This window comes from Neofelis nebulosa, chromosome 17, assembly GCF_028018385.1.
Source record: "Neofelis nebulosa isolate mNeoNeb1 chromosome 17, mNeoNeb1.pri, whole genome shotgun sequence".
NCBI lineage: Eukaryota > Metazoa > Chordata > Mammalia > Carnivora > Felidae > Neofelis > Neofelis nebulosa.
The window spans coordinates 7544615-7681163 of NC_080798.1; the positions used below are offsets into that span (position 1 = coordinate 7544615).

The following is a 136549-nucleotide window of genomic DNA, read 5'->3' on the forward strand; positions in this document are numbered from 1 at the left end:
AACCGTATCAGACCCAAATCAGACCCAGGAATTCAATGAGGGCCGTTAGCCAGACTACAGGTCTCCTTCCAGGTCAGCTCTTCAGGTCCCTCTATTTGCCGGTGTGCACATGTGCAAATATCTGTTTCTATGTAATGTTACCTCCTGTGTAGGTCCAGGTCACCACAAGGGTCCCCAGCCCTCCTGTGCCCCCAGGGTGGGATGGGGGTCTTTCCTTGGTTTGCCAAGGCCCTGGCCGCCTAAAGCAGGGAGCTCCTTAGAGCCAGTTCACAGGCAACCGAAGTGCACACAGGGAGCCGGGTGTGTGGGTTCAGACACACTGAGTCCCCAGGTGCAGACCAGACTAAGCAGCAGCCCAGGCAAAGAGGAAGGAAAGTGGTTTGGGAGCCAACCCCGGGGAGCGGGGGGAGAGGGAAGGGAGGGTTCTTGAGAGAGGGAGAGTGCACAGGCTGCCTCCTGAGTCACCGTGCCCTGCTCAGGCCCAGGGACAAATTGCAGTCATTAGGGAATTTAAGAGGCTGGGGAGGTGCTGTACTGAGGGCAGCATGCCCTACCCCAGGTTAGGAGGGGTCCCTTGGACCCAGAGCACCTCCTTGGGCTGTCTGGAGCCCTCCCCCACCTCACCGTTGTCTCCCTCCCTCTCTCTAGGTCACCATCTCTCACTCTGTCCCCGCCCCTCTGCCGAGTTGGGAGACACCGGTTCTCCACTCCTCCTTCTCCTCCCCACTGGGGTCCCTGTTCCCCAGACTTTCAGGACTGTGAGAACCACAAAGCCAGAAAGCCTAGGGGACAAGACAGTCCCAGGTGTCTCCTGCCCTTCCCCGCTCCACCCCCTGCCTCCCTCTTCCAGGCTGCTGTCACCTCCCATCTCTGCCTCCCTGTCTCCTCTGAGTGCGTCCCCACCACGTGCTGTGCCCTAGCTCCCTTGGTCACCCCCTCACCTGCCTGGTCCTGCATCGTCCTCCCCCTCCTCCAGCATTTCATCCTCCGGTCCTCCTGCTATTATTTTGTGTGTTTGGGGTGGGGGAGGGGTGGTGATCCTGCCTTCCTTCTCTCTCTTCACTCGGTTCTCTTTGTGTCTCTGTTCTGCCTTCAGTGTCTTCCTTGTCTTCCCTGTCTTCCTTGTCTTCCCTGTTTTTCTGTTTATTTCTTAGCTTTCCCACATTCCCTTCTCCATGAATCACTGTCTCTGTGCTGTGCCTGCCCCACTGTCTCCCCCCCCACCCCCACCTCCTCTGTCCCTTTGTCCACATTCATCTTCCTTCTCCTTCCCCATCTTTCCTTAGTCTCTCTCCCTCTGACACTTGTCTCTCGGGTCTGTGTTTCTCTGACTCTTTCTCTGGTTCTCCACCTTCTTATGTTACTTCTCTTACATTTCCCAGTCTTCTCTGTGTCTCTTTACCCCCAACCCTTACCAGCACCTTCCCCTGAGCCACCCACTCTGTCCACCCTGCCCTGGGGTCCCCCTCCCTCCCTGGGTTCCTCCCAGATTAAACACCTTCCCTGGGCGGGTTCTCATTAATGTGGTGGCTGCCTCTCTGACCAGAGAAGGGAGGGAGGAGATGGGACCAGGGAGTCTTGGAGTCCTGGAATGGGAAATGGGCAATAAAAAAAATGTCAGGAGAAGGGCGGGGGTGGGGGAGGCAGGGCCTGTTGCCCCGGCCAGGGATAAAAGGGCTCCACAGAGTGACAAGGAATCAAGGCACCACCCCCCTTCCTGCACACACAGAGACGCATCCACGTCTTGAAGGGTCTTGGTCTCTGTGTAAGGCCTTCACTGTCTCTGTCCCTCATCTCTGGGTCTCTTGCAGCCTCCTTCTCTCTCACTTTCTCTTTGCATTTGCCAGAACCTGACCTCCAGACCCCAGAATGCTCCTCCTGCTGACAGCACTCCAGATCATGGCTCTAGGTAAGACAGCAGTGAGATCCGGAGTATGGCAGTCCCCTAGGCATGCTGAGAAGAGATGGAAAGTGTTCCCTGGGACCCTGGGGTGCTCATGGATGACCTGATGAAAAGACAGGAGGGTGGTTTGGGGGTCATGACTGAGGGGCATGCAGAAGGGGCCTGAATTCTGAGTTGTGGAGATATCAGGATGCAGGAGTCGAAGGAGATGGGGAGGAATAAATGAGAAATTGTGGAGAAGTATCCAGTGCTGTCTAGGTTTTATTTAAAAAGGAGGGCTGCAAAACTAATGGAAAGATGGCGTGTTGGTGGTGGTGATTGTGGGCGTGATGGTAGGTGGTGTGGGTGTGTAGTGAGACAGTGGATCCTGGGGGTCCACACGAGTGTGAAGATTGGATAAAGGGCAGGGAGCTCCTTGAATGTGTTGGAGAAGAATTAATGGGAGGAATGGTGGTATCCTGTGAAAAGTGGTGGTAGAAAGTATTCATGGGAGAGTAGAGTCAAGGGTAGTAGATATGTCAGAGCCCTGGATGAGGCAGCCATGGGATCAAGTAATATACTATGGAGGTGACGGTGGGGGAGGGGTGGGTGTCAGAAAACTCCCTGATTGTGTTGGGGCAATAATGGAGGCAACATTGGGCATATCTCAGACTGGGTGGGACAAATAGAGGCAGGTGGTTTAGGGGTTAGGAAAAGAAAAGGGATTTGTGGGTCCCAGATGTCCTAGAGAGTTGGGGATGGAAAGCATTTGTTCATCTGCTTTCCCCACCACACCCCACCTCTGCCTGTTCCTAGCCATGGCACAGAGCCAAGAGGATAAGGACAAGATACTTGGTGGTTATACATGCATCCAGAACTCCCAGCCATGGCAGGCGGCCTTACTGGCAGGTCCCTTTCGTAGTTTCCTCTGTGGAGGGGTCCTGCTGTCAGGCCAATGGGTCATCACCGCTGCTCACTGTGCCCGCCCGTGAGTAACCCCCTCCCCTATTCCTGTGCAGGGTGAATTCTAGAGTCTAGAGTCCCAGAGCTCAGCTAAGAACCTAGAGCATTGTGTTGAACCTAATGTAGTAGCTGGATCCTGGTTTGGGGTCTAGATAAGAGCCTAGAATTACCAACACAGCTCAGAATATAGAATCCAACCATAAATCTTGAACTCGGCTTAGATTCTGAAAGCAGATTGACAGTTTAGAACCCATATGCCAGCTTAGAGTCCCACACAAAAATTAGAAGCTAACTTATCTGGAGATCCATCTAGAGGCCAAACTCTACATAGAGACCAAGATTAGGAGCCCATTCCAGATTGGTGGTTCAATTGAGGGCACAATCTACATTCAGAAACTCAGGACCCCTCTCAGAACACTGCCTAGAATCCAAAGCTTAGTCTAGAACCTGCAGTCCAGCCATAGATCCTGGACTCTGATTACAGCTAGAACATACAGCTCCGGGCTCTGGGCTGCGAGCACAGAGCCTCCGGGCTCTGGGCTCAGAGTGTAGGATAGACAGAACCAGAGCCCATTCTAGGTACAATATTTAATTCAGAGTCTAGTCTATAGCTCCTTTTTGAAAGGCCTAGAACCCAAACCTCAGCCCAGTGTCTAAATCCCAGAATGCAGACCATAATCTGAAGTCTCATAAAGAACTCAGAAGTCTAGACCAAACCCTAGAACCTAGATCCCTGACAAAAGCTCACCCAGTACCTATAAACACTAAGATATAATTCCATAAATTGAAGTTCATGTCAAACCTAAAGCCCAGAACTCAGCCCAGTGTCTAGAATGCAAAGTCCAGAGTGCAAGACAGCATCCAGAAACTTGGATCCAAGCAATAACCTGGAGCTCCATCTTGAACCCAGAGCTCAACCTGAGGTCAAGGCTCAGACCAGAGTCTAGAAGCAAGAGCCCAGACCATAACTGTAGTTCAATCTAAAACAGAGCCCACCCAAGAATCAAAAACTCAGACTGATGTTTAGGAAAGACAGAGCTCAAACCATCGTCTAAAACCCAGGCCATAAACCAGAGTTTAAGCAAGAACCCAGAACTCAACCTAGGAACTGAAGCTCATATCCATGTCCAGAATCCATAGTTCAGATCACAGTCCATTGCTCAATATAGAATTGAGCCTACCCTACAACTAAAAGCTCAAATAAACATCTAGAACCAAGACTCATACCACAATGCAGAGCTCAGAATAGAATCTGCAGTCTACCCTAACACCAAAAGCTCATACCCATATCTAAAACGCATGCCATGATCCAGACTCCATCTAGAGAACCCAAATTCTAGCTTCAACTCAAAAGTTCAAAATGTCTAGAACCCAGAAGCCAGGCTGGCACCAGGATGGAGCCTCTCAGGAGCCTCCTCCAGGATATCAATTCTGATTTAGAGCCTAGAGCCATAGCCCAGAGTCTCAGTTGGAACTCAGAGCCTAGAACCCAGCACTGAGCCAAGAACCCCCAATCATTACCTTACACCCAAGCCAGAAACCACAACGCAGCTCAAGACAGAAAGGGGTGGATGGTGGGATTGACCCAAGGGAGAGCCCAAGCTATGAGAAAGGGCACAGGAGTCCAGCTGATGTTCCAAAGTTGGTTAGACTTGTGGGAAATTCATCAGCAGGGAAGGGAAAGGGGCCAGAGGATGGGGAGTGGTCCCCAGGTCAGATCCTGAGCAGTGCTGCTTTTGGGGGTCATGGGCCAGGATCCTTCATGTAGCCCTGGGCAAGCACAACCTGAAGAATTGGGAGGCTACCCAGCAGGTGCTGCGTGTGGTTCGCCAGGTGCGACACCCCCAGTACAACTCCCGGACCCACAACAACGACCTGATGCTGCTGCGGCTGGAGCGGCCTGTTCGGCTGGGGAGGGCGGTGAAGCCCATTGCCGTGGCCAGTACCTGCATGAGCCCAGGGACCCCCTGTCTCGTGTCTGGCTGGGGCACCACATCTAGCCCCGTTGGTAAGTACTTCTATATCCTGGAAGTGAGGGGCTGGGGGACTGGACTTCTGGGTCTGAGGGAGGAGGAGGTAAACCCGACTCGTAACCCTTCAGTGTACCCCCAGCCAGGTACCCCAACTCCCTGCAATGCGTGAACATCAACATCTTCTCGGATCAAGAGTGTCAGGGGGCTTATCCCGGAGCCATCACTGCCGGCATGGTCTGTGCAGGTGTTCCCCAAGGAGGGAAGGACTCTTGTCAGGTGAGGTGCAGAAAGGAGAGCTGGAAGAAGGGGATTGTTTGGGGCTGGCACTTGGGTACCAAAGGATCTCAGGAGCATGAAAATCAGAGGAGGTATCCCCAGAAACTGAGAGAGATTGTAATAGTCCAGCTGCATCCTAGCTGTATACCCTTGGGTAACAGGCCTAATCCCTCTGTCAGACAGGGGTAGCTCCTCTTAGAGCACACGATGGAATCAGATGGTAGTTCATGGAAAGAGTTCAGGGTGGTGCCTGCACTTAGCTCTGATCACTGCTCTCATTGCTGTTATTATATTTGGTCACCTGCAAATCTGTGCTCAGCACCTCTAGAGACCTTAGTCCATCCCTGAGAGGTGACTCCAGAGACAGGGAGATGTAAAGAGGCACACACAGTTTTCTAGAGCAGCACAGTGAGCCCCAAGGGGAAGAGACAGAAGGAAGCGTGAAAAGGGAAGGCAGTGATATCTCCAGAGCCCTGTCCAGGGGTCTCAGCCCACCTCTTCCCCATCTCTGCCTCTTGAGTCCTCCACACCCACGGCTCTGGCCACCTGTCGTCCATGGGTGTCTCCATCTCGGCCTCTCCCCTTCAGGGCGACTCAGGGGGACCCCTGGTGTGCAAAGGACAGCTCCAGGGCCTCGTTTCCTGGGGGATGGAGCGTTGTGCCCTGCCCGGCTACCCTGGGGTCTACACCAACCTGTGCAAGTACCAGACCTGGATCCAGAAAACCATACGGAGAAGATGGTTGTTGGTATGACTTAACATCAGCTGCCCAGCTGTCTCCCCAGACCCTGCTCTCTCCACTCAAGACCCAGGAGTCCCAGCCCCCAGCCCCCCAGCCCTCCTCCTCCCTCAGACCCAGGAGTCTGGGCCCCCACCTTCTTGATGGGGACTCTTATTCACAACACCATTATTCAAGACCCTTCGGTACAGGGACAAGAGCATGAAAACACAAAACTGGCATCATACCCCAAAGAAGACCGTTTTCAAAGCTTAGTGTCTCTAAAAACTAGATAAATAATAATAAAAATGGAATAATCCTAAAGTCCATTCACCTGTTCATTTAATGCATCTGACAGATATGTACACACAAGTGGCTGAATGGGGTCCGTGTTGTTCCCTTGGAGTCACCCTCCATTCCCTACATCTGGTGTGGTAGAGGGAAATGCCCAGCCTCGCGGCATGACCCTGAACAAGACCGTCCCTCCCGAGGCTGGGTCCTGTGAGCAGGGACTGCTGAGGTCCAGGGCAGGGAGGGCAGAGACCCACCTTGTTTCTTGGAAAACCCTATGCAAATAAAAAGGTCCTCTTTCTCCTAATCAGATCTCAGGTGAGGAGAGTTGAGTTAATCACCTGCTGGAGTTCAAGTCCTGGCAGAGCTCTGCTCTCATTTTATTTCTTTATTTCTATCTGTCATCCCTGGCTCCAGTCCCCTCCCTCCCCACAGGCACCAACACAAATGGCCTTGAACACCATGAGTCCTTGCAAAACATGCCTGTCACAATGTGTTGCTTCTCATTTACATGAAGCCATTGTGTTATGGATCTCATTCTCTTTCTCACTTTCATTCATCAGACTATTTCTTGGAGGGGCGCCTGGGTGGCTCAGTCGGTTAAGCTCCTGACTTCGGCTCAGGTCATGATCTCACGGTTCATGAGTTTAAGCCCCATGTCAGGCTCTGTGCTATCAGCCTGGAGTCTGCTTCAGATCCTCTGTCTGCCCCTCCCCCACTCTTTCTCGCTCAAAAATAAATAAACGTTAAAAAAATTAAAAAAATAGAAGACTATGTATTGCCTACAACAGTGCACCAGGCATTGTTCTAGGTGCTGGAAGTTGAGCTGTGAACAAGCCAGATAAATCTAAATGCCTCCCCCAACAGAGCAGACACTCTGGCAGAAGGTGATAGACAAGAAACGACCAACATAATTTAAAAGTACAGTGGAGAGGCACTGGGCTTACTCAGTCGGTGAAGCATATGACTCTTGATCTTGGGGTTGTGGGTTTGAGCCCCACCTTAGGTGTAGAGATTAGTTAAACATAAAATCTTCGGGGCGCCTGGGTGGCGCAGTCGGCTAAGCGTCCGACTTCAGCCAGGTCACGATCTCGCGGTCCGTGAGTTCGAGCCCCGCGTCAGGCTCTGGGCTGATGGCTCGGAGCCTGGAGCCTGTTTCCGATTCTGTGTCTCCCTCTTTCTCTGCCCCTCCCCCGTTCATGCTCTGTCTCTCTCTGTCCCAAAAATAAATTAAAAAAAAAAAAAATCTTCAAGGGCTCCCTGGGTGACCAGTTGGTTAAGCTTTGGTTCAGGTCATGATCTCACAATTCATGAGTTCAAGCCCCACATCGGGCTCTGTGCTGACAGCTCAGAGCCTGGAGCCTGTTTCAGATTCTGTGTCTCCCTCTCTCTCTGCCCCCCTCCTGCTCACGCTCTGTCTCTCTCTCAAAAATAAACATTAAAAAATTTTTTTTTGAAAAATAAAATAATAAAAGTAAAGCAGAAAGCCCCTAAGAGTGAAAGGTCAGTAAACTTGAGCCAGGAGACCAGCCCAGTGTGTACCAGAGCCAGCTCAAACCAACTCATAAAAGCCAACTGGCCAGTTTTTAGGAATTTTGAGAGCCAGTTGGTAAACACAACCATTATTAAAAATTAAATTACATTGGGGTGCCTGGATGGCTCAGTCGGTTAAGCATCTGACTCTTTTTTTTTTTTTTAATGTTTATTTTTGAGAGAGAGAGCACAAGCAGGGGAGGACAAAGAGAGAGGGAGACACAGAATCTGAAGCAGGCTCCAGGCTCTGAACTGTCAGCACAGAGCTTGACTCAGGGCTCAAACTCATGAACTGCAAGCTTATGACCTGAGCCAAGGTGGGATGCTCAACCGACTGAGCCACCCAGGTACCCCAAGCATCCAACTCTTGATTTCAGCTCAGGTCATAATCTCACAGTCTGTGAGTTCGGAGCCCCGCGTCGGGGTCTGCACTGGCAGCTCATATCCTGCTTGGGATTCTTCCTCTCTCTCTCTGCCCCTCCCCTGCTTGCACTCTCTCTGTCTCTCAAAATAAATAAAAACTTTAAAAATATTAAATTACATAAACTTACAATTGAACGATGAATATTCAAAACAAGTTCAATTAATACTCAACATTCATCAATTCCTCATTATTTTCATGAGTATTTATATACTTTGAAGTTATATTTGTCTTATTGCCTTACATCTGTCACTGTGAGCTCTGCACATCTCTTTCTCACTCTGTGTCCTGTGAAATTGTCCTGGGAGGTTGATATCAGCCCAAGCAGGAATACTTGTGCCACAGAAATTGGCAAAAGCGGGGCACCTGGCTGGCTTAGTCACTTGAGTGTCCGACTCTTGATTTCAGCTCAGGTCATGGTCCCAGGGCTGTGGGATTGAGCCCCACATCAGGCTCACTGCTGGGCATGGATCTTGCTTTGATTCTCTCTCTCTCCACCCCCCCCCTTTTCTGTCTCTTAAAATTAAATAAATAAATAAACAAACAAACACATAAACAAACAAATTAAAAGAAATTGGCGAAAGCTTTTTTTTCTTGGAGAGCTTAAATCCTTACCCTGGAGAATTAACCCTTGGGAAATCCTTGGAGAGTTAAATCCTTACCAGTGCAGTGTGGGACATGTGAATGTCCCTAGGAATGACCTGATGATCCCAGCCTCTGTCTCCTCGTAGTTCTGCACTGGGACACTGCAGAGCTCAGAGTGGAAGGCAATGTGGCCTTACCAGTGTTCACGTGCTCTGCTGTGAGGGACAACATAGGATCTGACAGTTCTCAGGTGCTGGGTCTGGGAACCGCATGACTACAGAAATTCCAAAGATTGTTGGGACATGGAGGCTGCACCTTGTGTCCAGGTGACACAGACACACTTTGGCTCACATATGCAACAGCCATACAAGCTCTGTGGAGCAAAGGGGACAAGAGCAGCTGTGTACTAAGGTACCTTCAGGCCCCTGGTGAGATGATGATACAGCCATGCTGTAATTCTTGGCCTGTATCCTTCTATAACGCTAAATAAAAGTTGGGGTTTTTTAAATTTTTTTAAATGTTTATTTATTTTTGACAGAGAGAGAGACAGAGCATGAGCAGGGGAGGGGCAGAGAGAGAGAGAGAGAGAGACACAGAATCTGAAGCAGGCTCCGGGCTCTGAGCTGTCAGCACAGAGTCCGACGCGGGGCTCGAACTCACAGACTGCGAGATCATGACCTGAGCCAAAGTCGGACACGCAACTGACTGAGCCACCCAGGCACCCCAAAATAAAAGTAGTTTAGATCAAAGATTACTTTAATCTGATTTCCAAACTTATACTCCCTGCTGTGATGGTTCAGTACTGCATTTTATTGTTTCGCAGGTGCACATTCCTTCACATGTTTAACAATTCTGAAGTGGGAATCATCTTACAACCAGTAGTGTCTTAGCATTGTATCATGATTTAATCGACATCGTCTTTCTCTATTTCAGAGGTATGCAAAGTAATAGTGCAAATACAATCATCAACATCTTAAATTGGATGAAGTAGGGTACACGGAAGGTGGGTGTAGGTGAGGAGTCAGGTTGAGGTACTTTTTTTTAAGTAGGTTCTATGTCCAACATGGGGCTTGATCTCAAGACCCTGAGATCAAGGGTCACATGCTTTACCGACTGAGCCAACCAAGTGCCCCAGGGTTGAGGCATTAAATAGGTGATCTTATTCCACCAAACACTGTGTTAATCATCTGTTCGTGTTGCTGTTTGTTCATCTAGTTTATTGCCTCTAACTGCCACAGAGTCTTCTCCACCTGTGCAGTCCAGTATGGCAGCCATTAGCCACATGTGGTCATTTAATTTTTAAATTAAAATGAGCTAAATTCAATACACGTTAAGATTCCACTCATTAGCTGCTCTTGCCACATTTCTGGTGCTCAGTAACCTGGTGGCTAATGGCTGCCATAATTGGGCAGCTCAGATAAATAGAATATTTCCATCATCACAAGAAGGTCTATTGGAGAGCACCACTTGCTTCTCAAAGTGCGGTCCAGGAAACAGCAGCATCAGAATTACCTGGAGCTTTTGTGATGTCAGAGTCTTGGGCCCCAGTCCAGACCAAATGAACCAGAATCTGCATTTTAACAGGATCCCCAGGGACAGAATGCATCTGAAAGCTTGAGAAGCACCATGGCATGCACACAACATGTTTAAAATTTTTTTTAATATTTATTTATTTTTAAGAGACAGAGACGGAGTGCTAGTGGGGAAGGGGCAGAGAGAGAGATTGAGAGAGAGAGAGAGAGACAGACAGAGAGAGAGAGAGAGAGAGAGAGATACAGAATCCAAAGCAAGCTCCAGGCTCTGAGCTGTCAGCAGAGTCTGACCTGGGATTTGAACCCACCAGCCGTGAAATCATGACCTGAGCCTGAGCCAAAGTCGGACACTTAACTGACTGAGCCACTCAGGAGCCCCAAAAGGCCTACTCTTAATCAATGTCACCAGGTACTAGCAGGTTTTTGTCCAGATAGAAGGATCCTTATCTCCCTACACCCTCAGCAGTGCCTGCATTTCGTTCGTTAGTCCAGCAAAGATTCATTGAATTTTATTATACCCCAGGTACTGTTTTAAAACAAAACAGATAAACACCTCTGCCCCCAGGGAACTCACTTCTAAAAGAGAGGCAGACAGGAAATAAATAAATGAATAAGTAAATACATAAAGCATTACAGATGGGAGTGAGTGCCTTGGATAAAAGTAAAGCAGAATAAGGGGATAGAAAATGTCAGAGGAGGGTTACGATTTTCAGGAGGTGTTACACAACGAAGGGTTAACTCAACAGGCCTGAGTTGTCCACAACCTGCACAGAAAGAAAGGCTTGCAAGCCTCTTGGTGGCTCAGTCGGTTAAGTATCTCACACTTGATTTCGGCTCAGGTCACGATCTCTCGGTTTGTGGGTTCAAGCCCTGCATGGGGCTCTGCACTGACAGTGCAGAGCCTGCTTGGGATTCTGTCTCCCTCTCTCTCTGTCCCTCCCCTGCTCTCTGTCTCTCAAAAATAAATAAACCAAAAACAAATTTTTTTAATTTACAAAAAAAAGAAAGTTTTGCCTTAGTGTGTTATTTTGCCTGGTAACGGTGTCTTTGTTTACCTGGGGGCCTTGGTTGTGCCAGATAGTCTATCCTAATAAAAATGACAAGGTAGAGGGTATCTCAGTGGTTCAGTCGATTAAGCATCTGACTCTTGATTTCAGCTCAGGTCATGATCTCACGGCTTCGTGGGTTAGAGCCCAAGGCTTCGTGGGCTCTTCGCTGACAGCATGGAGCCTGCTTGGGATTCCCTCTCTTCTTCTCTCTGCCCCTCCCCCACCTGTGCTGTCTGTCTCTCTCAAAATAAATAAATAAACTTTAAAAAAAAAAACTAAAAAAAAAAAAAACCCGACATGGTAGAGGCCTTGGGGCAGTTTGACCTCTGCAGGGGCTGGAGACTAAGGTCAGCTATGCAAGCAGAAGGCCATGTGCCCATGTGACTGACCCCAAATAAAAGCCCTGGACACAAGGGGCGCCTGGGTGGCTCGGTCGGTGAAGCGTCCGACTTCGGTTCGGGTCATGATCTCACGGTCCATGAGTTCGGGCCCCCCATCGGGCTCTGTGCTGACAGCTCGGAGCCTGGAGCCTGTATCGGATTCTGTGTCTCCCTCTCTCTCTGCCCCTCCCCTGTTCATGCTCTGTCTCTCTCTGTCTCAAAAATAAATAAACGTTAAAAAAAAAAAAAAAAAAAGCCCTGGATACCAAAGCTTAGGGGAGCTTCTGTGGTTAACAGTACTCTGTATGTGCTGTCACACATTGCTGCTGGGAGAAACAGGCAGTGTCTGCACAGCTCCACTGAGAGAAGATGTCCAGAAGCTTGTGCCTGGGCCTCTCCTGGACTCCCTTGTGCACCATTTCCCCCTGCTTATTTTATGCTACACTTTTACTTGTAATAAACTGAAACCACAGTATAGCAGCTTCCTTGGGTTCTGTGAGTCCTTCTAGTCATTCGTTGAAACTGTCCTGGGAATTCCCAACTATGGTGGTCAGGAAAGTCTTCAAAGAGAGAATGAAAAGAATCGATGAGACCAGACATCTGGCTTGGAAAAGTCCTCCTGTTGGGGGAACAGCAGGTTCTGAGCGTGAGCCTGGCATCAGAAGGGTGGGAAAGAGGGGAGGGTCAATGATGTCAGAGGACCACTGGGGCCAGATGGTGTAGAGGCTTGTCAGCCACCATAAGGACATGGGACATTCACTCTGAGTGAGCTGGGGGCATTGCAGGGTTTTGAGAAGAGGAGTGATCTGTTCCGACTTACGTTTTCTTAAAAGGTCACTCTGGCTGCCACATCAAAAACAGAGTGAAGGTGGACAGTCCAGAAACAGGGAGACCAGGTAGAAAATTTGCAATAACCCCGGGTGAGAGATGATGGCAGCTGGGAGGTGCCAGGTGGCAATGGTGGAAGGTGTTGAGAAACGGTCAGATCGGGGATCTATTTCGAAGGCAGAGCCGACAAGGTTTGGTAATAAAATGGACATGGGATGTGGGAGCAGGAATCCAAAAGAGAGATGAAGGTTTTTTCACTGCTGAGGACTGGAAGGAAGGAGAGACCACCAGTGGAGAAGATCAAGACTCTGCGAGAGGAGCCTGTTTGGACCTGGAGAGCTGCTGAGAGCCCGGGGTTTGGTTTTGGACATGCAGATGTGGGGCAGGCAGTTGGATGTCAAGTTGAGAGTTCAGGAGAAACATCTGGCTGGAGACGTAAATTTGGGAGTCGTCAGCAGGTAGATGGCACGTAAAGCCACGAGGCCAGATGAGATCACCGAGGGAGTGAGTGTAGACTGAGGAGAGGACAGAACCAAGTGCCCAGCCCTGAGGTGCTCCGCCATGTAGAGACGGGCCAGGAGAAACCAGCACCAGACACGGATGAGGAGCAGCCAGTGAACAATGAGGAAGACCAGGAGAGTATAGTGTCCCAGAAGCCAAGGAAAAAACAAAATCTCTGAAGGAACAGTGATCCGCTTGTTAAACGCTGCTGATAGCTCAAGTAAGATGGGTTCAGCAACACTGAAGTTTTTGGTGCCATGGAGCGGGCTTGAGAGAGACTAGGAGGACAGGAGTTGCAGACAGTGAGTGTAGCCAACTTTTTAGGAGAAACTGCAGTCAAGGGGAGAAAAAAAAAATGGGCCAAAAAAAAAAAAATTGGGGCCAGAATGCTCAAGGAGAGCATGAAGGTTTGAGAGGTTTGGTTTTTGTTCCAATTCTTTTAATGGAACATGGGAGCAACTGTATGTAATATGTTTGTATGTTCATGGAGAAGGAAAAAAATTGATGCAGGCAAGGGAGCAGAGAAATGCTGGCTGCACAATGTTCCCAGGGAGGTGAGAAGGGACGGGAGGTGAGAAGGGACTTGTGCCTCCACCCCAGGCACAAGTGGAGGGGTCCGTCTTAGCGGGAGGTGCAGGCTGTTCACCTACAGAAATAGGAGAGGAGGCAGAGGATGTGGGCGCAGACACAGGTAGGTGGCAGGAGTGACCTTTTTAGTTTTTGCTATTCTGATGGGTGAAAAGTGGTTTGCTGTTGCTGCACGGCAAAGATGATGACTGGGACCGACATCCTTAACAACACGTACCCAGATACAGAGAATAATTTGTGCGTCTCGACATTTTTTTTTAAAGTTTATTGATCTATTGAGAAAGAGAGAGTGTGTGAGCGAGCGTGCACAAGCACGGTGGCCGGGGAGGGCAGAGATAAAGGGAAGAGAGAGAATCCCAAGCAGGCTCTGCATTATCAGCGCAAAGCCCAATGTGGGGCTCGAACTCATGAACCACGAGATCATGACCTGAGTTGAGATTAAGGGTCAGACGCTGAACCCACTGAGCCACCCAGGTGCCCCTCCATCTCGATGCCTTTGTTTCTCTCTCTGTCTCTGCATTTCCTCTGTTCTCTCCTACCCACCCTGTCTTTCTATCTCTGTGTATTTATCCCTTTGTATCTTTCTCTGTCTCCCCCTCCCTTCATGTTTGCATTGGGGCCTCTCCTCTGAGCCTGGGTGTGGGGCCAACTTTCTCATCCCAGCCAGCCAGCACTTCCAACCAGAACTTCCAGTCCTTGCTTGACAAAGAACCCCATTTTGAAGCCAAGCTAGGGTGGGGCTTCTGGAAACCTCAGGCTACCTCCATTTCCAGCTTTACTTAATTAACAAGCACATTTGTGTCCCTTGGTCTCTGTCGGGCTCTCATCTAAGCAACCTTCAAATATTAACTCATTTAACCCTCCTCTATGAGGTATGTGCTGTTGATAGCACCATTTTGCAAATGGGGACAATGAGTGGCCATGTCGCTTGGCCACTTGGACTCACATCATTTGTGTCTCAACTCTGAACCACTAAGGCCACTGTCTCTTTTTCTAGTCCTTTCTCCAGCCCTGCCCTCTGACAGGGAAAAGACCCTGATTTATGAGACAGTACAGCTGGATTTGGTCTAGTTCTGGGACTTTCAGCAGCTCACTGCCCTCCATGGGCTCCAGTTGCCTTATTGATCATGTGAGGGGATGGAATGCACCCAACTCTTGGTGGGTCTATGACTTCACTTCAACATGAGTCAGCAACCTAAGTCCTGGCCAATCATAAACCCTAATATCAGCATTGACCTGGTACTCACCCCTAAGCAAATACCAAAGCCAGCCACCCCTACTCCAGGACCGAGCCCTTCCCAAGTGAGAAAGCCTTTTCTGGAAGTGTGGACCCAGGCCACAAGAGGGCATAGGTACCCGGACTTCCCACACAAGAGTGTCAGTCACCTCACTTAACCTGCATCCTCCTTCCTCCCGCATCCTCCCTCCACCCAACCTGAACCCAACACTACTCCAAAAGAGTGAACTCAGGACCCACTCTGGGTCCAGCCTTGTGAGGTAAGGGAATTTCAAGGTGGGGAAAGACAATACTTTTTCTGTCACCTTGAGAGAAGCTCACAGCTATGAGCCGGTCCATTCCCATCAAAACCCTACTAAGGGGAGCTTGGGTGGCTCAGTCGGGTAAGCATCCGACTTCGGCTCAGGTCATGATCCCATGGTTCGTGAGTTCGAGCTCTGCGTCGGGCTCTGTGCTGACAGCTCAGAGCCTGGAGCCTGCTTCAGATTCTGTGTCTCCCCCTCTTTGCACCCCTCCCCCACTCATGCTCTGTCTCTCCTGTCTCAAAAATAAATAAACATTAAAAAACAAAAAACCCTTCTGCAACACAGACACCTAACCTCACATCTAGTTTTTGTTATCACCGTCAACCCACAACACCTGCTCAGCTATATTTCAAAACCTCCCATCCAAATCCTCAATCATGGCTCCATCAACATTCTTATCCCCAGAACCCTCCCATTGAGAACTCAGTCCTATCCTCAAAACCAACTAGAACCCCATCCTCACCCTGTGTCTATTCTCCCCCCAGACTCACTTGCATTCCCAGTGCTGTCATCAGACCCATCCTAAACCTGTCCATGAACTTTTGTTCTCAGTGCAAGGAAAAAATGTGAAAGACTTTGAGATGAACCCAACAGATGTCTCTGATGGAAAACTAAGTAGGTTATTTGATTTTACGCGGTCTCTGCCTCTGTTATTGTCTTTCAGCTACTTTACGACTCTGTAAATTATAGACAGCTGATAGAGTTGCAAATCATTCTTGTCTATAACCATAACCATACAAATGAATTTTGTCAGGTGAAGTACAATTAATTTCCCTCCCCACCCATGTAGAATAAACCAGTTCTCCATCTATTTATAAATCTATTTCAGTATTCCTTATTGCCTCTACCTGTGTGGGTCTTTGTAACATCTTACTAACTCCATCATTTATTAATGGATCAAAATAAAATCTTTGATGTATGCTTATCTAACCAGGAGAGTCCTGGTTAGATCCCTTAAAAAAAAAACAAAACTTATCTTTTGTCACTAGATTTGATCCCTATATCCGAACTTAAACCTCTCCAACATGGACTACACTATTTTGAGGTGAACCTTCACTCTGGCATCTTAATCCCTTATCCTCATTTTGACACCACTGTTCTCTCTCCCAACTTCATCTGATCCCCATCCCTGGCTTTCTTCCAAATTCTGACCCAACCTCTGCCCTCCTTAATCCTTAATCCTGCCCCCTCCACCCCCTAGGATTAATTCATGGCCCCACCCAGTCACAGTTCCAAGAGACACCTACTCATTCCCAAAACACCACCTCTTCCTCCTTCCTCTTCCCCATCTTCCTGGCCCCCAGAGCTTTCCAATTCCTGCTTCTCCCTCTCCACCTACATCCCATGGACTCCCTCACCCCAACTGTCCCTGCTCCTTAAAGGCCATTTACCCAAACAAAATATTGCTCTTCCGGGCCCCATCCAAGTCCAGTACAGCTGACTTTCTAAGCCACCTATCTGAAGATTCCCTTCTGGTGCCTGATGGTTTTAGGGGTGGGGATGGGGGTGGGGGTGGGGGAAGGCCAATGGTGGAATTTAGGCATCTCCGTGTGCTGGTGCTGGAGATGAAGTTGGGAACTGGAATTTGGATGTGTTGGGTTTGAGGTCCGGATAAACTTGAGATAAGGCTGTTGATGGGGTTGTGTTTGGGGGATAGGCTGACTGTATGGGGTATGGTTAAAATTAGGGAGATAGGAATAGGGTGGAAAATGGCCATTTGGAAGCTGATGGATGTAAAGATGTGCACAGGGGTTGGAGAGATTAGAAAGTGGGATGGAAAATGGATTGGTGTTAGGGAGGGCCATTGGAATTTAGGGTGGGTTTGAGGAAGGAAATAGCTTTCCCCTTCCCTCTAAGTGAGTCCTGCTGCCTCCCAAGTTCACAGTGGGTTCAAATGGGGCCTGGGTGGGGCCAGATCTGGGTCCCAGCTTGTCCTGGAGCTCCGCCCCAAGCGGAAGGGCCAAACCCAGACTGGGGGGTGCCAGGCAGCAGCCTACTGAGCCTTTGGGGGTGGAGAGGGGGAGGCCAGCAACAGGGAAATGCTGAGGGCGCTGGGGGAGGGAATTCAGGGGTTAAAAAGCCATGGGTCCAGGCTGAAGTTGGAAGCAGCTGGCGGCGAAGTTCTGCACCCGGGCCTCTCACAGAGGTAGGGTCCGCCTGGGGCAGGGGCGGGAGCATCAGAGGGGAGGAGTGGGGAGAGGAGGGAGATGTGAGCTGGGAAAGGAAAAGAGGGAGAACAGCTGAGTCAGGGAGATGGGGCAGGAAGCCAGGGGTTCAGTTATAGAGGTACAGATCTGCAGAGCAGGGGAGGGTGAAGCACGCTGAAAGATAAGCTGCTTGAGACCAGGTGCCCGGGACGACCCTGAGAGGGGAGCAAGGGGTCAGAGAGCGGCGGGAGCGGGTACTGAGGCCCCCATCTCGCTGGAGGGCACGGATGCACGCTGTGCACGCCCCCCTGCCCCTCTGGCCTCCTTACTGGGCTCCCCACCGAGGATGGAATTTGGGACGGGGGTGCAGATTCCAGGCCCAAGGCTCTTAATGAAGGAGAGATTTTAGACTGGAAAGTGCAGGCGCACAGGTGGGGAGGAGGGGCGGCCAGAGACGGGGGTTCGAGCCAGCCCTTAACACCTCCCCCACAACTTCTCAGGCCCCGCCCGCCCTGCTCCCCACCCCGGAGCCGCCATGTGGCCCCTGGCCGCTGTGATCGCCTTCCTGACGGTGGCCTTGTCAGGCGGTAAGAATGCGCGGGGGTGGAGGCGGGGTGGCCACCGGAACAATGGTAGGAGGGGTCAGGGCAGGAGGAGGGGGCGTGGGAGCCCTGAGCCCCGCCCACCGCCCACTCGAGGCCGGGTCCCGCAGGGACAGCCCTGAGAGCTTCCTGCTTGTCCCTGCGTGACCTGGTTTCTGGGCCGGGGCTAGCCCACTCTCCCCACCGACCCCAGACCCCTCCCTGGGGCGTCCCCGCTCTGGTGAGCCCGCTCCTATTTATAAGTTTTCTGGATGTTCCTCACCAGCTGCTTCTCTGATTGCCCTACTCTGCAGTGGAAAGCTCACCCCCACCTGCAGCCCCTGCCCCCGCAGCAGCCTCCTCCCCTCTCAAGCAGGGCAATCGTGAGAGTTGGGTTCAGATCCTGACGCTGCCGCTTTGAGCAAGTAATTGAGCTTCTTTGTGTTTTTTAATCTGTAAAATGAGAACATCTAAGTCCCTCCTAGGAAAGGTTGTTGTGAATGTTAGAATGAGCTAATGCGTGGCACATGGAAGGGGCTGAAAAGTTAGTCGTCATTACTTTATTAGTATTCACTCTTCATTATCAGGTTCTTCCAGAGCCTTCTAGTTTGTTCTTCCTTTAATTCTTGGGGTGACCCCCAAACCTGATTCTACCCTGAGTCGGTCCCCAGAGATTCCTCATGTTTAAGGCAAATTTGCAGGCAGATTCTCAGGCATCATCACCTGTCCACCCATCCGTCCTTCCGTCCATCCATTCATCCATAGCCATTCATCTAACCAACAAGCTGTTGAGCACTAGGCACTGTTCTGGGTGCTGTGCAAGCAGACACGGTTCAGGCTATTAGCATCCAGAGCCTAGCGGGGAAGGATGCAGGCATTATTCAAACAATTACTCAAATAATTAGTTAATAACTAGTTAGGACTGTGACAGGAGGTGATGGCTTCAAGGGGCCAAGCCAGGAGCCTTGAGATGGAATGGCAGCTCCTGGCTTGGAAGGCCACCCAAAGGTCTGGACCCCTGAGCCGAGACCTGAGGAGGGAGGAGTCCTCAGGCACCTGGCACCACCCTTGGCCTGAAGGTGGGGTGGTTTCTCTCCTTTGCTGCCACTCCCAGGACTCGTGCCCTTGTCCTAAGCCCCTCCTGGGTACCACGCCCTGGGCTAGGAGCTCCACATGCATCATCTTATGGAGCCCTCAGCAGCCTTATGAGGTAGGAACACTATAATTAATCCAGTTTCACAGCTAAAACCCTGGGACTCTGAGACAGCAGGTCCTGCCCCAAAGACACCTGTGGCGCCTGAGTCAGGATCCTGATGCACATTGGATCATGCCCTGTCCCCAGCATCCTGGACTTGAGGTTCTGGCAAACCATATTCATTATTTTAGATCTAATGGTCTGCTTAGAGTCAACTCTTTTTTTTTTTTTTAACTTTTTTAAACTTTTTTTTAACTTATATCATTGTCCTAAATGGAAAAGAGCACCCTTTGCTATAAATAAAAGGTAAGAGGAAAACATAAATCCTGCACAATGTAACAACAAAAACAATGTGTTTATTGGATTGGACCATCTGACATTGCCGGTAGTGGGCCTTTTTTGACCTTTCCCCAAACAACAATGGCAGATAAATTTTAGGTTGCCAGCTAAAGGCTTCTGTTTCTTCCAGGTTTTAAAAAGTGAGCTCAGGCGCCTGGGTGGCGCAGTCGGTTAAGCGTCCGACTTCAGCCAGGTCACGATCTCGCACTCCGTGAGTTCGAGCCCCGCGTCAGGCTCTGGGCTGATGGCTCGGAGCCTGGAGCCTGTTTCCGATTCTGTGTCTCCCTCTCTCTCTGCCCTTCCCCCGTTCATGCTCTGTCTCTCTCTGTCCCAAAAATAAATAAAAAACGTTGAAAAAAAAAATTTTTTTTAAAAAATAAAAAAAAAATAAAAAGTGAGCTCAGCGAGGATTAGAGAGGTATTAAAAGCATATCAGTCCCAACACGGAGCTCCATTTCTGCTTGGCAAAATGAGGACTGGAAGAGAACTGGACAGTGACTCAGTTTCTGAGGCTGCCATTTGATGTCATTTATACCTCATCTCTGTACCACCTAAATGACCTGTGTCCACCAAGACTCCTGTCCCCAATTTTGAGAACCACTGAGCTAATCCCGTGGCTTATGTAGGTGGGGAAGCTGGCCCAGGGAGGAGAAGAGCCTACTGGCCACAGAGCTGGGGACCTGCTAATAATTTTTTTTAATGTTTTTTTTTTTTTTTTTTTGAGAGAGAGAGAGAACATGAGCTGGGGAGGGGCCGTGAGAGAGAGAGAAAGCGAGAAGGAGACACAGAGTATGAGGCAAACTCCAGGCTCTGAGCTCTCACTCAGTACAGAGGCCGACACAGGGCTGGAACTCACGAACCGCAAGATCATGACCTGAGCTGAAGTCGGACGCTTAACTGACTGAGCCATCCAGGCCCCCCGCTAATAATTTTTTTAATGTTTATTTTTGAGAGAGAGACAGCATGAGCTGGAGAGGGCAGAGAGAGAGACACAGAAACTGAAGCAGGCTCCAGGCTCTGAGCTGTCCACCCAGAGCCCAATGCAGGGCTCACACTCATTAACCATGAGATCATGATCTGAGCCGAAATCAAGAGTTGGATGCTTAGCTGACTGAGCCACCCAGACACCCCTATAGCTAATAATTAATAACAGTCCCCACTTACTGAGCACTTGCTCTATGCCAGGTGCCATGCCCCATGAGAAAGCTAAGCCTGGCAACTGGTAGGGCATCACCCAGCCAGAAAGTGGCACATTTAGGATTGGACTTTCCCATTGTTGATTGCTATGTCTCCAATGCTGGGCATAGTGCCTAGCACACAACACTTATTGAGTGAACACCTACTATGTGCCAGACACTGTGCTTGGTCCTGGGGATATAGCTCTGAATAAAGCAGTTAAGGTGCCTGTTATCAATGGACCTTATAGTCAAATTGCAGAGATTAAAAAAAAAAAAACACATAAATGTAAACAGAGAGAGAAATGAATAGTGATCATGGCTCTGATGGGAATCAACTGGGTGAATGTAATAGGGTGTGACTGGGGGGCTAGGAGGGGCAATATTAGACCAGGTGGCCGGGAATCTGGGATGGCCTCCGAGGAGGTAATGTTTGAACTGAACTGAGCTCTCAGAGTCAAGAAGGACAAAGACATGTAGCCTGTAGATTCTGAGTGCCATCAAATAGAATATTTCATATATGTGATGTCCTATATATGCCCTGTCCACTATAGTAGACACTGGCCATGTGGGGCTCTTGAGCATTTCAAATGTAACAGGTGTGGTTGAAGAACTGAATGTATTTCATTTTAATGAATCTAAATGTAAATATCCACACGTGGCTAGCAGCTACCATATTGAACAGCACAGGTCTATAGAAAGAACTGTCCAGAATGAAGCAGCAGCAGCAAGTTCAGAGGGTATTGTGTGTCTGGAGAATGGGTCCACAAGTCTGGAACAGAGTGTGTGAAGAGGAAAGATGGGAGATGGGGCCAAAGAGGCTGGTAAGAGTCAGATGATACAGAGTCCTGCAAACTTTGAATTTGAAAGTGGTTAGGCTATGGGTTTTATTTAATTTTTTTTTTTCAACATTTTTAATTTATTTTTGGGACAGAGAGAGACAGAGCATGAACGGGGGAGGGGCAGAGAGAGAGGGAGACACAGAATCGGAAACAGGCTCCAGGCTCCGAGCCATCGGCCCAGAGCCTGACGCGGGGCTCGAACTCACGGACCGCGAGATCGTGACCTGGCTGAAGTCGGACGCTTAACCGACTGCGCCACCCAGGCGCCCCTATGGGTTTTATTTAAAGTCATAGAGGCACCTGGTAAATACGTGTTGAAAGGATGGATGGATGGATGGGTGGATGGGTACATACTTACTGCCTAGGTAGATCTATAGGTCAGTCTCCATGGTGGGATGGGAAGACGCAGGTGGGGAGAAAGTCAGGCTTGTTCCATGGACTCTGTGAGCCCCCAGTGGAGTTAGCACTTATACAGAAAAGGACATCATCACCTCTTTGCCCTGACTCCTCTCCACTACATGGAAGCTGGCAACTCCCAGAGGCCAACAAATGAATCATCAATTCCTGGTCACCCAGAGCAAAATTCTGACCCTCTCCCCAAGCCCAAGGCCTCCTTCTCCCCCTGAGCCCCAATTCCCTAACATTTTCTCTTCTTCACCAGGTATCTCTCAGGAGTATCCCAAGATTCTCAACGGCACTAATGGGACCAGCGGGTTTCTCCCGGGGGGCTACACCTGCCGTCCCCACTCTCAGCCCTGGCAGGCAGCCCTACTGGTGCAAAAGCGGCTGCTCTGTGGGGGAGTCCTTGTTGACCCCAAATGGGTCCTCACTGCAGCACACTGTCTGAAGGAGTATGTGGGGTCAGGGGCGCATGAGGGTAGGGATGAGAACAGGACTGGGGTGGTGAGGGGGTGGGTAGATCTGGATTGAGGATGAAGTCAGAGTTAGGGTTGGGGTTTGGGATTGGAAATGAAGTCCAGAAAGAGGATTTGAATGGGACTGGAGTTGAGGATGTGGAAGGAGATGTTTGGAGAGGAGGAAGGTGGTGGAGATGGGCTTAACCTCTCTAATCACCCCCTTCCTGCACCCACAGAGGGTACAGAGTTTACCTGGGCAAGCATGCCCTGGGGCGTGTGGAGGCCGGAGAGCAGGTGAGGGAGGTAGTCCGCTCTATCCCCCACCCTCAATACCAGATCAGCCCCACCCACCTGAAGCATGACCACGACATCATGCTTCTGGAGCTGCATTCACCGGTCCAGCTCACGAACCACATCCGTGTTGTGCCCCTCTCCCAAGACTGCCTCCCTGCTGGCACCTGCTGTCGGGTGTCTGGCTGGGGCACCACCACCAGCCCCCAGGGTATGCACCCTCAACAGGTGGCCTGAGGTGTCAGTGGCTGGGTAAACCGGGCAGAAAAGGGAGGGAAGGTTGGAGGAGGATTCCTTTATATATATAAAACAATACATGTATAGTAATATGATATATAATATATGTTATATATCCTTTATATGAATACATATACATTTATAAATAAGGTAACATGTTATATATATCTCCTTTATACAAATGTCCATTTATAAATATAAAGTTATATGTTACATATGTCATAGATTATATAGTTATATATCCTTATATAAATATATATACATTTATAAATATGTATAAAGTTATGTTACATATCCTTTATATAAATATACATGAAGTTATATATTTTATAGAATGTTACAGATCAGATATATAAACTTCTATATCCTTTATATAAATATATAAATTAGTAAAAACATAGATATTGTAATATGTGTTATATATTACATGTATGATATATTTATATAAATACAACACATTACACGTTTGTATCCAAATATGAAAATTATCATGTAGGTTGATTTTTTTTTTTAGATCATAAGTTCTATATTATGTATTTATTTAAATACATTTACATATAAACTATGTATTAGACAAATTATACCTAAATATATTTAAATAAATTGTCACTTAATGCATTTGATATATTGGCAGGTATGTACTTGTTAAATGTAAGGACGTGTAGGTGTATCCTTTGTGTTTAAGTTACATGTGCATGAATATAAAACTGATCTTCATAGCATCAAGGGCCCTTTGCATCTCCTTAGCAGTGCCCTGGCTTCTTCCCTGTCTCCTTTCCCTCTTTCTCCCCCATCTGCCATCTGTCTCCACACGGCTTTCCGTCCCCTTGTTTCCTCACCCCCAATCTTCTGTCTCTCACCACATGTCACTATCCCTCTTCTCCTCTCCCTTTTATGTCTCTTCCCACTTTCCTGCATTCTCGAATCTTCCCCTCTTGTTGGCCTCCACCTCCCCTGCCCCATTTCTCTCCACACCTGTCTCCTCCATCCCTTACCCCAGATACATATCCCATCTGTTCCCCATCTTCCTCTTTGCATCCATTTTCTACCGACTCTCCTGTTTAACTCCCACCCTGTAGCCTGGCTGAGACAGACATCCTTAGACCTTCCTCTCTCTCCTTCCCAGTGAGTTACCCCCCAACCTTACAATGTGCCAACATCCAGCTTCGCTCAGATGAGGAGTGTCATCAGGTCTACCCGGGGAAGATCACACCCAACATGCTGTGTGCTGGCACAGAAGAGGGTGGCAAGGACTCCTGTGAGGTGAGAACGGCATGGGGCAAGGGGGCGGGGAGGTTGCCATGGGCCAAGATGGGAAGCCAGAATGAAGGCAGGGACAGCTTCGGGGGGGAGAGCTTCATTTTAGCCTTGGGGGAACCAGTGTTTTAAGAGGACATGTCCCCTAGCATAGAGGGTCGAGATAAAAAGAGAAGTACCCGTGACTGGAGACTATAATTCATCTTAAGCCTTGGCTTTGACTGGCATTGGCTGCCCAGATCCCTGTGTTGAGATGCATAAAGGTTGGTGTTGTTTCAGTTGTGAGAGAAACCCAACTCAAACCAGCTTAAAAGCAAGACACACTGGCTTTTGTAACCGCAAAGTCCAGGGGTGTCTTGCTTCAGGCACGGATGGATCCAGGTGCACAAATAATGTGTTTAAAATGCTGTCTCTCTTCATTTCAGCTCTTCTCTCTTCTGTTTTTGTCTTCATCCTCAGTTAAGCTATTCCCAGCAGCTTTGGGCTCACATCTCACCCTCCTAAGCAACTCGATCAGAAAAAGTTTTCCAAGTGTTTACCTAAACATCCTTTTTTAAAATGTTTATCTATTTTTGAGAGAGAAACAGAGCATGAGTGGGGGAGGGTCAGAGAGAGAGGGAGACACAGAATCTGAGGCGGGCTCCAGGCTCCAAGCTGCCAGCACAGAGCCCGACGTGGGGCTCGAACCCACAAACCATGAGATCATGATCTGAGCCGAAGTCAGATGTTTAACTGACTGAGCCACCCCAGCGCCCCTGTTTACATAAACATCTTGAGCATGATTCTCACTAGGCTGACTTAAGTCATGTGTCCTGAGCCTTCACTCTGACCAGAGCTGTGGGATTCTCTGATGGACCGAGTCTGTTACATGACTGAGTGTGTGGGCCAGGGAGGGGCTGTTCCCCAAAAGAGAAAATCAGGGGGCAGTTATCAAAATGGGAGGAAATGGGTGCTACCTGGGCAAAAACCTCCACTAAGCACAAAAAAGCAAAACTTATATCCGGTAGAGGAGGCTTCTGAGATTGAGTTTTGGTTTAGTCGGAAAGATGGCGTGTGCCTTGATTGATCAATGAGGAGTGTCTTGGGTCCAGTAGGGAGAAGTGAGAGTACACGCTCTACATAACCATACCCAGATGTGGGTGAGTTTGCCCAATAGTGAGATGGCACGAAGGAGCCATAAATCCATAGCAGGGCTGGGGGCAGCACAGTGTGGGGGGGTGGGCACAAGGTGGGGTTGGTAGCAGAGAACCAAGGGTGGGTTTTGAGGTAAGGTGTAACCACTCTAACAAGACTGAAGAGCAGAGAAAAATGTGGAGAGAGAAGTCTCTCTCTTGTTCTTGGTCTCAGGGTCCATCTAGCTCCACCTTTCTCTTTGTGTCTTTTTTGCTGTCACTCTCCTCTCTGGTTGTCTTCTCGTCTTCCTGTTTTTCTCTAGCCCTGTCTGTGTCCTGTCTCTCGTTATCTCTGCTCTGCGTGTGTGTCCATCTTTCACTCTCTCCCATATGTCCCCACCTGTGCCTTTGTTTGCCTCCACCAAGGACCCCCCTTCTCTCTCTTCCCCCACTCAGGGCGACTCCGGGGGCCCCCTGATCTGTAATGGAACACTCCATGGCATCATCTCCTGGGGAGACTTCCCATGTGGGCAGCCCAACCGGCCTGGTGTCTATACTCGAGTCTCTCAATATGTTGTGTGGATCCGAGAAACGATTCAAAAACACAGGACCCAAGAGTGGAAACGGACGAAGGGGAAGGGCCCACAGTAAAAGCTGAGTTGGCTCACCTGCCTTCTTCCTCCCTCCCTCCCTCCCTCCCTCCCTCCCTCTGCACCCTCCTCACTCCATTGGCCCAGCCCTTCTCTGCCCCTCCCAAAGTTCCACTTGAACCAGTGATCCGTATTCTCAGAACCTCTGATCCCGGCCAACATTTCGTGTTTCAGAAGCATTCAGTCACTTCCGATATCATGGTCTCCCACATACTGCATCCTGAAATACCTCAGTACCCTCAATATCTCAACCCAATGTTCCAGGACTCCCACTGTTTCAACAGAATCCCAGATAGCCATCTGAATGTTCTGTCTGTGGAATACCCTTAAATACATTCATTGACTCATCTCAACAATACTCTATGTCCCATGAATGGAACTTCCTTGACATCGTGCCAAACCCCTTCATGTATTTCCTGACTACCAACATTCTAGACACTTCTGTGTTTGGTGCCCAAGAAGGTTCTAGACTCCTGTGACATTTCATCTTGAAAATATTCTCTTGGGGCACCTGGGTGACTCAGTCAGTTAAGTGCCCCACTTTGGCTCAGGTCATGATCTCACGGTCCGTGGGTTCGAGCCCCGCATGGGGCTCTGTGCTGACAGCCTGGAGCCTGGAAGCTGCTTCGGATTCTGTGTCTCCCTCTCTCTGCCCTTCCCCTGCTTGCGCGCTGTCTCTCTCTCTCCCTCAAAAATAAACATTTTTAAAAAAATTTTTAAAAAGAAAATATTCTCTTGGACTCAGAATCTTCTGCCCCAACAATTTTCTAGGCACACCTGAATGATTAATCATAGCACGGCTAATATTGCATCCTTATAATGGTTCATTCTCACATAGTTTTGGGTCTCCCAAATGTCCCATCCCTACCTACATCCCATATTTTGCCAGTATCCCCTGTCTCTGAATCCCCTTGCTTGCTAAAGATCAACAGCACACTAGACTAGAGTTTTGGGGTTCAGGGGCCTGAGGGGCTTCCACACCTGGACCGTGTTGTCTGTCGGGTATTGTTCTTTTATCTCCCCCACAAGCACCTTCATCCTCGGTGACCCCAATATGCAGTGGTTGCATGCCCAAGTCACTGAGTCCCTGATGTGAGCAAGTCTTAAAACTCACCGCCTCTCTGTTTTTTTGTCTGTATATGGGGCTTCTCATCTTTCCTCCTAGCATTGTTATTATAAATTTCAAGCACTTCCACTATGATTCTTTGCATGGTTCCCTATCAAATATCACCTTAGGGTGTCAACAACCCCCAAATTTGCAGGGTCCAAAAATTGTCACATTTGGGGCTCCTGGCTGGCTCCAGTTAGCAGAGCATGTGGCTCTTAATCTCAGGGTCCTGCGTTCAAGCCCCACATTGGGTGCAGAGCTTACTTAGAACAACAACAGCAACGACAGAAAAGTGTTGCATTCAGGTACTTTTTTCAGCATTTATCCAGTGCTGACCATGTGCAGGCATTCTCTTGGGTGTTGGTAAATACAGCTTTATTTATTTAACAAATACTGGTACTTCTCAGAAGCCAGGCACTGTTGCAGACATAGCTGATAAAGCAGTGAATTGGGTAAAACTTCTGCCCTGTAGAGTTTGCATTCTTTGCAGAGAGACTAAATAAATAAGGAGACAGACGGACAAGTGGCAATGTAAACCATGGCAAAAATGAAGCAGAGATGAAGGATAGGGAATGTTGGCGTTGGGAGAGTGAGTGGAGTTGCTATTTTATTATTTTTTAATGTAAGCTCTGTGCCCAACATGGGGCTTGAACTTCCAACCCTGAGATCAAGAGTTACAGGCTCTGCTGACTGAACCAGCCAGGCACCCCAGAGTTGCTATTTTAAATCGTCTGGGGGCACCTGCGTGGCTGGTTAAGAATCTGACTCTTGATCCCGGCTCAGCTTATGGTCTCGTGCTTTGTGAGTTTGAGCCCCATGTAGGGCTCTTCCCTGGCAGTGTAGAGCCTGCTTGGGATTCTCTCTCCCCTCTCATTCTCCGCCTTCCCCGCATGCACACAGACCCTCTCCCGCTCTCAACTTTAAAAAACTAAGATGGTCTGGGGAATGATGGTGACATTAAAAAAAAAAAAAAAAAGCAAACAGGGGCGCCTGGGTGGCTCAGTCGGTTGAGTGTTCAACTTCGGCTCAGGTCACGATCTCATGGTTTGTGGGTTCGAGCCCTGTAGCAGGCTCTGCGATGACAGCTTGGAGTCTGGAGCCTGCTTGGGATTCTGTGTATGTGTGTGTGTCTCTCTCTCTGCCCCTCCCCCACTTGTGACTTCTCTCTCTCCCTGTCTCTCTCTCTCTCAGAAATAAATAAAAACGTTTAAAAAAAGCTATGTGATAATAAATGCAATAGCAGAAGGCACACATTAATAAAGGTAGCAAAGGATACACAACAAAAGATAGTAGCAGTAGATACACAACAAATAAAAACAGTAGCAAAGGATATACTGTAACAAAGATAATAGCAGATACACAAGGGTAAGGACAAGAGCAGAAGGGGAGGGAGACAGGGAATAAGCCAGTAAGGAAAACAAAAGAGGGACTTGTACAGATCACTCACAGCATTGTGCCACCAACAGATTCAAGTCTCCCCACCTGAGGCTTTAGAACTATCTAAATACATTAATGGCTTTTTTGAATGTTCATTTATTTATTTTTGAGAGAGAAAGAAAGAGGGAGAATACCAACCAGGCTCTGCACTGTCAGCCCAGAGCCCGATGCGGGGGCTCGAACCCATGAAATGTGAGATCATGACCTGAGCCAAAACCAAGATCTGGACGCTTAACTGACTGAGCTACCCAGGCGTCCCTATTAATACATTAAAAAAAAAAAAAAAAAAAAAAAAAAGCACTTCACAGGGCTCTTGGGAGGATTAATTGCATTAATACATGAAGAGCCCTCAGAACACCTGGCACTAAGCGAGTGTTTACTAAGTGGTGCCCTCATTAGTATTATCCTTCCTCTCATTGACAAAATTGTTATGACAATTTGTCTCCAAGGCCCCAGAGCCAAAGCAGCCTGCCTTGGGTGACAGGTGGGGATTTGGGAGAACGGGAGGTGGCCGCCCAAATCCTTCCTGTGGAACAGAAAATAATGACATACCTGAGCTGGAGATTCTGACTGCCAGCAATACCTTAATTCAGTTGGCCAGCCAGGTGGCCAGGTTTCTCAGGCATCCCTCCGCCCTCCTTCCCTCTCCAGGGATTTTGTGGCCACGCCCTCCTCTTCCTATTTTTGCTCAGGGGAATTGTAATAACAATGGGATCCTGTGCTGGAGGGATTTGGAAAGCTGGGGCTTGTGAGGGAGGGGCGTGGAAAAGACTGGAGAAGAAACCGACAGTCTTCTGAAGGGAGGGATGTCTATGCTTCCTACGCATCCCCCGCCCCCACACTGGCCTGGGGCACATCAAGACTACTGGCCTGGGGCACATCAAGACTTCTTTTTCTCCTCCCGAGGTCCCAGGAAGGGAGATGTCAGCTCCTAAACTAGACCTAGGCTAAGAATTTCCCTAGTCTGAAGCGTCCTGGCCAAGCTTAGCCACTGCCCCTACTAGGAGGCCTTTAATAAGGGATTAGGTTGGGCTTCCCTGCCTAATAGGGCTATTAGTCTCCACACCCAATCCCAACGTGTGGGGGTGGGGTTCCCCAACACCACCAGGCAATTCTCCCACACCAATTCAACCTAATTTTTGATTTTTTAATGTTTTTATTTTTGAGAGACAGAGTATGAGCAGGGGAGGTGCAGAGAAAGAGAGGAGACACAATCTAAAGCAAGCTCCAGGCTCTGAGCTGCACAGAGCCCCACACGGGGCTCGAACCCACCAACCATGAGATCATGACCTGAGCCGAAGTCGGACGCTTAACGGACTGAGCCACCCAGGAGCCGCACAATTCGATGTAATTACACTAACTACACTATCTACCTGGAGGTTAAGGACTCAGTCCTACAAGACCCGCCCCCCTCCCCCACTACCGACCTTTCAGACGCCAGTTGAAAGTCCAAGTTGTTACCTGTGCTTCTGGCCAAGCTGCTATATAGATTGAAGGTTTCCACGACCTCCTCCTGGAGTTTGATCAATTTGCTAGAGTGGCTCACAGAACTCAGAAAAGCACTTTACTTACTTGACTACTGGTTTACTGTGGAAGGATAAAACTCAGGAACAGCCGGATGGAAGAAATACGTAGGACAAGATACGTGGGAAGGTCTGTGGAGCTTCCTTGCCCTCTCTGGGTGCTTCATTGTCTCCACACGGCTTCACCAATCTGAAAACCGTCCCAGCCCCATCTTTTTGGGTGTTTATGGAGGCTTCACTGCATAGGCCTGATTGGTTAACTCAATGTCCATTGGTGATTGATCCTACCTCCAGCCCCTTTCCCCTCCCATTTATTGGCAGCTTCCAAAAGTCACCCATTCACATGACAAAAGACATCGTCATCGCTTTCCTTACTTAGGAATTACAGGAGTTTTAGGAACCCTGTGCCAGAAGGAGACTAAGACCCAAAATATATTTCTTATCACCAATCACAGTATCAATGGAGGCAAAGGGCATATAAGCCCAAGCTTCCATTCTAAGGGGTCAATGTCAATGATAAGGCAAGAGAAGCAGACAGGCTGCGGGAGGGTGGAAAGGACGGGAGACCCAGGTCAGGATTTTTGGAAGAGAGATAATGGAAGGATAAGGTAGCCCCCCCCACCCCCCACAGAAACGGGATGGACTCCCCCATCTGAAAGTTGGTCCGCATGTCAAGACTGACGATGTCACACACGCATCAAAAGAGTCCAGCCTGCCTCCATGGGGTGACCACAACTGGTGCTGTGAACAGGAGTCTAGATGACCACCCCCACAGAGTCTTTCTCCTCCTGCTGTGCTGTCCTGTGCCTGCTGGTGAGTGTGCATTTTGAGCTGTGCTGCTTGGGATTTGCACCTGTTGTAGACTTAACCAACCCAAGTCAGGAGTTTCCATAGTTGGCATTCAGGAACAGAGGCGTGGGATGGGGGGCTTCTTTCAAGTGGCCCTGGGCTGGCACATCTGCACCCCGACCTGTCTGTGTGCTTCGCCCCAGCCAGGGCAGTGGGGGAGGGGTGCCTGAAAGTTCCAACCCAAGTTGTTGGTTCCCCTGGTAACCAGGCTGCATTTTCCTCCAACAGTCACCTAAGTAGCATAAATTCTGGTAGGGTTAAAAGTGTTTTGGGGCGCCTGGGTGGCTCAGTCGGTTGAGCGTCCGACTTCAGCTCAGGTCACAATCTCGCGATCTCGCGGTCCGCGAGTTCGAGCCCCGCGTCGGGCTCTGGGCTGATGGCTCAGAGCCTGGAGCCTGCTTCCGATTCTGTGTCTCCCTCTCTCTCTGCTCCTCCCCCATTCATGCTCTGTCTCTCTCTCTATCTCAAAAATAAATAAACGTTAAAAAAAAATTTTTTTTAAAGTGTCTTATTATGGGAGCGCCTGGGTGGCTCAGTTTGGCTCAGGTCATGATCTCACAGTTGGTGAGTTCCAGCCCCACATGGGGCTCTGTGCTGACAGCTCAGAGCCCCGAGCCCGCTTCAGATTCTGTGTCTCCCTCTCTCTCTCTGCTCCTCCCCCATTCACCCTCTGTCTCTCTCTCAAAAATAAATAAACATAAAGAAAAAAAATGCTGAGTGTCTTATTAGGAATAACACTCCTATGATACTCCTTACCTCTAACCACTCAGGAAATTCCAGAGATTTTAAAGCTCTGTGCCAGGAATCGGAAAGAAAACCAAATATAATCCAGGGAGGTGTGGGAGGGGTGTGGCAGAAGAGAAGGAACAGGCTGGATGTAGAAAGACCCTTAAGGGGCTGTCCACGGACTAGGGGTGGGGGTGGGGGGTAAGGGAGGGAGCCCAGAAGGAGGGAATCCAGGTAGGAGGCTAGGGTGAGGGTCCAGGGAGGGGGGTTTGAGGCCTGAGCTGAGGCTGGAGAGAGTGGGACAATGGAGGGCCAGGGCTAAGGAGGGGGAAAAAGGAGGAGAGTATGTGAATTCAGCCTAGCGAATTGGCGTGTGGTGTTCCCCCCACCCTTGGAAAACCAGGGGGAAGATGCTGAGCTCACGAGAGGCATGTGATGTGGGCCCAGGGGCATGCGAGATGCCAATAGCTGCAGAGGGCCAGACTTTCAGAGGCAGATGTCAGAACCAGGGAGCTGGGAGGAAGTTACCTGTGGAGGCAGTACTGGGATGGGATGTCTCAGAAGAAGGACGGGTCTTAGGAAGAATCAGTGTCTCAAGGGTCCAGACCAGAGGACTAGTTGGGAGGGGGAGGGGGGAAGCCACCACAAGGCCAAGGGAGTAGCGTCTGAAAATAGGTTGGTGAGACAGTGGGGGACCTGGGTTTGGGTCATCCAGGAGGCTGTCGGATGCACAGGCTTGAAGCCAGGGAGAGACTAAAGAGCCATCCTGCCCCAGGTGACAGGTGAAACTGTCCAGCGTATGTCGTCAGTGCAGAGGACAAGGCTCAGGACTGGCCCTGGGAACACCCTTATTTGTAAAGACACCAGGAGAGGAAAAAAGGCCTATTCATGTCCGAGAGACAGAAGGTAGAAGGAAACCAGAAATGCATGAAGGAGGGAGCAGCAGACCATGTGGAAGGCTGCCTGAAGGCGAGTAAGGTGAGGACCAGGAGACCAAGATTGCTCAATGTGGAAGGACTCTGGAGACCCAAAGACCACCGCGGCCGTCCAGGGCAGGCAGTGAGTAGATCTCTGTGGATAAGTTTTGCCAGGAGTGATGGAAGAGAACAGAGCAGGCAAAGGAGGGGTGGGGGCTGCTGGTGCTGATGAAACTCTGTGCTCCCAGGATCACCCAGCAGAGGGTCAGGCTCACAGGGCATCTCAAAATGTTTGTTGAGTGAATGCATGCCTGCAGGCATGAATGAATGAACGAGTGAACGGGGCAGAGAGATAGAAGGAGAGAGAGAGGTGTACAGACAGAGACAAAAGACAAAGCACCAAGTTGTAGCTGATAGTGCTTCACAGCTGAGAAAAAAAGGTTCTGTCATCTAAGTCAGCTTTGAAAATTCCTTCTTCAGAAAGAAATGAACCGGGAAAGCCAATTACGATGGTGTCTCAACTCAACGTAGCTGATATCCTCACCCATTTTCGTTGCCTTGTTTGATGATCCCAACAAGAAATGGTATGGGGCCCTTGGGTGGTTCAGTTGGTTAAACGTCTGACTCTTGATGTCGGTTCAGATCATGATCTCAAGGTTCATGAGTTCAAGCCCTGAGTCAGGCTCTCTGCTGTCAGCGTAGAGCCCACTTCCGATCCTCCAGATCCCAGTCTCTCTCTGCCCCTCCCCATCTTGTGGGTGCAAATGTGGTCTCTCTCTCCAAAAAATAGACATTATAAAAAGGGGGAGCAGTATGTAGACAGGTAGCTTCCTCCTAGCCCCATTTTTCAGATGAACAAACTGAGGTCAAACCAAAGCCTGATGATGATCCCCAGGGAGTCATGGCATGAGCTGAGCTTTCAGCCGTGTGTATGATTCCAAAAGCTATCCTTCTTCTTTGAAGCCTGTAGGACCATTCATACGTTCCTCTGTTCACACCTGTACTCGTTCAGTTAGCCATTCATTTGTTCATTCATATGTTTGGATAGGGGCTCTGGAGCCAGCTGGCTGGGTTCAAACTCTGGTTCTGGTACTTGCCAACCATGTGGCCGTGGGCAAGTGACATTATCTAGTCCCGCCTCTGTTTCCACGTCTACGACGGTCTCCATGCTGTGGGCCCTCTCCCCAGGTGTCAGGGTGGCCGCGTTCTCTCTAGGGAATAGCCTTCATATTGAGTTTACCACGGTGCCCAGGAGGAAAACGTGGAGCTTGGGACTTGAGAGCACTGTGGGCTCTCTGGAGGAGGTGGCAAAGGGGCTCCGAGCTTTCCCTGAGTGCGAGAGGTGTGAGTGTGAAGCTGCAAGCCAGCCTGTGCCCTCTTTGAGCCTCCAGCTGCAAAAGAAGGGATTGGCTTTTTCCAGAAGCCGCAAGTCTGCAAGTCTGTGTCAAAAGAGAACCACCGAGAAGCCACTCCCCACTCCGTGCAGCTCCAGGACCATTAATCTGCTTCGTGTCTCTACGGGTGAGCCTGTTCTGGATGTTCGTATACATAGTGTCATATAATACGTGGCCTTTGTGATGGACGTCTTTCAGCTAGTGTAGTGTTTTCTTTTTTCTTTCTTTTTAAAGGTTTATTTATTTTTGAGAGAGAGAGAGAGAGAGAGACTCAGCATGAGCAGGAGAGGGGCAGAGAGAGAGGGAGACACAGAATCGGAAGCAGGCTCCAGGCTCTGAGCTGTCAACCCAGAGCCCGACGCAGGGCTTGAACTCACGAGCGATGAGATCATGACCTGAGCCAAAGTCGGCCACTTAACGGATTGAGCCAACCAGGTGCCCCAAGCATAGTGTTTTTAATGTTCATCCACGTTGTAGCCAGTGGTAGTGTATCTCTCCGTTTTATGACTGAATAATACTCCAGAGTATGGATAGACCACATTTTATTAATCCATTCATCATGTGATGGACATCAGCCTAATGGAGATAGAGTCTCTTCTGGGGCTGATGAAAATGTCCTGGAATTAAATTGTGGTGATTGTTACACAGTGTTTTGAGTGTGGTGGACCTCACTGAAGTGTGGACTTTAAAATGGTTCAGGCACTGGATTTTATGTTATGTGAGCTTTATTTAAAAAAAAAAAAATCAAGGCAGGGTGCGCCTGGGTCGCTCAGTCAGTTGAGTGTCCAACTTTAGCTCAGGTCATGATTTCATGGTTCATGAGCTCTCTGCTGTCAGCCAGGAGCCTGCTTGGGATCCTCTGTCCCCCTCTCTCTCTGCCTTCCCCTGCTGGCACTCTCTGTTTCAAAAATAAGTAAACATTTTAAAAAAATAAATTAAAAAATAAAGGCAGAAAGAGAAAAGAAGACACAGAGAGTGGGATTTAGACGCTTTGTTTTCTTGTCAATATTTGAAAATCAGAAAACGTCCCACCATAAATCTGGATTTCCAGCTTCTCTTGAAAAGCCATGGAACTCGACCTTGCTCGTACGTGTTCTGGAGGGCAGCCCCTGACTGGAGCTAAGGGTGAATTTTATTCCATGTAAATTGCACCTCAATAAACCCAACCCTCCAGAAATCCAGAAATAGAGAGGGATTCAGTTAGGTGATTTGTCTCAAAACAAATCAAAAGCTGAAGATTTGTGGGGCGCCTGGCTGCCTCAGTCGGTGGAGCATGTGACTCTTGATTTCGGCTCAGGTCATGATCTCGAGGTTCATGGGTTCAAGCCCCACAATGGGGCTGACAGTGCAGAGCCTGCTTGGGATTCTCTCCCTTCCTCTCTCTGTTCCTCCACTGTTCATGCTCTCTCTCTCTCTCTCTCTCTCTCTCAAACTAAATAAAATTTAAAAATTTTTTAATAAACTTAAAAAAAAAAGAAAGTAAAAGCTGAAGATTTGTGATTATGAAATCAGAGAAGGAAAGAGATCCAAGACCGGACAGAAGGTGATGGACTGAAAGGCAGGAGTAAGGGGGGAGGGTCTTCTGTTTCCTCACACTCCCTCTGCCTCTGACCACCTTCCCTCTCAACTTCCTCCCCTCTGAGTGTCTGTCTCTCTCTCTCTCTCTCCCTTCCTCCCTCACAGGTGAAGCAAAAACTCAGATGAACCAGCACAGACTGTCCTGTCCCTGGCTCTCTCTCGGTCCCCTGTTTTCCCTTTCTTTCCCAGTGGAAGCCCTCACGCAAGAGAAAAAAAAAAATAACTTTCATGTAATTAGATAAATCGGCCACATGCAGATAGGAAAAGTGGGCTTCACAGGGAAGAGGGTCGACCGTGCATTTAAAAAATTCAGTTAGAATCAGACTCTGCAGAACCCAGCTTGGAAACCTCTTCAGTCTCTGATCATCTATTTCGAAATCCCTTCCTTCTCTTCTCAGTCTGGGCTCTCTCAGCTCTGGCTTTCCCAGCCTCTCCCTTCCACTCTCCAGTGCTCTTAAACACTCACCCTCCTGCCTCTTCCCTGCACACCGCAGGAGGGGGGGAGGGCCCCACCCTCCCTGAGACTTCCTCACTAGGAATGAGGATTAGAACCCAATTCCCAGGTCACCTTCAGTCATGGGTCTGGGCACTGGCTCGGAGAGAAGGGGAAAAGGAGTGGGGCCGGGTCTTTCCCCCTAGAGCCATTCTGGGCCCAGCCCCCCTTTCCCCATTTAGTTGTAAAGCTCAATTAGGTGCCATTAGCTGAGAAGATTTTCTGCGGGATTAGAGAGGGCGCCCCACCCCAAGTCTTCCTGGTCCCCTTCCCTCAACCCGGAAATTGCATGGGCTGGAACAAAGAGAGTTAAAAGTTGTGTCAGCTGCCTGTCTGGGGCAGACAGACAGAAGGAGGGGGACAGGTGGGGCAGCATGACAGGTGGCTGAGAAGCCAGGTGGACAGTGGGAGAGTTGACTGGCGGGGTGGCCAGTGGATGACAGGACAGGAAGGTGGTGGACAGACAGATAGCAGAGGCAGACAGGCTGGAACTGTGACAGCTACATGGAGGCCCCAGCAAGCAGCGGGACAAGGTGAGGAGGGGGCAGGGGGTCACCAATGAGGTGACCTCCCCTCCCCACCCGAGATGGGCAGAGTGGGGGATGGGCAGGCATCCTGTCCTCCTGGAGCTGCTGGCAGGCAGGCAGGGTGGGCAAAGAGAGGGGCAGGTTGACAGGGAAAGGGCCATCTCTGAGATTCCCCAACATTTCCCAGGACCTGGAAGTGGCTCACCCTGGGCTCCAGCATCCTGTTGCTCCTGTGTGTTTCTGGTGAGTTCCCCAGTGGGGCGGGAAGCCCTTCCTCCCTGACAAGGGGCCCTCTGATCTCCCCCTCCAGGTCTGATCCCCAGTCTGGCACTGAGGAGGGGAGGGGACTGCCTCTATGTCTCCACTCACCTCCAGCTCTTGGGGGCCCTGCCACCTTTGTCTTTTGATCTATACCTTCTTTGTGTCTTCCTGTTACTATGTCTCTGTCTTTTCTATCTCTGTGCTTGTCTGTCTCTGTCTCACTCCTATTTTTTTTTAAAGATTGATTGATTTAGAGACAGAGACAGTACAAGTGGGAGAGGGGCAGAGAGAGAGGGGGACAGAGAATCCCAAGCTGGCTCTGTGCACAGAGCCTGATGCAGGGCTCCAGCTCACGAAACTGTGAGATCATGACCTGAGATTCTGAAAACCAAGAGTCGGATGCTTCAGCGACTGAGCCACCCAGGCGCCCCTGTCTCCCTCCTATCTTTAGGCATCTCTCTGTCTTTTTCTCTTTCTCTTCCTCTCTGTGTCTCTGGGCATCGCTGGGTCTTTTTGTATTTGTCCCTGGGTCTGTGTCTCCCTGTCCCTGACTCTCTCTCAGGGTCTCTCTCTTACGTGTCTGTGTCTTCATCTCTGCATGTCTCTTCCTGTCTCTGAGCCCCAATCTCTAGATCTTTGACCCCATCTCTTTGGCCCACACCCCTGTCCTCAGGGCTCAGCCAACCGGCCACGGAGAAGATTATTAAAGGCAAGGAGTGTGCCCGTCACTCACAGCCTTGGCAAGTAGGGCTGTTTGAGGGTACCAGTCTGCGTTGTGGGGGGGTCCTCACTGGCCGCAGATGGGTCCTCACAGCTGCTCACTGCAGTGGCAGGTAAGCCCCTGTCTGGGTGTGGTCTCTTCCAGGGGTGGGCAGAGGAAAGGTGATGGGGAGGAGAACCCTGAGGGTAGGAGATGGGGGTGCCAAGGAGTAAGGAAATGGTCTTGCAACAAAAGGTTCTGAGGTTAGACAAAGAGTAGGACTTCTGCAACAATGGGTCTGGGGTGGGGCTGGGTGGGGCGGGTAGTGTGGGTGGCATGAGGGGTCCTGGAACCTGCTCGTCTACCCGCTCCCATTTCCTCGTGTTCCCCTTCTTTCCCACATGACATCTGTCACCACCCCAGCTATTCCCTGACCCAGTCTGGGCATCTTCTCTGGGTCTCAGCAGTCCCATCTGTGAAATGAGGAGATTGCACTTTCTAGGTCTGAAGCTCTGAGGTTTTTTCAAAAGGGAACTTTCAAACACGAAGAGGCAGATTGATTAGGGACAGAACAGAGAGAGTCCACTCATTACTCATGCGTTCCTTCAGCTGACAGTGCTAACAGCCCAGGCAGCCTCTAGGTGGTGGGAACAGAGCAGCAAGCATGAAGGATGGATGTGCTTGCCCTGGCTAAGAGACTCAGAAAGGGACAGAGATGCAGGGACTCGGGGAGGAGAAGTAGGCAAATGCAGGCAATGGAAAGATAGTGATAGAGACGAGAGACAGAGAGACAGAACAAGCGTGTGAGGGAGGGAGGACTGACACTGAGGTGCAAAGCAGCAGAGAAAGGCTGGAGGGTCTGGGAGCCAGGGGTCCACTGCCCCCCCGGCTGAGCCACCTTGACCCCCTCCCCCCCAGCAGGTACTGGGTGCGCCTGGGGGAGCACAGTCTTAGCCGTCTGGACTGGACGGAGCAGATCCGACGCAGCGGCTTCTCCGTGACCCACCCCGGCTACCAGAGAGCCGGGCACAGCCATGACAATGACCTCCGGCTCCTGCGACTGGGCACACCCGTCCGCTTGACCCGCAGCGTCCAGCTCCTGCCCCTGCCCACCACCTGTGCAGCGGCTGGCACCAAGTGCCACATCTCAGGCTGGGGCATCACCAATCAGCCAGGGAGTAAGGGAGCCTCAGGGTCAGGGCTCAGAACGGGCAAAGTCTGGGGTGGAGGACGAGAGATCAGGAGTAATCCCAACAGAAGGATGGATCAAGGGTCAAACATGGGGATTGTGGTTTGGGGTCAGAGATCATGGTGGACCAGGGGTCTTGGGAGTCAAAGTGGTTAACGGGTTGGGTATGGAGTCAGAAGCCATAGGTCAGGGATGTGATTAGAGGCCAGAGTGATGGCAGGGATCATCAGACTGGAGCAAAAGGCACAGGTAAATAGGACCTTGGGTCATGGGTCCGAGACTCTGTTGTTAGAAGTCATTGTAGAGTTGAGGACATGGGATCCAGATGTTGCACAAGCTGGCCACAATCTGAGGCTAGAAACTGAGATTCAATCAGGGATTGCTGGTCTGGGATTGAAAGCCCTAGAGGTTAGGGGTCATGGAGTCTGGGGTCAAATAAACTAGGATCAGAAGTCACTTTGGAGTTTGGAACAGTGGTTTAGAGCTGAGTTTGGACGTTTAAGAGAAGACAAGAAATGTGGGGTCTGGAGACAGAGAGGGAACATGAGGTCAAGCTGGGATCTAAGTATAATAAGATTGAAGGTCAAAGGGCACTGCATGGGGAATTTAAGGAGAAAAGTCCGGATTCACTGTTTCTGGGGTTGGAGGGACAAAAGGTGTCTTGAGTTATGGCACTCAGAGTCATAGGTTAAAGGAGAGGGGGACTTGTGTCAATGAACTGGGGCAAGGGTCACTATGAAATGAAGTCATAAATCTGAAATCTAGAAGTTTGAGGATTGTTGTGGAGAGTCGCAGGAAGAGGGCAGAGTATAGACTTATATTTGGCTTCCTTTGGTGGAAGGATGTGGCCCCCAAATGGGAAGCTTTGGGGAACAATGCAGCTTCTATCTTCCACCCCCAGAACCATTCCCGGACCTGCTCCAATGCCTCAATGTCTCCATCGTTTCCAGTGCTGCCTGCCAGGCTCTGTTCCCCGGGAAAATCACGGACAACATGGTGTGTGCCAGCGGCGCTGATGGGGCGGATGCCTGCCAGGTGAGTGAATGCAGGCTATGCACGGTCACCCCGGGACAGGAAGTAGGAGACAGAGCAGGGAGATGGGGGAGAGAGGCGTGGTCAGAAAGAAGGGGAGGCCGCAGGATACAGCAGCAAGAGCTAGGTGATGGAGGATAGAGGAAGGGAGGGAACAGAGAAGGAGACATGGGAAGAGCATAGGAGAGGGACAGGAAGAGACAAAGAAAGGTGGGGAAGGCCAAGAGCTGGCAGGGATTTAGAACTCAGGAGTGTAACTGGTTGTCTCTCCCCATACCAACCTCCAGTTGGTGCTGGCCCAGGTCAGAGAGTGAGAGAATCTAGGATGGAGGTGGGAAAGGAGCCTGGTGGACTCTCCTGCCCTCCAATTCCACTACCTTGCCCTCTTGGGTCCTTCAGGTTGGAGGATGCCACCCTCTGCTGGCTAGGGCTCCCTAGCCTTTGTCCCTGAGAGAACTTTTATAGCTCCCGCCTTCCTTTGCTGGGATTGGTCACTGGTGGTTGAGCTCTTTCCCTCATTGGTCAGGGCCCGTGCCAGTTGTCCTCTATAGAACGCTTATGGTTTCCACCTCCTTCACTGGGATTGGTCACTGAATATACTCTCTTCACTCATTGGCCAGAGCTCTAACCATTCCCCTTGAGAGATACCCCCCCATCACCACCACCTGTTATGGAGTCCTGCCTTCCCTGGGATTGGCCCCTTAGGAACAGGGTACTCTTCCCTATTGGTCAGTCATTGCTCTTGATCTCAGGAAAGGAGTAACGCTCTTCTCTCTGATAACCAAGCGCGGACCCACTGTCTTCAAGGCCTGGGAATGGACTTGGGAGTCGGGAAAAAGAAAATGGGAACAGGATTTCTTCCTTATTTATTCAGTGCTCCTTCTCCTTCTGTATTCCAGGGTGACTCTGGAGGACCCCTGGTGTGTGGAGGAGTCCTTCAAGGTCTGGTGTCCTGGGGAACTGTGGAGCCTTGTGGGCAAAAAGGCATCCCAGGAGTCTACACCAACATTTGCAAATATGTGGACTGGATCCGGATGGTCATGAGGAACAACTAGCCTGCTCCCTCCACCTCCACCCCTCAGGTTGGGTGCTACACTGAGTGAGCCTCAGAGCACCAACACCGCCCCCCGTTATCACTCTGGCTCCCATCCTTCTTGCTCTGTGGATTTTCTTCCCAGAACTCCAACTCCAGCCAGCCCTTTTAAGACCCATGGTTGGGGGAGAAAGGAATGAGTGACTACCTGGAATAAATATAACTGGAGGAAGAGATGTGTCTGTCTGTTTGATGCCCCCATGCTGGTTGACACAGGAAGGAGGTTCATCAAGTCCTCTACCCACAACTGTGGGAATAGAGACCACAGAGGGTGAGGGTTTTCCCTTAGGAGCCACACAGGAATGGAGTAGCAAAGTTTACTTATAACAATAAAAATAAAGGCCTTTTTTTTTTTTTCCTCCACCCAGCACTTTAGGAACAGTGCCCATGAAGGACCTGAAGGGGGAAAAATTATTGGCCCAAAAATGCCAAATGAAAATCACAAAATCAAAATTCATGACCATTTAATTAAATGTCTATAAAACTTAACATTCTTCCATGTAGCGGATTCCAAGTTGGCTTTGCTGGAGCTGTTGAGCACATGTTATATTTAATTTAAAAAATTTTTTTTAATCTTTATTTTTGAGATGAGAGTGTGAGCAGGGGAGGAGCTGAGGGGAGGGAGACACAGAATCAGAAGCAGGCTCCAGGTCCTGAGCTGTCAGCACAGAGCTCAACGTGGGGTTCGAACTCACGAACCGCGAGATCAGGACCTGAACCGAAGTCGGACACTTAACCGACTGAGCCACCCAGGTGCCCCAAGCACACGTTACATTTAATGTGGGATGTGGGTTCGTTTTACTATGTCTGTGATGATGGAAGGTGGGGTGTGGCCTTGGAAAGCAAGAGGACCCAGACTAGGTCTTAAAATAGTCCTGCCCACCCCTTGGGTTCTGTCTTCACCACCGTCCAGGAGGTAAAAAGAGAGCTTCTGCCCAGTGAATGGAAAGGGAATTTGGGGGTAGGAGAGTGCGGGGTGATGGTGACAGCATAGGAATACTTGCTGAGTGCCTGCTGTGCTCGGCTGTCCCGGAGTCCTCATCCCGATCACCCCAAGGCAGGGCTGTCCCCCCATCTCCTAGATGAAGAAACTGAGCCTCACCGGGGTGGAGTCCCTTGGCTCACGTCACTGTGGTAGGAAGAGGCAGAGCCGGGGTTTGAGGCCAGGCCTGGCTGCCTTCAGAACCCATACCCGGTCGTCTTGCCCCACTTCTGGTTAGGGGAGAGAGGAGAGAGGAGGCAGGACGGAAGCAGGAGATCTAACTGATAAGGAGCCAGCCGGGAGATAGAGGGATCGGCAGACAGGATATTGAGGTGGCTCCGAGTCGGAAGTCATTGGACCTAAGTCACACAGCGAGTAAGTGTCACAGCTGGATTTGGAGGGGGGGGCGGGGAACAGGGTGCTGGGGGGGTAGGGGCGGAGGCAGGAGAGGGGAGCGGAGGGGAGGGTGGGTGGCAGAAACAAAGCCCCAGAGGAATGCTAGGGGCTGAGGCCTTGCAGAGGGCTGACTCCCTTTCCTGGGCCTCGACTCCCACAGGCCCCAACCTGCCTCCCCCACCCTCCCGGCCTGCCCCTTCGGCTGGCAGTGGCCCCACCTCTGTGACACCCCAGTTTCCCCTCTCCTTGGAATGGAGAAAGGAGGGCCCTGAGGAGGCCAGAGGCCCATCTGGGCTTGGGCTGTGGGGAGGGAGGAGAAGGGACAGGAGAGAGAGAGGGACTGGGAAACCGAGGTGGAGGGGGGAGAGAGAGAAGGAGGTATAGGGAGGCAGAGACGGAGAGACATAAAGAACGATAAAGAGTTAAAAAAGTCATGCAGGGAGAGACTGAGAGAGAGACAGAGACAGAAAGACAAAGAGACAGAAAGGCACAAGCCCAGAGAGGCAAAGAGAAAAATGACAGAGAATTACAGAGAGGCAGGAAACGGCAGAGACAAAGAGGGACAGATTCAGCCTGACGAAGAAGGATGCAGACAAGTCGGAGAAACAGAGAAAAGCAGAGAGAAGAGGGGCTTGGAGAGGTGACAGAGGCAGGCACGCACGTGCGCGCGCGCGCACACACACACACACACACACACACACACACGCACCACCCCCAGGGCAACAAGGCAGGGCTTAGGAGGCCTAGTCATCCGGGCCACCCCGCGTCTGCCACTTGCCTGGTGCCTGATGCTCTGACCCAACCTGCCTCTGATCCAAACCGCCACAGCTGCCTACACCACCACTACCACCACCGGCCACCCAGAGCCCCAGCCCCAGAGCCTGTGAGTCGGGGAGGGAAGGGCACAACCGCCCCCCCATGCAGCGTGCCTGGCCTCCTCTACCTCCGCACCCTTTCTCCCTCTGCTCTGCCCTTCTAGGCTTGGGTGGGTGCTCTCTGCCTCTCTCTGTGTCTCTGATCCCTACTTTGATAGCTGAGTCCAGCCTCCACCCCTCCCCCTGCTGGCCAGGGCAGCTGAGGGCACTGGCCTCTCCCCTGACCAGCCCAGCCCAGCTCTATCTGCCTGTCCTTCAAAGGGGCAGGCATTCAGAAAGACAAGGCTAAAACACGGTCCCAGGCTGAGCTCCCTGCTATACGGGCCCATATCCCCCTGCGGTGGATGCTAAATGATGCTGGTTCCTTTTATTCACCTGTCCCAAGCTGCTGGGGCCTGGCCAGGTCTCAGGTGTGCAAGAAGGAAAACATTCACCCCAAAGCATCTCACAGGTACCATGGCTGACTTAAAACGGAGCCGGCCAATCGCTTGCCCCAGAGTCAAAGCCCCTCCCAGCAATTGCCATATTCTCTTTGGCTGCCAGAAGCTTTAAGCTGATATCAGTCCCCTCTAAGGCCACTTTTGATACCAAAGATTTATTTTTTTTAAGTTTATTTATTATTTATTTTGAGAGAGCGGGGCGGGGTGAGGGAGAAGGGGCAGAGAGAGAGAGAGTATCCCAAGCAGGCTCTGCACTGACAGAGCCTGTCAGTGGGACTCAAACTCATGAACCATGAGATCATGACCTGAGCCAAAGTCAGAGGCTTAACCCACTGAGCCACCCATGCACCCCTCAAAGATTTATTTTAAAGGTTTGGAGGCTGGGATGCTGTGAGAACTTGGGGGTTCCTCAAACCCCGTTGCTTCTCCCTGGGGGGAGCCAGAGCAGGGAAGGGGAGGAGGAGACAACATGAACCAATCCCGCCCTAGTCTCCCCATAAAGTGATTTGGCCCCTTGTCCCTTCTTGTTCCCAGAAGAACCTGGGGCCTGCCCTTCCCCTCTCCAGGCCATGATGATTCTGCGATTAATCATTCTTGCTCTGGTAACAGGTATGTGGGAAATGGGGGAGGGCAGGGGCCTCCTTCTCAAATCTTTAAGATCTCTCAGCCCTCTATGTCTGGATATTGACGGGCTGATACTCAAAATACAGAACAATCCGTAGAAGATCTAAATGGGTATATGAGCCATAATGAGGTCCCAAATGCCCCTTGCCAGGCCAGACATAATCCCTTTAGATGCCAAAATGGGGAGAGGTCAAGGAGGGTCCCAGGGGAAGGGCCAGGGTAGCTGGGGAGACACTCAAAGAGCCCAGAACAGTAGCTACTGACCAATCAGTATGGAAGCAGTTCAATCATTTAATATCTGGCCCATCCAGACAGTGCCTCTCAGCAGGACACAGGGCTGGGGCCCACACCGCCCACCCCCTCTCTGTTCTCTCCACCCCCACTTCTGCCTGAGCCCCTCTTTTGCCCTCACTCCCCTCCAGGGCATGTAGGGGGAGAGACCAGGATCATCAAGGGGTATGAGTGCTCTCCTCATTCCCAGCCCTGGCAGGTGGCTCTGTTCCAGAAGACACGGCTGCTCTGTGGGGCAACACTCATCGCTCCCAAATGGCTCCTGACAGCAGCTCACTGCCGCAAGCCGTGGGTGCGGGGGCTGGGGCGGGCCGGCAGGGGGCTGGAGATGGAGAGATGGTTGGAGAGGGGCTTGGGGATGGGGAGAATGGGCATGGGGTCGGAGACGGGCACGGGTGGGGTGGCATGAGCATTGAAGATGGACACAGAGCTGAGACAGGACGGAAGGATGGGAGGTGTTGGGAAGGGGGGTGGGGGCCGAGTGGGGTTATGGTTTCGAAGGAGGCTTCGGGGGGAAATGGGGATGACGTTGCAAGTGGAGCTTTGTTGCTTTCTTCTCTCAGTTGCACTCAACCCTTCCCCTTCCCCTCTGTGTCCCCTCACCTCCTGTCTCCTGCCTCTCTTCCTGACCTTCCACCTCTGACACCATCTCTCCCACCTCAGCCGATACTTAGTTCACCTGGGGGAGCACAACCTCCAGCGGCGGGATGGCTGTGAGCAGACCCGAACGGCCACCGAGTCCTTCCCCCACCCAGACTTCAACAACAGCCTCCCCAACAAAGACCACCGCAATGACATCATGCTGGTGAAGATGACGACAGCGGCCTTCATCACCCGGGCCGTGCGACCACTCACGCTGTCGTCACGCTGTGTCACTGCTGGCACCCGCTGCCTCATTTCTGGCTGGGGCACGACGTCCAGCCCCCAGTGTAGGGGCTCCAGAGGGCGACACAGAAGGGGGCGTGTGGGAGGACAGAGGGACAGGGGGAACCAGAGGAACCTGCAGAGGGGAGAGTCATAGAGTACGAGAGTGCAAGAGGGGCGTTCCTGGGGGTGTCAGTGGTGGGATAAGGAAGGGTTGGGGAGGAGGGAGACAAAAGTCGGGGCCTTGGAGTCAGACAGACATGATGGTGCACATTGCCAGATCCACAACCTGCTAGTTGTGGGGCCTCAGGCAAGTGGCTTCACCTCGCTGAACCTTGGTTTTCTTCTCTATACAATGAGGATAATTACACCCACCTACCAGGGCTGGATCAGAGATCGTGTATTTGGAACAACTGGCATCATAAATTTACTCAGTAGTGTTACCAGTGCAGAGAGATGAGCTGGCTGCCAGCAAGGACAGGACCTGGGTGTGGGGTGGGGGCAGAGCAAGGTCCTTGGGTCCAGAGCAGGCTCTGTAGCATGGGGAAGGGGACTGGGGGCTCTCATTGTCCACACCCCTTCATGCCGTTTCCACAGTGCACCTGCCCCATACCTTGCGATGTGCCAACATCACCATCATTAAGCACGAAGAGTGTGAGAACGCCTATCCCGGCAATATCACAGACACCATGGTGTGTGCCAGTGTTCGGGAAGAGGGCAAAGACTCCTGCCAGGTCAGGGGGCAGGGCCTGGGTCTCCAGCCACATCCCTGTGTCCATCTCCCACCTCATCTGCCTCTTCAACTACATCCCAATCTCATCCCCAACCCTAACCCAGTCTCCCCTCCCTGCAACCCTCAATCTCTCTCCACCCCTAGTTCCTATTTCTAACCCCTGTGTGGATCCCCAGCTCTGTCCCCATTCCCACCCCCAACTCCAGCCCCAACCACCCCCCAACCCATTTCCAACCCTCACCCATTCTTATTGCTATCCATATCTCCAACCGCATCCCCAATTCTCTTGCCAACCCCATCCTAAACCTCCACCCCAATCCCAACACCATCCCTAACATCATGCCCAATCCTGTCCCTCCCCTATGGCCACCCTCCCCCTCTTTGTGACTGGTTTCTCTCTCTCCATACCCAGGGTGACTCTGGGGGCCCTCTGGTCTGTGACGGGTCTCTTCAAGGCATTATCTCCTGGGGCCAGGATCCATGTGCTGTCACCAGAAAGCCTGGTGTCTATACCAAGGTCTGCAAATATGTAGACTGGATCCAGAAGACTATGGAGGATAATTAGCCAGGACCAACTTATCACAGCCCAACATTCCTGATCCCTATTTGGTGATGTGGCTCATTCTGTTAATAGTCAAGCCCAAGAGAAGACATCTTTATATATTTTCTTTTCAGCCACCTTAACTATGAGACATGCTGTGGTTTAATAATCAACTTGGGGTTTGGAATTAGTGAGGCCTGGGTTCCGATCCTGCCTGGTACTAACTTGTGATTCTGGGAGAGAGAAGTGTTGTTTGGTTCACTGTTGTATCCCTAGCCCCAAAGGCACTCACCAAGGTTTCAATAAATACTTACTGAGTGAATGAATCTTTGGAGTGCTTACTATATGCCACACCTGGTCCAAGGGCTTTTCAACATATCAACTAACTTAATCTTCACAAAGATTAAGTGCTATTATTGAACCCATTTTGCAGATGCGGAAACTGGGGGAACAGAGAAACAAGTCGCTTGCTCATATAGTCACACAGCCAGTAAGGGGAAGAGCAAGGAATCTAAAGCAAGGTGGTTTCTTTCTCCTTTCCTTTCCTTTCCTTTCCTTTCCTTTCCTTTCCTTTCCTTTCCTTTCCTTTCCTTTCCTTTCTTTCCTTTTTTCTTTTTCTTCTCTTCTTTTTTCTTTTCTTTTCTCATCTCTTTTCTTTTTCCTTTTCTTTTTTAAAGCAAACTGATTTCTTAACTACAGAGTGAAACTCGATTAAGGCTCAATTTTCTTATCTGTAAAACCATGAACGTAAAAGTATAACAACACACGAGGCTAAGTCAGCCTGCACATAATTAGGACCTAAGAAAAAGAGCTATCATTGTTTTTTTTTTTTTTTTTTCCCAACCTCCATGCTAGGTAGTTCCACCAGACCTGTGCTGGCCAATACGATAGCCACTAACCATATGGGGCTATTTATTTATTTACTTAAGTGTATTTATTTATTTTGAGAGACGGAGCATGTGCATAAGCTGGGGAGGGACAGAGAGAAAGAGAGGGAGAGAGAATTCCAAATAGGCTCCATGCTGATCATGACCTGAGCTGAAATCAAGTCAGATGCTTAACCGACACTCACCACATATCAAATGCTTTCTAGCCACATCTGGCTGTTGTACTGAATATCGCACATAGGGCATTTCCACCGTCGTAGGAAGTTCCATTGGACAGCCTGGAGCTGGACAACCTCTAGAGTTAACTCAATTCCTACTGGAGAAGATGCCACATAAATGGTCCAGAACTCAGAATCTTTTTTGACGTCTTGCTCACCTTGCAGGAGAGGTCGTGGGCATGAGATATAAGAGCCTAGAGCTGGAACGGGGGCCTCCTGGTTGTTAGGTGGATTTGCTGTGTGACCTCCTGTGAATCACTGCCTTCTCTGGGCCTCCCATTTCTCATCTGAAAGGAAAGGATGGAGCAGCTGGCCCAGGTGATACTGACATTCTTCTGTGGCCTTGGCCTTCTGTGATTCATGCGCCTATGTGTCACCTGAAGACACGCAGGTGGCAGGATGTGACGTGACCACACCTGGGTGTGATGTGCAGTGTACCCCCCCCCCCAACATGAGGAAGGGACGCTACTCACTGGGCCACCTGCTGAGCCCCCTGTTCTGGCTGTGAGGATGAACTCAGCACGGAGCATCATCGCTCAGGCTCTGAGCTCTGGCTCATTCCCCCTCTGCCCCCTTTCTGTCTCTTTGTGTCTCAGTCTGTGTGGCTCCTACCCTTTCCTTCCATCTATCTTATCTCTCTGCCTCCCTCTCTCCTGGCCAGCATTCTGGCTTCTCTCTGTTATGCTAGGTATGCATTTCCCTGTTTATTTTCCTCTCCCTCACAATCACCTCTCTCCAACGCTCTCCCCAAGACCCTTAAGCTCCCTGGGATCCTCTCTCCCCAGCTGAGAAGACTTCTTGGAACAGGAGACCTGGAGAATCCCCATGGAATCCAGCTCCAAAAAGGGTGTTTGGGGCCCTGGAAAGAGCCTGTATTCCCTGGGCCCCTCCCAGAGCAGGAATCTGGGGCCCAGGTTGGGTGCCAGCCCCACCCACGGTATAATTAGGGAGAGGGAAAGGGAGGGAGTGAACCCCTGGGGGGAGGGTGGGGAAATTTCCGGGCTCTTCGGGGTTAAAAGGGAAGGCCAGGCCAGGGGTCCCTGGGCAGAGGATTCGGTGGCCCACTCGGCGGCAGGGCAGAGACACTTCTGAGTCTCCTCCCTCCTCCTCACCAGCCCTCCTCCCTACCAGCGACTCCCAGGTGAGGTGGGATGCCCTACCCTGGTAGGGGCGGGTTGTGAGAGCATGGGTGGGGACCTTCGGGTCGCGGGCACGAGCCCTGTTTGAGCCTCAGTTTCCCTATCAATCGGGCGCGCCTCTGAGCCTCGGATCCCCGCGCCACCTGTGAAGGAGGGCGAAACCCAAATGCTGTTTGGCCGGCAGTCCGGGGAAGCCGGGGTCCTGAGATGGCTCCCCCTTCGGGCACAGGGAGGTCTGGAGGACGCCACGGGGGGCGTCATTAGGGTAATGGTGCCCATCCCTGGTATTCTGGCCCGAGTCGCCCGTCCCCCTGTCCCTGAAGTCGTCGGCCGCAGGTTAAGCGGGACTTCGCGGGCTGGGTTGGCCCAGGACGGGCGGACGGGCGCCGTGGGGTGCAAGTCTCTGACGGGGCATCCGTTTTAATCCGCCCTCGCCCCCTAGCCTCGGTCCCGGCCATGAGATCTCCGCACCTCCACCCCTCCACCGCCTCTGGCCCCCGAGCTCGGGCAATGCTGCTGCTGCCGCTGCTCGTGACGCAACTCTGGGGTGAGGCGGGGGACAGGGCTTGGCGGGAGGTGCCAGGGACCAGGGGAGATGGCAGAGTGTGCTCTCATCACCAACCCCCGCGCAACTCTGCTCCTCCGGGGACCCCAGGCCCCACCTGCTGATCCAGTGCTGGCCCCCCCTAAGTCAGCCGGGCCCCCCTCCGAGCTCCGCTCTGGGGGATTGCGCCCCCTGCACTGAGCCTGGATCCCTACTCCTCCCTTCTCCTCTCGGCTTCCTTCCCGGACCCTGACTAACCCCGTGCCCTCTTTCAGTCCCTCTCGGTCCCCGCTCCTTCTAACTCCGCCCAATTATCTCCCAAGTCTTGCCTCACGGCTTTTGGCCCTCGGCCCTCTCACCGTTCTGCGGCGCTATTCCGGCCCGCCCTCCTCTATCCCCGCCCCCTGGTGGCCGGGTCGGGTTCTGTTCCTCCTCTGCTTCGAGCGCTGCATTCTGTCCCCGTCCCTCCAGACCCTCCCTGTTGGCTCTCCCCAACTCCACTCCGCTCTGTCCCCCCCTCCTTCTCCTTTCCCGCGGTCCTTCTCCGCCACTTCCATTCGGTTCCTGCAAGACCCCCAATTTCCAATCCTCTCCCCCAGCTTCCCTGGTTCTGGCCGCGGGCCCCACAGGCCCAGCTGTGGCCCCAAGCCCAGCTCCTGCCCTGTCTCCACCCCTTTTCTTTCTCCAGCCGCGGAGGCGGTGCTGCTCCCCAGAAACGACACCGACTTAGACCTTGTGGCCTCCGGCGCCCCGTGCGCACGCGGTTCGCAGCCCTGGCAGGTCTCCCTCTTCGATGGCCTCAAGTTCCACTGCGCGGGCGTCCTGGTGGACAAGAGTTGGGTGCTCACAGCCGCGCACTGCGGGAACAAGTAGGGGGAGCTCCTCAGGGCAGCCACGGAGGGGCGGTGGAGGCAGGCCCCGGGGAGGCGGCGGGAAGAGCTGGGGCACTTGAGGGTATGGACCTCTCCCAGCTCCTTGCGGGAGTCAGTTCTGGAGGGCTTCCTGCAGGAGGTGAGGCAGGGTTGGGCTGTGGCCCCTAGGGGGCGCTGTAGATCCTTCTCAGGGCTTTCGGGCTCGTCCGTTGCCCTTTGTCTAGTAGATACTCCTTGGGCTCCCCTGAAGGGTGGATAGTTGTATGCAACAGACCCAAGTCAGGGTCCGGTGTGGTTAGGACTTTAGAACTAAAGACATTGTTCACCTCACGAGTCCCCATTGAGGAAGGACAGGAGTGGTAGGCTTACCCAGGTAGACCCCCAGTCCTCAATTCCTGCAGAACTCAGATCCCCAGCTCCCTTCTCCCCCACCTCCTCCTCCCTCAGACCCAGGAGTCCCAGCCCCCAGTTTCTCTCCCTCAGACCCAGGAGTCTGGGCTCCCACCATGGGGCCAGTCCCCTCCTTCCCACCGACTCAGAGTCTTGTCCCCGTCCCTACAAAGGCTTTAGCTTCACATGGCTTTTCCCTCCCCAGGCCTCTGTGGGCTCGCGTGGGGGACGACCACCTGCTGCTTATCCAGGGCGAGCAGCTACGCAGGACCACCCGCCCCATCGTCCACCCCAAGTACCAGCATGGCTTGGGCCCCATTCTGCCGCGGCGGACAGACGAACATGACCTCATGCTGCTGAAGCTGGTCAGGCCGGCCGTGCTGGGGCCTCGCGTCCAGACCCTGCGCCTGCCCTACCGCTGTGCCCAGCCGGGAGACCAGTGCCAGGTGGCTGGCTGGGGCACCACGGCCACCCGAAGAGGCAAGAGCTGGGCACCCTGAAGCCTGTATCTTGGGGAAGAGGAACTGAGGGCCAGGACTCCTGGGTCTGAGGGGGGAGGGGGTGGGGGGGGTGGGACCCTGGGTCTGGGTAAGGAGGGGCTGGAGGCCTGGGGTCTGGGATGGGAACCGTCTGGGTATCTGGACTCCTGAGTCCTGGAGGACTGGACGTCTGGCCACAGTATCACCTCCTATTTTCTCCTGTCAGTGAAGTACAACAAGGGCCTGAGTTGCTCCAGGGTCACTGTCCTGAGCGCTAAAGAATGCGAGGTCTTCTACCCTGGTGTGGTCACCAACAACATGATGTGTGCAGGACTGGACCAGGGTCAGGACCCCTGCCAGGTAGGAACTGGCCAGGGAGGGTCTCACTCATGGGAGCTAGGATAGGGTTAAGGGAAATTGGAACGCCCCATCCTTGTCCCCAACCCTATACCCCGTGTCCAGCATGAGCCCATCCCTACCCCAGCCTCCATCCCCACCCCACGTTGGACTCTACCTCCTTGGGTCCATCTGCTGGCGCCCGGCCCTACTGACTTCTGACCCCGTCCTCAACAGCATTGCCATCCACAAGCCTAGACCCCCACCCCATCCCTCTCTGTCGGCCCATGTCTACCTCCCCCCACCTCATCACAAGCTACAGCCCCAGCTCTACCCCATCTCCACTCTCGTTCCCCACCCCCCACCCCCGTCCAATGTCCACAACCCCTAGTCTGGCCCCATCCCAACCCCAGCTCATACTTAACCCACCTCATCTTTTTTTTAAAAATGTTTTATTTATTTTTGAGAGAGAGCATGGGGGAGGGGCGGGGGGGGCGGGACAGAGGTTCCAAAGTGGGCTCTGCACTGACAGTGCGGACCCCGATGCAGGGCTCGAACTCATGAACCGTGAGATCGCGACCTGAGCCAAAGTCAGGCAGTCAACCAACTGAGCCACCCAGGTGCCCCACCAACCTGTCTTTATCCAAACACAACTCCGACCCTACCCAACCCCCAGATCCCCAAGTGGCAGCCTTTGAATTGGTGCATTTATTTGATCTCTCCTTCCCCCACCCCCAGAGTGACTCTGGTGGCCCTCTGGTCTGTGACGAGACCCTGCAGGGCATCCTTTCATGGGGCATTTACCCCTGCGGCTCTGCTCAGCATCCAGCTGTCTACACTCAAATCTGCAAGTACACCTCCTGGATAGAGAAAACCCTGCGCTCCAACTGACCCCCAGGCCCGGAGCCTCTATCAGCTGCCTCTTCTCCCTTCCTGGGCAGTTGCGGGGGCTGGGCTCCTCCCCTGCCCCACTCGAACCTCCGCTGCCCATCCACACCTGCTGATGTCTCTCCTCCTCCCTTAACCACCCCACCCCACCCCCCCGCCCACTGCTGCTCTCTGCCCCTTTGGAGCCAAACTGCCAAAAGCAATGGCAAAGTTTTAATTTAAGAGAAACAAGGAAGCTGGTGGTCACCCCATCTCTGAGAGGAGTTGTCACTCACCAAACCAGGCTTCCTCTACCACTCCCTGCTGTGTGACCTCAGGCAAACTAAGCACCCTCTCTGGGCCTCTATTTCCTCACCTGGAAAATGAGGACAATGAAGTGCCTACCTCATATTCCCACTGTGAGGAGACTATGATATAACATGAGTGTGTAGGTTGCTATGGTAATTATCAGTAAAGCATTAACACAGTGGGTGGTGAGCCCTGACTAAATGTTACCTGTTGTCATGACCTGCCAACAGGTCCTGGTGAGAACATATGTCGGTCTGTGTCCTGGGGAGAAGAGCACAGGAGTAGCCCCCAATCCAAAGCTCCCCCTCACCATCCCCAGCCCTCAGGGTTGATGTGAGAATCACATTCCCCACCCTCCTCTCAAGTTCCACGAAGCACCCCTTAACCACTTCCTCCCTCCCTCCCACTGTTTGCCACACCTGGGTCCGCCTGACACCAGTCCCTCCTGTGCCAGCAGGAGCTGGGCCACCTCTGAGTCATCTGGTACCTTCTCTGCCTTCCTGGGGCCACGGGAACCCAAGGGACCTTACCCTGGACCCATCTCAGCCTCTAAGACCAGAGGAACTCTCCCCACCTCAGTTGCTAAGTTGACATAAAGAAGCCCTCTGAGATTTAGGGGAAAGTTCTTGGTTAGATCCGTCTCCATTCCCTCACCAACCACAAGCTCCAGTCCCAGCTCCACTCTGTATCTCCGTTCTCACCCTCCGATCCAACACCCACAGCCCCCAGTCTGCCTCCATGCCCAACCCACTCCAAATGGGCTTTGAAATTTCACCCTGAAACTTTGGAAGGAGAAGAGTTCTTTTCCTCTCCCTGAAAGTATCTCCATGTAAATATTTCTCTGCTGGAGGGTATTACACACAGAATCCAGGCAGAGGTGTCTCCACTTAGCCTGGACTCTGGAGATATTAATTACATCAGCTGAACATCTGCACAGCAGAACTTTCCCAGCCAGGTTGTTCTTGTTTGCCCTTTCAAACACCATTTTATTGAGCACCTATTATGTGGCAGGCCTGATGCTGGGCACTGGGAACATAGTGGCGACGCCAACCACACAGTCCTTGCGCTCACAGAGCCCACAGAAGCCTGGCCCACAGTTTCCAGCCCTGAGTCTCTCCAGCTTCCTTCCTCCACCCCCATTAGCACACCCAGGAAACGCCAATCAGGCATATCAGCGGAGTTTGTCGTGCAGGAATCAGAAGCAAAGTAGGTGGGAACTTGAAAACTTGATTCACTGAAAAAAATTTTCTTAATGTCTATTTATTTTTGAGAGACGGAGAGACAGACAGAGTGTGAGCGGGGGAGGGGCAGAGAGAGGGGGAGACACAGAATCCGAAGCAGGCTCCGGGCTCCGAGCTGTCAGCACAGAGCCCGACACGGGGCCTGAACTCAAGATCTGTGAGATCACGACCTGAGCTGAAGTCGGACACCCAACCGACTGAGGCTCCCAGGGGCTCCTCGATTCATTTTTAAAGGCAAATCACCCATTCCTGTAATCATCACAGTACAAGTGTTTATTGAGCTGTGTCCTACTCCAGGTCCTGGAGATGAATCAGCCTGAGCTCTCCCTCAAGGAGCTGCTAGTCAGGTCAGGGAGACAGGCAAGACTTCCATTCTTGTCATTCAGGTTTCTGCTTACTCAGGTTTCTACTCAAAGGTCACCTCTTCAAAGAAGACTTCCAGGATTGCCCTGGCTGTAGGGGTCTCCTGCCCTTACCGGGACAACAATCCATTGCTCGGTTTATTTATTTATTTATTTATTTATTTATTTATTTATTTTTGCAACACTGGTTAGAGCTGAAACGACCTCATTTATTTGTTTATTGCTTAATGATCTGTCTGTCCCCTGTCTCCCTCAACTCAGTCCTTGAAAGCAGGGACTCGGATTTATTCGCTGTGATTTTCTTAAGCACCCAGCACAGTGCCTGGCACACAAAAACCACTCCATACATTGTTGAATGAATGACAAAAACTGACCAGCGCTGCAACAGAAGGAGGCACAGGGTGCCCTAAGGAGGGGCCAAGGACTCTTTCCGAGGAGACAGGGAGGTCTTCTCAGATCAGGGGACATTTGCATGGGGTTTAAAAGGATAAGTAGGAATGTACCAGGTAGAGAAGGAAATGCATTTCTGTCACTTTGTGACCTTGAGAAAATTGCTTGAATGCTCTCTCTGCTTCAATTTTCCCCACTGTGGAATAGAGATAGGATAGACTCCTATGAGAGTTAAATGAGATAATATACACGAAATGCTTACCTGCCAGGACAGTCAATGAAGGGAGCTGTCAAGATGTTATCAATAGCAGTTAGAATGGCACCTAGCACAGAGTGGCTATTCAGTCTCTGGTCTCAAAGATGGACCTCCCTTTCTGGAGACAGAGTAAGACACCCAACAACCACGAGTGACATGTATTGTAATGGGGGCAGCATGCATGGCAGGAGATGGATAAACATGTTATATTTGTTGAATGCTTACCGTGTGCCCAGCACTGTTGTAAGACTTCAGATGGGTTAATTTGCTCAGTCACCCCGCCACCTGAATTGTTATTACTTCTTTTTTTTTTTTTTTTTTTTTATTTTTTTTATTTTTGGGACAGAGAGAGACAGAGCATGAACGGGGGAGGGGCAGAGAGAGAGGGAGACACAGAATCGGAAACAGGCTCCAGGCTCCGAGCCATCGGCCCAGAGCCTGACGCGGGGCTCGAACCCACGGACCGCGAGATCGTGACCTGGCTGAAGTCGGACGCTTAACCGACTGCGCCACCCAGGCGCCCCATGTTATTACTTCTTAATAGATGGGCCAGCTGAAAGAGGTCCAGTGACTTGCCCAAGGTCACATACCTAATAATGGCCAGCATTGAGATTTGGACCCTGGTGGTCCACTTCCAGAGTCCATGCTCTAAAAAAAATTTTTTTTAATGTTTACTTATTTTTGAGAGAAAGAGAGAGAGAGACATATATAGTGTGAGTGGGGGAGGGGCAGAGAGAGGGAGACAGAATCCGAAGCAGGCTCCAGGCTCTGTGCTGTCAGCACAAAGCCTGATGTGGGGCTCGAACCTTTGAACCATGAGATCATGACCTGAGCTCAAGTCAGATGTCTAACCAACTGAGCCACCCAGGCACCCCTGAGTCCATGCTTTAAAGCATTGTATCAAGTACACATTCAAGAGGAGCCCAGCCCCAGAGTGATAATCAGGCTTACAGCAACAGAAAGTGGAGGAGTCTGTGAGTGCCCAGGGGAGGAAAAGATGTACTCTTCCTTGAGAAATCACAGAAGACTTCCTGGAGGAGGGGGCATTTAGGCTGAGTCTTGAAGGATGAGTAGGAGTTTACCAGGAAAAGAATATAGAGAAAGACATTCACTCATTTAATTAACATCTCCTGAGGCCTCCCAAGAAGAGCGCAGCCCTGGAAGGGTGATGCTGGGGACACACAGATGAGTCACATCTGGGCTTGGCCCTGCAGGGGCTGTCCACCTGATGAGGAGGAGGGATGGGGATCGAGGCAGGTAGGATGGGCGGATGGGAAGGGCAATGGAGGAGAAGAGATAAAAAAAAAAAAACAAAAACGGGCAATGTTCTCAGGACTTGGCCAAGATCTGGTGGTATTAAGAGAAAAGGAAAGCACTTAAGTTCCAGGTATGTTGGGCATGTGGGTCCTTGGTGGGTAGCGATATGAAGCGGATGGGGTAGTTTATGACAAGAGTGGGTTAATCCAGTTGGGACCATATTTCCTCAACCTTCTAGGAGAGAGCTTTGTTCTTGCGGGAAGGGGCCTGGATGCTCAGGGTAGGGCATGCACATGTGCGTGGCTCCTTGTGGTCTCTGCTTTGCTCAGTCTGTGTGTATCTTCCTTTCTCTCCTTCTCTCACCCCTGATCCTTCTATCTCTGTCCTTCTCTCTAATTCTTTCTCTCTCTTTCCCTGCCTTGCCCCATCCTGCCTGCCTCCTTCCTATCAAGTCTCTGTTCTTTCTCCCAGCCTCAGCTTGCTTTCCGGAAGGGCGTCCTCCTGCCCAGGACACTGGTCACAGCTCACCACAAGCTTCATTCAAGATAAATTTGCTTCCACCTCAGGACCCAGCCTTAGGAATCATCTTCCTATCCCTCTTCCTCCTCCAGATCACAGGATATCCTGTATCCAGGTCCCACATCCCCAGATCATGGGAATGAGGGCTCCCCTCTCTGGAGATCCCAGGGCCCCTCCCTCATTCCACCAAGCCCTGTGGGGGGGGGGGTCTCCCGCATCACCTCCATTCCCAAGGCCCCCAGTCAAGGCTCCAGGGCTTCCCCCTCCTCCTGGGACATTTCTCAACCCAGATTAATCACAGGGGCGGCCCCAGAGAGGAGGAAGGAGATGGCATGGCTTACCTTAAAGAAGCACCCAGCGCCCCAACGCATGCTCAAGACCCAGGCACCCCGAGGTCATGAGGCTGGGACTCGTCTGTGTTCTGCTTTCTCTCCTGACAGGTGAGGCTCCTGCTGTCCATCCTGCTGCCTGTGCCCACAGCCCCCTGAGAGACCCCTCAACCCCTCCCCCGCTCTCCACCCCACCCCCCCCCACCCCCCCCCACCCCCCACCCCCGCTTGCTCTTCCCCTTCCTGCTAGGTATCTCCCAGGTCTCCCCCAGCCCTCCCACCGTGATTGTCATTTACCCCTCTGCCTCCACCCCACCCCAGGGCACGGCGGGGCAGATACCCGAGCAATCGGGGCTGAGGAATGCCGCCCCAACTCGCAGCCCTGGCAGGCCGGGCTCTTCTTCCTCACCCGCCTCTTCTGTGGGGCTTCCCTCATCAGTGACCGCTGGCTGCTCACAGCTGCCCACTGCCGCAAGCGGTGAGTGACCAGGGCACCACTATGTGTCGACGGTGGGGGGGGGGGGGGGTAGGGGAAGGGGGGAGAGGATAAGGAGAGGGTGGGGGTGGGGGTGGGGTCAAGGGGCCTTCGGAGGGAGGGAGGGAGCTGTGGACAGGAAGGATTTCGCCTTCATTTCTTTTCCCAAAAGCTCAACTGTTAGAATTGACTCTCCAAATTCTAGAGTCCCAAGTAATCTAATTATTGGAGTCTAAAATTTGAAACTCTTAGAAGCCTAGACTCTGACCCAGAAAAATCCAGAGTCTTGAGCTCCTGAAATCTCAGATCCATGAAATTCAGTGAATTGTAGAATCAGAGATTCAGAGAGTGGTAGAAACTTAGGAGTCCGGCTCTACCCCCAGAGGATATAATCACTCCAGCCACACTGGTAAGTTTACATTTTCTAGTACATGTATTACAAGAGTGAAAAAGAAATGATTAACATTAATGTTAATAATAGATTTGCTTTGACACACTCAAAATATTATTTCAATTTGCAATCCACTTTTAAATGTTTATGAATGACTGTTTAGTCTTTTTTTTTTTAATACTACGCCTTTGAAGTCAGATGTACGTTTTACACATACAGCACCTCTCAGTTCAGATGAGCCACATTTCAAGTGCTCAATAGTTGTATAGGATAGCACAACTCTAGAATCTTAGATTCAGTTTCTAGGTAGGTTCATTGAATATAGAAGCTCATGGTCCTAGAATATTGTATTCAGAGTATACTAGAATACTAAGACTTGCAGAATCCTAGAATCTTGCATCAATAGAATTCTAGAACCTTCTATTCATGAATGTCTAGAATCTGGTGAATTAAACATCCCAGAATGCTATCATTCCAGATTCTTAAAATCCCCCAGGTTTTAATTAAGAGAATTCTAGAGTCTCAAACTATTTGAACCCTAGCTTCCTGAATTTCGAAAACCATTGATTTATAGAATTCTAGAGTGATGAAATTCATCTTATAGTCCCAGGATACTAGAATTCTAGGCTCTTTCAGTTCCTGATTTCACTCAGGTAATTTAACACCCCCCCCAGACTTTTTGATCCAGAGAAATCTAGAATGTTAGAACATTGAATTCATAACATTCTAGAACATAGAATTCTAGAATTGTGAATTCCTAACATGTTAGAATCTTAGAATTCTAGAATTTAGATTCTGGGCATTCTAATGCCCAGAGTATGAGAATCTAAATGATGCAGTAATCTTTTCTATATTATCTCTGGAAAGGAGTCATTCACCTTGTTCCAATATTCTTCCCTCCAGGAATGAAGCACATGGGGTTGGTATAGAATGTTGTGTGGGAATTTCCCATCACTCATTGCTCCACGATAGGGTCTCTTTCAGCTCAGGTCTGTGCTTCAGGCTAGGAGAACAATGCTCAGATTTCAGCCCCAAAGACCAAGGAGAGAAGCAGAGATATGGAGGTAGAAAAGATTTAGGCATCGGGACGAGTTGGGGGGGATTGATTTCCCAGATATGGAACCAAGGCAACGAGGTGACAGAGAGTCAAAGATAGAAATAACACCTCATACTCCTTAAATCCTGAATTCTCAATCAGAAGCCTGGTCCCTAAGGTCAGAGGTCAGAGGCTGAGGAATGGACACGTATACTCCCAGATAGTCCCCAGCTGTCCTGGGACGTGGACTGGGCTTGCAGTGAGAGAGCTTGAGGGTAGACCTCAGGAAGACACACATTGAGGGTAAGGGATACGGCTACAGGAAAACCCTGAGTTCACGGATGACCCCTAACTTGGGGATTTTCCATTTCCCATCCCCCTCCATGAGTACACACACACACACACACCAACACACACACAGAGCCACTCCCCGCAAAAGCCACCAGACCTGTGGGGGCAGGAGGTGGGGCTGTTGTTGTATGGTAGGTGGAGCCTCCATGTGCCTACACACTTCCAGGGGACCCAGGTCACCTTTAAGGCTCCAGGTGGGGCAGGAAGGAAGGCGACTCACTTGGTACGGGACTTGGGAGGGGTGTGAGTTTTGGGGGGAGAGCTACAAAGGTAGAGGCAGATGAAAGGATGGAGGGAGGAGCTGGGGCCCAGAGAGGGTGTATACCTTGCTTAAAATCACACAGCACTCTGGGTTGTACAGAGATGATGGGGGCCCAGGGACAGTGTGGGGCTTGTGGAGCATCCAAGCTTGCTGGACACCCAGCTTGACCTCTGAGGCCTGTCCCAACAGGTATCTGTGGGTCCGCCTTGGGGAGCACCACCTCTGGAGATGGGAGGGTCCAGAGCAACTGTTCCGGGTCACGGACTTCTTCCCCCACCCTGGGTTCAACAAGGACCTCAGAGCCCATGACCATAATGATGACATCATGCTGATCCGTCTGCCCAGGAAGGCACATCTGGGCCCTGCTGTGCAGCCCCTCAACCTCAGCCAGACCTGCGTCTCCCCAGGCACCCAGTGCCTCATCTCAGGCTGGGGAGCCGTGTCCAGTCCTAAGGGTACAGTGTTGCTCACAACTCAATCCCTTGTGTCTCATGCTGACGGTCTGAATCCCCTCTGTTTCTCTGTCTCTGCCTTTTCATCTGATAGATAGGGAAAAATTTTAAGACGCTATAAATTGAAGGTGCATCATTACTTTACAACCACTAAGAACAGGGGGGATAAAAGGTCCCATTAATCCTTGTATGACACCATTTGCTGGAAGACCCTTCCTGGATGTTGGAGATGTTTAAATGTGAAAATACATGCATCTTGGAATGGAAATGAGGTGTACAGAGTGACTCTCTCAGAGTCACCGATCAGCAACCCATTAGCCGTATTTAGCTTCCTCACAACAGTTTTCAGAGTGCCTCGAAAAAACAGTCTGAATTTGTTGCTGCCAACAACTAAAGCCTGGGAGATTTTACACAAAAGCCAAATTTCTGCGTTTGCTGGAAAAATTCAAAGAACTGGCAACGTTGGAGCCACATTCCCCAAATAGCGGCCATTGGGCAGAATCGGTGGAGGCTGCCCGCTTTGGGTTCTCTGGTTCACTATAGTGCCCCCCAGTGGCTGCTGTGGCTGCACAGTCCCCTCCACCTACTTCTATTTGCTTGTCAAGCCCAACAATGCCATCAATACCCCTCCACCCACTTCTATTTGCCTGTCAATATCCATATACACGGGTATATGTGTATCTATATGTGTATTTATATTATACATGCTGTGTCTCCCTGTCTGTATCTAATATCTTTTAAGTCGTTATCTCTGTCTCTGCCAATGACCATAAATATCTCCTCCCTTTATCTCACTGTCCTTGGCATTTCTGGGCCTCTTTCCCTCTCTTTCTTCATTGCTTCCTGAGAATCTCTTTCCCCTTAAGAGGTCTATCTCCTGGTATGGTCTCTGTTTTTCTCTGTGTATCATGTATCTCTTCTTGGTTCTTGACTCTCTGACTCTGTTTCTCTGGCTCTCTCCCTCTCCTCAAACATCTGTTTCTCTTTCACGCTATGATTTCTTTTTGTCACTGTGTCTTGTTTCTATCTTTGAGAGTCTTATGCTGTGGTTCTATGGGTCTTGCTTAGGGAAGGGTCTGGATGGAGGGGCTTCTGAGTGTGATGGGCACAACTGCTGATCCTCTATGGGTTGACCTCTTTTGCCAACAGTGCAGTACCCACTCGCGCTACAGTGTGCTAACATCAGCATCCTGGAGCACAAACTCTGCCATCGGGCATATCCGGGCCACATCTCTGACAGTATGCTCTGTGCTGGCCTTTGGGAAGGGGGCCGGGGTTCCTGCCAGGTGAGTCCCACTCTGGGGAGGCGGGGAATGGGTATCTTGCCAGATTCCTGGGCCCTAGGGAATTAGGCAGTTGGGCCCCAGACTTCCTGGGTGAAAGCAAGTGGGGATCTGGGACACTTGGGTCCTGAGAGAAGATGGGGCCAAGACCAAGATTCCTGGATTTAAAGGGGACTGTGGGTCCAGACTCCAGGATCTAAAGAAAGAGGAGACTAGTCTTAAAGAACAGACTTTAAGTCCTGAGGGAAGAGGGGACTAGGATCCCAGAAGGCTGGGTGCAGGGTTGAGGTGAGGGGTATGAGCTTTTACTCCTGGGTCTGAGGGAGGAGGGACTGGCCGCCTGGACGCCAAGGTGTCAGGAGAGGAGGGCTTCCTGGGAGAAAGGTAATATCATGAATATACCCGCTTAACAGTTTCATTGCTCTTCTGCCGCGCACAGGGTGACTCTGGAGGCCCTTTGGTTTGCGAAGGGACCCTGGCAGGTGTGGTGTCTGGGGGTGCCGAGCCCTGCTCCAGACCCCGTCGCCCCGCCGTGTACACCAGCGTATGCCACTACGTGGACTGGATCCGAAAGACCATGGAGGACAACTGAGCTCTCGCGCCTCAGGACCAAGAGAGAAGGGTGGGCGCAGGGGAGCCGGGAATTGCCGGACTCTGGCCTCGGCAGCGCGGAGACGCACTTTGCATATTCAGGTTCCGCTCCCTGTTGGCCGACAGCGTCGAAAAGGACAGGGAGACACCTCCGCCCTGTAGCCCCGCCTTCTATGATGTCACCGAGAGCTGGCACCGCCCCCATGGAACAGCTTCGCCTAGGGCTCCGCTCGGGGAGCTCCTCCACCAGATAGCTCCTCCCCTCGGAGCTTTGCCCAATGAGACTTCCCCCTCTGGACCCCACCCCTTGTAACCCCGCCTCCTCCGTGAGAGATTCCACCCCCGTGACGTCAGGGGCGCGGCAGCTTCCCCCACTAGGGACTGAGGCGCTGTCGGGCTCCGCCCCTCATGGCCCCGCCCCTGGGCGTTTGAATCCTGGCGGGGTCCCAGCCTGAGAACCAATGGAAGATTTTACAATAAACGCGCGTAGCCGCGCCTTCCGTCTGCCTGCTCCGTGGGATGAAGGAAGGGCAACGGGTGGGCGGCGGTGGGCAGACAGGGAACGGCCACTGTACAACAATTCCCCCTAAGCCCCTAGCAGGTCCTGCCTAAAGTCTGTCTCCATCAGCCCTATTGCAGCAAGGCCGCTGGGTTCTGCTCGGGCTGGTCCCGTCTCCCCCAGGGGAAGGGGAAACCAGGTCACGGTGCCTCCCAAACCTGCCTTCCCACATCCCGGATCTCTCAGGGGGCAGGGGGCGGGGCCCGATCCGCCCTCAGAAGTCGAGACCAAGAGGACTCACCTTCCTTCCATTCCGAGGTAGTGACAGCAGCCCCCTGCTCCCACAAGAACCCAGGCTCCAAGTCACTCCTTCTAAAAAGACTGAAGAATTCAGCCCCCAACCCCCTGCTCCCTCAGACCAAAAATTCACGCCTATATTATTCCCCCTCCCCTCTCAGACCCAAAAGTTTGGGTCCCCAGCTCCCCCCAACCGTCAGACCCAGGAGTCCAGAACGCCAGTCCCTCCTCCCTCAGACCCAGAGTCCAGAATCCCAGCCCCCACTTCCAGACCCAGAGTTCGGGCCTCAAGACCCCTCCTTCCTCAGACCCAGGAGTTCAGACGCCCAGCCCCTACCTCCCCTGAACCCAGAGTCCAGGTCCCCCGCCCCACCCCCCCATCCTCGGAGCCAGTAGTCCGCGTCCCCAGCCCTTTCTGATTCAGACCCAGGAGTCAAGCACTGAGGTCCTTCTTTCCCAAGCCCGAGGAGTTCCAGATCCCAGCTCCTCCTCCTTCAAGATTTCTCTTTCAGCCCCTCAGTTCCTACTCACTCAAACACAGAGTTCCAGTTCCCTGGTGCTCTGCAGGCTCCAGAGGGGGAGGAGGCGGAGCAGGAGGCGGGGATTCCCAGTTAAAAGCCTCCAGAATCTAGTACCAGGCAGACGGAGCTGAAGTACCAGGGCCTCTTCCTCTGGGTCTGAATCAGTCGGTGACCCCGCCCCTTGGATTCTGTAAGGTGAGAGGCCAAAGTACTCAGACACAGGCATCAGGCCGGAGCCCCTCCTCCCCCAGGACTACCCCTTCCTCCTTCAAGAGTTAGGAATCTGGCCCCTGGCCCCCTTCTCCACCACCCCCCCCCCCAAGACTTAGGAATCTCAACTCCCAGTTTCCTCTTCCTTCAGATCCTGGAGTCCAGGACCCTAATTCTTCCATTCCTTGGAATGTAGGAATCCAGCCCCCACCTCCCCTCCTCAGATTCAGAAATCTGGGGTCTGCCCCCTTCTTCCTCAACCTAAGAAATCTGGATCCCCAGCCCTTTCCTCCTGCAGGACCCACAAAAACGGCTTCGGATGCGCTGCTCCCTTATTTCAAGATCCTCCTAGGATTTAGCTCTGCCCCCTCCTCAGGTCTCAGCCCTGACTTCTCGCTCTCCCAGACCCCACCATGGGACATCCCCCAGCCGCTGCAGTCTGGATCTGGACGTTTTTGCTATTGGTGTTGGAAGCCTGGACAGGTGAGGGGGGCCTGGCGGGAACCTCGGGAATGCCACGGTGGGTGCTTGTGATGGCATGGGGGTGGGGGGTGGGAAACACACGATCACGTGTGGGAGCTTCTTCAGGCTTTCCCGAGGGCGGATGGGGGCACACACACATGGCAGCAGGCAGGAGTGCGTCAGGTCTTGCTGCCTATTACATGAGCACAGCAAGCCTGCAGGGCTGCCTGCTGAGGGGCGCAGATACGCACGGGAGTATACAGGCGTGTGGATGCATGTGGAAGCACGCTTGGGTGTGTGACTTCGTGTGACTCATGGGCTTCAATGAGTGTACGGGTGCATCTGTGTGGCAAGCCAGGGACCTCGCGTGTGAGGGTGTGTAGACATGTGAGGTAGCAGGCAGAAGACTTGCTGTGTGTCTGTTTGAACCCATAGTGGCTTTCCTGGCCCCCCCACTGCCGCAGGGGGTGGTGATCCAACCTTCTCCCTCCTGCTGCAGGACACTTGAGGGCACAGGAGTCCAAGGTGCTGGGTGGCCAGGAGTGTGAGGCCCATTCACAGCCTTGGCAGACAGCCTTGTTCCAGGGTGTCCGGCTGCTATGCGGGGGCGTCCTCATCGATGACAACTGGGTCCTCACAGCAGCCCACTGTAAAAAACAGTGAGTTTTTGCCTGGGGCAGAGGTGGGCTGGGGCCTGAGGGGAGGGGCAAAGAAGAGAGCTGGAGACTGAGCTTCTGAAAGAGGAGAGCTGAGGGAGGAGGGGGCCAGGGGCTCATACTCCTGCCTGGGTCCCAAACTACTCTCCACCATTACAGGAAGTACACGGTACGCCTGGGGGAACACAGCCTGAAGAAAAAGGACAGTTCAGAGCAAGAAATGGCTGTGGCTCAGTCCATCCCACACCCCTGCTACAACAGCAGCAGCGAGGACCACAGCCATGATCTCATGCTCATCCGACTACGTGGTCAGGCATCCCTGGGGCCCCAAGTGAAGCCCATCAACCTGGCGGATCACTGCCCTCAAGTTGGCCAGAAGTGCACCATCTCGGGCTGGGGCACCGTCACCAGCCCCCGAGGTAGTAGGAGGCAGAGGAGAAGCTGGCTGGCCCACTGGACCCCAAGCCATTGGCAAAGCTCTGGCTTCAGAAGGAGATAGAGAAGGGACAGTGATTGTGAGTTTGAGGCTCACAGGTGGCCCATGTTGGAAACCCCAAAGATCAGAATATTAACAGAAGTGGTGGGAGAAAGAAAGCAAAATAGCAGACTGTTAGAGCAGGTTCCCAAAAAATGAATGGATGCATGAGTGGATGAAAGAATGTATGCCTCTTTTATGGTAGAGAGTGCCATGTTATGAGAACTTTCATAGCACAGCGTCTTATATAATCTTCTTAACAGGCTTGGGGTAGATGGGCTCCTCAGTGGCCCAAGAAAACAGGCTCCTACAATCTTCTCCCTCCTGAACCCACGATTCCTGGCACCAGAAACTCTTTTTCTTTACACCCAGGAGTCCAGGCCCTTCCTCCCCCAAGACGCATAGTCTAGTTTCCAGCTCATTCCTCACTCTGGACCCAAAAAGTCTGGACCTCCATTGAAGCCCTCCCTTTGGGACTTCAGAGTCCAGGCAGCTCCTCACCCTACGTCACAGTGAAAGAATTGAGGCTCAGCTCAGAGAGGCGTATGATTCACCAAGAAGCAGCAAAGCCAGGACTCAGGTCCCTGCCTGTCTGGCTCTTACTTCTAAGGAGACAAGGGACACTGTGGAAACCCACTGGCTCATGAATCAGTCAGGTCAGTTCACACCATGCTCTGCCCTTTTTTCTGGGCAAGTCCCTTTCCATCTCTCGGCCTCACTTTCCTCATCTGCAAAATAGGGATAATTGACCAATAGATTTTTTTGAAGTTTATTTATTTTATTTTTGAGAAAGAGAGAGAGAGAGAGGGAGGGAGGGAGGGAGGGAGGGAGGGAGGGAGAGGGAGGGAGAGGGAAAGAGAATGAGTAGGGGAGGGGCAGAGAGAGAAAATATCCCAAGCACACTCAGCACTGTCAGCAGAGCCTGATGCGGGGCTCAAACCCATGAAACATTAGATCATAACCTGAGCAGAAACCAGGAGCTGGACACTTAACTGACTGATGCACCCAGGTGCCCCTGACCAATAGATTTTTAAGCTCCATAAGGGTTCAGGTTAAAGCTCTTTTCTTCATGGTGCATTCCTAGTGCTCAGGATGGTTCTTGGTATACAGTAGGTACTCAATAAATATTTGTTGAATGAATGCATGGATGACTCAATTATGGATGAATGAATGTATCCCTCTTTTAAAAAGCGATTGTGAGTTCAGATGTCTTACAATCAATGAGATTGTGAGTATACAGCTTCTGGAGAATGGAGGTGCCAGATAGAAGTTTTTTCCCTTCAAGTCTATTGCTCAAAGGTTAATAAGAAAGATTAATTCCATTTTCTTTCTTTTTTAAATTGAAGTATAATTGGCACACAATATTCTATTATTTATTTTTAATTTTTTTAAATTTTATTTTAGAAAGAGAGAGTGCAAGCTAGGAAGAGGGGTGGGGGTGGGGAGAGAGAGAGAGAGAGAGAGAGAGAGAGAGAGAGAGAGAGTCTCAAGCAGGCTCCATGCTCAGTGAGGAGCCTCGTTCAGGGCTCAATCCCATGACCCTGGGATCATGACCTGAGCTGAAATCAAGAGTTGGACACTCAACTGACTGAGCCACCCAGGTGCCCTGCAATATTCTATTAGTTTTGTGTGTAAATATAATGACTGGACATTTGTATACACTGAAAACTGATCACCATAATAAGTCTAGGTACTGTCTGTCACCATACAAAGTTGTAACAATATTATTGACCATATTCCCTGTGGTGTACATTACATGGTTAATTCCACTTTTAGTCATTAATTCAATTTGTTTGTAAGCATCTGGTAGTCCCAGCTGCTGTATTGTGTGAAGTCCCTATCCTATGGATTTGCATGCTAGGTGGGGGAAATAGACAATAAACAAAAATACACATAAAATGAATTATTAGGTAGAGTTAAGTGATATAATGAAGTATCATGGAGAGTTAAGAGGATAGGGAGAGATAGAGGGGGGTGTCTTCATTAGAATGGTCAGGGAAGCCTTCTAATATGAAGTGACTTTTGGGAGAAGTAGGATTTAGCTGAATTGGGGTGGTCTGGGGATGGGAAGATTGGAGAGACAGGGTCATAGGTGTCACAAGGGGGCACCTCCATGCCTTTCAGTCACCTGATCCTTAATTTGCGAATGACTTTGGGATGGGGCACCTGGGTGACTCAGTTGGTTATAAGCATCCAAGTCTGAGTCTCAGCTCAGGTCTTGATCTCAGGGTTGTGAGTTCAAGCCCCACATTGGGCTCCACACTGGGTGGTGAAGCCTAGAAAGTACGAAAGAAAGCAAAAAAGCAAGAGGGAAGGAAGGAAGGAAGGAAGGAAGGAGGGAAGGAGGGAGGAAGGGAGGGAGGGAGAGAGGGAGGGAGGGAAGGAAGAAGGAAGAAAGGGAGGGAGGGAAGGAAGAAAGAAAATGACAGGACTCTGGGCAAGAAACAGAAGGTAAGGTCCAACAGCCTTTCTCTAGATGTTGGAAAGGAAACTGCAGGGGCCATAGCTTTGTTTAATGTGGCGAGACGTGATGTGCCCTGCAAAAGGTGTCAGAAAACCCTCCTGTGCAGCCATGCATGTACAGAAGGGAGGTTAGATTCACCTAGGGACTGAAGGAAATGGTTACTCTCTCTGGGAACTTACAACCTCTGCCCCCTCAGAGAATTTTCCTGACACCCTCAACTGCGCAGAAGTAGAAATCTTTCCCCTGAAGAAGTGTAAAGATGTCTACCCTGGGGAAGTCACAGATGGTATGATTTGTGCAGGAGACAGCAACGGGGCCGACTCATGCCAGGTGAGTGACTTCTGAAACCCCCTTCTTCCCTTGGCCTTCAATGCCCATGGAGGCTTGGGGCTTGGCATCAGGGGAAACTCAAAGAATTAGCACCCAGAGAGGTTATACTCCATCTCTAGAGTGGGAAGCAGGTTCAGAGAAGGCCACACTCTCCCTGCAGGTCACACTGCACAGGGATCAGGAACGCTAAATTGTTGCTATCATTTTCTTGGGAACTCTTGTCTTCAGGATAGGGTGCAGACAGAGGAAGGGATAAAGGGAGCAAGAGATGTCCATGAGGGAAAGAGTCTGAAGCTAGAGGGTGAGCAAGCTCCCTGCTCCCTTCCGCAGGAATTTGTGAGGACTCTATCACTGACCAGCTAGCCAGCCACCTTTCTTTGGGACCTGATTGGGTTTCCTAGCACGGTGGCCTTCTCCTATGATTTGTTCCTTGGGAAGCAATACTCTCTTGCCAACTGGCCAGAGAATGGTGCCACTGACTTTAATCCTCCCTCAATGAGCTCCCCATCCCCAAGATAACAAATCTTGGGATTTGCCATAGATGTAACAGTCGTTCTTATTTGGCTGCAGTTTCAGTCTTCAGGGCTCCCCCAGCTTTGTCTCCCTCATGGAAGTCCCACCCCCTTTGCTAATGATTGGTCCCTGAAGACAATGCTTCCATGCTTTCTTTCCTATTGGCCAGGAATGAAATCATTTCCATCAGTGTCCTCCCAGGAAATCTAATCTCTCAGGATGGTTCCAGTTCCATAGAGACAAAGATCTCTTCCCAAAAGACCCCACCATTGCCCCTTGCAAGTGTGTGTGTGTGTGTGTGTGTGTGTGTGTGTGACCACAAGAACTCTGCTCCTTCCCTCTCTTTGGTAACCGGATTCAAAGATCTGTTCGCCACTGGCAGGAACCAAGACATCAGCTCAGTCCCCTCCATGTAATCCTCACTGTTTTCTTTCTGACTTGGACGTTTGAGACATCATTCTCTTCCCTCCTTGGTCAGGATGTCCCCCGTTGCCCTTGCACACCCAGTGTGTGTCCCAGTACATGAAGCCCCACCTTTCTCTGTCACCATTGGTCCCAGGATACAATGCTCTTATCCCTATTGGTTAGAGGAACCAATCAGCTACAGAACTAGTACTAAATGTGGGATGCAGCGGGGGATCTTAGGTGAAAGTATTCTCTTACTCTCCCCTTCCAGGGAGATTCCGGGGGCCCGCTGGTGTGTGATGGTGTTCTCCAAGGCATCACATCCTGGGGATCAGACCCCTGTGGGCGGCCCGAGAGACCTGGTATCTACACCAACATTTGCCGCTACTTGGACTGGATCAAGAAGACCATAGGCAGCAGGGGTTGATGCTAGGACAAGCTCTGGACCCACTTCAATAAACTCACAACTCAGCCTTGCTCCTTGCCTGTCTGTGCTTCCTCCTTGCTGGGAGGGATGGAAAGACGGGGGTCTGCGCCTTGCTGGGACACTTGATGGGTGGTCTACAGAGATCAGGACCACCCCCACCCCATGGCCACTCTGGTTACCACCATTGCCTGGAGTGACCCCCTTTATTTCTGGAAGGGCTTGGAGGAATGGGAGGTTAAATTCAGGGGAGATGACACACAAGGATTTCCAAATATCCGATGGGTTGGCCTGCAAAAGACAGATTTGAAAGAATTTCTTTTTTAAAATTAATTAATTTATTTTGAGAGAGAGAGCTTGTAAAAGTGGAGGAGGGGCAGAGAGAGAGAGAGAATCCCAAGCAGGCTCCACCTTGTCAGTGACGTGGGGCTCGAACTCACAAACCATGAGATCGTGGCATGAACCGAAATCAAGAATTGGATGCTTAACTGACTGAGCATCCCTAGAAGAATTTCTGTTTAGTTGTTGCAAGCAGCTAAAGTGTTTCTAAGTTTTGCAGGGAGAGTTCCCCTTCCACATTTTAAAAATTATAAGAGGGGTGCCTGGGTGGCTCAGTCAGTTAAGTTTCCAGCTTTCACTCAGGTCATGATCTCACGGTTTGTTGAATTCAAGCCCCACAGCGGGCTCTGTGCTGACAGCTCAAGCCTGGAGCCTGCTTGAGATTCTGTGTCTCTCTCTCTGCCCGTCCCCTGCTCGCACTTTCTCCCTCTCTCAAAAACAAACATTTAAAAAATTAAAAAAAAATTATAAGATATGTAAAGTGCAGGAAATACACGAATATACACCTATGGAACTACCACCCAGGTGAAGAAATAGAACACGGACAGCCCCCAGAAGTCTGGGAGACAGATTATTTTTCCCCCTTAGGAGAAACAGAAATCTTTCTCACAGCTTAGAGCTTTTCTGCTGTGGTATGAGGAAATGAGTCACTTCATTGAAGGTGCCCAAACTGAAGTATGGAGGAAAAGAGATTTGGAGGGAGTTTTCATTAAAGCAGAGGCTAAGTGTAAGTCGTCTTGAGAAAGATGTGTGTGGAGTGGGTAGTTATTGTAAGGATATAAATAAATTGCAACGGGGGGGGCGGGGGGGGGACTAGCTGCACTCTATCTCATCTCCATGTATGTTTCATTCCTTTCTTGCTACCAACCTCTAACTCATTTATTTGACTCTCTGACGCCTTTCTCTACATGCTTCTGCATTTTCATGGTGCTGGCTCCCTGGTGCGCTTATCCAGTCTCTCTCCTTACTTCATAACCGCTGAACTTCACCTATACCTGCCACCAACTGCTTTGCTTCCCGGGGATTTCCCACATTATATACCAATACGAGAGGATCCCATTGGTCCAGGTCAATTTTTCTCCTTCAGCCACATGATAGGTTATTGAATGGCCAATGGTTTGACTGCATTCTGGTCAGGTGACCAGTCCCATCCAATCAGTGGCTATGTGGAATCAGGGGCTACTAGTAGTCTGGGACGTGGGCTGTGGGTGGAGCAATTCTCCGCAAGGGGTGTGGGTGTGCTGGATGTCTTGCATGACACACATCAACCTCTGTCCTCCGTGAAAGTCCCCGAATACCAGAAATCCTGAGGAAGTCTTTCATGCCTGATAGTAAACTCCTGGAGTTGGGGATGCATTTCTGGAGGTGAGACTCAAGGGTCATCTCGGCCTAAAGAATTGTTTTAGAATTTTTATTATGAATAATTTCAAGCATATATAAAATGGTGTAGAAATCCTTGTACACCAACTGAATCAAAACCAGTTCTTTCACCTCTACTACACACTTCTCTAATGTGGGAATATTTTGAAACAAACATTGGCTATCATTTTGTTCTCAAATATGTTCATTTGTATTTTTAAAACAGTATGGCAAGCTACAGTTCATGGGCCGAATCTCAAGAGGTATAAATAGCTTTTACTACTTGATTTGATGCCAGGGAGCATTAATTTTGAACCCTAATTAGGCAAGATGTTATCCCTCCAAAAGAATGCCATTTTGCTGATTAATAGACCTGTATGACAAAAATTGGTAACAAATGATTATTTTGAATTTCATCAGTTAAAAATGTTGGCGGGGGGGCCTGGGTGGCTCAGTTGGTTAAGCGTCTGACTCTTAATCTCAGCTCAGGTCTTAATCTCAGGGTCATGAGTTCAAGTCCCTCATTGGGTTCCACCGTGCAGCCTAGTTAAAAATTTAAAAATGCATGGAAATTTATTTTCTTTCTTGTTATGTGGATACCTACATAATATCCTCAATTTTGCCTTATGGTCTAGAAAGCCTAAAATATACACTATTTGGTCCTTTATTGGAAAAGTTTGCCAACCCCAGCTCTAAAATATAGACTCTTTTAAAACATAAAAACCTTATGTTATCACCGCTTACAGAGTTAGTAATAATTCCTTAATATCATCCAATACCCAGGTGATACTTAAATGTCCCCAATGGAATATAAACCAGAGAATACTTGAAGATTGATTTATAGTATTAAGTAGGGGCATGACTGAGGTCAGTGAGGGGAAGAGACTTGTCCAAGGTCAACCAAAATTCAGGAATCTGGGAGGGGTCAACCAAAATTCAGGGGTCTGGGAGGAAATCAGAGCACTAGGCATGGACAAAAGCTGGAAGGAGGCACTTAGTCTGGGAGCTTTTGGATAGCAACGTCAGAGTCCAAAATGAGTTCAAAATGGCTTATGTACAAGAAGAGATTGATTGATTTAGGTGGCTAAGAAGGCTGTGCAGATGGTCCATGATGTCAGAGGATGTGACATGGGTACCAGAGTCTCAAGTACTTGAAATAGTGACTTAAGCCAATTAGCTCTCTCTCACACACTCACACACTCTCTCTCTTTGACACTTTCTCTCTGACACTCTGCCTACTTCTCTCTGCTTCTGTTTTTTATTTTTGTTTTGTTTTGTTTTGTTTTGTTTTGTTTAATGTGTAAGCTGTTTTTCAACTCTGCTTGTCTCTTTCCTTCTCCTTTGGGTCTCATTCTAGCCCCTGTAGACAGACTTTTTCAGAGGAAGGGAACCTAGCAGCTACTGACACACCCAATTAAGCAAACACAGTAGAAACAAAGATCTCCATTCTCCTGGCATCTTGATATTACTCCCAGGGTAGAACTCTGATTGACTGAAGAACTCAGCTTGAACTGAGCCCACCCCCTTTGGATCAATCATTGTTGCCAGGGAGGAAACAATGCTTTTCTTGGCTTGGCCTGGGTCATGTATCAATCACAGTGGTTGGGTGGGCAGATGGTAAGGTTTGGAGAACTATGATTGAAACTTTCACCAGAACTATCTGAAATAAAAGAGCAGCTTCCCAAAAGAAGTGGGGAGCTGTTCTTGAAAGAAGAGGGAAGAGAATCCAGGAAGTCAGAAACAATAGGCCTTCGGAACCCAAGAGGCTGAGTCAGGAGGTTCCAGGGTCACAGTGTCCAGGATCCCTCAGGGCAAGGCACAGCTGGCAGGATAACCAGATGCCTGTTCTCAGGCACGATCATGAGCTGGAGGATGAGTCATCAGGCAAAGGTTCAGGACACAGGTTTGAGGGCAAGGGAGATATGAGGCTGGGTATCTTTGTGGGACTTGAAAGCAGGTGCTGGTGCTAAACCCACAGGGCACAGGAGGGCTGGGACTTGGAGGTCTCACCAGCGTGGGGTTATGCATCCTTAATAGGCTCATCGGGTCCTGAGTCCATTTGGAGCCAAATAAAACTTCCAGGGTGTGTGACAGTATCCCAGGAAAATTTTCTTCTCAGAGTGTGGGTTTGTACAATCATAATGCTATGGGCAATCCTCAGCATTTGAATTCTGCTTCTTCTGACTCCTTAGCTATATGACTTTGCTCAAGTGGTTGAACCTCTTTTAAACCTCCATTTTATCATCTGTAATATGGGGAAGACAGTCCTAACTTGGACCCATGTGAGAAATAAAAATGAGTTCTGAGAAGTGCCGGGCACATCACACTGCAGGTACACAAGAAATGAAAGCTGCTTCATTCTGGATTGATGGGGTAAGGAAGCTAATATTAACTCAGCATATGCTGTGTGTATGTCCATTTTCTTTTAATAATTTCACTTAATCCTCCTGTTTGCCTTGAGAAGTAAATTTTTCTCTCCCCCACTTTATTTATTTTTTTTAATGTTTATTTATTTTTGAGACAGAGAGAGATAGAGCATGAACGGGGGAGGGTCAGAGAGAGAGGAAGACACAGAATCCGAAGCAGGCTCCAGGCTCTGAGCTGTCAGCACAGAGCCCAACGCGGGGCTCGAACTCACAGACCTCGAGATCGTGACCTGAGCCGAAGTCGGACGCTTAACCGACTGAGCCACCCAGGCGCCCTCTTCCCCACTTTAAAGAAAGGCAAAGTGAAGCTCAGAAAAAATGAAGTCTCTTACCTGAAATCACAGGACTGGCAATTAGGATTCACACCTGGGTTGGTCTGACTTGTGAGGCCAAGTTCTTTCTCTCACACCACATGGCTGAATGGCTCAGGGGTTAAGGAAAGACAGTCTACAGTTGGCAAATCTGTGGATGACAGTGGTTTGCAAACTAGTATACCAGTATTTATTTAAGTACCTCCTATGTTCCCTGGTGTGGGCTGGGTATGAACATCAGGTTTGTTCCTTCTGCTCATGTTTAGGTGTTTAGCAACAACATCAGATTAAATAATTAAACACAGAAAGACAGACATTCAGAGCACAACAGAGGAGAAGTTCAGGGGATGTATGAATGAATAACAGGTTTCCAGAGGAATGGGGCTGCTTTCTTCTTTCTGACAGAATGCTGATGAGGCAGGGAGCTGAAGAGAGAATCCAGGGATAAATATTTAGGCACTAGATGACAAATTGGAAGTCTTACTAAAATTTCCCTCCTTAAGAAGCCAGAGAGAAAGATAGATTACTGACTCACAGGGCTATGAGGTTAAGTGGCCTGGGGTCTACTCCTTCTTGATTTGGGAGCCCAAGTCAGGAAGGCTGACATCCCTCAAGGCCAGGGTCCTCCTGTGGAATTGGTGACATCAGGAGTCTGAGTTCTGGGGTCTCATTTTGGATTTGATGAGAGTAAGTGTCGTAGAAAGTTTGGGGACTTAGCTTGAATTTAGTCAGTATAGGATCAATATTAGTATGGTGTTAGTTGGTAGACTTTATTTTAGAACTTGTATGAAACAAAGAGTCAAGGTGGTGTGTGGAATTGGGAAAATGAAGGCGGGGGTGGGGAAAGGAGTTGGGCATGGAAATTAATATGGAATTTCGAATAGAAATTGGGTTGAAGAGGAGAATAGGGCTGGAAGTGGAGCCAGAGTGTTAAGATTAGTGTGATTTGGGGGTGAGTTCATGGAGAATATGTCAGTGTGGGCCTTCTGGAATATTACAGGGATGGGCACTATAGTTGTGCATGGGTCAGGCTTGGGACTGAGGCTATGGTGACATTCAGTTTTGGTCAAGGTTGAGTTTGGTTTATGGTTAGGGATTCAGGGTTTGGGTCAAGGTTTATGGTTGATTGAGGTGTAAGCCATAGCTCAAGCTAACATTTGGAGTCAGGGACTTGGTCAAGTAAGTTAGAATTGGACAAGGATATGGGGCGCCTGGGTGGCGCAGTCGGTTAAGCGTCCGACTTCAGCCAGGTCACGATCTCGCGGTCCGTGAGTTCAAGCCCCGCGTCAGGCTCTGGGCTGATGGCTCGGAGCCTGGAGCCTGTTTCCAATTCTGTGTCTTCCTCTCTCTCTGCCCCTCCCCCGTTCATGCTCTGTCTCTCTCTGTCCCAAAAATAAATTTAAAAACATTGAAAAAAAAAATTAAAAAAAAAAAAAGAATTGGACAAGGATAAAGCAGAATTGAGGGTTAGGTTTGGGTATGAACTGAGGTTTCAGGTTAAGACTCGGGTTTGTGTCAAGATTGGTGTTGCAAGGGGTGCCTGGGTGGCTCAGTCGGTTGAGTGTCTGACTTCGGCTCAGGTCATGATCTCGGTTCGTGGGTTCAAGCCCCGCATCAGGCCTGTGCTGGCAGCTCAGAGCCTGGAGCCTGCTTTGAATTCTGTGTCTCCTTCTCTCTCTGCCCCTAACCCACTCACATTCTGTCTCTGTCTCTCTCAAAAATAAATAAACATTAAAAAAAATTTTAAAAAATCGGTGTTGTGAACTGTGTCAGTAAGAATTGTGCTTGAAGCCAGTGACTGAGGTCTTTCTCACCTTCTCATGAGCACTTGATCATATCTGATCAGGCCTTCTCAATGGCACCATCATCCATCGAGCAGGAGACTTGAAGTCTTAACAACTGTCTCTCACACCACAACATCCATTTAATCCATGCCTAACGCCTATTGATTTTCTTCTCTGAGCACATATTGAATCTATTCTCTTATTTCCATCTTCACCTCCTAAATGGCCTTATCCAAGTCACCATCATCTCTCATCTGGATTATAGCAATAGTCTCCTTATGTGTCTACATCCCCTTAAAATCCATCCTCCATATAGCAGGTAGAGTGACATTTTGCAAACACAAATCTTGTTATGTCACTCTGTGACTGAAGTCCAAGTGGTTCGCCATTGTCTACAGAATAAAGTCAAACTCACCATGACATACAATGTTCTTTACCATCTGGTTCCAGCCAACTCCCTGTCTCTGAGTTCCATCCATGACTCCTTTCCATCTCAGAGCTTTTGCACATACAGTTTCATCTAAATGATATACTCTCCAATCCCTTCCCATTTTATTCTAGTTAAAATTTACCGTTCTTTCAACTCTTAGCTCATTGCCACTTCCTGGGTCAAGGTCTCCAGGAAGTGCTTTCCTTCAGAGCACACATTGGACTTGTAATTTTACATTTGTTTATGAATTATGCATCTTTATTTTACACTAGACTTCCAGCTCCTTGAGAGAAGGAACTCTGTCCAGGTTTGTGCACCATAGTATCCTCAGCATCTAGCCCAGCCTGTGTATATAGATGGTGCTCAATACGTATGAAGGATTGGATCTGAAAGGCAATGTGGAAGGAGGGCTGGAAAGAGAACTAGGATTGGAGGCAGGACTGGGTTTGTTGATTACTGTGGCTTCAAGATACAGATTCAAGTTACAATTGGGTTTGGATTCATGGTTTGGGATCAGATTTGAATTTAACGTCGAGGTTTTATTAAGGAAGATTTTGGCTGTAGGAACCAAAAACTCCAAATCAGATAGGAAACCTGAAGAAGTCACAAGATGAAGAAGCACCATAGTTGGTTAATTCACTAGCTTAGAGACCTCATCAAAGACCCCATTTATCCCCATCTCTCTCTTTGGCCATCTTCACTGTTTTGGCTTGGTCTGCCAGATGTTTCTCTCCGTGGTTCCAGCAGAACTGCCACAGTTCCATAACTTACATCCAAAAGGGACATCATCTGGCAGAAGAAAAGAGAACTCTTCAGGTGTCACTTTTGAAAATAAGACAGTCTTTCCTAGAAGTGCCCCAATGATCTTTTCATTATTGGCCAGGACGGCCTTTCATGTCCGTGTCTAAACCAGTCACTGGCAAGCAAAGTATGGGTTTCATGTTTGGTGCTTTACTGCACTAAAGTGTAAGGATGAAAGATTATCCAATCAAAATTGGGGTGCTCATAGAAAGGCAGAAGGAGTGAATGCTTGGGTAGGCAACAATAATGCCTATTATGGGACAAAGGTAGAATAGAGTTGGGGTTGGCATTCAGATAAGATTTGGGCTGATAGCTGAGGAACCAGTTACATTTTGGAGGTCTGCTTTGGAAGTTGGGGCAATTCCACTTTTAGGAATTTGCCTTCAAGTAATAATCAAATAATGGTTCCCATTTCATTTAAAGTAAAAGCCTAAGTTCTACATTGGTCTTCAAGACTCTATGTCCTTTGAGTCCTGTTATGTCTCTGATCTCATGGTCTGACCTTGTCTCCCTTGGTCATTCAGCTCCAGTCAAAATGTCTTCCCCGTTAGAATATTCTAGTCTCACACCTGCATGTTTGCTCTGCCTGGAACTCACTACCCAGAAGTCGCTACGTGGATCCATTCACCATCTCCTTCAGGATTTTGCCAGGATGTCACCTTCACATGGGAGTCTTTCTAATCATTGTTCCCAACTATATAACCTTAGGGATTTCGAGAGTGGAGAGAACCAAGAACTCCCTATCCCTCTTCCTGTTTTTATTTTTCTCCGTAGCACTTACCACCTCCTAACAAACAATATATTTTATGTACTTATTTTTGTATTCATGGTCTCCACCTGCTAGGAGAGCCTCTGTGAAGGAATTTTTGTCTGCTTTGTTGACTGCCGTGTCCCCAGGAGCAAAACAGTGTCTGGCAGAGTAGATATCCAAAGGATACTTGAATAAACACAAGGAACAAAGATGAATGTACAAAGAAGTTAGTTCATCCCAGCATTATTATAACTAAAACTATCCAAATATACTCCAGTTTGAAACACATTACATAAATCATGGTACAATCATAGAATGGAATACTATCTGTGGAAGGAAGGAAGAGGAAATTATCTAAATAAACTACCAGGAAAAATTGTTCAAGGCATTTTACAGAGGAAAAAAAAGTTATATTATGGAATGCCTAGTACAGGGTTGTTTTTTTTTTGTTGTTGTTGTTATAAATACATAGTATGATAGAAATCTATGTATACGATGATAACAGTGAGCATTTAGTAGGGTGGGATTAGGGAAAACACTCTATTTTTAATTCATATCCCTATATCAGGGCTGGGAGTGGGTTCAGGCTCAAAGACACCACTAGGATCCAGACTGGACAGGTTCCCACAAGCTGGTCAGAATTAGGGCACTGGGGGTAGGTAGCCCCTGAGGGGGAACAAGGACAAGAAAATGGCCCCAGATGAGGCCAATCACAGAGCTCAGCCCTCCTTTGACTCCAGCCCCCGTGGCCCCGCAGAGCTAGCACCTGGTCTCTCCAGCGGCAGGCCACGAGAGACGTCAGACGTCAGACGTCGGACCAGAAGGGGCGGGGGCGAACTGGCGGGGGTGACCTGGCTGGGTACCGCCCGACCCAGGCCTCCAGAGGGAGGGTGGAGAAAGAATTGAGTGCGGCCAATTGCTTTAGCCGCCTCAGGGCTTCGAGATAACTGCGAACACAGGAAAGGGGGTGTCTCAGAGCCGGCTCCACCTGCACCCCAGGGCGCTGGGGGCGGGCGTGGGGGTGGAGGTGGTATAAGAGGGCCGCCCTGCACAGGGCTGGACACGCTTGGCTCCTGAGTCTGGAGCCGAGATCACATCAGACCCTCCAGAGGTGAGAATCGTTTGGGGTGCGGGATGAGGCTGGCTGGGCAGCTGGCTCCTGCTCCTAAGGGGAGGAGGAGCCTGGAGTCCCGGTTCTGAGGGATGAGGGGCTGGAAGTCTGCCATTTGGCGTCTGTCAGGGAAAAAGGAACTGAGGACCTAGACTTGTAGATGGGGAGGGATGGGAACCCAGATTCCTGGGTCCCAAGGAGAAGGGAGGTCTGGAGGCCTGGCCTCCTGGGTCTGAGGGAGGAAGGGCTGGGGCCGAGACCCCTGCGTCTGCTGGGGGAGAGTTGGGGGCTTGGACTACTGCTTCTTGAACTCTTTGTCCTCCCCAGTCCCAGCAGAAGAGGCCCTTCCTCTGCCTGGCAGCCCCCGGCGAGGCTCAGAGAGGCCACCATGGCAGGATCCCTTCTCTTGCCCCTGCAGATCCTACTGTGGTCTCTAGCCCTGAGATCTGCTGCACAAGAAGGTGAGTGCTGAACTGGGAGGCCTGGCTTCACCCCTGGAGTCTCCCTCCATGCCCACTGACCCTTCCCAGGGCCCTCTCTATCCAAGGACTCCTTGAGTCAGGACCCTCCCCCTGCAGCGGCTTCTGCCCAAGGAAAACAAGACTCTTCTGCCTCCTGCCCTCTTTTTTCCTGCTTCCTTCTGACTCCTGGGGTCTCTGTGCCCTCCAGGCCATCTCCTGCACTCAGTGTTGCTCCCATAAGCTTCAGTGGTTGCCTCCAGACAAGATGCTTCTCCTGGGTTTCTGAGCAGACTCCCTCGGTCTCTCTCCACCGCCATGTCCTGTGTTCTCTGCACTGTTCTCCATTTCCACCTCTGCATTCTCCTGTCTCTCTGTCTCTTTCCATCTTTCTCTCCAAAACCATCAGCTGCCTCTTCAGCCCCCTTGATGCTCGCTACCCACGTTTCCCTCCATGTCTCTATCCAGCCCAGGGTGACAAGAGTGGGGAGAAGATTATTGATGGAGTCCCATGTACAAGAGGCTCCCAACCCTGGCAGGTGGCCCTGCTCCGGGGCAATCAGCTTCACTGTGGAGGTGTGTTGCTCAGTGAGCAGTGGGTGCTCACCGCTGCCCACTGCAAGATGAGGTATGTGGCAAGGACTGTGGAACCCACTCTCTGGGTCTCTGTCCCCCTTTCTCAGGGTCTCGGTCCCCCTCCTTCTGGGTCTCTCTCCTCCTCTCTTGGGGTCTCTGTCTGCTTCCCTTGAGGTCCCTGTCCCTTCTCCCAATGACAGAGTTTCTCTCTGAATGCCACTGTCTCGTCCCAGTGAGTACCAGGTGCACATGGGCAGTGATCAGCTGGGTGATAAGAGAGCCCAGAAGATCCGGGCCACACAGTCATTCCGCCACCCTGGCTACTCCACTCAGACCCATGTTAATGACCTCATGCTTGTGAAGCTGGATCACCAAGCCAGGCTGTCGTCGAGTGTGAGGAAAGTCAAGCTGTCCTCCCACTGTGAACCCCCTGGGACCACATGCACCGTTTCTGGCTGGGGCACCACCACCAGCCCGGATGGTAAGGCTGTCTCAGGGACCCAAGAGCCCTGGCTCCTGACTCCTCCTCACTCGGACCCCAGAGACAAGGAGTCAGGCCCATTTCATGACTTGAGGGTTGAGCCTCTAGCCCCATCTTCCTTCAGGGTCCAAGCACTCTGGGGGCCCCAGGTCCAGGCCTCTGACTGACCACCCCCTCTCTCCACCAGTGACCTTTCCATCGACGCTAATGTGCACAGATGTCAGACTCATCTCCTCCCAGGACTGCAAGAAGGTTTACAAGGACCTGCTGGGAAAGTCCATGCTGTGTGCTGGCATCCCCAACTCCAAGACCAATGCCTGCAATGTGAGACTCCACCTGTCCCCATCCCTGGCTCCCCTGTCGTCCCCACAATACAGAATCTGTGCACCTGACCCTGGTGCCGAACCTTCCCTTGTACCCCATCCCACCCGAGGGCCAGTTTTCCTAGCTCTCTCTATCCTGTTCTCTGCTGGGGCAGTAGTGGGAGCCCAGGAGGCTGGCATGACCCTGGGGATGGGGCAGAATGGCAGTGGGAAAGACGATGTTGAGACAGGCAAGTGAGGCACTGGCTTCAAGCCCAAACTTCAAGTGGATGCCAAAATAAATCATATTCTACTAATGCAATATTCTACAAAATTAGAATCCATGCAGGGGCACCTGGGTGGCTCAGTCGATTGAGCGTCCAACTTCGGCTCAAGTCATGATCTTGCAGTTCGTGAGTTCGAGCCCCACGTCAGGCTCTGTGCTGACAGCTCAGAGCCTGGAGTCTGCTTCGGATTCTGTGTCTCCCTCTCTCTGCCCCTCCTCCACTCATGCGCGCGCTCTCTCTCTCTCTGTCTCAAAAATAAATAAACATTAAAAAATTAAAAAATAAATAAAATCCGTACAAAAAGTCCATGATGAGCAAAATATCAGAATTTTCAGTAAAGAGCAATCAGTCCTACTGAATCATTCATTTGCCTCGGTCTCCAGTAATGATGCAGCATAGCACTGTACTGACCTTGTCTTTATCTAAAGTTGGGATACTGTGCTCAGCATGGACTTTTTCATGCCAAATTTGACTTTTTTTTAAGTATTGCATTACAATACTATTTAGTGCAATTATTGAGATTTTGTGCCCAGTGCTAATGTCTCCTCCACCTTATCCCGGTCCTACTTTTTAAGAAAGGAACTATCTCCCCTTCCTCTTTGTTCCCCCTTCTTCATCTTTTTATTTTTAATATTTATTTTATTTATTTTGAGGGAGAGAGAGAGAGAGAAAGCAGGGAAGGAGGAGAGAGAGAGGGAGAGAATCCCAAGCAGGCTTTGAGCCTGTGCCGACAGGCACAGGACATGGGGCCTGATCTCAGGAACCATGAGATCATAACCTGCGTCGAAATCAAGAGTTGGATGCTTAACTGACTGAGCCACCCAGGAACCCTGTTCATCATCTTTATAACCTCCTCTCTGTCTCTAAATGTCATCGCCTTCCATCTTCCTCTCTCTCTCTCTCTCCTTCTCTCTCTCTCTCTGTCTCTCTCTCTCTTTTGTCTGCCGCTGTCACTCTTTTTATTTACCTGTCTCTACCTGTGTTCATCTCTGCTCCACCCCCTACGTTTCTTCCTCTCTGTCCCCCTCTTCCTTCTGCCTTCTTTCCACCCTTCTTTCTGTACCCCCACTCTCTTTGCCCACGTCGGTACAGTCAGTTTTCAGGGGAAGTGGGGTGGTGAGTGTTAGAGATGGGGGGGGGGCGGTGATGAGAAAAGGATGTATGTCCTCGAGAGTGGCGGGGGGTGGGGCTTTTTCCCTAGTGAGGGCCGGCTTCATGAATATGCAAGTTGTGCAGTGGCACAGGGCTTCACTCCACACTCGGGAGAGTCCCGCACATGGTTTAACGTACTTCTGTTGCTGTCTTGAATCTCTTAATAATTTTTGAACAAGTGGGCCGCATATTCATTTTGCACTGCGGTCTGTGAATTATGTCATTGGCCCTGCCCCTGTTCCCCTTTCATGCTCAAGGGGCATGGATCCATTCTCTGGAGACGATGCTCCTTCTCCCTCTGGCTTGGCGAAGAGTCCTTAATGAGAGGAAAGTAAGTGGGACTCTAACCTCTGGAAGCTCCCTCACCTCCCAGTGATTGGTCCCTTTGGCTGGGGCACCAGTCGATGTCTTCAGATAGCCGTTCGGTTCTCTCCAGGACAGCACTAATTTGTGCTCTCCCACTGGTCCCCGGAGACCATGGCCAGAGTGGAAGTTCATGGTCTGGCAGGACAGAGGCGTGATAACTACACACTGTGGACATGTCTGTGGTGGTTGCTCTGAAACCAAAGCTAATCTGCTCTTTCTTCTCCAGGGTGACTCAGGGGGACCACTGATGTGCAAAGGTACCCTGCAAGGCCTGGTGTCCTGGGGAACTTTCCCTTGTGGCCAACCCAATGACCCAGGTGTCTATACCCAAGTCTGCAAGTACTTCAAGTGGATAAATGAGACCATGAGAAGGCATGGCTAATCTCTGCATACCTCCCATCTCTTCATCTATACTCCTGGAACAAGAAATTTACAGAAATAAGGACGTGATGAACTGTGGTCATTATTTGACCTTACCTTTCCTCAAAGACATATTACAACCTCAACAATATGCCATGTCTGTAAACCAATCAAATTAACAAAGGCCTAACACACAAAAACCTCAGTATTGGTAAAGACCAGCACTCTTAACCAGCGGAACTGTAAATCATGCAATTTTTATGGAAGGCAGTTTGGCAAGGTGAATTGAGACCCTTAGTTACCACCGTTGACCCTGTGATTCTGGTTTAGAAAGATATTACTGAAAAAATAAACTAAAAATCCAACTGCAGAGCAAGGTTTGAATTCATCACAACAGTATCCTAGCAAAACAGTGGAAACACTGAGCATGTCCCAAATCAGTGGATTGTTTAGATCAATAATAGGCCCGTTTGGGACAAGGATGTTAGGAAGCTGTTAAGGATAATAACTTTGCAGCATTGCTAGTGTTATTCAAGAATGTTTGTGTTGTATGATGGAACATGAAAAAAGAGATACAAATACGTGTATGTGACTCTAGCCATGTGAAATGAAATAGTCACAGAATAAGATCTGAAAAGACATGTACTAACCTGCATTCAGTGGTAGTTACAGGGTACCTCCTTCCTTCCATTTATTTTCTGTGGGTGTGCACTTTTGCAACATGCAAACAAAGGTGGAAAAGCTCTGAAGATCTAAGGCTGGGGGAGAGGGACGCTTAAGAGAGGGAGACACATCTGATTTTGAGCCTTCGCCCTGCTCCCTGCCTAGTGACCTGTTTCTGTCCATTTCCCAAATTTTAGTTTTCCTCATCTGTAAAATGGGGGAGACAGAGAGATAGAGAGCAAGAAAAGGTCAAGAGGGAAGAAGGAAGGGCAGAGGAAAAAGAGAATAAGCCTACCTCATTGGGGTGGAAAGGACGTGAAAGTGTTCCTGAGTATTTCACAGGTGGCGAACCAGGAAAGAAGGAAGTTTTCGGGAAGGATAGGGCTGGCGGGGGGATGGGACACCTGAGTCCCCCAAGAGCCCACCCAAAGTGAGCAGCCAGCATCCCAGGTGCCAGAGGAAGATGGGGGAGGGAATTTGGGTTGGTGAGGTCCTATTCTCAAAGAAGGCAGGGGAGGGACCTCTGGAAGAGAGGAGGGAGGAGTCCCCTGTGACTCAGAACTGGCCATGCCCCTGGCTTCATGCCATCCAAGGCTCTCTGGGCAATCACACCTCAGACGCTGCTGACAGAGGGATCTTCTCCAGCCCAAGGCTCACCCTCCTGCCTCCTTGCCAGTTTCTCCCCCAGAATTCTGAGCCACTGTCCTCCAGATCCTTCCTTTCCCTATCTCATCTCCTTGGCAAGTCTCTCCTAGCCTCCAACTCCTCTACTCCTCCCCATATTGCAGAAATCACAGGAGTCCAGACCCCTCCTCAGACCTAAGCATCCCTGCCTCCAGCACCTCTCCCCTCAGACCCAGGTGTCCCCTGGCCCCTCCTGCCTCTGTATCAGTGTCAAGTTTAAGTAAGGAATGTCAAGGGTTTCCAGCCACCATCCTCCATGAAGATCTATCAACTTCTCCTCTCCCAGGCAAGTCGCCCCAAATCAATATTCGATCTAAAGTTTAAAAAGTAATGAAACCTCGAAGTTGCACTAAATCAGCCTGGAGACACCTGGCCCTCCCTTTTGGCAGCTCCCATATACAAGTGTGGGGGTGGGTTCGTTTGCAATGACTTGAGATAGTGCTCTTGTTGGATTGTTTAAAAAATTACTTCCTTTCTTTTTGGACAGACAGCTCAACATAGTAGACAAAGGCACTGACTCCAGAACCAGGCTTCTTGGATTCCAGCCCCTACAAGCTATTTGCACATGACTTCCCCATTCCTCTTCCTTCATTCTTGAAGTGAGAGAAATAACACCTATTTCCCAGGTCTGTTGTGAAGATTAAATAAACTTAATATTCAGAAAGTGCTAGAACAGTGCCTAACACGGAATAAGCCGTCAGTTGAAGCCGTGTTGGCTCTTATTGTCTGTAATTTCTGGCACTTTTTTCCTTGCTTACATTCTCAAAGTTTTCTTGTAACACGTTTTCTTTACTGAAGACTTTTGCAGAGCACGTCAATTTGGAGAAAAACATCCTGTACATAAGCATGCGTGGCACACAAAGAGGGCAGAATCCTAAAGGTCACTGGCAGATGCCTGCAGTTGGGAACCTCATTATCTCTCTTCTAGAGGCTCTTAGAGGTGGAGCTCCACACCGCCTATCACCTCCCTCCTTTCCCACGAGGCTCTCTCAACAACTCCCCCTAGCCCTCCCATCCCTTATTCCGGTAAGGTACACCCGGTGGGAGCACCAAAAGGTGGATCATGTCTACCGCCATGTTGGAAATTGAGTTCCAATCCAAAAGGCCTGACCATTTCCTGGGTGTTGGATGTTGAGTAATTAACTTCCTTCTCTGAGCCTCAGTTTCTTCTTTGTAAAATGGGAGTGGGTGTAATGAAGTCGTTTAATCATTTGGTCAACATTTTCTAAGGCTTCCTCTGGGCCAGGTCCTATGAGGGCACTTGTTGACTTGAAGTCACAGGGGTGACTTAGCCTCAGTGCCTGCCCTCAAGGAGCTCATGATCCAGTGGGGGAGGGGGGTGATGTGGATCCAGATGCTTACGGTCCAAGGTGACCTGGGGGAGGCACCTGCTGTGGGAACCTAGGTGAGAGAGTGACTAACCCAAGTGCAGGGAGTGGAAGTTGGAAGGTGTTCAGGGAAGGCTTCCTGAAGGAGGTGATATCTAAGCAAAGACTTGAAAGACAAGTTGTGGCCAGGGGAAGGTGAGAAGAGCATTTGGAGGGGAGAATAGCATGGGTGAGGGCCCCGAGGTGAGAGAGCAATCTTCATGGCTGGAGCACGAGACCCATGGGCAGAGCCGGGCTGTGCAATGTGGTGGTTTCTCACCACGGTGGCTCCTGACTTGTGAAATGTGGCAAGTTCTAAATGAGATGTGCTGTAAGGGAAAGACACATCAGATTCCAAACACCGTGCAAAAACACATCAGATTCCAAACACCGCGCAAAAAATAAGAAGGCAAACTATCTTTAAACATGTTCTTATTTTGATTTCACATGGCAATATTGGATGTATTGGGTTAAATGAAATATTAAAATGAACTTGTTTCTTTTTACTATTTATTTTAAATTTTTTTTAATTTTTAATTTTCTAAAAATTTTTAATATTTATTTATTTTTGAGAGAGAGAGAGAGAGAGAGAGAGACAGAGCCCAAACAGGAGAGGAGCAGAGTGAAAGGAGACACAGAATCTGAAGCAGGCTCCAGGCTCCAAGCTGTCAGCACAGAGCTTGACGTGGGGCTTGAAATTACGAACCACATGATCATGACCTGAGCCGAAGCCGGACGCTTCATTGAGCCACCCATGTGCCCGTAATTAATTTTTTTTTTTTTATTTTAGAGAGAGAAAGCAAGCAGGAGAGAGGGACAGAAGGAGAGGGAAAGAGAGAGAGAGAGAACCTTAGGCAGACTCTATGCTCATCACGGAACCCAATGCAGGGCTCGATCCCACGACTCTGGGATCATGACCTGAGCCAAAATCAAGAGTTGGATGTTCAACCGGCTGAGCCACACCTAGATGTCCCTCTTTTTACTATTTAAAAAAAAAGAAGTGTGTTATTAGAAAATTTAAAAGTGCACGTATACTTGGCATTATATTTCTATTGACCAGTGCTGCCCTGGATGCTGAAGGGTCTCCCAACACCTGGCTGAGGGGCTGGGACTTTGTCCCAGAGATGATGGGGCAGCCAGAGTAGGGCTATGAGCAGGAGAGGGGCAGGGTCAGCTCTGGGTGCAGGAAGACCCCTCTGGGGTCAAGGGAAGGATACAGAGAAGGGGGAAGAGCCCAGGGTGGTGCTCCAGGTGGGCGACAAGCAGGTCTGAGCTGGGATCAGGGACATGGGGATAGAGAGGAGGGGGCCAACAGAGAGAGAAGGTGCTGGGCCGGGCTGTGAGAGATCCAGCCGGTTGTCAGGGAGGATGGTGGGTTCTGAGAAGATGCTGAGTTCAGTGGGAACGTGGGTGTGAGGGGCCTGGAGGAGGTTGGGAGCATGGGAGCAGTCTGAGAGCACTTTGAATGCCAAATGTTGACTTTCATCCCCCAGTGCCAGGCCCAAGCTGGTGCCGAGGTGGACATTACTGATACCAGTTGTCCTCATGTCCAGTGATCGGCCCACAAGTCCCTATTTTCCTTCTCATGCTCTGTGCTCATCACATCCATTTTTATTTCCCTCCCCGAAGCCACACTCCTGCTCGTCAGCCCACATCCACCACAAGCCAGGCCTCTATGCCCTGCTTCTCCTGACCCCAGGCCCGACTTTCAAGGTCCAGCTTCAAAGGCACCTCCTCAAATCCCCCTGGATCCCTCCATAACACCCAAAGCCCCCATTTTGCACTCCCACATCCCTCTCGCATTTTCTTGCATCCTTGCTTATTTCCCAGCCTCTCCCTACATGTTGAATCTCATCATAAACCCTCCCGTCTCCCTAAACTAACCCACATCTGGGCAAGGGCACAGGCTTCTCATGGAAATGCAGGGGAAGCCAGGGGAGGATAAGCAGACAGAGATGTGGAGAGTGTCAACAGAGACTCAGAGAACAGGGAGAGAGACAGACAGAGATCCAGAGAAAAAGATGGGGAAAGAGGCGGAAGAAACACAGGAAAACAGAAAGACAGAAACAGAAAGAGAAAGAGAGAGACGGATGTGGAGACACCCTCACCGTGGCCAGAGGGGACAGAGGTGGACAGTGAGACCTCAGAGGTGGGCAGACTTAAAGCAGGGGGACCAGGAGGGTCAGAGGTCCTCATATCCGGGCAGAGGTGGGTGGACAATCAAAGGACAGCAACAGGACTGTCAGACAGGGACAAAGGGAAGCTATTGACACAGCCGCCCGCCTGCCCGGAAGAGAGGTTGAGAAACGGAGCTTCTGGGAGCATGGCACTGGGTGTTGGGGGCGGACAAAGCCCGATTGTTCGAGGCCCCTTTCCCCACAGCGCCAGGGCCTGCGCCCCAGCCCAGGGCAGAGGCGGATGCCAGCTTGGTGACACATGCTTTCTCACTGGCTTGCTGATTACGGTGGGGACACGGAGGTCGTCAGCACCCACAGAGGGACTTACGGGCAGGTGCGTGAATCACCCCAACCCCACTGACCCACACGGCCTGGTTTTCAGCACCTGAGGGCAGCAGGCCCAGAGGTGGTGGGATCCCTGCAGGCTGGGGGGCACTGTTTGCTCCCCTGGGCATTGGTATTTGGGTCCTCAGACATCTTCTTGCTTAAGGACCTAGAAGTCTAGGGACTGAGGAGGACAAGTTTCCATCTTTTCTCCTTTAGGTTCAAGAGTGTGCATGCCTAGGCCCTTCTCCTGAAGGTCTAGAATTCTAGGGCCCCCTCCCCTCCTCCCTCAGAACCTAGAGTCTGACCCCCAGCCTCTCCTCCTTCAGACCCAGGAGTCCAGACCCCCAGCCCCTCCTCCCTCAGACCCAGAAGTCCAGGCCACCAGTGCACTCAGGGGCTGGTGTTCCCTTCCATGGAAGCCCAGTCAGGGGTCATCAGGAGCAGAGCCATGGGGCTGTGGGGATGGAAGGAATGTGTGTGGGAGGTCTGGGTGAGGAGGAAAGGGTGGGGCGGCCTCCTGCCTCAGGGACCTGGGGAGACAGGGGTTAAAAGGAAGCACCAGGAGTGTCTGGGGACAGGAACAGCCTCTTCCAGGGAGGCCAGGAAGCCCGGGTGTCTGTCTGGCCTGGGCCCCACAGCCCATACATCCTCTGCTGTCTGTCTCACTGGCTCTGGCTCCTAGGCACCCTCTCTGCTTTCAGTGTCCCATCTCTCCCCATAACACCCTGCATTTCTGACTCTCTCTGCCTCTTTGTCTATCTGCCTGCGCACGTGCTGTCCCTGCCCCAACCCAAGAACCCCTCGGCCAGGAGTCCTCTGGACCCCCAGGTAGCCGGCCCCCAGCAGGTAAGATCACACTGCACCCCAGAACCTCCAGGTGTGGGGTGAGTGACAGGGTAAGCACAGAGCCAAGGTGCAGAAGAAAAACCCCATGGGGAGGGAAGAAGTTCAGAGCCCCTCCTGGGCCATGCCCTTCTGTGGGCAGGCAGCCACACTGGAGCCCAGAGGAGTAAGAGACTAAACGAGAATCACACTGTGAGCCGCTGACCGCCCCAGCGGTTCCGGCTTCTCGCTCAGCCCGCCCTCGTGGGACCCCAGGATGGAAGTCATGGTTAGACTGACAAGAAATCAGGAGGCTAGGTGAAGGACAGATGTCAAGGGCCAGAAGAACATGCAGGCTGGAGTGGAGGGGGGCTGGCGGAAGATGGGAGGAAGGGCCTGGGGCGGGGGTTCGTCTGAGGCAGAGACTGAGGAGCATTTGGCTTCCTTTCTCAGGAATGGGCACGAAGACGCTGGTGGTATTGATCCTGATGGCCGCAGGTGGGAAGAAAGGGGACAGGATGGGGCAGTTTGGGGTGCAGTGGGGGCTGCTGATGGGAAGGAGTTTGAGGATGGGGATGGGCTTTGCACAGATATGGAGGTGGGGTGGGCTTGGAGTGAGGAGGAAGTCGGGAGCTAGGTTAAGGATGGGGGGGGGGGCGCAGACAGGAAGGGGAGTGGGAGGTGGTCTGAAAGATGGGGAAGAGTTTGAGGGTGGGGGTGGGAAGGAGATGACCTGGGGTTCACCCTGGGGGATTCACCCGGTGTCTCCAGGCTTCCTCCCTGACTCAGACCCTTCCTCTCTCAGCCTGGGCAGAGGAGCAGAATAAGGTGCTGCATGGCGGACCGTGTGAGCAGACGTCTCACCCCTACCAAGCTGCCCTCTACACATCAGACCACTTGCTCTGCGGAGGGGTTCTCATTCACCCGCTGTGGGTCCTCACCGCTGCCCACTGCAAAAAGCCGTGAGTCTCCCCACTGGGAGTGAGGAGTAGTTGCAGTGAGGCCTCGATGGGTGTGTGTGTGTGGGGGGGGAGGGGTCTTGCAGATTTCAGGCACAAAGTAACACACACATCCCCCTGCCCCAGCACAAGACCACCAGGTAACCAGGTTCATCTGGCCAGTATTTAACTGAGCAATAACTATCTGTCAGGCACTGTCTGGGGCCCTGGGGATACAGCAGTGAAAAAGACAAGCAAAATTGCTGCCTTTATGAACAACAGACCTTCTAATTGGTGAATCAGATCGTGCGGGGTCCTGTAGGTAGCAATGGCTCATTGGATTTCATTCTTAGTGCAGTGAGAAGCCACCGGAGAGTTTCATTCAGGGAAGCAGCACGATCTGATTCACATTTTTAAAAAAATGTATTTATTTTTGGGAGAATGCAAGCAAGGGAGGGGCAGAGAGGGGGGCAGAGGATCCAAAGCAGGCTCCCTGCTGACAGGCTGACCACAGTGAGCTCGATGTGGGGCTCAAACTCATGAGCCATGAGATCATGACCTGAGCTGAAGTCGGATGTTCAACCGACTGAGCCATCCAGGTGCCCCTGATTCACATTTCTTTAGAGCACCCTGGCTACCATATTGAAAGTGGGCTGGGCAAGGAGAAATGAAGGGATGCATGTAGATTAACCTAAGGATGATGGCTTGGACCAGCGTGGTGGCAGTGGGGACGGAGGATAGGTGGAAAGTTTGGGAGGTATTTTGAGACTCAGCCAGCAGGACTTGGTGATGTAGAATGGAAGAAGCAGGGCTGACCTCCAGGTATTTGACTCAAACAAGTGGGTGTTTTGTGGTGTCTCTCTGAGTCAGGGGAGAGGGAAAGAGAGCCAGGTTGGATATGGGCAGAGGAATGTCAGACATTTTGCTTTAGCCGTGGTGATTCTGGGATACCAGGGAGATGTCCAAGAAGCATGAAGGTAAGCCACTGGTGCTCCGGTGAGAGGTCAGAGCTGGAAGTAAACATGAAGGTGTCACCACAGATAAGTGGTATTTAAACACAGGGTGGGATGAGATCATCCAAAAAGTGGACATAGGTAGAAAAGCAAAGAAGGCCCAGGACTAATCCTCAGGGCACTAATGACCACTAGTTAGATTAACAGTTGCCATTTTGTTCAACGCTAACTACAGACCGGGTGCTGAGTTAAGCGGTTTATATATATATTTCCTGGAATCTCCACAGTAAGGGACTCTTGGCCCCATTTTGCAGATGAGGACACTGAGACTCAGAGATGTAGTAAGTGGCAATTCAAGTGTTTGTAAACCTACAGGTGCCACTCCCCACTGTGGGGGGAGGGGTTTAGTCATGCAAGGTTATGGACTTAAGGGTCCCCTGCACGGTCTCCCCCCCATGCTCAGGCATTGCGCTCACCATTCTCGTTCATCCATTTGGTACACATTGATCAAAGCATCTGCTAAGAGCCAGATTTGAGCTGAGCAGTGGGGACTTAGCAGTGGATGAGAGAAATACAGAGCCTCTATTCTTGGGAACACAGGAGCAGAAAGGCACAGAATGTTTTTTAACGAACAAGCCCATGGAAAATCATAGAATTACAAATTACCCTAAGTCTAGTGGAGGAAAAGAACAGGGATGTTCCCTAAGAGAAAAAAAACAGAGGTACCCACTTTAGATAGAGGAGGGTGTCAGGAAGGACCTTCTAATGAGATGAAGTTCAAGCTGAGGCATGGAAAATGAACAAGGGTAGACAAATGAAGAGGGAGGAAGAGCATTTAGAGCAGCAGAAGTGCAAAGACAAAGGCCCTGAGGTGGAAACAGTCTGGAGTGCATTAAGAAATTTACCAGTTCACAGCAGGGTAGAGGATGGTGGAAGGAATTTTATTCCAAGGGCAATGGGGAGCCATGAGAAAACTTTGAGCAAAGGAGTGACTCTTTGATCCATTTCACAAATGTTCATTGGTTATCTATCATAAATATGACAGACACAGGTCTAGGCACTGAGGACACTATATCTGAACAAAACAAAAATCCCATTTGATATTCTAGAGCTGTGCCACCTAATGTGGTAGCCACAAATGGCCAATTAAATTTACATTAAGAAAAATGCAATGGGATGACAAATCCAGGGGCCACATGTTAAGTGCTCAGTAGCCGCTTGTGTCTAGTGGCCACCATATCAAACAGCTGCATGCCTGAGAAAGTTCTATTGAACAGTGCTGCTATGGTAGGAAGAAAGAAAATAAAACAAGTAAATATTTAACAGTAAAGATATAGTATATCAGATGGTAATGGTAGGTTCTCTGGTGACAAAGAAAGCAGGAAGGGGAAATAGGACTTGCATACTAGGATGGATATTTGCACTTAAATTGGGTCATCAGGGAAAGCCTCACTGAGAAGGTGGCATTTGAAGGAAGTGTGGGAGGGAGCCATGCAGCTATCAGGGGAAAAGAGTTGCTGGCAGAAGGAGCAGCTGGTGCAAAGACCCTGGGGTGATAGGATGACTGCTGTGTTCAAGGAAAGTCAGGGAAGCAAGTGTGGCTAGAGCAGAAGGAGAGAGGGAGAGAGTGGGTTGAGGTGATATCTGAGAGGTGATGAAGATAGGATGTGCAGAACCTTGTGGGTTAGGGTGAAAACTTTAGCCTTTACTCTGAGTGAGATGGGAGTCACGGGAGGGGCCTGAGCAGAGGAGGGACAGGAGTAGGCAGGATATTTTATGTCATTAAAATTTCTCCGGTTGTTTTGTGGAAGATAGACTGTGGAAGGGCAAAGGCAGAAACGAGGAGTCCAGTGAGGTGGCTTCTGCCAACATTCTAGTAAGAGGTGATGGCTCCAGACCAAGATGGCAGCAGTGGGGGCGAGATGTGGTCACGTCCTGGATATACTTTGGAGAGCCAAAAGGATTTCTGGACAGCTTTTATGTGAGGCATGAAATAAAGAGAGTCAAGAATAGTCTCCAAGGTTATTCTGGAAGGATGAAGTTGTCATTTTCTGAGCTGGGAGGAGAACAGGACAGATGGTTCATGGTGCACCAGGCCACCCTTTCTTGCCATCACAGCCCTCTCTGAAGTCTCAGCTGCAGTCCAAGGGCTCCAGGTAAGACCCAGCCCTCCTCTTTCCCAGGAATCTTCAGGTCTACTTGGGGAAACACAACCTTCAGCAAAGGGAGAGTTTCCAGGAGCAGAGCTCTGTTGTCCGGGCTGTGGCCCACCCTGGCTATAATGCTGCCACTCATGACCAGGACATCATGCTGTTACGCCTGTCTCACCCAGCCAAATTCTCTGAACGCATTCAACCACTCCCCCTGGAGCAAGACTGCTCGGCCAACCACACCAGCTGCCACATCCTAGGCTGGGGCAAGACAGCCGATGGTCAGTAGGAGGAGGGTGATGGGGAAGCGCCAATGGGTGACAAGCTATGGAGGAGGTGGGCTCATAGTGAGGACCAATGGGGCAGTGTGTCAATGTGTGAAAGGTCAGTGTGGAGGGGAGGCAAATATGGGCGTAGGGCGAATGAGTGAACAGTCAGTGGAGAAAGTAGACCCATGAGTGAATGGTATGGAGAGATGGGCCATAAGATGAAGGATCAATGAAAAAGGAGGGTCAGTGGGAAGATTCTAATCAAGAAGGAGGCCAATGATCAAAAGAAACCAATCAGGACGCACAGATGATCAAGAAGAGATAAATGGAGGATGGACAAATGGAAGAAGAGGTATCAATAAAGCATGGCAGCCAGCTGAAAGATGTTAATTGAGAGTGCAAATGGGGTAGAGAGTGATAATAGAGAAGAACCAATGAGGAAGAGTCAGTGGTCAAGAGGAATCACTAGACGGAGGACTGGGGGAGGAACAAGTCTAATGGGTCAGCAGGAACCACTGAAGGTGGGTGGGCCGTTAAGTGAAGGGCCAAAAAAGGAAGGTGGACCATTGGGTGAAGGACCAATAGGAAGGGAGAGCCAATGAAGGAGGTGGGTTCGTTTAGAAAGAGCCAATGAGGGAGGTGGACCACTGGATGAAGGGCCAATAGGAAGGGAGAGCCAATGGGAGCAGGGGCAGGGAATGAAACCAGTTAGGAAAGCACCAATGGTCAAGTGTTGGCCAGTCAAGATGAACCAATGGAAAGAAGGGTCCAGTGAATGATGAAAGGGTGGAGGAGGGACTAACAGAATAGAGTCTAGAGGTCCCCTGGAACAACTGAAGAAGGTGGGATCAATGAAAAAGAAGAGTAGAGGCAGAACCTTAGAGAAAGGGAAAACCAATAAGAAATGAGGATTCCCGGAGAAAAGGTGATTAATAAGGAAGAAGGGCCAATGAGAGGAAAGAATGATGTAAAGAGGGACCAATCAAGAGTCAGAGCCAATGGGTTTTTATGAAAGAAAGACAAATAGGAAGAAGGAAACCAGGGGGAAGTAAGGACCAATAGGAGAGAGGTGACTCATAGGGGTTGGAAGATTGCTGGTGAGGACGTGAGAAGGACAGGTTGTGAGATGAGCCTGGCCCATCTTTCTCTGCAGGTGGATTTCCTAACACCATCCAGTGTGCATACATCCATCTGGTGTCCCATGAGGAGTGTGAGCGTGCCTACCCCAGCCAGATCACCCGGAACATGGTGTGTGCTGGGGATGAAAAGTACGGGAAGGATTCCTGCCAGGTGAGGCCACCAGGACCTGCCAGTGACATAGCCAAGAGCAGAGACAGGAAGAGAGAGATACACAGACCCAAATAGAGCTTTCCATGCTGGGGGACAATCCCAGGAAGAGAGTCTTAATTTGATACTCAGAGACACAGCCAGGAACAGGCAGAGATATAAAGACAGCCAGTAGAGACAAGGGTGGAGATGGAGAGGTCAAGAACCAGAGAGACACAATAAGGAGGCAGATGGTGTGAGGGGACCATCCTTCCTCAGACAGAACCCCTGAAAGTCCTGTTTGGACATGGCCGAGCTCTGGAGGTGGGCAGACCACAGCTGCAGAGAGACAGAGCTCATCCCCACTCCCAAATACCTCCTTTAACTTGGGGGTTTTGTTTTCCCCATCATCCATCAGATCTCTCCTATTTATGGCAAAATTTACCCCGGGGCATTGAGGGACGTGAAGAGACCAGTCAAGAGGGAGAAAGAGACAGAGACAGAGAAAGCGATACACAGCAAGTTGGATGCAAAGAAAGGGCAATCAGACAGACCTCATTTCCAAAACTGTCTTTTCTCGCTCCAGTTTTGTTGACATGCATGCATACATCATGGTAGAAGTTTCAGGTGTATAGCATAGTGTTTGGCTTCCATATATTGTGGAATGATTGTTGCAGTCAGTTAACTTAGTACGCATTATCCCCTGTGGCTTCAATAAAAAGAGAAGCAAAAAAGATGGGAACCCAATCCCCACTCCCCAGATTAGAAATAGTGTGAATTTGTTCAGATCTGGCTTTTGTAAAGAGGGGCCTGATTACAACTAATAGTTTCTCTTTTTTTAATGTTTTGTTTATTTTTGAGACAGAGAGACAGTGAGACAGAGCACGAGTGGGGAGGGGCAGAGAGAGAAGGAGACACAGAATCTGAAGCGGGCTCCAGGCTCTGAGCCATCACCACAGAGCCTGACACGGGGCTCAAACTCACAAACTATGGGATAATGACTTGAGCCAAAGTCGGACGCTTATCCAACTGAGCCACCTAGGCGTCCCCACCCCACCCCCCAAAGAGATTTTATTTTTAAGTAATCTCTACACCCAACATGAGGCTCAAACTCACAACCCCGAGATCAGGAGTTGCATTCTCCCCTGACTGAACCAGCCATGAGTCAGTGTCTCTTTTTCTTTTCTCTGTGTGTGTTTCTGTATCTGACTCTCTCCCTCTTTTCCACAGGGCGATTCCGGGGGCCCGCTGGTGTGTGGAGACCGTCTCCGAGGTCTTGTGTCATGGGGAAATGTCCCTTGTGGATCCAAGGAGAAGCCAGGAGTCTACACTGATGTCTGCAGATATGGCCACTGGATCCGAAAAACCATTCAGGCCAACTAACCCTGACATGTGACATCCAACTCTTGACCTGTGACCCCCACCTGCTGGCTCCAGAATATCTCTGACCAAGACTTTACCTTCCCCCCACCTGCCTAGATCCAACCCTTAATGCTTAATAAAAGCAGCGACGTGACAGCACAAATTCACCCTGATTTTACCCCAGCCCCATCCTCGCATCACTGGGGGCAAGTGGGGATATGAGCTAAGGTCTTACCCCCACCGCTAAGAGAATGCAGGAAAACTCCTTCCAAGCATCTCTTCTTTCCTGGTTGTCTCATGGGCTCTACTCCTTCTTGCAGAAGGGTGGTCACAAGTCTGGCAAATTTCTGCTCCTTGCTAGTCGTCTGCCCTTAGGAAGTGACTTCCTTCACTGTGTAGATTTTCTCATCTGTAACGTAAGGATAATGACAGGACATTCCTTATTAGGTGGCAGCTGTCATTGGGAAGATTCAAGATTCCAAATGTGTGGAACACAGACAAGAGGGCCTGACACCCTAACACACCTGCTTGAACAATAAAGAGTGGATTTTATTATTATTGTGATTTTTTTTTTTTTGCTTTTATTCCATGTCTGCCTCTCTGAAACCCAGATATTCTTAAATACCTTTTACAGCCCAGTCTGGTTTTTCCTCCCCTCTAAGAAGACATCTGTGAGTACTCCACCTGGTTCTAGCCTTCATGGTGGCTCTCTCCCCTCCACTCCTTTTGTAGCAGTGAAAGCAGGGAGGAGAGAAGGCTGGGAGGTCACTGTGTGTAGATGGGAGAGCAGAGCAGGAGCCAGATCCCAAAAGACCGCGGACTCTAGGTTGAGAGGATAGGACTTTCTCCTGAGGGCAGTGGGGAGCCATGGGAGGCTTGTGAGCAGGAGCAGCACTGTGGCTTTGTACAGGATGGACCAGAGAGGGGAGACTGGAGGCCAGGGAGGAGATTGAAATGACAGTGCAGAGAGAGAGGAGGGCTGAGTGGCGCCTGGGTCGTCTGGGGAAGGAGGCTGAATATGGGGTCACTGTATGGAAAGGGTTGGGTGGATGACATTCTCATAGAGGAGAGAACCTGTAGAAAGTCCTGAGGGTGTGAGAACATCAGGTGTGGCCCAGATGGCACAACACTCAGGTGATGGCAAATCACTCAGGATGAGGGAGCCAGGGTTTGAGGAAGGAGGAGTGGGTGGTGTGGCTGAAAGTGTGGGTCAGTAGAAGGCAGTGTTGGCCTTGAATGCCAGGAAGAAGCACTTGGCCTTGATCCCGAGGGCCTTGAGAAAAGGACAGGGTCAGATCTGTGCACCAGAAAGATCTTGCTGTGGTCCATTTGAAGGGACAGCAATGGGCAGAGGGGAGGAGAGACTGTAGGTCCCCCTAAGAAATGAAGGGAGCAGACACCAGGCTTCTTCATGCTTTCTGGGCTTCTCCCACCAACATGCACCATACGTGATCCCTAACCAATGTAAACACTTCTACCCCCAAGTCCCAGGCCTGTCCCTGTCCTCAGAGAAGCCTTCTTTTCTTACAACCCCTATGCATCATCTCTGAGGAAGGCAAAACAGCCTTTAAGCCAGGTGTCCTTCCAGGGAGGTGAGTGGGATGGGTAGGGGCTCCCAGAGAGAGAGGGAAAAGAGGGCTCTACATGGGGTTGGATTTAAGAGCAGAGAAATATTTAGGAACAGAGGGAGAATCAGAGACAGCAATTCATCTGTTTCAATATTTACTGCAACTTTATTTTTACCCAGCACAGCATAGAACAAAATTGGAAGTTGTTAAACAGAGCAATCGCATCATAGGAAATGTTCAAAGTCAGTCGTGTGTTATTCTACAATGGGAGAGTTATGTGGTCCAAAGACAGAGGAAGTCTTAAAAGAACAGAGACCCTCAGTTGCAACGGTCTTCAGATTTAGAGAAAAAGCATACATGCATGTCTTAAAAATCTAAGCAAGGTGAAAGTTGATCAAGCCACATGATGGCAGGGAGTGGCTGATTTTTATGTGTACACGGAAATATTGTCATGTGAATGGCCTGGGCCCGCCTTGACCAATCCCTTCTGAAGGTTATGAATGACAAATAGGGCCATGAAATGCGCCAGAGTCACCAGGAGGAGCCAGTCAGTGGATGTCCAGAAGAACTAAATCAACTTCAGTTAATTGAGAGAGAATTGTCTTCCTTTTTCAAAGATATTTATTTATTTTGAGACAGAGAGCACAAGCAGGGGAGGGGCAGAGAGGGAGGAAGACAATGTCAAGCAGGCTCCACACTCAGTGCAAAGCCTGACGCGGGGTCGATCTCGCAAACCGTGAGAAATCCGCTGAAATCAAGAGCTGGACACTTAACTGACTGAGCCACCCAGGCATCCCAAGAATTATCTTCTTTAATGGATACGACTAATAATAAACACTTACTTAGCACATGCCAGGCACTGGTCTACGGACTTTATATATTAACTCACTTAATCTCCACAGCAAGCCTGTGTGCTAAGTTGGAGTCATACCAAATTTACGTCCAGTGTTGGGAGACTGGAAAGACTATAACGTTGATCCTATGCACAAGTGTGATGTACACAGGTGTGTAAATTTACTTAAATGCATGTCTAAAATTTGAAGGGCTTCCGGAAGAGATTGAATGTGTTGGTTTTAGAAATGTAGTTTAAAATGTTTGAAGAGACTTGATTGGCTTAGTTTGTAAATGAGACCAAACATTATTGTAAAGAACCACCTAGAATAAAAAAAAGAGAGATCTAGAATTGAAAGGGCTGTAAGCCAGCATTGAAAGATTAAGAAAAGAAGTGACTGGGTCGCTGGAATTGTCACTTTAATATATGCAATATAAATTATAATCAAGATAAACCTCAGAATAGTTTCTTTTCCCCCTACACACGGAAAGCAACCTCAAGGTCTCTAAAACCTCTGGTTCAACAGGTGCAGGCTTACAGACGTGAGCAGTGCAGTTCGGTTTTACCCTCAAGGAATGTGAGTTCCAAAGGGATCATCTCCAGGGGTCCTTGTCTGGTTTTTTTCACCTCAGTCTGGTACCCCGTAAGGAGCTGTTGAGTGAGTAAGGGGCTCTTACATCCCAGTGCGTCAGACTTGGAGACACTGTTAGAGACAGATGCAGAGAGCTGGGGCCAGACAGAAAGAAGAGACCAAATGGAGAAAAGATCAGGAAAGGCAAGCCCAGATGACCCAGGACTGGAGATAGAGAAGCCACTTTTTGGGCTCCCCACCCAGTGCCCCATTTCCTACAGGGCCAGGAGCCACCCACCCCTTATTCTGGCCTCTTTCCCCATCAACAGGTGGCCCTGCCCAACCCTCTCACCCACGCCTGGCTGTGCCAGCCCAGTCAAAGCCTCTGCGGGGGGCGGGGGGCAAGGGGCGGGGGGCGGGGGGGGGCGCCCTCCCCCCCTACCGGACTGGATCCCTGCCCCTTTCTGCCCTGTGGCTCCCACCTCAGGGTGAGGGACAGGAGGGGTGAGGGATCCCTTAGCAAAGTGGCTTCCAAAATACAAGGCGAGGGAGGCTGAGGGACAGAAAGACACAGAGATACAGATACTCAGAGCCAGTGAGAGACAGACAGAGACAGAGGGACAGAATGATGTAGACGCAGAGACAGAAACAGGGAGATCAAGAAGGACAGAATCACAGAGGAAAGAGAGGTATTAGAGAAGGAAGGATGCAAAGAGAGACCCTGAGGTATAGAGAGACAGAGACTGAGAATCACTGGCACGTAAAGGGATAGGAGGAAACTTAGGGGGGTGATGGATTTGCTCACTGTCTGGGGTGATGGTTGGGTGTATGTATGTCAAAACTCATCTTGGGGCGCCTGGGTGGCGCAGTCGGTTAAGCGTCCGACTTCAGCCAGGTCACGATCTCGCGGTCCGTGAGTTCGAGCCCCGCGTCAGGCTCTGGGCTGATGGCTCGGAGCCTGGAGCCTGTTTCCGATTCTGTGTCTCCCTCTCTCTCTGCCCCTCCCCCGTTCATGCTCTGTCTCTCTCTGTCCCAAAAATAAATAAAAAACGTTGAAAAAAAAAAAATTTAAAAAAAAACTCATCTAATCGTACTCATCAAATCGTACACATTAAATATACGCAGTTTATTGTACTCCGATTATACCTCAAAGCTGTAAAAAAAGAAAAAGAGAAGTAAAGGAAAATAAGATGAGAAGTCTAGGGGCGCCCAGAGGGCTCAGTCCGTGAAGCATCTGACTCCTGATTTCGGCTCAGGTCACCATCTCACAGTCCTGAGACTGAGCCCTGAGTCTGGCTCCAAGCTGAGTGTGGAGCCTGTTTGGGATTTTCTCTCTCTCTGCCCCTCCCCCTCTTGCTCTCTCTCTCTCCGCCCCCCCCCTCAAAATAAATAAATATCAGAACCATTAAAAAGAGAGAGAACCTCAGAGGCAGATAAAGTGCAGGGGTTAGAGACACAGAAAAAGGCGGGGGGGGGGGGGACTGAGAGACAGACGCGGAGGCACACAGAGAGACGGGAATCCTAAGGTGGGGGAGGATGTGAGGTGGCCGCGGGGGGCGGGATGTGTGATAGGGGGAGACACCCAAAAACAGATACTTGGTGGACGCTTTATATTGAGAGATTTCTCAGAAAGATTTAGAGGGACGCAAAAACAGAGAAAGAAGGCTGTAAGAGTTTGGAAAAAAAACAAAAACAAAAAAACAGAGACACAGGTGGGAAAGCTATAAGGCGGGGACAGAGAGAAGCGGAAGGAGTATAAGGCATGGAAAATAAAGAAAAATCCTGGCGCCAAGAAGAGCGCCCAGAGCAGGTCAGAAGCACGAATGCAAGGCTGGGGGGCAGGGGCTGCAGGTCGAGGTGGCCCAGCCCCGCGGAGACCCCTCCCCATTCCCCGGGCCAGGGAATTAGGGAGTGGCCTTTGGGACTGGGTGGGAGGGGGTGCTCTGGAGGTGGAGGTGGGGGGCAGGCAGGAGGAGTGATTGCTGAGGCCTGACGGGGCGCCTCACTACCTGGGAATGCGCCCCGGGGATCAGTGGGTGGTTATAACCCAGGCCGGGTGCCCGGAGCCCAGGAGGAGGCACGGAAGGACGGCGCAGACCTGAGAAGTCTGTGGCTGAGCTGGGAGCCGGTTCCCCAGCCCCTACCAGGGGGGACGCTTGCTTGGCAGGTGAGGCCTGGGGAAGACCACTGGGAGGAGAGGTGTCTGCCTCTGGCTCTGGGCTTGGATGCATCCCCACTCTCTCTATCCTCCCTCCTTGCCCAACTGGAGAGGGCTGGATGTCTGCTCCTCTGAAGTCTGTAGCTCTTGGGGGATTGGAAGGCAATGTCCTTGTGGTTCCTCTCTGCCCTGGGAAATGGGACAGGGAAGAAAGGGACGTGAGGTAAGGGCTCCCAGAATCACCTGGGCCACCCTGCCCTCTGTCCTTCCCACCAGGTCCAAGTGGCCATGGCTACAGCAGGACCCCCCAGGACGTGGATGGTCGGTGCCCTGATCACGGCTCTGATTCTGGGGGTGAGAGGTAACCAGAACCCCTGTGTGTGCCTGTTGGCAAACTGTGGGTGGGGCTGTGGGTGACTCTCTGAGTGACATTGGAGTGTTTGTCCCAGGGAGACTCTGTGGGTATGGCTCCAGGACTGGGTGACTAGGAGTCGGTGTCCGTATTTGTGATCAAGTGATTGTGTGTGGCTGTGTGCCTGTAACCGTGTGTATGGGTGGGTGGGGGGGGGGTGGGGAGGGGACCTTTTCCCATATCAAGTGACTGCCTGTGACAGGTGCATTACCCTGGAGGCTGTGTGTGTGTGTGTGTGTGTGTGTGACTGTGTGACTGGGTGTGTGTGCATATAGGATCATGTGTGGCTCAGTGTCTGTGCGGGTGCTTGTATGCACGTTATGTGTGTCACTGTGTATGACTGCAGGGATCTGGGGCTCTTGTCCCTGTGTCACCAGATTGCAGGTAACAAACATGCTTGTTACCATGAAATGTGTGGCCAGGTACTTGCAGATAGCCGTTTGTGATCGTGTGATTGTGGCTGAGTGCAAGAATACGGGTGGCTATATTTGGGTTGTGTGACCGCTTGGGGTTCTATGGGTGCGTGTCTGTGACTGTGTGTTTATAGGGGGCTGTGTGACGGCACAGCTGTGTGGGTGGAGTTTCCATTCCTGCCTTAATAGAAGTGGCTGTCACTAGGAGGCAGTGGCTGTGTGCGGGTGGCTGATGCCAGGTCACTTGCACTGTCCCATGCTGGGTTTACTGAGTGTGATATTGTCACCAGGCCAACGTGCCTGTGGGCAGAAGTGCATGTGGTGGTCTCTGCATAGATGTATACGTGCATTCGTATCACTGAGACACTGGGTGGGTGCATGAGGTCTCGTGAGGCGTTCACCGAGTGCGTGTACCTGGGAAGTGTGTGTACCATGAGACGGAGCTGTGCCTGTAGCCATCCCGGGGGAGACCACGCGCGTGTGTGTGTGTGTGTGTGTGTGCGCGCGCCTATTGGTGACAGCCGTTGTGCGCATGTTTCTTGGAGTGTGTGCATAAATGAAGGCGGCACCAGTGCCTGGCATCTCTGGGTCATTGGCAAGAATGTGAACAACTAAACGGACTATGGGGGACTGGCGATGGAGTGAGGTATCCGTGTCTGTCTGTAGGGCGGACGGTATTGGCAGGAGGATTCAGGAGGTACGTTCGTGTTTGAGAAGGCAAAAAATCTGGCCTACTCTCTGCCACCACCCGGCGCCTCTAGCTGAGCACTTTCCTGGTTCTGCTCCCCCAACTCTCGCTCCGCCCAGGGGCTCTGACTCTGCCCCCTTTCCTCAACCGCGCTGCTAGTCCAGGCTTTATCCATAGTCAGGGTCCCCTTGGGCGGCGCAAGCCAGGCCCCACCTGGATGGCTCTCCCTCCTTTTGGCCAGGTTCCACTTCCGGTCCTATCTGCAGCCCTTAGAGCCCAGCCCCTACCTCCTCGCCCAAGTCAGGGCTCTTTAAGAGACCCTGGCCTCTCCAGCTGCCCCCTCCAGGCCTGACCCCACTTCCTGAGCCCAGGTCTTACCCTTAAAGCCCTGGTCACCGGTCCATTCCCCAGGCTCCACCCGCTGAGCCTTGGCTCGGCCTCTGGGGTCGTCCAACTTGACCCTCCCTGGCCCCGCCCACAAAGCTCTAGCCACTCCCAGGAATCTTGAGGTGCAGTCAGAGTCCAGTAAACCACCTGATCCTGGACTCTGTCCTTGAGTTCTAAGCCTTGCCCCTCATCAGAGATTTCACCCTTAGACTCCAGCCTTCGCCCCTAAAGCCCCGGGCCCACCCCTCAGTGTAAGGGCCCTTCGGAAGTCAGACGACCTCTGGCTGGCCCCGCCTCTTGGCTCAAAGGCCCACCCTCTGCGCCCAAGCCCCGCCCCGTCCCCAAACCCCGCCCATTTTCTGCCCCTAGAGCCTGTTCTTGCAAACGATGTTACCTCTTGCGACAACCCCTCTGACGCCGGCACGCGGCCCTCTGGGAGCACGCGGGACCTTGGAGCTGGGGCCCAGGAAGACACCAGGGCAGACGAAGGCAGCAGCAGCCGCATCGTGAACGGGACCGACTGCGAGAAGCTCGGCCAGCCTTGGCAGGCTGCACTGTTGATGCATCCCAACCAGCTGTACTGTGGGGCCGTGCTGGTGCATCCGCAGTGGCTGCTCACAGCCGCCCACTGCCGGAAGCAGTGAGTGGGGCTCTAAGAGCAGGACTGGACAGGGCAGGGGGCAGGGGTGGGGGCATGGAGATGAGGGTCCGGCGGGGATGACGAAGGGGTACAGTTGAGATGGGACTAAGGATGGAGATGGGGGGCAGAGGGCTGAGGCTGGAGAAAGGATCGTGGCGGGGGTGGGAGTTGGGCGCGCGTTGGGTTTGGGGTGGGTGCATATGCTGAGTGGTTTGGAATGGAGATGTGATTCAGAGTGGCTTTAGAGTTTGGGAGGGGGTGGGGCGCAGATACACGGGGTCGGGATGGGGCTGAGGGTAGGGTTGGGATTAGAGTTATGGGGAGTTTTGGAGGCGGTTGGGTTTGAGGTTGGGGTGGTTAGATCGTGTTGGGGATGCACATGTGGTGGTTTCTGTGTACACAAAGGATTCAGGTTGGGGATGGGATGGGTGGAGTCGGGGATGGGACGAGATTTGGGATGTGCTTGAAACTGGATAAAAGCATAGGGTTCGGGGTTGTTGGTAATCTGCACCATCTGCCTTAGATTTTTCAGAATCCGTCTCGGCCACCATTCCCTGTCACCCGTTTATGAATCTGGGCAGCAGATGTTCCAGGGGATCAAATCCATCCCCCATCCTGGCTACTCCCATCCCGGCCACTCCAATGACCTCATGCTCATCAAACTGAACAGAAGAATCCGTGAAACTCAGTATGTTAAGCCCATCAACATCTCCTCCCGGTGTCCGTCTGCTGGAACCAGATGCTTGGTATCTGGCTGGGGAACGACCAGCAGCCCCAGCAGTGAGTGTCCAGGCCCCTCTCGACCCCACCCCTGCCTGCCTTCTCCCCCCCTCTGTCTCTGAGCACTGCCCCTCCCTGTCTTTCTCACTGCTCACTGTGGCCCTACTCTGTGTGTCTCTGACAGTTAAATTCCCCAAGGTCCTCCAGTGCTTGAACATCACCGTGCTAAGTATCGACAGGTGCAAGGAGGCCTATCCAAGACAGATAGATTCCACAATGTTCTGTGCTGGTGACAAGGCTGGCAGAGACTCCTGCCAGGTAAGGCTTGAGACTTCTGCATTTGCTCAGCAAATACACAGCAAGTGCCAACTCTGTAACCTGAAACCTTGCTAAGTGCTGGGAACCCAGCCCTGTCCAGTAGAAATATGTGAGTCACACATGTAACTTTAAATTTTCTAGTAGCTGCATTTTATTTATTATTTTTTAACATTTATTTGTGAGAGGCAGAGACAGAGAATGAGCAGGGGAGGGGGCAGAGAGACAGAGAGAGAGAAAGGGAGACACAGAATCCAGAGCAGGCTCCAGGCTCTGAGCTGTCAGAGGCTGACACAGGGCTCAAACCCACGAACCGTGAGATCATGACCTGAGCTGAAGTCGGATGCTTAACCCAGTGAGCCACCCAGGTGCCCCTATAGTAGCTACATTTTAAAAAGAAACAGGTAAACTTAGCTATTTTAATAATAAATTCTGTTTAACCCCATGTATCCCAAGCACCATGATTTAAAAATGTAGAAAATATAAAACATTTATAAATGAGATTTTTTACATTCTTTTTTAAAAAGGTTATTTTTATTTTGAGAGAGAGAGAAAAAGAGCACATGGGAGGGACAGAAAGAGCTACCATATTAGACAGCACTCACTGGCCTAGAGGGAGAGATCAAGTCTGCTTTGTATGGTTAGGCAGGTTGTGCACTGCAGATATCACATCTAAGGGGGCACCCTTCACGTAATAGATACCAGTTTTGTCTATTTGTTTTGGCAAATTTCAGGCAGATGGCAGTTACATATCTTGTCCCCACAAAATCTGTAGTATGAAAGTTTCCTGACAAATGCTAGTAAACTGCCTTAAGGAAGGAAAACAAAAACTTTCGCTAGGTATTTGAAAAAAGAGAATATTTAATACAGAGGCTTGATTGCAAACTTGTTGGAAGTTTGTTGGAGGGCAGAAAAGGTTAAAAAGAAAAAAAAAAAAAACCTCCAATGGTTGGGCACCTGGCTGGCTCAGCTGGTACAGCATGTGACTCTTGATCTCAGGGTCGTGAGTTCAAGCCCCACATTGGGCATAAAAATTGCTTAAAATAAAATAAAAAAATAAAATTATCTTTAAGCCCCAGTGGTCAAGAAACTGCATAACCAGGGTAATTTCAGAGAATTATAAGAACTGGGTAGGAAATAAAACACAGTTTTATGATAGCAAGTGATGAGGGACAATATTCAAAAGGGTGTTTGGGGAGCATCTGGCTGGCTCAGTCGGAAGAGCATGAGACTCTTGATCTGGGGGTTGTGAGTTCAAGCCCCACACTGGGTGTAGAGATTACTTAAATAAATATACTTTTAAAAATTTTTAATGTTTATTTATTATTTATTTATTTTGAGGGAGAGAGAGAGGCAGAGAGAGAATCCAAACAGGCACTGCACTGTCAGCACCGAGCCCAGTGCAGGGGCTCGATCTCACAAACCACTGTGAGATGATGACCTGAACAGAAATCAAGAGTTGGACACTTAGCCGGCTGAGCCACCCAGGTGCCCCAATATACATATATATTTATTTACTTATAAAAGAATGGTTAGGAGGGCCTCCTCGAAGAGTTGGGTAGAGGCTGAATGACACGAAGGAGTCAGTCTTGCAAAGGCTAAGGGTAAGAAAAACATGTGCAAAGGTCCTGCAGCAGGGAAGAGTCTGGCTGATTCAAAGGACAGAAAAAGCCAGAACGTTTGGGAGACTGAGGGAGGGTGCAGTAGGAGTTGAGCCTGGAGAGATGGGTGGGGGCAAATATTCAACAAATACTCCTTGATCCCCAATACAGAACTTCTTTATGTCCTCATGGAAGCTCTATCCTTTGAGGATGACAGAAATTAAAATTATACTGTTGCAGGGATCAGGACCCTTCCCTGTATTCATGCCCTCAACGGTTCTAGAGGGATTTAAATTCAGGTGTTCCCTGCCAGCAGGATGTACACTTCAGTAACACTGGCAATTAGTAGGCATATCATCCCATTCTGATGGCTGGGCAACCCCTTCCCCACCCCACCCCCAAAAAAGAATTTTACAAACCTGACAATTGCAGCAACTTCCCAATATCATCTCTGTCCCCACGTAACATGGAAACACGTATCTGGAGAGAGAGAGGGATTTTTATCAGAAGAAAACACATCTAATCCACAGGTCAGCATTTAAAATCACTGTAGCTTTTCTGGAGCCCCGTTTAGCACTTTGTTTTTCATTCTGCAGACCTCAAGTAGCTTTTCATACCAGCGTGTGGTCAGGGTGTGGCCCCTGGGAGCAAAAAGTAACAACACTAATACTATCATAATAAGAGCAGCTAATCTCAGACCCCGCTTTATGTCGTTTATGTACATCGATGAGCTCATTAACTCACTTAGCCATTATTGATAGCTCTGTTTTACAGGGGAGGAAGCAAGCTCAGAGCAGTGAAGTCACTGCCTCTCAAAGGAAACTCTGCAGGGATATTAAGCAACATATAATGAAAACAATTAATCTGCAAGAAAGTTGAAAGTTAGAGGTTCACAGGCAGCCAGGCTCTTTTGCCTTGAAACAGTGTCTGCTAACAAAGAAAGAAGCCAGGCTCTGGATTTCTTTATACTGGATACCAGTATCTTGCATAAGCACTCATAAGAAATGACAGTAGAGAGTGGTATTATTATAGGAGAGGAATTGCTGGAGCTGTGGGGAGTTAAACACAGGCAACCCACGGAAGTGGTTCTCAACCTACCCCCAGACCCACCCCAGGGGACACATGGCAGAGCTTGTTCATATTTTTGGTGGTCACAGCTGTCTCCTGGGGAGGAAGGGGGTTACTGGCATCTAGTGCATAGAGGTCAGGGATGCTGCTGAACACCTTACAATGCACAGGACGGTCAGCACAGCAAAGAATAATCTGGCCCCGACGTCAGTGGTGCCCAGGATGAGAAAGCTTCATCCGAGGGCTGAGAACTGCCTCTCTGCAAAGGTGAGGTGTGTAAGAACAAGGTGGATTGCTGCAAGGGCAGGCGAAGAGTGAGGAAGGGAAAGGAAGGCATGTCCAGTAGGAGAAATACAATAATCGAAAGCTGGAAAAGAGAAACAGAAATAGGGACAGGGAGACCCAGTGAGGGCGACACAGGTGGGGGTTGGGTAGAGAGGGGCAAACAGAACTTCTAAGGTTTGGATTTACAGTGATACGTTAACATTCTTTCCCCCTCTCTCCTTCCCTCTCTCTCACCTACGTCTCCGTCACCTCTCTACTTTTTCCGCCTCTGTGTCTCTATCTCTTGCCACCCTGGCCTTTCTTCACCTGTGTGTCTCCCTCTCTCCACCTCTCCACATCTCTGCCTCTCTGTGAGCACCTTTCTCCTCCACAGGGTGATTCTGGGGGGCCTGTGGTTTGCAATGGCTCCCTACAGGGCCTCGTGTCCTGGGGAGACTTTCCCTGTGCCCAGCCCAACAGACCCGGCGTCTACACCAACCTCTGCCAATTCACCAAGTGGATCCAGGACACCATCCAGTCCAACTCATGAGGCATCCCAGGACTGGGCATTCTGGTGTGCCCCATCCTCTGCGGTCCTCACTCTTGCAGGGACCATGACACTCCCTCCAGACCCCTGTTCCCTAACAGGGATTAGCAATCTCAATCTCTCCAGCCCCTCCAAGTCTCCTGGAATCAGGGTCCCCCTTCCCCAACAGTGGGCTGATGCTGTCTCTCCATTCAGGTCCTAGAGACAGTTCCCAGAATGACCAATGTGAGGGCTGCACCTCAGTCTCCCCGGTGCTTCCTTCCTCAGACCCAGAGGCCGTCCCTGCTCTGCAGCTGTGACCCAAATCTGGTCCCAGAAATAAAGCATCTGAGGAGAAGTGGACTCTTGTGTGGTGTCCCGCACTCACTGAATGACCGGGCAGCCAGAAACAAGTCACTTCTGTCCACACCGCTGTGTTTGCTCTATTGGGTTATTTCAGTTGCAAGAAGCAGAGATCTGCTCAAGCCGCTCTGCGTTTTCTTCACAAATGCTGTTTGAGTGGGTATTTTGTGCCAGGAAGCTTCCAGATGCTGAGATTCCACAACAGGCAAAACAGAGAGCAACTTCCTGCCTCACGGAGCTCCCATTTTCACAGGGGAAGACAGACAGTAAAGAGATAGACAAATAAATTATGTACTATAATAAGCATGTAAGTGATATGAATAGAATGAGCACAGAGTACAGGGAAAGAGGAGTGTTAGGAGGGTCCTTATAAGAAGGAGTTGTCGGGGGGGGGGGAGGGGGGGCAGTCAGAGTGAGAGATTAGAAGAGGCTACAAGATGGTTCTGAAGATGAGGGAAAAGGAGAGGAGCCTAAGAATGTAGGTGGCAGTCCAACCGCTCTCTGTAAGCAAGCACAAGACGGGTGCCATGGTGCAAAATACGGACAAATAATACTGACATAATTGCAGATGACAGAGATAACTCAAAGTTGGGATGTTAGGGGGCAAAACGTAGAACAGAGCAGAACGCTAGCTGAGGGGCAATCTTGAGTATGTTTTCCAAAATGATGTTGTTGGTCGATCTGCTCTTGGCAACAGGAAAAAATTCATAGTGCCTTGAATAGTTAGGTTTTAACCTTGCGTACCAAGAAATCCAAGTAAGGGCTGTGAGGGCTCCAGTTCCACTTCTCTCTGCTTCTCTTGGTTCTCCTTGGTGTGTGGTTCCTCAAGATCAATGACAGCAGCGAGTGTCTTTTATTTTTAATGATTATTTTTGAGAGAGAGACAGAGCATGAGCAGGGGAGGGGCAGAGAGAGAAAGGGAGACACAGAATCTGAAGCAGGCTCCAGGCTCTGAGCTGTCAACACAGAGCCCGACACGGGACTTGAACTCACGGAGTGTGAGATCATGACCTGAGCCGAAGTCAAACACTTAACCAAATGAGCCACCACGGGCCCCCAGAGAGTATCTTTCAGAGAAGGGTAACACTTCTCCAGAAACTGCCCCAGCAGAATTCCCTTCATTCTTATTGGTCAAAATTGGGTCACATGCCCTCTCCTAAACCAATCGCAGGCTAGAGGAAATGGAGTAACATGGTTGATTTGCACCAATCAGGATTCATTTTCCAAGACTGAGCCCAGAATGTCCTCTGAGTAGTGGAGGCTTGAGGAAAGGAGCTGCTCCCTGAATAAAATGAAGATTCTCCTATCAAAGAAGAAGAGAAACATGGATGGTAGGTAAACAGCCAAGCGTGTCTCTTATAGGCGTCCTTTTAGCAATATTTTAAAATTAACTTTTCATTGAAGGATAATGTACAAACAGAAATGTGCCTTTTTCATGAGTATTATAAACTCAATGAATTTTCACAAAACAGAAGACATCCTTGTAACCAGCACCAAGATGGAGAAGCAGGATATGACAAGCTCCCCCAGAAGATCTAGGGGCCCCCTTGCAGTCACTACCCTTTGCCAAGTGCAGTGACCTCCTGACTTTTATCACCATCCATTGTTTTTGCCCACTTATAAACTTTGTATGAATAAATATAAATGTATTTTTATAGATTTATGGAAATATAATAAATGCATATAAATAAAATCACACAGTGCATTATCTTGTGTTTGGCTTGTTTTGCTCAGTCTTATATTTGTGTGTGGTTCACCCAGATTTTTGTCTATAGTTGTGGATGTCTCTTCATTATGGCACTGTTTACTTTTGTGTAAATGTACTCCAATTTATTTACCCTTTTTACTATAAATGGACATTGGGTAGTTTCTAGTTTTTTCAACGGTTTAACAGATTTTTTAATGTTTATTTTTTTTAAGAGAAAGAGAGACAGGGTGTGAGTGGGGGAGGGACAGAGAGAGAGAGGGAGACACAGAATCTGAAGCAGGCTGCAGGCTCCAGGCTCCGAGCTGTCAGCATAGAGCCCCATGCGGGGCTCAAACTCATGAACGGTGAAATCATGACCTGAGCCGAAGTCGCACACTCAACCGACTGAGCCACCCAGGCACCTCTCTTCAACAGTTTTAAAGGCAATACGCTGATCTAACACCTGCCAAAGCTATGGTGAAAATTTTAGGAGAAGCACTGTGCTTGACTCCACCACCCCCTACCCTGTCCCCATGCTTCTTTCTCCTGATGGCACAGCCTGGAAGCATTCTGGGTCAGGTTTAGACTCAAGGTTGAGCAGGAGATCAGAAGGGAGGTGTGTGGGCCCGGAGGCAGAGATTGATGTGTTGTGATCTTGTCTGACTCAGCACAGGGCAGCCTGGGCAAAATTGAGATGTAGTTGTTGGATTACCACACAAACCCAACTATTACTCAGGGTGGCACGTAATCCGGATAAAGATGTTCTCCCTGCATGTGGGTGGCCAGGTGATCCAGTTTTAAGCACAAGATGTAAGCTGAAACCCAGTGGGTGGATTTCTCTGGGAAGTTTTTGTTTTGCTGATAAAAGGGTGGGTGTTATGTTTGGAACCTATCCCCTTCCCACCAAGAATGGGGATGCCCAGAGATGGATCAGCCACTTGGCACCACAAGGATAAAAGCCACGGGATAAAGACGACTGCAAGAAGCAAAACGAAGCCTGCACTCTTGGTGACTTGCGTAAGCCCCTGCTCCAGGCGCACACTCCAAACATCCGAACTTGAAACAAGAGAGGACAGAACCTCCAGCAGCTGTGCTACTCTAGTTGGTGTTAGGTATGCTGATACAGAGGAGTTGATGGGAGAAATGAAGTTTCTAGGAACAAAACCTGAGCTTAAGACATTGTGCAGATTTTCCTGGGCAGGATCAACTCTCTCTTCCTGAACGAGGATGTGCCTTTTTCAGTGTGAAGCCTGGCTCCAGAATCAGGAGGGAACAGATGTCTGCAAGTGGCTCCTGTCAAGGGTGGAGAGGACCAGTGTATTTCCTGCATGGTGATGTAAGTGGTAAGGAGAATAGGGCTGTGGTGGTGCAAGAAATAAGCTTCTTGCCTTACCAGATATTAAGACAGGCTGCAAAAATAAAATAATGTAGTTTTTCAAGTGTAGTGTTTAAAATAATTAAATTAAAAAAGTGTAGTGTTAGTGAGTGCAGGAGTAGACAAATGGCTCAGTGAGACAGAAGAGAGAGTTCAGAACTCAATATATTATATACTATGTGGGGAGTTATAAAATATGGTAAAATAGCAATCCAAATTAATGGGAGGAAGATGGTAAGCATAGTAAATATTGTCAGGAAAACTGGCTCAATGTGTGGAGAAAAATATACTTAGATATCTATCTCTACACACAAAGGTAGACTCAAGATGTATTAAAGGCCAATATGTGAAAGATACACTTACAAAGTAAACAGAAGAAAACCAAGGAGATTATCTTCAAATCTTTGTGACAAAGAACAACTTCTTAAGACTTGGAAAGTACAGATCATAGAACAGAACATCGATTAGTCTCATTGTGTCAAAATTAAAAGTAGACTAAAATGAGCCATTAAAACATTTATCAGAATGGGAGAGGTTGGGGTGCCTGGGTGGCTCAGTCAGTTAAGCATCCAACTTCAGCTCAGATCATGATCTTGTGGTTCGTGAGTTCAAGCCCCATGTCAGGCTCTGTGCTGATGGCTCAGAGCCTGGAGCCTGCTTCAGATTCTGTGTCTCCCTCTCTCTCTGCCCCTCCCCTGTTCACACTCTATCTTTCTCTGTCTCTCAAAAATGAATAAATAGTAAAAAAAATTAAAAATTAAAAAATAAAAGAATGGGAGGGGCGCCTGGGTGGCGCAGTCGGTTAAGCGTCCGACTTCAGCCAGGTCACGATCTCGTGGTCCGTGAGTTCGAGCCCCGCGTCAGGCTCTGGGCTGATGGCTTGGAGCCTGGAGCCTGCTTCCGGTTCTGTGTCTCCCTCTCTCTCTGCCCCTCCCCCGTTCATGCTCTGTCTCTCTCTGTCCCAAAAATAAATAAAAAACGTTGAAAAAAAAAATTTTTTAATTAAAAAAAAATTAAAAAAAAAAAGAATGGGAGAGGTCATTTGCAATATTCATAATGTACAAGGGACTAACACCTATAATATGCAAGAAGCACCTGTGAATTAAGAAAAGGGATGGGCACCCTTACGGGAAAATGGGTAAAACTTATGAACAGGCAATTTACAGAAGCAGAATCTAAAAGCTGACATGCATAAGAGGAGATGTTCAAACTCATTTATTATCAGAGAAATGTAAATTTCAACAGCAGTGAGCTACAATTTTACACCAATTAGGCTAGAGAAAATTAGAAGGATGGGCAGTGTTCAGTGTTGTCAGGGATGTACAGGCATCCTGGGATGTTCAAGTGCTACCAGGGTAAGTGTGGGGCCTTCAGCTCTGAGGAAGGATCCGGCACTATTTCATTTAATTAAGTATATACATACCCCATGACTCAGCAATTTCTCTCCTGGCTATACATCCCAAAGAAATTCTTCCACACCCACAAGGGGTCACGTACAAGGATGTGCCTTGCAGTGTTCTTTGTGGTGGCTGGGAGTTGGCAGCCACTGCGTGTCCATCCCTAGGGGGATTGTTGAGTAAATGTGTGGATGCCCATCATGGAGTTCAATGCAATGGGGCAAATGTGTGAACACGGCAACATGGTTGCGTCTTTAAAACAAAATGCTGTTTGAGGGGCACCTGGGTGGTTCAGTTGGTTAAGCGTCCAACTTCAGCTCAGGTCATGATCTCATGGTCCATGAATTCGAGCCCAGCGTTGGGCTCTGTGCTGACAGCTCAGAGCCTGGAGCCTGCTTCAGATTCTGTATCTCCCTCTCTCTCTGCCCCTCCCCTGTTCATGCTCTGTCTCTCTCTGTCTCAAAAATAAATAAACATTAAAAAATTTTTTTAAAATGCTATTTGAAAAGTGAATTAGAATAGAATGAGATATATAATCTAATGCCAATAACATAAGTTAAAATTACAGGCCCATAAGAACCACACTACACATTTTGTAAGACCGAGGGAGGGTGAGAAGAGAGAAGAGAAGGGAGGGATGGAAGGAGAGAGGGAGGGAGGTGGGGGGGCAAGAGAAGGATTCTGTACAAACCAGTGATGATAATGATGCATTTGACATTGAACCTCTGCCCCTAAGGTCTAAAGGGAGTAAAAAATTAGCTTGTTAAATTGTCAAGCCACACCTTGCATAGATAGTGTCCTGAGGCTGAGCCCCTCTGTGGGGCTGGGAAAGTTGTGTGCATTTTGTGTGTCCCCATTCACTGTGGCCATCTTTTGATAGTATTTGGTATCCTTGAATTGTTAAATCAGACGCTAACCCAACTGTGGCTGATTCTTGCTTGATTCTGCACTCCCCCGAAATGCACAGACTTGGCTCAGGACCTCCTCGGAGAGGCTGTGACTGAGGCCCCAAACTGTCATCGGGTGTGGCTAGGAAAGTTGGTGCGTCCTCCACCCGGTGCCCTCGCTCTTGGGATGGTTGACCCTGGCTAAAAACCGAGGTCAGGGAGTGGCCCCAATTTTGTTGGTGGGAGGATCTTCCCCATGCATTCCACACACCAGATAAGCATCTAATTGTTAGCTACAGAGAGGCTGGCTGTGGGTTTACCTTTTATTAGTAAATCATAATGATGATGATGACAACAGCAACCATGTATCGAGTGCCTGACACCTCGCTGCATTCATTGCATGCCTCGTCTCTCCCAGTTATGACAGCAGCCTCAGGACGGAGGCCCTCAAAAAGTCAGTGAGGGGCAGTCAGGTTGGGAGAATTTGGCTCCGTTTCTGCAGCTGGTATGTGGCAGAGCCGGGATATGAATCAAGGGAGTGGGAGGCCTGAGCCTTTGCCCAAAACCACACCGTGCTCCGGCCAACAGAAGCAAATGCAGGGGCACCCTGCCAAAGCCGAAGCTGGGGAGTCTCGACTAAGGCAGTAGGGAGAGAGGGAGGGGGTGAGAGAAGGAAGAAAAAGGGTGAGGGGGGCAAGGAAGCGGAGACACTGAGCTTTACAGAAACAGAGCAAAGAAGATTTAAAGACAAATTCAGATGTAAAGAGATTCAAAAAGAGAGGGAGCTTTGGGGAGATTTAGAAAGAGGGAAAGTGAAATAGAACCATAGGAAAAGGTTCTGAAGAAAGACCTAGGGAGATAGAGAGAGGGACTCAGTAAGATAGTTAGGAAGATAGGGACAGACAGAAAGAAAGGAAGGAAGGATACCTGCCTTGAGAGTTTTACAGAGGCAGTCGGATAGCCCAGATTCCCTTTGCTGACCCTTAACCTCACTCTCCTTCAATTTCCAGATGCCTAAGTGCCCCGCCCCACCCCTTGGCTTTGCAGCTAGACCCCTAGCACCCAGGGCTCCGTTCTCTCAGATCCTGGCCTGGGTCGCCCATGGAAAATATCCCTTCTACGCTAAAGAGCAGGCAGGCTGGGGATGCCTGGATGCCTCAGTCCGGTAAGCATCTGGCTCTTGATTTTGGTTCAGGTTCTGACATCGTGGTTCATAGGATCCAGCCCTGCATCGGACTCTGCGCTAACAGTGTGGAACCTGCTTGGGATTCTCTCTCCTTCTCTCTCTGCCTCTCCTTTACTCGTGCTCTGTCTCTCTCAAAATAAGTAAATAAACATGAAAATAATTTAAAAAAAAATAAAGGACAGGCTGGATTCAAACCTGTGTCTATTTCCTATTCTGAGCATTAAGGGAGAGAATGCACGTCAAGGCAAGGGTACAGAGCTTGGTACAGAATAGGCATGTGAAACTAGTTGCTTCTGTGATTATTATGACCATTATTATGACCATTATTACTCTTGTCCTGGAGTTCCTTGGCCAGCCAGCACAGGTGCCAAGAGAGTCATTGTGCCGTATCAACATCTCCAGGGAGCTTGTTAGAAAGTAAGTGTAAAATCTTGGCCCTTCCTCAGACCAACTGAATCAGGAGTTGCATCTTAACGAGATCCGCTGGTGCTTTGTGTGCACTTTGGGGTTTGAGATGCGCCCCTAAGCACCCAGGAAGAAGGAATCTTAAACGCGAGGTATGAGAAGCCACAACTTGCTCCCGGGCGCCACCTTGAGGTCTGTGGAAGACCTGACCCTGGAAAGCCATGGGTGTGAAGTCCCACAACCCTGGGTCCTGGTTTCCCAGCTCCCCTGGGTTCTTAACTTTGGAATTTTGGGCAAGTTAATTGATCTCTCTGAGCCATGGATAGGTCACACTTCTTACCTGTAACACCAAGCTCACAACTGCATCTCATGCACAATGCCTGCTGCAGAGTTGGTGCTGAAAAAATGTTATCCCATTTTCAGAATGTGCCACTGTTTCGAAGATGGAGCCTGGATATAACTTAGAGGGCAGACTACTCAATCCACTGTATTATGTGTTACACCGTGTCCTCCAAAAATATATGTTTTAAGGTCCTAATCCCGGAGACCTCAGAGTGCAATCTTATTTGGATATTGGGTCATTGCAGGTTAGTTAACATGAGGTCATACTGGAGTAGGGTGGACCTTTAATCCCATATGACTGGTGCTTTTATAAAAAGAGGGAAGACAACGTGAAAACATACACACAGGGGAGAAGGTCATGTGAAGACAGAGGCAGAGATTGGGGTGATGCAGCTATAAGCCAAGGAACTCCAAGGATTGACAGCCATTGTCAGAAGCTAGAAGAGGCAAGGAAAGATTCTACCCAGAGTCCCAGAGAGAGCACAGCCTTGTCAATAGCTTGATCTTGAACTTCTGGCCTCCAGGAGTTCTGGCCTCCTGCTATGGACACTGTTACGGCAGCCCTAGGGAACCACTACACATAGGAAGGTTGATCGTCTCTGTAGGTCAGATAGAGATATTAGAATATCTCCAGAATCCTTCCCTTGAGAGGAAGAAATCAAACACAGGTCTACTTTACAACAGAAGATGTATGAATGGCCAACAAGCACATGAGAAGATGCTCAACATCTTTAGTCACAAGAGAAATACAAAACTGCAATCAATCACTACTACATGCCCATCAGGTTGGCTAAAACAATTTTTTAAATCCCCCAAACTCATAAATGTAGCAGAGATGTACAGTGACCAGAACTCCGACACATTGTTGCTGGGGATGTACAATGGCATAACCACTTTGGAGAAAGGTTGGGCAGTTTCTTGCAATACTGAACATGATCTACTCTATGCCTAGCAGTCCCACTGGTAGGTATTTCTCCATGAGAAGTGAAAACACACATCCACACAAAGACTTTTACACAAATGTTCACAGCAGCTTTCTTTGTAATAGCCCCAAACTGGAAGCAACCCAGATGTCCATCAACAGGAGAAGGGATAAATGAACTGCGGCATATTCAAACAATGGGCTATGCCTCAGCAATTACAAGGAACAAAATGCTCAAGGGGACTCAAGATGAAAAACCCTAATAACGTTTTCTAGCCACACACATTGGTGAATAAATCAAGTGGGTCCACAAATCTGTGGGTCAAATTGTCTTAGACTGTTGAACAAACTCAGTATTTTCTATCAAGCATGATTTATTTTTTGCTTTTAATTTAGACCAAGGGTGGAAAAGGCTGTGTTCATCATATGGCATATTTGCTGACACATTATTATCAAGGCTTCTGTCTTGTTTTTTATATAATTGTATTCAACCAATTTTTCCCCCATTGTCTGTTCCTATTCCCTTCCTCCTCTGGGCCAAAACTAGAGACAAATGAGGTATTTTGCCTCAGGAACAAAATTTAAGGAGTAGTGCAAAACCTCAGAAATCAAGACAAACAATATTTTAAAAAGTCAAAATGAATGCAGACAAGTCCACACAGGGATCTGACTCTGCACAGCATGATTCATATGCCTCAACCTAATCCCAGTCCTGCTGCATACTGTCTTTATTTTAAATCTTGGTATCTTGTTCATCCTAGATTGTTGCATTAATTTGGAGTTTTTAAAACATCGCATTAAAGTGTTTATTCTTGATTACTGAGGTTTTTGGTCATGCTTATGCTTGTGCCCAAGACCCTCTTCCCCCTCCTCCTGGTCTTCTGAGCTTTGCCCTCAGGTAACCATCCTATCATGTCTCATTCACATCTTTGTGTTTTTGTGTGTTTTTATTGCCATAAGTGTGCCAAACTACAAAATCTGAGGGCACGGTTCTTCACAAGATTGCCCTTGTTTCAGACACCTGCTACAATTTGGGGGATCCGCGGGGTCGCCTCCCCCCGCTTGAGACCAGCTAGCTACAAATCTGGAGTCCCCATAGACTCCCTCAGGCTTAATAAATCACAACTATGGGATTCAGGAAAATGCCAAACTTACAACTGCAGTTTTATTATAACAAAAGGACAGAAATTAGAAGACAAGCATAGGGGCGCCTGGGTGGCTCAGCTGGTTAAGCATCCGACTTCGGCTCAGGTCATGATCTCACGGTTGGTGGGTCTAAGCTCCACATTGGGCTCTGTGCTGACAGCTCAGCCTGCAGCCTGCTTCAGATTCTGTGTCTCCTTCTCTCTCTGCTTCTCCCCCACTCACACTGTGTCTCTCTCTCCCTCAACAATAAATAAACATTAAAAAAGAAAAAAGAAACTGAAAGATATGCATAGAGTGAAGTGGGAGGTGGTTCCAAACGTGAAGCTTTCATCATCCTCAGGGATGTGTTATTTGTCACACATCAAAGTGTGACAATTCCCAAAGAGTATTGCCAACCAGGGATGCTCACTCAAACTATGACACACAGAGTTTTTAATGGGCTACATTACGTATGTGTGATTGATGGGTCAGCTGGCTACAGATTTGGGGGTTCTCACTACCCCTTAAGATTCAATATTTTGTTAGACCAACTCTCAGAACTCAGGAACATGCTATACTTATGATTACAGTTTTATTATAAAGAGTATAAATCAGGCCAGATGAAAAAATGAATAGAATGAGGTCCAGGAAGGTCCCAAACATATTCTGTGCATTCTGTCCTCAGGAGCTGTCACACCCTGTATGTTGCCAAACAGGAAGCTCATCAGAGCTCCAGAGTCCAGAGTTTTTATTGGGGTTCCATTATAGACACATGGTTGATCAAATCACTGGCCATATGATTGAACTCAGTCCAGCCTTCTTTCCTCCATAGGCTGATATCAAGTGGCCCAAAGCTCCAACCTTCTGAATCACATGGTTTGTGTTTCAAGTATTTTGAGTGTGGCCCTAGGGGCCTACCATATATAACAAAGGTATTTCTATCACTCCAAAGGTTTAGGGCTTACTTCCCAAGAACAGGGGACAGAGACCAGCCAAAGTCTGTTGATTACACATTTATAAAATATGCAGGGATTTTTGGTTCTGTGCATATATTTTTAATGCATGTAAATAATATTGGTTATATGCCCCAAATTTTACCTTATTTTTTTTTGTCACTCAGAACTATGCTCCTAAGATCCATCCATGTGGATATATATACACCTAATCTGTTGTTTTTAACAACACACAACTCCGTGCCACTGGGCACTCACCACACCCTACCATCTACTACCCCAGAGGTGGACACAGAGCTTGCCTCCAGCTCCTCATTTCCACCAACAGTGCTTTGTATGTGTCTCCTTAGAATCCAAAATCCAATTTATTTGGAACCCGTGGAGGTTCAAATTACAGCCACAAATTTTCTGCACTCTTCTCTCCAACAGTTGGAGTTGAATTTCCTTCTCTCTGAGTGTGGGTTGAACTTACTGACTCACTTCTCATGAACAGAATGTGGCAGAAGTGACAGTGTATGTTACTAGGTTGTAAAAAGTATCGCCTCCCTCTCTCTTTCCTCCCTGTATCCCTCCCTCTCAGATCACTGGCTCTGGGGGAAGCTCACTTCTGTGTTGTGAGGACACTCAACAGCCCACATGGTGAAGTTCACATGGTAAAGAACTGAGGTCTCCAGTCAACAGCCACTGAAGTCACCCAGCCCGGAAATAGTCCAGCATAAGTGGAACCTTCAGGTGACTGCAGCCCTGATTAACATCTTGCCTATAATCTAGTGACAGACCCTGAGCTAGAACCACCCAGGTAGCCACTCTTAGATTCCTGATCCTCAGAAACTGTGTGAGGTGTTTTTTTTTCAAGTTTGTTGTGTTAAGATGATGAATTAGGGGTGAATAGCCACCTAGCAATAGGCAACTAATATGGCATCTAAACCTAGGAGTGGGACAAGTTCCTGGTTGAACTGAATACATATGCAATGTCCTCACAGAATTAACACAGAATTATCACACGCTGGGTGATAGTGTGGGCATATGGTTAATTTGACCAAGTAGAGCCAGGTCACTCTCGTGCACGGCTTTGTCCCCCACACTCCAAGGGCACAATTTGAGGATCCCTGAAGTTCAGGTTCCTGCTGCTGCTTGACATGACTCAGCTTTCTACTGCAATTTAATCGGTATAAAACGATAGCTTGCCACATTAAACTCGCATTTCTTAAATTGTTGATGGTTTGAGCCTCTCTTCACCTGCTTGCTAGTTAAAAACGTAGCTCTTAACTTTCAGAAAACATGAAATATTCTAAAACGGTCACTCTAACAGCTGTAGCTTGTCTAGAACAAGCCTGTCAACAAAGTTTGCATCACATCATCTATATTAATGGCTCACATTTCATAGATGATCTTAATAAACCTCTGGTCGCCAGGGAGGTTCAAGCAAATGAGCCATCCAGGAGTTAATTCTGTGAGGACATTGTATATGTATCCAGCTCAACCAGGAACGTGTCCCACCTGGCAAAATTGGGGTTGCTGTGTTACTGAGGCTGTTTCTCTAAACCTTCACAGTTGATTGGAATACATATATACATTTTAAATGTTTTAATTAAGTGAACTTTGCCCCCAACACGGGACTCGAACTCACGACCCAAGATCAAGAGTCTCACGCTCCACTGACTGAGCTAGCCAGGCATCCTGGAATATATTAATTTTTTTTTAATTTTTTTTAACGTTTTATTTATTTTTGAGACAGAGAGAGACAGAGCATGAACGGGGGAGGGGCAGAGAGAGAGGGAGACACAGAATCGGAAGCAGGCTCCAGGCTCTGAGCCATCAGCCCAGAGCCCGATGCGGGGCTCGAACTCACGGACCGCGAGATCGTGACCTGAGCCGAAGTCGGACGCCCAACCGACTGAGCCACCCAGGCGCCCCTGGAATATATTTTTTAACTGTCTACTTTATCTTTTCCACAAAGGAGGGACAAACGAGGAAGCTCATACTAGTGCTCTGTGTGCTCAAAAGCACTTTTGCGCTTTTCTTCCTCCTACGTGCTCTCATTATGTGCTACCATGCACATAGGCATGTGGATTTAGGTTTAACTTTCCTTGCTGCTTAGGCTTGGAGCTTATGGTGCTCTGTTTCTTTGGGAGCAAAAGGAAACAATACGTGGTGCAGATGTCAACCCAGAGACCTCTGGAAATGGTACAGAAGGAAGAGGTGGGTTCATGCTGACCTTGGTCCTGAAAGCTGTGTGTCGTCATGTGCGTGGGTTATGTGAGTGCAAGAGACTGACCAGTGGCTCTCAGGAACACTGAGGTGTATGAAGGAGGGAAATAAAACCGCCCAGTGATCTCACCAGCCAGAGAAAACCAAACAATGTTGCCATCTTTGTGCATGTGCTGTAGGGACACAGGATAGCTCTACAGTAAACACACAGCCTGCAAAAACCAAAGTGCCCAGTCCTAACCCTAGCCTTGCTATGTACTGGATGTGTGTGAAATGACAAGAAAAAATGGTGCATTTTTCAACCCCATGGGGTTGTTTCAAGGATATTGGAACATAATACCCAACAAAGCTTTGTGTTTGGACCTGGGTTTCCAGAAAAATGGTCGAGCAATCACTCTGGCAAAACACTTCTCTGACGCAGCAGACAGATGAGTGAAACTGTTCATCTCCACAATTAGGAGTCTGTGGCGAGCTTTAACAGCTTTTTAAAACAATGTACCTTAAGAAATAAGCCAGCGGAGCTTCAGGACTGTATCATTTACCTCCAGTGATAACAATTAAGAGAGTCATTAGTAATGTTCACACTTAGTCATTATTTTGTAACTTATGCAACTGACTGAATGGTTTGTCAATAACTTTGTAAGCAACTCAGCATTAAGGGAGTCTTTTCTTTTATTTTTTTTCAACATTTATTTATTTTGGAGAGAGAAACAGAGAGACAGAATGAGCGGGGGAGGCTCAGAGAGAGAGACACACACACACAGAATCTGAAGCAGGTCCCAGGCTCTGAGCTGTCAGCACAGAGCCTGACGTGGGGCTCGAACTCATGAACCAGGAGATCATGACCTGAGCTGAAGTCAGATACTCAACTGGCTGAGCCACCCAGGCACCCCTAAGGGAGGCTTTTTCAACATTTTACTTTTAATTGTAAAAAAAAAAAAAAAAAGCAACATGAAATTTACCATTGTATCCATTTTTAAATGTACAGCTCAGTAGTGTTAAGTATATTCACCTTGTTGTACAACAGGTCCCCAGAACTTTTCATCTTGAAAAACTGAAACTCTGTAACCCATTACACATTTAACTCCCCATTCCCCTTCCCCGGGCGCCTTCGCCAGGAAACCACCGTTCTATTTTGTCTGTTTGAATTTGACTATTTTAGATACTTCCTATAAGAAGTATTATACAAGTACTTGTATTTTCGTGACTGGCTTCTCTCCCTTCACATAATGTTCTCAAGATTCATCCCTGTTGTAGCATGTGACAGCAGATTCTTCCTTTTTAAGGCTGAATAATAATCCATTTTATGGAGACATCACATTTTGTTTATCCAATTCATTTGTCAGTGGACACTGGTTTATTTTCATATTCTGTCTGTTATCCATAAATGCTGCTATGAACATGAGTGTGCAAATATCTCTTCTAGACCCTGCCATCAATTATTTTGATTACATATCTGTAAGTGGGATGGGGGGGGTGTCTTTGATTATATAAAAAGGAAAAGAAGGTATCAACTTCATTAATACTAAGTTGGGTGGGTTGTTTTGTTTTGTTTCTATGAATGTCCCTGGAGTCAGGCTGCCTGGGTTCAACTCTCAGCTTTAACACTTACCTGCTGTGTGTCCTGGGACAGCTCACTTCACTTCTCTGCTCTCAGTTTTCCCATCTGCAAATAGGAATACTAACAGAACCTACAAACTTCAGGCTTTTGTGCATGTAAGTGACTACATCCTCAAGGACATTATGATGAGTGGGGAAAACCCAACTTCAGAGCATTTCATACTGTATGATCCCGTTTATATCACATTCTCGAAGTCACAGAATTAGAGTGACAGAGAACAGACCAGTGGTTGTCAGGGCTTGAGGGTGAGGGGAGGGTGTGGTTCTTAAGGGATAACACGAGACACTTTCTTCCTGATGATGCAACAGTTGTGAATCCTGATGGTGGTGATGGGAAAGACAGAGAAAGAGATATAAAAATGATGAAATTCAACTAAGATCTGTAGCACGCTACTATTGTAGCAAACCCAGTTTTCTGGTTTTGACAAAGTTTTGTGGTTATGAAAGATGTGACTGAGGGAAACTGGGTGAGAATTCTCTGTACCACTTGGCAACTCTTTGTGAGTCTTGAACTATTTCAGAATAAAACATTAGAATAAAAAAACGTTTCTGGCACATTGAAAGCGCTCAACGAACATTAATCATCGCGGCCATAGATCTCCCTATGTGCATCTTTCATCTGGTCTTGTTTTCTTTTCAATTTTTTTTTTCCTGGCCAGCTCTAAGCCCCACAAAATTAATAACAAGATCCCTTCAGGAGGGAAAAAAAATGCCTCCCACTAAATTCCCCCAGACTGAAAGACTTCCCAGCAGAAGGCTTTATAGGCATAGATATAATTATGATTCATCTGTAATTTTCACACCAGCCATTGTTTTACAACTTAGGTAATTATCTAAACAGTGTTTCACAAACCTTGAAACTCACCAGGCATTGCAAAGTTTCCATGCTTATAACAGGAAAAAATAATTAACCAAGTGTTCTGAACACCAGGAGACGCCTTACTTTGTTAGGAGCCCAGCCCGGTGGCGAAAGGCAAGAGAAAAATAAAAACACATCTTTGCATTTGCCTGTTTATGTGCAACGAAACCTTTGAAGATGACCCAAGTAACATATTCTACTTGTTATGTTTTGAATAAGAGGTGAGGACAGGATAGAAGGCGGATATGGTCATGATTTGTCACTGTGTACCTTTTTTTATAAACATACTTTATTTTTGTACCATGTGGAAATAGTACAATTACCACGTGGAATAGTACCAATACTATTCAAATACTTGGGTAGAAATGATATTACACACACACACACACACACACACACACACACACAGATTCTCACGCAAGTCTCTCTGAGTTCAAACCTAGCTATTTCTTACTGTGTGGACTTGGGAAATGATTTTAATGTCCTCTGGCCTCAGTTTCCCCTGTTTATCGTGAAGACAGCAACAGCAGCAAGGTTTACGGGAAGATAAACAAGTTAATCCACGTAGAGCCCTTCAAGCAATTCTACAGAGGATGCGTTCAGCATGCATTGGCCAATAATCTTAACATTGCCCCTTTGAGTAAGTGAAAACAAAAAGCTACTTTCTTTTCACCTCTGCTGCAATCCTAACAAACCTAGTCAGAGAGGATTTTACTGAAAAAAAAATTATTTCTTCTTGTAATGGGAAAGTCATACTTCTTTATCTGTTGTTTTCTTTTTTTAATTTTTAAGTTTTACTTCTTATTTTGAGAGAGAGAGAGAGAGAGAGAGAGAGAGAGAGAGAGGCAGAGAGAGACAGGGGAGAGAGGATCCCAAGCAGGCTCTGTGCTGTCAGGGCACAGCCCGACATGGGGATCGAACCCACGAAACCATGAGATCATGACCTAAACGGAGATCAAGAGTTGAACACTTAACTGACTGAGCCACCCAGGTGTCCCTGTAGTTTTGTTAAAAAGACAGGTTCGTGATTTTATCCCACTAGATTAATTACAACGACACAAGTGAAACAGTGATTATAATTGCTCGAGGCATGTGAGCTATTTATTATATTATTATTATTATTATTGTTATTATTATCATGATCTTAGGTGGGTATCTGGGTGCACAGAGGAGATAGTTCTGGAAGACAACCAGGGTCACCACGACTCACGAATAAACAGACATGATGGTAATTTGTCCAACTTATTAAATCATTACATTGGTAGCAATACTTGGAAATAGCAGTGGCTGAGCTCTGAGGTAGAAATACTTAGTCTCTTGCCCGGGGTCTCACCAGAGCGGGTCTGACCCCACAGGCCACACTCCCTGCCTTTCCCTGTGGAACCTGAGAGACCCAAGATCAAGATCAGGACTTGAGCTCGCCAAGGGCAAGGTTCAGGTGGCTCCCTCCCCCTGTCTGCAAGGAGTTTGCTTGCGCCTCCGTCCCCATCTGGCACCAGAACTGGGTGCTGAGACCCACAGTCACCCACCCAGGAGAACTTGGGAATCCTTCCTTTGTGCCTCACCCCTTCAACCTCTTATTCTTTCCCTGTGTGCCTCCAAATCCACAAGGGGGCAGTGTTGCCTAGTGCTTCCCTGTGTGCCTCCAAATCACACCGGGGGCGGGTGATGTGGGGATGAGGGTTCAGATCTCAGTTCTACCACTTAATCAACTTGGTCAACAGGTAAACAGCTATTAGCTTCTCCGTGCCTCATTTTTCATCTGTACAGTGGGGGGAGGGGGGGGATAATAGATCCGATTTCATAGGATATTGAGGAGACTGAGCCAGTTAACATTTGTGAAGAACCTGGAGCAGTGCCTGGAACAAAATAAGTACTGTTTGTATAGCCTATAAGTTTATATGTAGGTGCTCTATGACAGTGTATGACGATTATTGTTGTTTTTTTTTTTTCTGGTTTACTTTATCTCTTGTCTCTTTGTGCCTGAGTCTTTCGGTATTTGTGTCCACTTTCTTCCTCCACTGGGGTCACGAACTCTGCTGCTTCCTGGGGCCAGGCAGGTAATGAAAATGAAGGAAACCGCTGGGCGTGGGCCAGAAAACGGGCAAGCTGTTCCCAGGACAGTGGCCACTCAGAACCTGCTGCTGGTGGATCATGACCATGGGAATGCAGACACAATATTGACTTTTCAAGAGAAGCTTGAAATTTCCTGATCTGTCAATGTTGGTGGCCAACTGAAAGAAAAAAAAATGCCCAGAATAGAGAGCCCGGAATAAACCCACACATATGTGGTCAACTGATCTTAGACAAGGGTGCCAAGAATACAGAATGGGAAAAGGACAGCCTCTCCAACAAATGGCATGGGGAAAACTGGATATCCACATGCAAAAAAATGAAACTGGGGGCGCCTGGGTGGCGCAGTCGGTTAAGCGTCCGGCTTCAGCCAGGTCACGATCTCGCGGTCCGTGAGTTCGAGCCCCGCGTCAGGCTCTGGGCCGACGGCTCGGAGCCTGGAGCCTGTTTCCGATTCTGTGTCTCCCTCTCTCTCTGCCCCTCCCCCGTTCATGCTCTGTCTCTCTCTGTCCCAAAAATAAATTAAAAAAAAATGTAAAAAAAAAAAAAAAATGAAACTGGATCCCTGTCTTACACCCTACACAAAAATCAACTCAAAATGGATTAAAGAGGGAGCCTGGGAGGCTCAGTCACTTAAGTGTCCAACTTCGGCTCAGGTCATGATCTCACTGCTTGTGAGTTCGAGCCCCACGTTGGGCTCTGTGCTTAGTGCTCGGAGCCTGGAGCCTGCTTTGGTTTCTGTGTCTCCCTCTCTCTTTCTGTCCTTCTCCCCCACCTCCCAAAAGTAAATAAACATTTTTTTTAATTTTTTGAAAATGGATTAGAGATATAAACAGAAGACCCAACACTGTCCAACTCCTGGAAGAAAATAGGGGGGTTGTCTTGGCAATGATTTCTTGAATACGACACCAAAATCACAGGCAGCACAAGCCAAAAATAGACAAATGGAATCACATCAACTAAAAAGTGTCTGTTCAGCAAAGGGAACCGTCATCAGTGACAGGTGGCCTATGGAGTTTGAGAAAATACTTGCAGACCATATAACCAAGAAGGGGTTAATATCCAAACTATATAAGAAACTCCTTCAATTCAATAGCAAAACAAACAAACAAAAAAACCTATAAAACCAGATAACTGGATTTAAAAATGAGTGAAGGACTCGAACAGACATTTCTCCAAAGACGACACAGAAATGACCACGAGGCATATGAAACAATGATGCCACTCATCACCCGGGAAACGGAGATCGAAACCACAAGGAAGTATCACCTTGCACCTGTTAGGATGGCAATTAAAAAAAAAAAATCCAAGGGGCGCCTGGATGGCTCAGTCAGTTAAGTGTCCGAGTTTGGCTCAGGTCATGATCTCCCGATTTGTGAGTTCGAGCCCCGTGTCGGGCTCTGTGCCAACAGCTCAGAGCCTGGAGCCTGTTTTGGATTCTGTGTCTCCTTCCTTCTCTGCCCCTCCCCTGTTCATGCTCTGTCTCTCTCTGTCTCTCAAAAAATAAATAAATGTTGGGGCGCCTGGGTGGCGCAGTCGGTTAAGCGTCCGACTTCAGCCAGGTCACGATCTCGCGGTCCGTGAGTTCGAGCCCCGCGTCAGGCTCTGGGCCGATGGCTCGGAGCCTGGAGCCTGTTTCCAATTCTGTGTCTCCCTCTCTCTCTGCCCCTCCCCCGTTCATGCTCTGTCTCTCTCTGTCCCAAAAATAAATAAAAAAAAAAAAATAAAAAAAAATAAATAAATAAATGTTAAAAAAAAATTAATAAAAATTAAAAAAAAAATTTTAAACCCACAACAGCAAAAAACCCAACAACGACAACAAAGGTAAGTAAGGAGCATTGGTGAGACTATGGAGATATTGGAATCCTTGTTCACTGTTGGCGGGTATACAAAATGGTGCTACCACTGTGGAAAACAGTGTGGGGGTTTCTCAAAAAATTAAAAGTAGAATTACTATATGACCAGGAATCCCACTTCTGGCTATTGATTCAAAAGAATTGAAATCTGAGTCTCACATTAGGTTAGCGTCACATCTCGTGAAACACGGTTTCAGGTGTTTGCAAAGTAATATTAATATTAATAAGAAAAGTGAATTCTTACGAAGTACTTCCCACGTGCACCAGACTCCTCACCAACTGCTTTAGAGGTATTAACTAAGTGAATATTCTCAATATTCCATGAGACAGGTAATATATTTATTCCCATTTCACAGATGAGAAACAGAGGCACAGAGAGGCTTGGTAACTTGCCCACGGTCACTGACCTAGTGAATGGCAGACCTGAGATTTGAACCTTGAGAGGCTGTCTCTTCATCAGTGTGCAATCAGCTGGGAAATTGTTTCTGTGACTGTAAATCAATTTGTTGCTAAGGGCATTAATTCTTCCCTCCTCGAGAGCATTTGTTCACTCAGCGAATCTTTCCTAACAACCTACCACGTGCCAGGCATTGTTCTTGGCCCTGAGGATACAATGGTGACCTTGGCAGGGATGTTTTATCCTCATGGAGGAGCTTGTGTTCCAGTGGAGGAGACAGACACCATGAACAGGTGAAACATTAACGCGTCATGTGATTTTGCGGCAGATAAAACAATCTCCATCGCAAGGGTGTCCTGTGAATATGCGATCTTACTTGGGGACTTTGCGGGTCTGAACAAAGATCTCGAGATGGGGCAGTTACCCCGGGTTATGCTGCTGGGCACAATGAAACCACAAAGGTTCTTACAAGAGAGAGGCAAGAGGCAAGACGGGCTAAGGAATGCAGGTGCTTCCAGAAGCTGAAAAGACAACGAAATGGAGTCACCCTTAGAGCCTCCAGAAGGAACCAGTCCAGTGAGACTGCCTTTGGACTTCTGGCCTTCTGAACTGTAAGAGAATAAATCGGTGTTGTTTTAAGCCAGTAAATTTGGGGTGTTTTCTTACAGCAGCAATAAGAAATTGATATAGATTTACATATAGATAATAAGTTTTATACTGATAATCAGGGCATATATACTGTTAATAAGGATAAAGAAATGGGGCCAGTCTAGACACGGGGCCGTCAGGGAAGGATCCTCTGGGGAGGGGATATTTAAGAAGAAACTTGAATAAGGGCAGAGACAGGTAGATATGTGGACAAAGAGCATTCTGGGTACAAGCAGCAGCCAGCAGCGAGTGCAAAGGTCCTGAGGTGGGGACATGACTTACATATCTAAGAAGCAGTAAGGAGGCAGGTGTGGCTGGAGTGGCCAAGGGGGAGAGGGAGGAAGATGAAGTCAAAGCAAGAACAAAGGGGGACAGAGCATGTGTGGGCCTTTGCGTCATGGTGAAAAGTCTAGCTTCCAGTCTGAGTGTGATCACAAGTCTTTTAGACCAAGTTTGCACGTTAGTTTTCTTTTACAGCCAAGGGCCATTGTAGATCAGCCCAGCCAAGGATCTGCTGTTTCTAGAACTTTTTATTAGAGATCAGTGACTCTTCTGGGGACCAAGAAAAACAGGGGGGGGGGGGAAATGTCACTGCGTCCCCTCCCCTACCTCCACAAACAGTTTAAAAAGTGCTTCTGGCAGTTTCCACTTAAGATCATTTAATACCAGGGTGCCTGGGTGGTTGAGTCGGTGGAGCATCCAATTTCAGCTCTGGTCATGATCTGATCTCACAACTCACGAGTTCGAGCCCCACATTGGGCTCTGTACTGACAGCTCAGAGCCTGGAGCCTGCTTTGGATTCTGTCTCCACCTTTCTCTGTCTCTCTCCCTTTCTCTCTTTCAAATATAAAAAACATTAAAATAATAATAAAAAATAAAAAAAAGATCACTTACTACCACTTAAGCTTTGATCTATTTGATTTGGTTCCTATGTTCTCCAAATCAGCCCTGTCCAATCAAAATAGAACATGAACCAAATATGTAATTTAAAATTTTCTAGTAGTCACATTCTAAAAGGGGGGGAAAAGCAAGCAAAAGTTTAATTTTAGTAATATATATTTTTTTAATTTAGAGAGAGAGAGAGAGTGTGAGCGGGGGTGGGGGGGGAACGGAGAGAATCTTAAGCAGACTCTATGCTCAGTGCAAAGCCTGATGCGAGGCTTGATTGCATGACCCTGGGATCATGACCTGAGCAGAAATCAAGAGTCAGATGCTCAACTGAATGAGCCACTCAGGCACCCCAGTAATATTTTTATCTTAACCCAACGTATCCAAATTATGATCATTCCAACATGTAATCAATACAAAATTAATAAAATAGTTTACAATCTTTTATACCAAGTCTTCAAAATCCACTGAACACTTTACACCTGCAACAGCATCCCCATCCAAATACTAAGTTTTCATCAGAAATAATTGATGTCGGGGCGCCTGGGTGGCTCAGTTGGTTAAGCGTCCGACTTCAGCTCAGGTCACGATCTCGCGGTCCATGAGTTCGAGCCCCGCGTCGGGCTCTGTGCTGACGGCTCAGAGCCTGGAGCTTGTTTCAGATTCTGTGTCTCCCTCTCTCTCTGACCCTCCCCCGTTCATGCTTTGTCTCTCGCTGTCTCAAAAATACATAAACGTTAAAAAAAATTAAAAAAAATTAGAAATAATTGATGTCTACGCAGAGCCTATAAAACTTAGATTTGAAACAGTAGATTCTTGTAGTCAGATGGTTCCAGATGTGCTTAAGACCTTTTCAAAAACTGAATCAGGATTCAATGCTTACACTTAAATTAGTTAAAATTTGGGGGCGTCTGGGTGGCTCGGTTGGTTAAGCGTCTGCCTTTGGCTCAGGTCACGATCTCACCGTTTGTGGGTCTGAGCCCCGCGTCGGGCTCTGGGCTGACGGCTCAGAGCCTGGAGCCTGCTTCGGATTCTGTGTCTCCCTCTCACTCTGCCCCTCCCCCACCCACACTCCGTCTCTGTCTCTCTCTCAAAAAGAGATAAACATTAACAAAAATAAATACACTAGTTACAATTGAATAAAAGTTCAAAGCTCATTGTTCTACCACACTTGCTACGTTTCAAGTGCTCAGTAGCCACCTGTGGCTGGTGGCTGCTGTGTTGAGTGAAGCCGATCTAAAACCCAGGCAGATCTAAATCCACCTGGCAGGAAATGTCTCAGTCACTTCTGGGGTCTCCTGTCCTCCTCTGCAAGGTAGCGACAGAAAACTCAACTTGGTCGGTGCTAGAAAAATGGGGGGGGGGGAGTGTCCAGGCCTTTGGTACGTGGGGTTCCATCTTAACTTCTGCTCCTTTGGTATTTGCTGAGGTCCCTCTCAAACCCTGTTGCTGCAGAGGGGCTGGGACATGCCCCCCGTGGTGGTCCCTACAGCCCACAGCCATCCTGCTATTGTGCATGTGGTCAGGATATGTTTGCTGTGGCTCTCCAGGGTGGAGCAGGCTACAATTCTCTCTGTGCCCAGTAAGACTCTGTGCCACCAGGAGACTGAACACAAGCAGATAACTGGAGACAGAGCTAGAGAACCAGACAGGCACCAAGAAAAAGCGAGCGACAGAGAGAGACAGGGTCAGAGAGACAGAGAGAAGCACAGACATTCATGCTGCATCACCACCGTCATCTGTCGCCCAACCCCTCATCAGCGCTGTCCACACCTGCTCCTTAGGTGATCTCACACAACCCCATGGCTCTAAACACCACTTCTCCGCTATGACTCCCCACTGCTTCTCGCCAGCGCTGACCTCTGCCTGCCCATGCATCCAACCGCTTGGCTCCCGACAGGCACCCCCGGCTCAGCCCTTGCCCCCACACCTCTTTGCCCGCTTCCACAAATGGCACCACAAGTGGGCAGACCAAGCCTCGGAGACACCCTTGGCGCCTCCTTTCCCCTCCCTCCCCATTTCCCACCTGTCGGTCAGCATGTTGACTCTACCTCCCCGGGATGAGCCCTGCGCCCATTCATTCCTCTTCTCCCTGGACCACAGCATCGCCCACCTGGGCTGCTGTCACCTTCCGCCTTCGTGTCGGTGTCTGCTCCCTTCTCACCCTACGGTCATTCTTCTCCACGCAGGATGTGTCTTAAAAGTAAATAAGATCGTGTCACTCCCTTCTACCCCTGTGCTTAAAACCCATTGCCCTTAAAATAAACCCAAATTTCTTCCCCAGCATTTACACCCCTGCATCATCTGCCCCGTTCCTTCTCCTTGCTCTGACTCGCATACCCCGAGTTCTCTCTTTTTCCTGCAAGGCTCACATGGCATGGCGGCTGTCAACCTAAATGTCCCTTCTTCTGTCTCCCCAACCATCATCTTGTCCGCAGAAGGTCCCCCTCCCCCGCCCCCGTCACTCTACGGTCACCTGTGTTCTCCGCGCACACACGACTGCCAGATATTGCCTTGTACTTTTTCTGCTTGTCTGTCTCCCCCACTAGGATGTGAGCCCCGTGAGCACCAGAATTTGCTTGCTCCGTCCTGCGTCTCAAGTTGGGACAGCAGGAGCTCAGAGCATGGCAGGTGTGCAATTGCTCTTTACCGAGCGAGGGCTTCATCTTACTCCCACTTACTGGGCACCTACGATATGCCTGACACGATGCCAAGGCACTTTCCCTGCGCTATGTCTTTGGAGGTATCTGGGGAGCCAGGAATAACAGCGCCCCTGTTTTACAGATGGGAAAATGGAGGCTTAGAGGGATTCAGTCACCCCAGGGTTTCAAAGGTAAACCATGATGCAGTCTGGATTTGAACCCAGAAAGGTTTGCTGGGGAAGCACAGCAGGGGACAGGGAGAGAGAGAGAGAGAGAGAGAGAGAGAGAGAGAGAGATTTAGTAAGAAGGAAAATAAGAGAACATGAGACAGAGAAAATGAAAGAGAACAGGAGAGAATACGAATACGAGGGAATGAGAGACAGAACCAAGAAAGAAGTGAGGCTCTGAGTCCCCTCTGGGTCGCTGCTCCCAGCCCCTGGAGCCCCCTGACCTTAGCCTGACACCAGGGCAGCCCCGAGAGCTCTGAGACGGAAACTTGCAGCACCTGACCCCAGGAATGTGTCCCCAGGGGGCAGGCCAGCCCAGCCGGGGATGCTTATAAGTCCCATGGGGGCCCCTTCAGGAGGCAGCAGGCGGGAGCACAGCTCAGCGCAGGATCCCGGAGCCCAGAGGCATCGAGGTGAGCGTCCCCGCGCTGCCCGCCCCGCCCACCGCCCCTAAGGGCGCAGGCTCCCTACAGCTCCGCGTCACTGTGAACCTCAGCCCCCAGACCCTGGGTCTCTAGGTCTCTCCAAAAAGGTCTCTCGCTCTCTCTAGTTAGGAATGTCTCTTCATCACTCTCTCTGGCTCTGCTCTTTCTGTTTCTCTGAATATCTCTGTCCGTGACTCTGGCTCTCAGTCTGTCTGTGATTATCTCTCGCAAGTGCTCTGCCTCTGTCCCAAGTCCGACCCGCGGGCCACGGCTCCATGCTCCTACTCTTCCAGTTTAGAGACAGAGGGACACTTCCTCCGTCGCTTCCTCTCCACCTAATTCTCTCTCTTTCCACCTTTCTTTCCCTCTTTCTCTCTCCCTCTCTAAATCTCTCTAGGTTCTGGGGCTCCGGGCTAGGATCTCCAAACCACTATGCGGGGTTGGAGGGCAGGGGTGGCATACATAGGTCCTTGTCTGACCAATAATATCCTTAAGGGGACAGTAAGAGAGGGAGACAGAGAAAGATGGAGAGGTTTGGGCTGTGAGTCCCCCAGACTCACCAGAGACTGACCCTGTTGCCCAGGTGCTGACGTGATGACCACAGCAGGACTCACTGTGTGTGGACTCACTGTGTGGGGCTGGTTCCTGGGGTACCTCATCCTTGGTGTCACAGGTATCTGAGTGTGTGTTGTGGGTGTGGCTGTCTGTGCCTGAGGGCACAGTGTTTGTCACCGTGCAGGCATGACTCAGTGTCCTCCTGGGTATGACTAAAGCTGCCTGTGTGACAGAACCGGGACCGTTGCTCTCTGGTTACACACTTGGGATTCCTTGTATCATAGGGAGTTTCTGTGTGTGCCATTGGTGTACTCTGTGTGTGTGTGTGTGTGTGTGTGGTTTGCACGCTTCTCTCTGTGTGTGACACGGTGTGATGGGCTGTGTGGTCAAACCCGTGAGAGTCACTGTGTTACTGGGTGAAGGTCAGACGGTCTGGGCCTCGGAATATGCTGCGGAGTGACAACGGTGGATGACGCTGTGAGGACACGGGAAGCCCAGGGTGCCGCTGACAGGGAGGTCGTGCTTCTGGGGGAGTCGCCCATTGCCGGAAACCTGTGCCTACTTCCCGGGTCTCTGATCCACGGACTCCCAGGGGCCCACGTCGCCCCGGGGTTTCTGTGTGAGCCGGCTTGTCGCTGGTGCGACTGTGGAGGAGGCTGAGCCTGGGAGGGAGTGACTCTGAGGGCCACCAAGAGCGACACTGCTTCCTCGAGCGTCTGACTGTGTCATCCTCCTCTCTGCACCCTATATGAGGGGTTCTGCTTACGCTAGGGGACTGTGGCCCCGGGTACTGCACGAGGCTGGTGTGACACTTGTGGGGGAGCGGGGGGCGGGGGGAGGGAGAGACAGAGGGGATGGCAGGTGGGTCTTGGAGATGGGTGTGACTGGCTCAAAGCTCAAACTCCCCTGGAAGACAGACCCTTCTCCTTTACTCTGATCTCCGCTTCCGGAGTCGTATCCCACCCCAGGAAGCCTGATCTGGCCCAGAAAATCCCTGCACCAGGACCCCGCCCCCGGGAGGTCTAGTCCCACCTCCTGAGCCGGCCTCCGCAATCCTCACACCGCCCCTGGGATCCCTGACTCCACCCATGAAGTCCTGGCCTCGCCCCTCAGCCCCGCCCCCGCGGCACTGGCCCCGCCCCCTGCACTGTGACCCCCGCCCCCAAGAGCTCTAGTCCTGCCTTTTGAGCCTGCCCGCCAGCCGGGCCCACGCCCCCGCATCGATCCCTGCGCTTAGGAGCCCTGTTTCCACCCTGAGACCATCCCCGGTCCTGACGAGACCCTTGAAGCCATGACCACGCCCCTAGCCCGTGGCCACGTGCCCAGGAGCCCGGTTTCCACCCGGAGCCCGCCCCCATCCCTGATCCGCCCTCAGGATCCCAGGCCTCGGGTGGCGGCAACCACATCATAAACGGCGAGGACTGCATCCCGCACTCGCAGCCCTGGCAGGCGGCGCTGTTCACGGAAGACGAATTTTTCTGCGGGGGCGTCCTGGTGCATCCGCAATGGGTGCTGTCAGCCGCACACTGTTTCCAGAAGTGAGTGCCAGCCTGGGTGGGGGCGGAGGCAAGGGCCCGGGGCAGGGTGGATGGAGTGGCGGGGGTGGGGAGGAGGGGTGCCTGGAAGTAACTTTAGCTCAGCCTCGGTGCTGAGAGCGGAAACGTCTGTAAAGCAAGACTCTGCAAGGGAAGTGGGGGCTGTTGGCTTTGGAAAGACTCAGGCAGCCCAAGAGCGAAATCCCAGCTCAGCTGCTGAGTCACTAGTGAGTTAAGACAAATTCTTGTCGCTGGATAAATTGGGTGTGTGGGCGAGGATTTGAGATCACAGATGGGTAGCTCCAGGCGTCGCGCTTAGCGGCTTAGCGAGGAGGATGGGGTTGGGATAATGGGGGGGGGGGGGGGGCGGGGAGATGGGGTTGTGGAGATAACGGTGTTGCCACAAAACTAATCCGTCCCCCATGGCCCTCAGGTCCTACACCATCGGTCTGGGACTGCACAGTCTTGAGGCCAGCCAAGAGCCAGGCAGCGTGATGATGGAGGCCAACTTCTCCATACAGCACCCAGAATACAACAAACCTTTTATCGCCAACGACCTCATGCTCATCAAGTTGAAAGAGTCGGTGCCCGGGTCGGATGCCATCCAGAACATCAGCATCGCCTCCCAGTGCCCGACCGCTGGGGCTTCTTGCCTCGTTTCTGGCTGGGGTCAGCTGATGAATGGTGAGCTCACGAGTGTGCGTGTGTCTGCCCTCTCTGAGGGGTTCTCCTCCCGGCCAGAGGGGCTGACCCCGGGCTCTTCGTCGCAGGCAGGCAGCCCCAAGTGCTCCAGTGCGTGAACATCTCGGTGGTGCCCGAGGAGATCTGCAGCGCGTTCTATGCCTCCGTGTTTCACCCCAGCATGTTCTGTGCCGGTGGAGGACAGGACCGGAAGGACTCCTGCAGGGTGAGAGATGGGGGACAGGGGAAGGAGGGGAGGGGACGGGTGGGGGGGATGGAGCAGGGAGGGAGGCAGAGACACACAGGGGTACAGGGGAGAAACAGACACGGGGAGATGAATGGAGAAACAAATAAACATGAGAGTAAAGAGAAACAAAGAGAGAATGAGAAATAGAGACAGAGATAGTGGAGGCAACACACACACACACACACACACACACGCACACGCGCACACACACACACACAGAAGTACCTCAGAGAGAAACAGAGAGATAGACTCATAGAGATGAAATGCAAAGAGAAATAGGGGATTAAAAAAAAAAAACAGAATATGCAAAGAGATGCAGAGAGGCATAGAGACTCTGGGAGTCAGGGACAGGAAAACAAGCCATAGGGGAAGATTTAAAAAAAAAAAAAAAAACAGAATAACAACAAACCCAGGAGAATCCAGCGGCTGTTGGGACCTAGGGGAACAGAATTCCCTACGGTCAGGGCTCTGGAAGGGACCTCTGAGGTGTGTGCGGTTATCTTTTATTTCCCTATCTTAGTCTCTTGGTGTCACTGGTTCCCTTCTGACTTCAATCTGTCTCCACCTCTCCGTGTTTTGGATTCTCCCTCTCTCTCCAACAACAGGGTGACTCTGGGGGCCCCCTGGTCTGCAACGGGTCCCTTCAGGGCCTCGTGTCTTTTGGACAAGTCCAGTGTGGCCAACCCTATGTGCCAAGCGTCTACACCAACCTCTGCAAGTTCACCGACTGGATACAGAAAACCATTCAGGACAATTAACTTCTAGAACTTGGACCCAAGAAACTCAACCCCTAAATATAGGCTGCAGAAGGGATTCAGGAATTTGGATTCCCAGTACCTTCCTGCCTCAGGCCCAGGAGTCTAGGTTCCCAACCCCCTTCTCCCTTAGCCCCAGGAATCCAATCCCACCAAGAATCTTTTCCTGTACTCAGTGCCCCCTAGTGGCACAATGTTGACCCAGCCTTACCAGCGGCAGAGAAAGTTGGTGTTTCACTTTTGTCCCTTCTCTTAAGCCCAAAAATAAAGTCTAAGAGAAACACAGGCTCTGTTTGGACTGTCCTCCTCACTTCCATTCCAATTCAAAGGATTCTAGCAAATAGCTTTTCCTCCTTGGGCCTCAGTTTCCCCCAGGAGGGCCATTGGATTCCCAAAGAAGGAGATAATGTTTGAGAGGTTAAGAGAATCTGATTCTGTGGATGTTACCCAATTTCAAAAAAGTCAAGTCAGCAAATGGCAAATTAATGAGATTTTTTCCTTGCTTGGTTTATGGTTGACTTATTTTGGTTTTATCTTCCTAAGTGCATTTTAAGAAGTTTTCATTTGTATCTGCCTCAGAACCCTGCTGCTGTAACTAGGGGATGGTGAGAAGAATCATGGAGAGATATGGAGACTGAGGGCAGAGATGGGAGGGGGGAGACTGAGGGCACAAGGAATTGTTATCATACTCTTTCCTGATAAATTATATTAATAAGAACATACTACCAAGAATTTCTATTCAAGAATATATTCATAAGTATATTATTTGGGAATCTATTCATCTGGAGATATTCCTCAAAATATACAGAGTAAGGAGTAAAATAACTAAAAGTGAAAAAAAAAAAACATCCCCACTCATCAAAAAGGACTTAAAGATGTTTCTCAGGGGTGCCTGAGTGGCTCAATCAGTTGAGCATCCGACTCTTGGTTGCAGCTTGGGTCAGGATCCCAAGGCTTGCATCAAGCCCCATGCTGGGGTCCACACTAAGTGTGAAGCCTGCTTAAGATTCTCTCTCTCTCTCTCTCTCTCTCTCTCTCTCTCTC

At 49.8% G+C, this 136549-nt stretch overlaps 11 protein-coding genes across 19 annotated transcripts; all 11 read left to right on the top strand.

The window, feature by feature from the left end:
- Nucleotides 1-1111: 1111 nt before the first annotated feature.
- Nucleotides 1112-5977, top strand: KLK14 (kallikrein related peptidase 14). Its single transcript, XM_058708496.1, has 6 exons — nt 1112-1765; nt 1848-1909; nt 2699-2870; nt 4600-4853; nt 4958-5094; nt 5683-5977. The coding sequence occupies exons 2-6, from the start codon at nt 1870-1872 to the stop codon at nt 5845-5847; spliced, it is 768 nt and encodes a 255-aa protein (XP_058564479.1). The 5' UTR covers nt 1112-1765; nt 1848-1869; the 3' UTR covers nt 5848-5977.
- An 11129-nt stretch (nt 5978-17106) lies between these two features.
- Nucleotides 17107-26102, top strand: KLK13 (kallikrein related peptidase 13). Of its 3 annotated transcripts, none has more exons than XM_058708472.1 (6): nt 17107-17207; nt 17709-17795; nt 22002-22191; nt 22434-22699; nt 23852-23988; nt 25551-26102. In XM_058708472.1, the coding sequence occupies exons 2-6, from the start codon at nt 17744-17746 to the stop codon at nt 25743-25745; spliced, it is 840 nt and encodes a 279-aa protein (XP_058564455.1). In that variant the 5' UTR covers nt 17107-17207; nt 17709-17743; the 3' UTR covers nt 25746-26102. The 3 variants fall into 3 exon arrangements, with proteins under 3 accessions (XP_058564455.1, XP_058564456.1, XP_058564454.1); XM_058708473.1 differs by lacking the exon at nt 17107-17207 and adding an exon at nt 17346-17408; XM_058708471.1 differs by lacking the exons at nt 17107-17207; nt 17709-17795 and having other exon boundaries at nt 21638-22191.
- A 9832-nt stretch (nt 26103-35934) lies between these two features.
- On the top strand, nt 35935-40745 carry KLK12 (kallikrein related peptidase 12). Its single transcript, XM_058708485.1, has 6 exons — nt 35935-36302; nt 36484-36539; nt 37231-37390; nt 38176-38435; nt 39348-39481; nt 40378-40745. Exons 1-6 carry the CDS (start codon nt 36274-36276, stop codon nt 40531-40533), a joined length of 795 nt encoding a protein of 264 aa, XP_058564468.1. The 5' UTR covers nt 35935-36273; the 3' UTR covers nt 40534-40745.
- Nucleotides 40746-41698: 953 nt separating this feature from the next.
- Nucleotides 41699-46643, top strand: KLK11 (kallikrein related peptidase 11). 2 transcript variants are annotated; one of them, XM_058708499.1, is made up of 6 exons: nt 41702-41928; nt 43799-43873; nt 44311-44467; nt 44843-45108; nt 45641-45777; nt 46189-46643. In XM_058708499.1, the coding sequence occupies exons 2-6, from the start codon at nt 43834-43836 to the stop codon at nt 46339-46341; spliced, it is 753 nt and encodes a 250-aa protein (XP_058564482.1). In that variant the 5' UTR covers nt 41702-41928; nt 43799-43833; the 3' UTR covers nt 46342-46643. The 2 variants fall into 2 exon arrangements, with proteins under 2 accessions (XP_058564481.1, XP_058564482.1); XM_058708498.1 differs by lacking the exon at nt 46189-46643 and having other exon boundaries at nt 41699-41928; nt 45641-46179.
- Nucleotides 46644-48434: 1791 nt separating this feature from the next.
- KLK10 (kallikrein related peptidase 10) lies at nt 48435-52241 on the top strand. Its single transcript, XM_058708483.1, has 6 exons — nt 48435-48563; nt 49004-49108; nt 49794-49974; nt 50573-50847; nt 51073-51206; nt 51921-52241. The coding sequence occupies exons 2-6, from the start codon at nt 49018-49020 to the stop codon at nt 52071-52073; spliced, it is 834 nt and encodes a 277-aa protein (XP_058564466.1). The 5' UTR covers nt 48435-48563; nt 49004-49017; the 3' UTR covers nt 52074-52241.
- A 3757-nt stretch (nt 52242-55998) lies between these two features.
- Nucleotides 55999-62048, top strand: KLK9 (kallikrein related peptidase 9). Its single transcript, XM_058708497.1, has 5 exons — nt 55999-56823; nt 57034-57190; nt 59417-59682; nt 60829-60965; nt 61402-62048. Exons 1-5 carry the CDS (start codon nt 56781-56783, stop codon nt 61552-61554), a joined length of 756 nt encoding a protein of 251 aa, XP_058564480.1. The 5' UTR covers nt 55999-56780; the 3' UTR covers nt 61555-62048.
- Nucleotides 62049-62807: 759 nt separating this feature from the next.
- On the top strand, nt 62808-68862 carry KLK8 (kallikrein related peptidase 8). Of its 3 annotated transcripts, none has more exons than XM_058708494.1 (6): nt 62808-63065; nt 63486-63563; nt 64042-64201; nt 64358-64617; nt 67334-67467; nt 67696-68615. In XM_058708494.1, exons 2-6 carry the CDS (start codon nt 63494-63496, stop codon nt 67828-67830), a joined length of 759 nt encoding a protein of 252 aa, XP_058564477.1. In that variant the 5' UTR covers nt 62808-63065; nt 63486-63493; the 3' UTR covers nt 67831-68615. The 3 variants fall into 3 exon arrangements, with proteins under 3 accessions (XP_058564477.1, XP_058564476.1, XP_058564474.1); XM_058708493.1 differs by lacking the exon at nt 67696-68615 and adding an exon at nt 68657-68862 and having other exon boundaries at nt 62817-63065; nt 63457-63563; XM_058708491.1 differs by lacking the exon at nt 67696-68615 and adding an exon at nt 68657-68862 and having other exon boundaries at nt 62820-63065.
- A 3861-nt stretch (nt 68863-72723) lies between these two features.
- On the top strand, nt 72724-82748 carry KLK7 (kallikrein related peptidase 7). Of its 2 annotated transcripts, none has more exons than XM_058708481.1 (6): nt 72724-72880; nt 78449-78582; nt 79048-79207; nt 79389-79636; nt 79824-79960; nt 81970-82748. In XM_058708481.1, exons 1-6 carry the CDS (start codon nt 72876-72878, stop codon nt 82123-82125), a joined length of 840 nt encoding a protein of 279 aa, XP_058564464.1. In that variant the 5' UTR covers nt 72724-72875; the 3' UTR covers nt 82126-82748. The 2 variants fall into 2 exon arrangements, with proteins under 2 accessions (XP_058564464.1, XP_058564465.1); XM_058708482.1 differs by lacking the exon at nt 72724-72880 and adding an exon at nt 78024-78121.
- A 4459-nt stretch (nt 82749-87207) lies between these two features.
- KLK6 (kallikrein related peptidase 6) lies at nt 87208-95639 on the top strand. Of its 2 annotated transcripts, XM_058708500.1 has the most exons (7): nt 87214-87328; nt 88117-88167; nt 88597-88641; nt 88949-89105; nt 92218-92465; nt 93607-93743; nt 94950-95639. In XM_058708500.1, exons 3-7 carry the CDS (start codon nt 88599-88601, stop codon nt 95100-95102), a joined length of 738 nt encoding a protein of 245 aa, XP_058564483.1. In that variant the 5' UTR covers nt 87214-87328; nt 88117-88167; nt 88597-88598; the 3' UTR covers nt 95103-95639. The 2 variants fall into 2 exon arrangements, with proteins under 2 accessions (XP_058564485.1, XP_058564483.1); XM_058708502.1 differs by lacking the exon at nt 88117-88167 and having other exon boundaries at nt 87208-87328.
- A 4446-nt stretch (nt 95640-100085) lies between these two features.
- KLK5 (kallikrein related peptidase 5) lies at nt 100086-107607 on the top strand. The gene is made up of 6 exons (XM_058708474.1): nt 100086-100219; nt 100487-100571; nt 102480-102750; nt 103274-103530; nt 103655-103788; nt 107113-107607. Exons 2-6 carry the CDS (start codon nt 100499-100501, stop codon nt 107266-107268), a joined length of 891 nt encoding a protein of 296 aa, XP_058564457.1. The 5' UTR covers nt 100086-100219; nt 100487-100498; the 3' UTR covers nt 107269-107607.
- Nucleotides 107608-127406: 19799 nt separating this feature from the next.
- On the top strand, nt 127407-135791 carry KLK4 (kallikrein related peptidase 4). Of its 2 annotated transcripts, XM_058708476.1 has the most exons (7): nt 127407-127513; nt 131610-131720; nt 132316-132405; nt 133663-133825; nt 134256-134506; nt 134593-134729; nt 135356-135791. In XM_058708476.1, the coding sequence occupies exons 2-7, from the start codon at nt 131633-131635 to the stop codon at nt 135506-135508; spliced, it is 882 nt and encodes a 293-aa protein (XP_058564459.1). In that variant the 5' UTR covers nt 127407-127513; nt 131610-131632; the 3' UTR covers nt 135509-135791. The 2 variants fall into 2 exon arrangements, with proteins under 2 accessions (XP_058564459.1, XP_058564460.1); XM_058708477.1 differs by lacking the exons at nt 127407-127513; nt 131610-131720; nt 132316-132405; nt 133663-133825 and adding an exon at nt 133925-134049.
- Nucleotides 135792-136549: the final 758 nt, after the last annotated feature.

Coding starts and splice junctions, on each gene's coding strand:
- KLK14 (XM_058708496.1), top strand. CDS start 1,870: ATGCTCCTCCTGCTGACAGCACTCCAGATCATGGCTCTAG. Junction 2,871..4,599: donor GCTGCTCACTGTGCCCGCCC/GTGAGTAACCCC, acceptor GTCATGGGCCAG/GATCCTTCATGTAGCCCTGG. Junction 4,854..4,957: donor CACCACATCTAGCCCCGTTG/GTAAGTACTTCT, acceptor GTGTACCCCCAG/CCAGGTACCCCAACTCCCTG.
- KLK13 (XM_058708471.1), top strand. CDS start 21,890: ATGAATCATCAATTCCTGGTCACCCAGAGCAAAATTCTGACCCTCTCC. Junction 22,700..23,851: donor CACCACCACCAGCCCCCAGG/GTATGCACCCTC, acceptor TCTCCTTCCCAG/TGAGTTACCCCCCAACCTTA. Junction 23,989..25,550: donor GTGGCAAGGACTCCTGTGAG/GTGAGAACGGCA, acceptor TCCCCCACTCAG/GGCGACTCCGGGGGCCCCCT.
- KLK12 (XM_058708485.1), top strand. CDS start 36,274: ATGGAGGCCCCAGCAAGCAGCGGGACAAG. Junction 36,540..37,230: donor GTTGCTCCTGTGTGTTTCTG/GTGAGTTCCCCA, acceptor CCCTGTCCTCAG/GGCTCAGCCAACCGGCCACG. Junction 39,482..40,377: donor ATGGGGCGGATGCCTGCCAG/GTGAGTGAATGC, acceptor TCTGTATTCCAG/GGTGACTCTGGAGGACCCCT.
- KLK11 (XM_058708498.1), top strand. CDS start 43,834: ATGATGATTCTGCGATTAATCATTCTTGCTCTGGTAACAG. Junction 43,874..44,310: donor CATTCTTGCTCTGGTAACAG/GTATGTGGGAAA, acceptor ACTCCCCTCCAG/GGCATGTAGGGGGAGAGACC. Junction 45,109..45,640: donor CACGACGTCCAGCCCCCAGT/GTAGGGGCTCCA, acceptor CCGTTTCCACAG/TGCACCTGCCCCATACCTTG.
- KLK10 (XM_058708483.1), top strand. CDS start 49,018: ATGAGATCTCCGCACCTCCACCCCTCCACCGCCTCTGGCCCCCGAGCT. Junction 50,848..51,072: donor CACCACGGCCACCCGAAGAG/GCAAGAGCTGGG, acceptor TTCTCCTGTCAG/TGAAGTACAACAAGGGCCTG. Junction 51,207..51,920: donor AGGGTCAGGACCCCTGCCAG/GTAGGAACTGGC, acceptor CCCCACCCCCAG/AGTGACTCTGGTGGCCCTCT.
- KLK9 (XM_058708497.1), top strand. CDS start 56,781: ATGAGGCTGGGACTCGTCTGTGTTCTGCTTTCTCTCCTGACAG. Junction 57,191..59,416: donor GCTGCCCACTGCCGCAAGCG/GTGAGTGACCAG, acceptor CTGTCCCAACAG/GTATCTGTGGGTCCGCCTTG. Junction 59,683..60,828: donor AGCCGTGTCCAGTCCTAAGG/GTACAGTGTTGC, acceptor TTTTGCCAACAG/TGCAGTACCCACTCGCGCTA.
- KLK8 (XM_058708493.1), top strand. CDS start 63,494: ATGGGACATCCCCCAGCCGCTGCAGTCTGGATCTGGACGTTTTTGCTA. Junction 64,202..64,357: donor GCAGCCCACTGTAAAAAACA/GTGAGTTTTTGC, acceptor CCACCATTACAG/GAAGTACACGGTACGCCTGG. Junction 64,618..67,333: donor CACCGTCACCAGCCCCCGAG/GTAGTAGGAGGC, acceptor CTGCCCCCTCAG/AGAATTTTCCTGACACCCTC.
- KLK7 (XM_058708481.1), top strand. Junction 78,583..79,047: donor GAGATCTGCTGCACAAGAAG/GTGAGTGCTGAA, acceptor GTCTCTATCCAG/CCCAGGGTGACAAGAGTGGG. Junction 79,961..81,969: donor CCAAGACCAATGCCTGCAAT/GTGAGACTCCAC, acceptor TTTCTTCTCCAG/GGTGACTCAGGGGGACCACT.
- KLK6 (XM_058708502.1), top strand. CDS start 88,599: ATGGGCACGAAGACGCTGGTGGTATTGATCCTGATGGCCGCAG. Junction 88,642..88,948: donor ATTGATCCTGATGGCCGCAG/GTGGGAAGAAAG, acceptor TTCCTCTCTCAG/CCTGGGCAGAGGAGCAGAAT. Junction 93,744..94,949: donor ACGGGAAGGATTCCTGCCAG/GTGAGGCCACCA, acceptor TCTTTTCCACAG/GGCGATTCCGGGGGCCCGCT.
- KLK5 (XM_058708474.1), top strand. CDS start 100,499: ATGGCTACAGCAGGACCCCCCAGGACGTGGATGGTCGGTGCCCTGATC. Junction 100,572..102,479: donor TCTGATTCTGGGGGTGAGAG/GTAACCAGAACC, acceptor TTCTGCCCCTAG/AGCCTGTTCTTGCAAACGAT. Junction 103,531..103,654: donor AACGACCAGCAGCCCCAGCA/GTGAGTGTCCAG, acceptor TGTCTCTGACAG/TTAAATTCCCCAAGGTCCTC.
- KLK4 (XM_058708476.1), top strand. CDS start 131,633: ATGCTTATAAGTCCCATGGGGGCCCCTTCAGGAGGCAGCAGGCGGGAG. Junction 131,721..132,315: donor CGGAGCCCAGAGGCATCGAG/GTGAGCGTCCCC, acceptor CCTGTTGCCCAG/GTGCTGACGTGATGACCACA. Junction 132,406..133,662: donor CCTCATCCTTGGTGTCACAG/GTATCTGAGTGT, acceptor ATCCGCCCTCAG/GATCCCAGGCCTCGGGTGGC.